The 109,322-nt window shown below is 34.1% G+C and overlaps 12 protein-coding genes and 1 long non-coding RNA gene across 23 annotated transcripts; 10 read left to right on the forward strand and 3 right to left on the reverse strand.

Annotated features, from left to right (window-relative positions):
- Positions 1–2,063: 2,063 nt before the first annotated feature.
- LOC110640044 (uncharacterized) lies at positions 2,064–7,430 on the reverse strand. The gene is made up of 6 exons (XM_058130610.1): positions 7,202–7,430; positions 4,380–6,115; positions 4,227–4,302; positions 3,227–3,612; positions 2,702–2,800; positions 2,064–2,573 (listed from the first exon to the last, which is right to left on the reverse strand). The coding sequence occupies exons 2-6, from the start codon at positions 6,045–6,047 to the stop codon at positions 2,406–2,408; spliced, it is 2,397 nt and encodes a 798-aa protein (XP_057986593.1). The 5' UTR covers positions 6,048–6,115; positions 7,202–7,430; the 3' UTR covers positions 2,064–2,405.
- A 1,562-nt stretch (positions 7,431–8,992) lies between these two features.
- Positions 8,993–11,435, forward strand: LOC110640064 (outer envelope pore protein 24A, chloroplastic). The gene is made up of 3 exons (XM_021791236.2): positions 8,993–9,373; positions 9,754–10,113; positions 11,048–11,435. The coding sequence occupies exons 1-3, from the start codon at positions 9,173–9,175 to the stop codon at positions 11,126–11,128; spliced, it is 642 nt and encodes a 213-aa protein (XP_021646928.2). The 5' UTR covers positions 8,993–9,172; the 3' UTR covers positions 11,129–11,435.
- Positions 11,436–12,823: 1,388 nt separating this feature from the next.
- Positions 12,824–20,818, forward strand: LOC110640047 (uncharacterized). Its single transcript, XM_058132769.1, has 11 exons — positions 12,824–13,527; positions 13,608–13,662; positions 13,759–13,858; positions 13,949–14,186; positions 14,434–14,487; positions 14,586–14,725; positions 18,364–18,937; positions 19,136–19,250; positions 19,385–19,434; positions 19,832–19,975; positions 20,399–20,818. Exons 1-11 carry the CDS (start codon positions 12,955–12,957, stop codon positions 20,666–20,668), a joined length of 2,313 nt encoding a protein of 770 aa, XP_057988752.1. The 5' UTR covers positions 12,824–12,954; the 3' UTR covers positions 20,669–20,818.
- Positions 20,819–21,881: 1,063 nt separating this feature from the next.
- LOC110640048 (uncharacterized membrane protein At1g75140) lies at positions 21,882–24,288 on the forward strand. Of its 2 annotated transcripts, XM_058132780.1 has the most exons (2): positions 21,882–22,188; positions 22,341–24,288. In XM_058132780.1, the coding sequence occupies exons 1-2, from the start codon at positions 22,155–22,157 to the stop codon at positions 24,119–24,121; spliced, it is 1,815 nt and encodes a 604-aa protein (XP_057988763.1). In that variant the 5' UTR covers positions 21,882–22,154; the 3' UTR covers positions 24,122–24,288. The 2 variants fall into 2 exon arrangements, with proteins under 2 accessions (XP_057988763.1, XP_057988758.1); XM_058132775.1 differs by having other exon boundaries at positions 21,882–24,288.
- A 1,301-nt stretch (positions 24,289–25,589) lies between these two features.
- On the forward strand, positions 25,590–39,491 carry LOC110640032 (probable serine/threonine protein kinase IRE4). 4 transcript variants are annotated; one of them, XM_058132794.1, is made up of 19 exons: positions 25,898–26,009; positions 26,424–26,554; positions 26,651–26,989; positions 27,668–27,765; positions 27,878–28,093; positions 28,869–30,140; positions 30,916–31,088; positions 31,182–31,434; positions 32,525–32,617; positions 32,924–33,064; positions 33,152–33,244; positions 33,871–34,063; positions 34,143–34,228; positions 35,027–35,115; positions 35,880–35,931; positions 36,046–36,102; positions 38,133–38,282; positions 38,819–38,887; positions 39,191–39,491. In XM_058132794.1, the coding sequence occupies exons 3-19, from the start codon at positions 26,974–26,976 to the stop codon at positions 39,293–39,295; spliced, it is 3,156 nt and encodes a 1,051-aa protein (XP_057988777.1). In that variant the 5' UTR covers positions 25,898–26,009; positions 26,424–26,554; positions 26,651–26,973; the 3' UTR covers positions 39,296–39,491. The 4 variants fall into 4 exon arrangements, with proteins under 4 accessions (XP_057988767.1, XP_057988776.1, XP_057988769.1 ...); XM_058132784.1 differs by lacking the exons at positions 26,424–26,554; positions 26,651–26,989 and having other exon boundaries at positions 25,590–26,009; XM_058132793.1 differs by lacking the exons at positions 26,424–26,554; positions 26,651–26,989; positions 32,924–33,064 and having other exon boundaries at positions 25,590–26,009.
- A 128-nt stretch (positions 39,492–39,619) lies between these two features.
- On the reverse strand, positions 39,620–54,039 carry LOC110652475 (COP9 signalosome complex subunit 4). Of its 3 annotated transcripts, none has more exons than XM_058132809.1 (14): positions 53,667–54,039; positions 53,412–53,563; positions 52,661–52,764; positions 52,473–52,533; positions 51,761–51,853; positions 51,565–51,665; positions 51,348–51,456; positions 50,643–50,687; positions 50,394–50,462; positions 50,212–50,303; positions 50,065–50,107; positions 40,853–40,912; positions 40,128–40,228; positions 39,620–40,017 (listed from the first exon to the last, which is right to left on the reverse strand). In XM_058132809.1, the coding sequence occupies exons 1-14, from the start codon at positions 53,794–53,796 to the stop codon at positions 39,993–39,995; spliced, it is 1,185 nt and encodes a 394-aa protein (XP_057988792.1). In that variant the 5' UTR covers positions 53,797–54,039; the 3' UTR covers positions 39,620–39,992. The 3 variants fall into 3 exon arrangements, with proteins under 3 accessions (XP_057988792.1, XP_057988790.1, XP_057988794.1); XM_058132807.1 differs by having other exon boundaries at positions 40,169–40,228; positions 53,667–54,023; XM_058132811.1 differs by lacking the exon at positions 50,394–50,462 and having other exon boundaries at positions 40,169–40,228; positions 53,667–54,027.
- A 1,161-nt stretch (positions 54,040–55,200) lies between these two features.
- On the reverse strand, positions 55,201–58,247 carry LOC131171150 (uncharacterized). The gene is made up of 4 exons (XM_058130618.1): positions 57,747–58,247; positions 56,902–57,611; positions 56,191–56,755; positions 55,201–55,389 (listed from the first exon to the last, which is right to left on the reverse strand). The coding sequence occupies exons 1-4, from the start codon at positions 58,245–58,247 to the stop codon at positions 55,201–55,203; spliced, it is 1,965 nt and encodes a 654-aa protein (XP_057986601.1).
- Positions 58,248–68,207: 9,960 nt separating this feature from the next.
- On the forward strand, positions 68,208–70,600 carry LOC131171977 (uncharacterized). 2 transcript variants are annotated; one of them, XR_009142690.1, is made up of 4 exons: positions 68,208–68,453; positions 68,662–68,734; positions 70,180–70,327; positions 70,427–70,600. It is a non-coding gene; the product is annotated as an uncharacterized LOC131171977 (long non-coding RNA). The 2 variants fall into 2 exon arrangements; XR_009142689.1 differs by lacking the exon at positions 70,427–70,600 and having other exon boundaries at positions 68,212–68,453; positions 70,180–70,418.
- Positions 70,601–75,875: 5,275 nt separating this feature from the next.
- LOC110640031 (cytochrome P450 734A1) lies at positions 75,876–78,304 on the forward strand. The gene is made up of 4 exons (XM_021791171.2): positions 75,876–76,817; positions 76,918–77,162; positions 77,334–77,700; positions 77,788–78,304. The coding sequence occupies exons 1-4, from the start codon at positions 76,314–76,316 to the stop codon at positions 78,205–78,207; spliced, it is 1,536 nt and encodes a 511-aa protein (XP_021646863.2). The 5' UTR covers positions 75,876–76,313; the 3' UTR covers positions 78,208–78,304.
- LOC110640030 (cytochrome P450 734A1) lies at positions 78,292–81,162 on the forward strand. 3 transcript variants are annotated; one of them, XM_021791169.2, is made up of 5 exons: positions 78,292–79,256; positions 79,835–80,079; positions 80,164–80,315; positions 80,379–80,527; positions 80,599–81,162. In XM_021791169.2, exons 1-5 carry the CDS (start codon positions 78,753–78,755, stop codon positions 81,019–81,021), a joined length of 1,473 nt encoding a protein of 490 aa, XP_021646861.2. In that variant the 5' UTR covers positions 78,292–78,752; the 3' UTR covers positions 81,022–81,162. The 3 variants fall into 3 exon arrangements, with proteins under 3 accessions (XP_021646861.2, XP_021646859.2, XP_021646860.2); XM_021791167.2 differs by having other exon boundaries at positions 78,302–79,256; positions 80,164–80,527; XM_021791168.2 differs by having other exon boundaries at positions 78,446–79,256; positions 80,164–80,527; positions 80,602–81,162.
- Positions 81,163–83,580: 2,418 nt separating this feature from the next.
- LOC110640056 (cytochrome P450 734A1) lies at positions 83,581–85,635 on the forward strand. The gene is made up of 4 exons (XM_021791226.2): positions 83,581–84,072; positions 84,340–84,584; positions 84,672–85,044; positions 85,139–85,635. Exons 1-4 carry the CDS (start codon positions 83,587–83,589, stop codon positions 85,550–85,552), a joined length of 1,518 nt encoding a protein of 505 aa, XP_021646918.2. The 5' UTR covers positions 83,581–83,586; the 3' UTR covers positions 85,553–85,635.
- Positions 85,636–87,484: 1,849 nt separating this feature from the next.
- LOC110640059 (arabinosyltransferase RRA3) lies at positions 87,485–89,986 on the forward strand. Of its 2 annotated transcripts, XR_009142691.1 has the most exons (3): positions 87,491–87,867; positions 88,546–89,752; positions 89,956–89,986. XR_009142691.1 is itself a non-coding variant. In XM_021791230.2 (2 exons), exons 1-2 carry the CDS (start codon positions 87,694–87,696, stop codon positions 89,662–89,664), a joined length of 1,293 nt encoding a protein of 430 aa, XP_021646922.2. In that variant the 5' UTR covers positions 87,485–87,693; the 3' UTR covers positions 89,665–89,843. The 2 variants fall into 2 exon arrangements, 1 of the variants encoding a protein (XP_021646922.2); XM_021791230.2 differs by lacking the exon at positions 89,956–89,986 and having other exon boundaries at positions 87,485–87,867; positions 88,546–89,843.
- Positions 89,987–91,185: 1,199 nt separating this feature from the next.
- LOC110640058 (J domain-containing protein required for chloroplast accumulation response 1) lies at positions 91,186–96,495 on the forward strand. Its single transcript, XM_021791228.2, has 9 exons — positions 91,186–92,139; positions 92,445–93,283; positions 93,375–93,727; positions 93,908–94,019; positions 94,482–94,549; positions 94,817–94,882; positions 94,973–95,050; positions 95,676–95,852; positions 96,125–96,495. The coding sequence occupies exons 1-9, from the start codon at positions 91,718–91,720 to the stop codon at positions 96,161–96,163; spliced, it is 2,154 nt and encodes a 717-aa protein (XP_021646920.2). The 5' UTR covers positions 91,186–91,717; the 3' UTR covers positions 96,164–96,495.
- Positions 96,496–109,322: the final 12,827 nt, after the last annotated feature.

Here is a 109,322-nt window from a genome sequence, read left to right on the forward strand (position 1 = left end):
AATGATATGTGGATACAGATAGTATCAAAGATTAGAGAAGTAGCTAGAAAAGTACTTGGAGAGTCTAAAGGACATGGACCACCCTCAAAAGAGAGATGGTGGTGGAATGAGGAAGTACAAAAGGCAGTGAAGAGAAAAAGGGAATGGTATAAGAAATTACCTAAATGTGATAATAATGAGGTATATGAACAGTACAAGATAGCAAAAAAGAGGCAAAAAAGGCAGTTAGTCAAGCAAGAGCACAGGCCTTTGAAAAGTTATATGAGAAACTTGGAACTAAAGAAGGGGAGAAAGATATTTATAGATTAGCAAGGAGGAGAGAAAGGAAATGTCAAGATCTCAATCAAGTTAGGTGCATTAAGGATAAAGAAGGAAAAGTGTTGGTGAAAGATGAGGACATTAAAGAAAGATGGAAAAATTATTTTAATGATCTCTTTAATAATAGTCAAAATGGTAATAGCGTGAATATAGATTATAGAACAATAGAAAAGAATGTGAATTATACTAGAAGGATTAGATCTTTAGAAGTAAAGGAAGCACTTAAGAGAATGAAAGTGGGTAAAGCCTGTGGACCCGATGAAATACCAATTGAAGTGTGAAAGTATTTGAGAGATATGGGAGTGTCATGGTTAACTAAATTATTTAATAAGATTCTAAACTCAAAGAAAATGCCTGATGAATGGAGGAAGAGTATTTTAGTACCTATTTTTAAAAATAAGGGAGACATACAGAGTTGCTCAAACTATAGGGGAATTAAACTCATGAGCCATACTATGAAGTTGTGGGAGAGAGTTGTGGAGCATCGACTACATCATGATACTTCTATCTCTCTCAATCAATTTGGTTTCATGCTCGGTCGTTCAACTATGAAAGCGATCTTTCTCATTAGAAGCTTGATGGAGAAATATAGAGATGTGAAGAAAGATCTACACATGGTTTTTATTGATTTGGAGAAGGCTTATGATAGTGTTCCAAGAGAGGTCATATGGAATGTGTTAGAACAAAAGAGGGTATCTATTAGGTACATACAAGTATTGAAAGATATGTATGAAGGAGCAACTACTATTGTGCGCATAGTGGGAGGGGACACAAGAGATTTTCCGATCTCAATTGGATTACACCAAGGATCAGCCATAAGCCCTTACCTTTTTACATTAGTTTTAGATGAACTGACGAAACATATACAAGAGAGTATTAATTGGTGCATGATGTTTGCGGATGATATTGTTCTGATAGATGAGACACGAGAAGGAGTCAATAGAAAGCTAGAACTTTAGAGAATTACTCAAGAGTCAAAGGGTTTTAAGTTAAGTAGAACGAAGACAGAATATATGCATTGCAAGTTCAGTGAAGGCCAAACTGGTGATAAAGAAGGAGTTAGTTTGAATGGAGTGGTACTGTCCAAAAGTAATCACTTTAAATATCTAGGCTCAGTCTTTCAAATAGATGGGGGATGTGAGGAGGATGTTAATCATAGGATTAAAGCCGGATGGTTGAAGTGGAGACGTGCCACGGGAGTTTTATGTGATCATAAGATTCTCAATAAATTAAAAGGAAAATTTTACCGTACAGCCATACGACCGGCTATGTTATATGGTAGTGAGTGTTGGGCACTAAAAGAGTCGTATGCATCTAAGATAAGAGTTGCAGAGATGAGAATATTAAGGTGGATGAGTGGCCATACTAGACTAGATAAAGTCCGTAATGAGAGTATTAGAGAAAAGGTAGGAGTGGTGCCAATTGAAGATAAGTTGAGAGAAGGGAGATTGAGGTGGTTTGGTCATGTGAAGCGTAGACATACGGAGACTCCAGTTAGACAAGTAGAGCACATTAAGTTAGAGGATAAAAAGAAAAAAAGAGATAGACCTAAATTGACTTGGAGGAGAGTAGTACAACATGACCTAGAAGCATTACATATTTCTGAGGATTTAACCCAAAATCGTTCAGAGTGGAGAAAATAATCCATATAATCGACCCCAAATTTTTGGGATAAAGGCTTAGTTGAGTTGAGTTGTAGAATGTGGATCAAAATTGAAGCAATGTCGCTTGTGGAAATTCCAAAGTAAAAGGTTTGAAATCCCTCTTGATAGGCATGTATAAATGCCATCAAGGATGAATTATTTTATATACAGCATAGCTACAAGCAATATCAATGTTAAAAATGAGTATAAAAAAGGCACAATGAGAGATGAGACTAGGCTTGGCAGAGGATAAATATGGTCACAAGTCTTCCTCTTATGTAGCACATATCCAGTATCCTCATTCCAACCCACGCATCAGGCATAAATTAAACTGTATAAATATGCCTTAACAGCCACATAGATTTTGTACCATTTGAGCATAAAATTGGCAGTTGAACGCCTTAATTAAATATACAATTGTACAACAAGCAAAATCTCCATCTCTTAGTCAACAGCTCCCGTTTTCTCAGCCTTAGGCTTCACAAAAGAAGCCATGTCATCCTTAAAAGTCTTGACATCACATAACTTTCCACCAGCCTCATCAGCAAAAACAATCTTCCTCTTCTTGCATACTCCATTTTTGGAAGCAGTAGAACCTTTCTCAGCCAGTTTCTGAGATAGATCAGTGGAAAGTGGAAACTCAGTAAAATGTCAAAGATATATTAAGTTAATTATTACTAATTCACTTTTTCAATTGAAAAACCAAAGGCCCAGGACCCAAAGACTGATGAGAAACAAACCATGATTTTACAAAAGCGGTTGCAGTCCCTTGCCATGATAGAAAGAGATCTTCTTGCACTTTCTTCAACTCTTGTAGCATTATGTATGGCAATTCTCATCTGGCAAATTAAGAATATTTAGATGAAAGCAAAACTTGCATGTATGCATATAACTGCACATGCTGAAAACTTGGAAATACATTATGTATATGTATATCTTCAATTAGACAATTACAATAGATATTGACAGGACAACATTTTCAGTGTCGTTCTGCATAACTTGCATTCTTAAGTTTCAATTTTCTGTAGCATGAAAAAATTTGCATTGATCATATTCTAATGAGTGTACTAATTAGGATTTGCGAGAAAAAACCCTAGGACAGAAACACAGATATTATGAGGCAAATTGTATACGACTGTTTATCTAACAAAGGTTGACTGATCCAGTGGCAAGTTGGATCATAAAAACATGTGACAAGAAAAGTGTATCATCTTTAGTTTCATCCTCAGTGAGACTATTTAATATGCTGCAAGTTTGTTTGTTACCTCATCTGCACTATATTTCAAGGTTGTAGCTGGATAGACCTTGGACTGCAATGTTTCTTCAACTATCTCCTTCATGGATTGCAACTCTTTTGCAAGTTTAGTTGCAACAGATTCAATGTCATGCATCTGTTGCTGTGAGAATAAAATGGCACTCTCTGAAGAACTTCGGACGGAGGTACGCCCAGTACTAAGGCATTGTACAGAACAAGAGGGATGAGGAACCTTAAGAATGTCATTTTGATGGAAACCATTGTTACCTACCTTTGGTTTCCTAACAACTTTCTTAGGGCTAATGATTACTTCAGCTCTCTTGATCTGACTGGGCCCTTCAAGTCTACCATTGTTACAGTCATTCTGTTGTCTATAGCACAGTTTCCTTGCATACCCTGAAAATTGTTACAATCAAATGGAAATGAATTTCATTGGATAAGTTTGGGATGACAGGGACCTATGAAAGGAGCTTGATTTGAAGCACAAGCACACAAGTGACAACGAGATATATAACAAGATTACGCAGATAAAAAGTAAGAATTTGCACCAAACTTAGTTTTTCCCATCAGTTATCTTAGGAAAGGTATTTCAAAACTTAAGGACATAGAAAAGCACTTTCTTCAGAGGGATATGATAAAAAGAAAGATGTTTATTTGGTAATTGAAATGGCTACAAATCAATCTGACAATATGCCAAGGAATTGTCTGCACACTACTAGCTGATACATAACTGCACCAGGGAACCAAATATTCTAGTCCTACCTTTCAAATGATTTATATCTTGCACAATATTAAACTTAGTTGTGCTCTGTTTCTTAACAGGAAAATTTTTAACAAGTATAACCATCTACCATACACCAATTGTTACCAGAAATTTTCATACGGCAATCCACAATATATTTTCTTGGCTTTTATGTACTCCGTGATGACCAATAGTCCATCTTCCTAGATAAATCATGCATGGGCATTAAATGGACCATAAACTCTGTTATAATAGTTAAAGCACTTACTGTAGTATTGTTCATCATCTAATTCAGTGGACTCCATAGCTTCACGTAGCCTTTTCTGGGATGTTGGAGAGATGGCCTGGAGAAATGAAAGTACCACAGATTAATTTCACGAAAGCATGCAAGTCAAACAAAAATGTAATAGATTTTACAAACCATTCTAGTTGAAAATAGCTTTTCAGGAGGATGTTGCATCTTTGAGTGATGATAATCATCCGCCTTTACTGATATCACAGACTTATGACTAGATAAATGGATTGCTGGAGAACAGCTTCTTGTTTCATCAGCACGAGCAGATAATGGTGATTGGCTTTCCCTGGCTGTAGGCGAGTCATCAGCAACAGAAACTAAAGAGCATTTTGGACTTGAAAGTAAATTTGGATTCCAAAGTGAGATACTTTCTCTGCCAGGGCTGCTTATGACACTGGCTTCAACATGAAGTGCATCATCTTTAGTTTCATCCTCAGGGAGACATGAATCGTTTCTTTTGCTAAGTTCCACGCACTGAAGGCTATTATTAATGGTGACATCAAGTAGTTGATCCTGGCTGCTACTGCTAGTCTTCCATGATTTCTCATGCACAGAAGGAAAAGTTTGGGGATGCGATACAGGTATATGAACCTCACTTAAAGAAACAGTTTCAGGGGCGTCATTTTTGGGATGTTGATCTAGGAGAGCATCTTCTTTCTTTGCTTCTGATAAAGAAAAATATGAAAACTCACTGATCACTTCTGCAATATCCTCCATTAGTACCGCCCCACCTGAGGATTTTACATCAGGAATTGATTTAGGATCCCCATGCTCCACATATTCATAGGATTCTTCATTAGTAGCACAGCATTGAGGCTCATTGCTGAGGAAAGTTGGCATCTGAGTCTCAAAACCACAAGCATTAGTTGTCAACTCTTCACTGGTTATCACAGACATCGCAGTTTCAGAAACAGAGCCTTTAGCTGTATCTGGCTTTTCACTGGCTAGCATTGATGTTACAGCCTGCAAATCATAATTATTAGCTGCCTCAGGCTCTTTACAAGGTATCGCTCCGTAAGAGGTCACTGGCTCATTACAACTAAAAGAGGAATCCGCAGTAATGATGATCATATCTTTGCAATTTGAACAAGTAAGCTCAGGAACCTCAACTTTAACATCAATAGGTGCAGGAAAATTTTCATTAGGTGCAGGAAAATTTTCATTAGATTGGAAGATAACTTCATCACTGGGAAATTCCTCATACCTCACAATAGATGCGGCATTTTGAGATGAACCATAGATACTTCTGCTTCTTTTTCTGTCCTTTCTCATGGTCTTCTTCTTGTTTAGAATCCTGGATTTCCAACAGCTGAGGGGCTCCATGATATCATATTCATCCTTCTCAGACTCTGAGTTAAAATGGTTCCCTTTTCCTAGGGAACAAGTTTCAATAGTTTCTTTACTCAAACCAACATATCTGGAAGATTTCCTCCTTTTTTCTTTGCATCTCTCTTTAATTTGTTTCAGTGTCATATCGCCAAAGTTAAGTTCATCTATTTCCCTTGCTCCAATATCAATACCTTTACTATTAGCCTCTGAAGTTTCACCACCGACTTGTATTGTTCTTTCTACTGTGAGTGTATGTAGACTTTCTGTCTCATCACATTCAAACTCAACTTTTGGTCTAAACACTGGCAATGGCTTAAAATTTTTTGCATCCTCAGTTTCATATAGATCTGTAACCTTCTTGAACTTTAGTGCTGGCCTTCCACGGTACACATTCAGGGCTTTTGTTGCCAACCCACCTTTAGCAACCTGGATAAAATGTAAATGAATACAACTCCGTAACTCCATTAGATGAAAGTAGAACTTGTATTTTATCACTGTTGCGTGGACATTAATCAGTGCCTAAGATGCGGGCCCTGTAGAAAGAGAAAATTCACCCATTGAGATCAGATAAGATGCTATCATATGCATACACAACAACAAATGATGTAATGTTCAGCTTTCATCTTGCATATGCAAAAGCTAATGCACATCTATCAATTAAAACGGGCAAGTAATGATCGCACATAGAGGTTAAAGTTTATAGCCTTGAATTATGGTTTTGATGTGGTTGATATCTTTACAGAATTGCAAGCTTCCTAGTTTTAAGCAGATAATAGGATATAGCATTCAATTACAGAATAATATATGTATTCACTTTCCTTTCAGTCAATATAACAGAACCGATTAATTAGAACACTAAACCAAGAATTTGCTTAATTTCTTGCTGTTAACTTTACTTAACTACAGCAAGAGCAACCGAATAATAATGAGAGAAATCATGTGAATTTAAAATTTTCAAAGTAAATAAGTTAAATTGAATCCAAAAATTTGTTTAAGCAAGTAATTTTGCATGTTATGGCCTACATAAGCGGACCTTTAACAATTCATATTTGCAGAAATTTTACTGCATTAACAATTTCATTTCTCAGAAATCTATAAAGTAAACGGCATCATTCTAGACTCTGTATCATACAACTAGATAATAGATTTGCAAATGACAATTGTGGCTTCCAATTCCATTTCAGAAATCCAGAGCGTTCAGCAACCGAATACATGAGTCGTAATACATGTAATCAGTAATTACTTCTCCTTTTCATTTTCATCAGATCTGAAAATTTAACTTTGCGTCCTTATTCGAGGGCAAATAAGAAAACCCATAAAATCCAAACTTGAATCTTTGCTCTTGGAAATCACAAACTACTTGAAATGAAGCAAATGCACATATCAAAACGAAGAGATGACAAACCCATTAACCACAACTCGCACTAACAAATGCAGGCCAATTGTATTTTTCAGCTTATCGCTGTTAGAGTTAATCTCAGATAAAAACACCCTCTCATTGTTTTGCGTAAATCAACCTGATTAAAATACCACCAAAACATTTTCGAAACTAAACCATCAACAGATTTATATACATATCTAACGGTACTAAAGAACACTAGATTGAAAAAGCAAATTACCAAATATGGAGGAATCGCGGTCGCCGACACGGTCCCTGCCAGAGAAGGAGAGATTGGAGGCTCGAGGGAGAAAGGGAGAGATTGTGCTGAAGTGAGATACAGTGATAAAAGGTTTTGATTTGTCAGGTAAAGAGAGTTAGGGATTGCAATTGAAATAAGAGGAAAGAATGAATAGCGCGCCAAAAAATTTGTTGGCGCGAATTAAGTTCCCGTCCAGATTAGTTAAAAAAAAAAAAAATGATACAGAGAGAAGAGAAAAGCTTGTGTGTTGTCGTGTGTACGGAAACTTTATCCATCAGTTTATCATTAGCCGTCGATTCTGTTCTTCAATCAATCTACCGTGCTCTGGATGATATCCCGTAGCCCTATAAAACTTGGGCCAAAGTCTAGCCCATATCTCACTCCAAGGCCCAAGGTTCTTGATTCAAGAAGTAGTTCCATCCTTGGACCTAGCATATGATTTTTCTCCTCTTCGTTAAATGGGCAATTTTTTTTTTTCCTTTTTCAATACATATCTTTATATTAAAATATTATTATTTTTGTTTAATTTTAATTAAAATTAATGACTTCAATATTAATAAAGTTAAATGATTAAAAAAAAATCCAAATCTTTGTATTTGTTCACTTTTAATCAAACTTTTTAATTTTATTAATTTGATATTAAAAATTTTATAATTTATAATTTTAACAATTAATTTAATTGAATAATTCAATTAACAAAAATAATTAAATTATTTTTTAACATGATCAATATTAATGGCTATTTTATTTTTTTAATTTTAATAATTATTATCAAGTTGATAATAATATCATTTTTATTAAATTAAATAAAATATTATTTTAATTAATTCTCTCTATACATACCTATTTTATAAAACTTATTATTTTGAAAATTATAATTATGTTTAAAAAATTATGATAATAATATTAGATATATTATTTAATTAATAAATATTTTTTATTAATAATTAAAATTAATGAAAATATTAAAACTATAAAATGACTTAATACAATTTAAAAAAATAATAAAATCGATAATAAGTAAAATATTTGAATTATTTTTATTAATTGATGAACTCAGTTATTATATTTAAATTTATTATTAAAATTAAAAATACTATAAAATATTTGATATTAAATTGATAAAATTTAAAAAAATTTAATTAAAATTACAATTTTTATAAAAGTTTATATTTTTTTTATTTTAGCCTATTAGTAATATAATATTATTTTATACTATTATTGTTTCTTAAATTTTCTAATATTGTTTCTACAATGATGCATGCGAACATTAATCATTAATTAGGTATGAGATTTTGTGATAGATTCCCTAATTTGCTAGATTAAAGGAAACGACAATAATTTGAGAGTGGTTTTATTAATTATTTTCTCCAGATTTTATACGATAATTAATGATTAAATAATTTAATTTTATAAAAATATGTTAATAATTGATTAAATTATTTTTTATCATGCATAATTATTTATTATATAAATATTTATTATATTTAATAAAAATTAAAATTTAAATTAAAAAAAATAATTAATGCTGTTAATTTTTTAAATATAATAGATAATTTTAAACAAAATAAAAATTTAAATGCATCACCTCTTAATAAAATATAATTTTTAAAATTTTTATTATATAAATTTAATTTGTTGTGTATTGAAATTTATTTATTAAATACGTGTTTATATTTTTTAAATTATTAAAAAAAATGAAAAAAAAGCAAGAAGATGAATCAGGAGCCCAGCAGCCCACCAAAGCTTGTAGCAGTACACAAGGCAGAGCCGGCCACAGACCGCAGACTTCAGACCTACCTATCCTAAAGACAAGGGCCGCCAAAGAAATTGCAATAAGCGCCGATGATTACGATGACACTTGACAGTTGCAAAACTGAAAGAAAAAAGGGATAAGCCCAGCACATCTCCACCTAATGCTCGTACTGTCTCTCTCTCGTTTTTAACAAAATGACGAAGGTATCTTTGAAGGGCAGGTATGAAAATGACAAAAGCAGCGCAGCAGCTACTGTTGCCTTCAACGCCGGCGATGTCAAGCTCCGGGCTTCCATGACCGACGCCACTGTCGTCAATGGCCCCAGCTTAAACGGCTTGGTTTTAGCTGTCGAGAAACCCGGCTTCTTCATCGTCGACTACAACGTTCCCAAAAAGGCAATGCACAATTTTTTTTTTGTTTTGCTTTGCCTCAATTTAATTTTTTGTTATCTTCTGCTTGGTGTTGTGAAATTGTAGGAACGTAGCAGGAAAGTGGAATTGAAACAATTGTTGTGATACTGAAATGTTTGACTTTCTCTTGTTTCTGCGCTACTGTTTGGCCAGTTGAAGAATTTGGCAATTAGGGTTTTAATTTGAAAGAAGTCATAGATTTTTCCTGAAACTAAGATTAGGAAACTTAGTGAATGATTGTGGGTGAAATGATAATTGATAATTTCAATTCGCATGTGTTGATAAGGAAGCTATATTTGTTATTTTTATTAATATCATAACGGTACCTATAATACGCTAACTATAGACTGTGCCTTGTTGTACAGGATTTTCGGTTTCAGTTTATGAACACTGTTAAGGTTGCTGATAAGCCCTTGAACCTGACATACATTCACAGCAGAGGGGATAACCGCACGATATTGGATGGGGCTCTTGTGTTTGATTCAGCCAATAAGGTTTCCGCAAATTACATGCTTGGTACAGGGAATTGTAAGTTGAAGTATACTTATGTGCATGGAGGGGCAACCACATTTGAACCATGCTATGATTTGGCCAAGAATTCTTGGGATTTTGCCGTTTCACAGAAGGTTTATGCTGATGATGTGTTTAGGGCTACATATCAAACGTCAAGCAAGGCATTGGGATTAGAGTGGTCAAGAAATTCAAAATTTAATGGCAATTTTAAGGTAAATGCAAGATTGTCAGTCGCATGTTTATGCTATAATTGCTGCTTTTCTGCTTTCTCTTATTTATTTATTTTTATGGAAAATAACAGGATATAAATGACAATTGCAATTTTTTAAATCACATTTAAAACTTGGATATTATACATGGAAAAGATTTTAATTTTATAGTTTGAGCACGGCAAGTGCTTGATATCCATCGTATGTCTAGTGTAGTCATGGCTTTGTTTAGTGTAGGACGATGTCATAGTTCCTAGATGCATGCATTAAATGATCGCGTGGCACAAAACTGTCTGATTATGCTAGCTTTTGATTGAATTATAAAGTAGGATCTGGACAACTGAGTCATGGTGACTATAGGCTTATGGTATTTGCTAGTGCATTTGTCCTCATATCATGGGAGATTATTTCTTCCATGTAATTTTAGTTTTATTCTAGGGCTTCTATTTGTAATCATAAATCAGTTTCTATTTCATGGAATGAAGGGGGAAAAACGTGTAATCGTAAATTTCGTGAGTGAGGGAGGTAGTAGTTTTAAGACTGTTTCATTTCTAGAAGTTTGGTTCATTTACGAAAATGGAGAGGGATTTGAAGGCTTAATGTGCTGAAGTACTCCCCAGCTTAGAAAATGGGTACCATGAGATATGAAGCTCAATGCTCATGATCTCTAAAGTAACTTGATAATGATTCATTTGAAGTTAAACATTGTAATGTGAGGAGTATCCCATATGGTTTCTAGCTGGCATATTGGACTTTTTATTACAAGGTGTCAGATTTTTATTACATATGATTGTTTTTCTATTAGATTTTCCCCTTGCTTTCACCTGTCTGCATGTCTGGTTAAATATTTCTAGGATTCCAAAATTTTCTTCACTTTTTGATTTTTCATAATTTTAACTGAAATTATGTTCTGTTCTTGTTTCATTGTTTGTCTCAGGTCTCCGCATCCCTCAATTTGGGTGAGGAATCAAAAGTGCCGAAACTAATTGCTGAGAGTACATGGAACTTTGAGATGTGACATGTTCTTTGTTTATAATTACATTTGTTAGATGTTGCATTGGATTGCTGCACCCCTAATAGCTTTAAGCTTCTTTTTGTCCTTCAATATTGTTTATAATTGTGATTGAGCTGATTACCTGGCAAGGGGGCAGTTTCCATGGCATCAATTGTCAAGCTGTTTATTTCTGTTTTGCAATATGATACTTTCTGTTGGTTTAGAATCTTGTAGCTTTACCTATGTACTGTATACGTAAGCAGGCAAGATTTTGTCTGTAAGTTTTGGTGTGATCTATTTAAGGTTTGTGGAATGGAAACGCGATTATCAATTAGTGTTTTGCTGAGGAAGTATGCATGTAGTAGGGAATAGGCCTGGCCACAGGTCTGAGCTGGTTTCGGACTGGAAATAGCGGTTCAGTGCCTAGGGAGGGGTTGAATCGAAACCAGACCAGATTAGTCCAGTTCCAGCTGGATCTGGTCCTGTTCAATGGTGGTTCAAGTTTTGGTTTTGGGCAGTTTTGGTATCAGTTCAGCTCCATTTTTGTCAACGTGGCACTCTCTAAAGTTGTCACATAATTATGTTTTTTAAAAAATTGATTGGGTTGCAGTTTGAACCATTGGTTCCTCAATAAGGGGCCCTTAGCTTGCCTCCCTGTAGCCGGGTTAGGCCTGAAACCGTTGATCCAGGTTGGTCCCGGTCTGTGTGTACCCATGGCATCATCTCGCGTATCCTATCTGCATGTGGGTTGAGAGGTTGGGGAGGAGGATAGGCTTAGCCTAGTTTTCTAATTTTATTTGTGGAGATTTTTCACTCTTATCTATTGAGAAAAAATTTCTGGTGCAATCGTAGCTGATGGTGATGGATAAGATTAGGTGATCGGCGGCGGTGGGACGAGCTGAGAATGCCGATCTCTAAGCTTTGGGCCATTGAACCCACGGGCCTCAGACCTAGGATTTATAATTTTTGGTCTCTGGGCTCTGTATTTTTGGGTTATAGGTGGGTTGTGCCTCTAGTCTATCTTGCCGTTATACGTCGCATCACACCTTGCAAATTAATGGATTTGTGTCTTAGAAAAAAAGAAGAAGAAAAGTTCATTATTATTATTGGTTAAAATATAATTATTATACACAATGATTTATTATATAATTTTTTTTATTAACGTAATGAAGCAAATATAAATAAAGAAAAAGATTATATGTAATTTATGACTAAATATTTATTTATTTTTTAATAATATTAAATAAGAACATGAAAATTACATCATATAAAAAAGAGCATAAAATATGTCCATTGCCATTCTTAATGTTGTTTTTCTACTCATGAAATTTTGACGGTTCAAGATATATATAAAATGGATATAGACAGCATGTAATTAGATTTGGTATGAGTGTTTGATCACAGTAGTGTGGAGTTGATAAATAAAATAAATAATAGTATATACCTTCTGATTTTATATATGAATATATTTATATAAATAATAAATTAAATATAATATATTTTTATAATAATATTTATAAATTTTGAGATATTATATTTTAAATAAATAAAATTTAAATATTTTAATAAAAATATTAAATTTTAAAAATTATACATTAATAATAAAAAATAAATAAAATTAAACAAGTTTAAATAATAATAATTAAATTTAGAAATAAATATGTATTTTAATAAAAAACGAATTTAAAATGATTTTAGCGTCCTACTGTTCACGTTGCGCCATTTTTCCAAAAATTTCAAAACATTTGGCGCCTGAGGAAATCTGATCCCATTTTTTATTCTAAGATTATTTGATGAAACCCTAGTAGTTGTTCTTCTAGTGAAGAGATTTCGACGGAGAATTGGCGGAGATGGATAGCGACAACGAGTTTGTGCTCTTCTCAGAGCCCGAAAAGCAGCCTTCTCCGGTCCCTGAAAGAAGGCTCAAACGTCTAAGAAAAGCTACTGAGATGTTTCCCAAAGATTCAATCCCCAGTCCTCCTTCTAATGATGCGGCTTTGGTTCAGGAGGTGAACACATCCATATTTGAAAATCTAGATAGAGAAGAAAGGAGCGGGAAAGATTTCGAATTCGAGGAACTAGATGTGAGATCTGGGTCCCAATTGGAGGGTTTTAAAGATGGAAATGAGTTGGATTCTGGTTTTGATAGCTTGGACATTGAGGAAGGTGGGTCTGGCGCTAGAAGGGCTTTGGAATTTGATTCTTTGGCTGAAGAATTTGATGCGAAAGGTGGAGATCTGACGGGTACAGAAGTGGAAGTTGAAGGGGAAAATGGGAAATTGGGGATGGAGAAGGTGGAGAAAAAACGACGGAAATTGGATGAAAAGAAAGAGAAGAAGAAGAAGAAAAGAGTCAAGAGTTCTAGTGATGTTTATGAGGAGAAGCCGTATTCTGCTGCTGCCACCAAAAGTAGGGGAGACAAGGTATTTGTATTTTCGTTTCTGTAATAATTAAGTGCTCTTTAATTTGTTTTGGAGACTTATAATTTCTTATGATTAAACAGGAAAGAAGAGATCATCTAAAGGAACTACGTGCTGAGTCACAGAGATTGTTGAGAGGTAGGAGTTGAGTTTATTTCCTAGAAATTGATTATGAATAGTTACTATGTGCATCTTTATATCCACTTTTGACATTGCATTTTTCTTTTTGTCTAGAAACTAGAAATGCATCATTTAAGCCTGTTCCTCTTGTTCAAAAGTCTGTATCTTCTGTTCTCGAGAAGATCCGGAAAAGGAAGCTTGAGCTTTGGAAAAGGTGAGTGTTCTGTTGGATTTGTCTTTGAATGATTTATTGTTGGTATCATCTAAAATATTTATTCCATCTTTGCAATTTTGTGGATGACAGATCTGACATTACAAATAGAGATTCTTTTATTGATGGCAATGACAATATTTCAAGAGAGGCTTTGGACTTCGATTTAGAAAATTCTCCTATTAAGGATGTAGAAGATCATAAGGCTGAAGAAGCAAACAGTGAGGAAGCAACAATTTGTCCTGTTGATGTGGAAAGCAGTTTGGATGTTAGTGCACAAGGATCTGTGGGGACTTCAAGTGACACTCACAAAAATGTAATTTCTCAGATGGTGAGTGGAAAGAGGTTGCATTTCCTATGTGACTTTGTATTTTACCAATTATCAATTTTAATGTGCGTGTGTTTGTGAGGTGTAGCAATATTAACCTCCTTGTACATGTAGATATATTTGTCACCCAGCATTTGCATTTGATCCTTCATATATGACACTCAGACTATGTTTCTGCTTTCAGTTACCTGTGCATCTTTGGGAAAGATGAGGAACCAAATATATAATAATGATGTCTTTCAAATTGCAGGCTTTGAATGAGGATTTAAAACAAACAATCCGAGCTCCTGTTGATGATACTCAGGTTTTATTTTGAACCATAACTTTGTGATTGTCACTCTTCATTGGATTGGAAATCAGTTCCCAAATTCTAGCGAATATTTTTTTTTTCTTTTTTAATAGGATATTAATTTTGATTCCCAAACAACTGAATCTAATGATGAGCTGTCAGATGAGATTCCCAGCAGTCCGCTGAAAGAGGTTATGGCACCTTCTTTACTTGCAATGAACTTAAAGCTTGATTCTGCTCCTCCTGATGACTTGTAAGTCCTCTAATCATTGTCTTTCTGTTTCATTATACCTTCATTTTCCATCATTAAATTTATCTTGAGAATAAAATTACAAAATGTTTGCTGGTAATTTAATATACAACTCAACTCAACTAAGTCTTTATTCTAAAAATTTAGGGTCGGCTATATGGATTCGTTTTCTCCACTCTGAACGATTTTGGTTTAAATTCTCAGAAATGTATAATGCTTCTAGATCATGTTGTACTACTCTACTCCAAGTCAATTTAGGTCTATCCTTTTTTTCTTTCTATCCTCCAACCTAATGTGCTCTACTTGTCTAACTAGAGCATCTGTATGTTTACGCTTTACATGACCAAACCACCTCAATCTCTCTTCTCTCAACTTATCTTCAATTGGCACCACTCCTACCTTCTCTCTAATACTCTCATTACGGACTTTATCTAGTTTAGTATGGCCACTCATCCACCTTAACATTCTCATCTCTGCAACTCTTATCTTAGACGCATACGACTCTTTCAGTGCCCAACACTCACTACCATATAACATAGCCGATCGTATGGCTGTATTGTAAAATTTTCCTTTCAATTTATTAGGAATCTTACGATCACATAAAACTCCTGTGTCACTTCTCCACTTCAACCATCCGGCTTTAATCCTATAACTAACATCCTCCTCACATCCCCCATCTACTTGAAGGACTGAGCCTAGATATTTAAAGTGATTACTTTGGGACAGTATCACTCCATTCAAACTAACTTCTTCCCTATCACCATTTTGGCCTTCACTGAACTTGCAATGCATGTATTCTGTCTTCGTTCTACTTAACTTAAAACCCTTTGACTCTAGAGTACTTCTCCAAAATTCTAGCTTTCTATTGACTCATTCTCGTGTCTCATCTATCAGAACAATATCATCCACAAACATCATACACCAAGGAATATTCTCTTGTATATGTTTCGTCAGTTCATCTAAAACTAATGTAAAAAGGTAAGGGCTTATGGCTGATCCTTGGTGTAATCCAATTGAGATCGGAAAATCTCTTGTGTCTCCTCTCACTGTGCGCACAATAGTAGTTGCTCTTTCATACATATCTTTCAATACTTGTATATACCTAATAGATATTCGCTTTTGTTCTAACACATTCCATAAGACCTCTCTTGGAACACTATCATAAGCCTTCTCCAAATCAATAAAAACCATGTGTAGATCTTTCTTCACATCTCTATATTTCTCCATCAAACTTCTAATGAGAAAGATCGCTTCCATAGTTGAACGACCGAGCATGAAACCAAATTGATTGAGAGAAATAGAAGTATCATGACGTAGTCGATGCTCCACAACTCTCTCCCACAACTTCATAGTATGACTCATGAATTTAATTCCCCTATAGTTTGAGCAACTCTGTATGTCTCTCTTATTTTTAAAAATAGGTATTAAAATATTCTTCCTCCATTCATCAGGCATTTTCTTTGAGTTTAAAATCTTATTAAATAATTTAGTTAACCATGCCACTCCCATATCTCCCAAATACTTTCACACTTCAATTGGTATTTCATCGGGTTTACAGGTTTTACCCATTTTCATTCTCTTAAGTGCTTCCTTTACTTCTAAAGATCTAATTCTTCTAGTATAATTCACATTCTTTTCTATTGTTCTATAATCTATATTCACGCTATTACCATTTTGACTATTATTAAAGAGATCATGAAAATAATTTCTCCATCTTTCTTTAATGTCCTCATCTGTCACCAACACTTTTCCTTCTTTATCCTTAATGCAACTAACTTGATTGAGATTTTGACATTTCCTTTCTCTCCTCCTTGCTAATCTATAAATATCTTTCTCTCCTTCTTTAGTTCCAAGTTTCTCATATAACTTTTCAAAGACCTGTGCTCTTGCTTGACTAACTGCCTTTTTTGCCTCTTTCTTTACTATCTTGTACTGTTCATATGCCTCATTATTATCACATTTAGATAATTTTTTATACCATTCTCTTTTTCTCTTCACTGCCTTTTGTACTTCCTCATTCCACCACCATCTCTCTTTTGAGGGTGGTCCCTGTTCTTTAGACTCTCCAAGTACTTTTCTAGCTACTTGTCTAATTTTTGATGCCATCTGTATCCACATATCATTAACCTCCATATCCAGCTTCCATACTTCGGACTCGAGAAGTTCATTTTTTAACTTCACTTACTTTACTCCTTTAAACTCCCACCACTTTGTTCGAGCTACACTATTTCTTCTGACCTTACTTGAATTGTTCCTAAACTTGACATCCAAGACCACCAACCGATGTTGACTTATTAAAGGCTCTCCTGGAATGACCTTGCAATCCTTGCATAGAGCTTTATTTGTATTCCTAGTTAAGAGGAAGTCGATTTGGCTTCTATGTTGCTCACTTTTGAAAGTCACTAGTGTGACTCTCTTTTTATAAAGTAGGTATTTGCTAGTATTAGGTCGTATGCTATAGCAAAATCCAGGATGCTTTTTCCCTCCTCATTTCGACTGTCAAAACTAAAACCTCCATGAACATTTTCATAACCTTGTCTATTACTTCCTACATGCCTATTCAAATCTCCACCAATGAAAACATTCTCTTCATTCGGTATGCTTTGCATTAAATCATTCATATCTTCTCAAAACCTTTGTTTACTCTCACTGTCTAGCCCTATTTGTAGGGCATAAGCACTAACTATATTTATTGTTTCTTCTTCAAGTACTAGCTTTACTAGTTTAATTCTATCTCCTACTCTTTTCACAGCTATTACTGCGTCTTTCAATGTCCTGTCTATGATTATGCCCACTCCGTTCTTGTTTCTCTCTTTTCCGGTAAACCACAGTTTGTACCCTGAATTACCCACTTCCTTACTTTTCTCTCCTACCCATTTAGTCTCCTGAATGTAAGCAATATTCACCCTTCTCCTTTCCAAGGTATCCACAAGCTCTATTAATTTTCCTGTAAGTGATCCAACATTCCAAGTACCATCCTTGATTCTTCTTCTATCCTGCTCCTTCCTAATTGGTCTCCTTCTATGATATCTTCTATTATTTTCTATGTCTATCTTGTGTTCTGTTCCACTATTTATTTTACTATCTGTCCTATGGACTAACTTCTTTACCCACAACCGTCCATGATGTGGGAACCCTTGCTTACTTAACACCACACCCGGGCGTCGGCATGGCGCGTCGCTTTCGGTGAATGCCCTACACCTTTGCACATTTCTCACTACACCCGGGCTCCAATGTAGCTCGTCGTTAGTAGAGGACGCCCCAACGTTTATATCATTTGAATCCATATCATAGGGTGTGACGAAATTTTTACGTTGGTTGTCACCTACCGCAACCCTCCTCCTTTATTCGGGCTTGGGACCGGCTAAGCGCAAACTATTTAGGCGGAGTTCTGTTGGTAATTTAATATATACATATGTATTGTGATGCATTTCTCTAACAATCAAGTCCCATTTTCTAGATATTCAAACGTGTCATTTACATTCATATGTTCTCTGAGCTTGTGCATTCCTCACTGCTTTTTGCTGCAAACCAGGAACTATATGGAACCTATTTCAGTTGTTGTATTAACTATGTTGAGCTTAAATTATTTTGTAGCTCACTCTTGTAAAGGTGAAATTCATTGCTCTTCTCTTTTGTAGTTCTTCTGATGAAGAGGACAGTGACAAGGAGAACATTGATCCCTGCATACGAGGATCAGCTGTCTCACCTTCTTCTCCAAGAGGTGATCCTGTGAAAGCTTTTGTTGATGAAGAAGCTGAGGAAGAGGATAGTGATAATGACAAAGCTCTTTTACAAGATGATGAGGAAGATGAGGATAACATGGACGCTGAGGAGCTTAATGATATGATAGCAACTGAATATGAAGAAAAGCCTATTGACAATGAAAGGCGCAATCAGCTTCATCAGAAGTGGCTTGAGCAGCAGGATGCTGCTGGAACAGAAAACCTTTTGCAAAGACTGAGATGCAGTTCCAAACAGAAAGAAATGCCCTTGGTTGAAGAGAGAGATGATGAGGAGAGTGAAGAGCCTGAAGAAGACTTTCTTGATGATCCTGCGGAATACCTTGTTCCAAGAAATGCTGTACGAATGAACTTGAAGAAAGCAAAAGAAATGATTCCTCAAATGTTTACAGATAAAGATGATACGTATGTTTCCTCTGATGATGAGGAAATTGAAAAGAGGCTTGTTAGGCAAGGCTTCTCTCATAAAGCTGTGAGTTTTCATCAAATCATTAGAATGAGTTCTCAGAATTATGATATTCTTCTGTGTTTGGTTAGAATGCGAATGCCCATGCTCACAATATTTTAGTTCTGGTGCATAGGTTTCATGATATTATGGTCCCTTCTGAACTTTCTATGATTTTCTATGATTTTACGTGAGATGGTAACTGAAAATTGTGAATGAAAACAGGAAGAGCAGGCTTCTTTCTTGTCACCAGCAGAGCATGAAGGCTCCAAAGAAATCTTTGGTCTTATAAAAAAGTTGAATGGTGTGCCAGACACTCGGAGGAAAGCCAAAATAACATGTACGATCTGCAGTATATTTCACATTACAGAATCAGAAGGATGTGCTGCCTACATTGCCTCTGAAGAAGTGGGTTTTTATATATAAGTTTATGGCTTCTAATTGACTAATTCTTGTGTTATTTCCATTTTGCAGCCTATTTTCACATGCTGTCCATAGGAGGAAACAGGACCATGTCATTGAAGGTAAATTAATTTGCTTTAATTGGATACAATGATCAGCTTTATGACTTTGAATCTATTAACACTTTCTCGTGTCAAAAATACTGTAATTAATTTGTTCCCATGCATCATGGTACACATCAAATTACTAGTATCCAGTCTGCATTTAGTACTGAAGGTTTGCTAGATGCCTGTGTTCTGTTCATTTTAGATTTTCCTAATCTTTTCATCTCATTTCTATCCCAAGCAGCTACAGTAACAAAATTAAATTTAATGTTCATATGTGTGCGCCTTTTTTTCCCTTTCACAATATTATTTATCAGACTTCAATATGTTGTTTTGATTGAACATTGTCAATAGAGCCTATATTTATGTCACATCTTGTTGAATTCACTGTAACCTCCATTGGCAAATGTTGCAGTCATCTTTCCTGAGTCGGGGGTCAAGAAATTCTGTCCCAGCATTCCAGAAGCATGGTCCAGGCACAGTTCGTTCTTTTGTCTTTGAAAGAGATGACAGTAATAGCAGGAGTGCAGTCTCAATGTCAGAGGATTCTTCAGATTTGGTATGCTCTGTTCCTAAAGGCAATTAAATAGAAGTTTCAGGATTTGCTGTGAAACTTGAATTATTTGCTTGTCTATGTTTTCTTTAGGCATTCAGATTTTGCCATTCAATTTTTTTATGGACAAGTTAAACAAAAGAAGGTTGCTGTGTTGTCTCAAATCTGTTATAACTGATTTGATAGAGTTTTACCAGTCATTACAATATGATTTTGTGAATTTAATTCAATGATGCTAAAGTTTTGAAGACTAAATTTATTAATGGTGGGAAATATATTCTTGCTTATTTAACTAAACTCAAATTCAACTATGCCTGGATCCCAGTTTACATGGGTTGGCTATATGAATAAGTTTTTCCTCCATTTCACCCTGTTCAGTTCTACATCTTTAACTATGCTGATGTAAATTGGGTTGGCCCTAACTTGCAGGTTCTGAGAGAGAACAGAGCAAAGAAAACTGCATCAGCCAAGTTCAGTAATTCACAAGTTAGATCCAGTGCTCCAAACACACAATCAATGGCAGAGAAGAATTCTGGCCCTTCACTGCATGAGATATTAAGGTGCCCATCACTGCAATCTGGCCATTATAGTCGTGGTAACAATAACATGGTTGGCCAAGTTGAAGCCATATATGCTGCTTTTAAATTGGATAAGAATCTTATAAAGAGCGAACCTGGTATATCTATAAGAACAACCTAGGATGTTATGGGCGTTCAATGGATCCAAAACGCTGTTCTTGATGTTCTTTTCATTAGTGCAATCTGTAAAGCTTTTTTTTAATGTTCAGATGCTGAACACCAAGCAAGACATCAGTTTCCAAATGAAGTGTGCAATATTTAGATTGGTCTATTCTACATTATAGAAGAGCTTAGTGTTTTTTAATTGCCAATTTTATCCTTGGCATTGAGAATTTGGAAAACAAAATCTTTTCATTTTTTTTTTCCCTTATTTTACATTATTTCAATGGTCAAATCTTAAAAATTATAATTATTTTTCAAAGTGATTAAGTTAATAATACTTGACTCAAATTTATGTTTTATTAATTTTCATAATAACTATGTTTAGGGAGTTTTCCTGTCAAATATTTGCAATGAAATGTTTACTTTTCACTTTGTAAATATATTAACAATAATGAACTTTGTATTCTTGAAGGTTTTTATTATACATCATATGTTAAAATAATTTTTCACATTTTTTTAAGTTTCTAAAAATACATTATGCTTTTTACATTACATTAAACAAATACACTTGTACCAATAAACTTTTATTTAATGGTATTAAAATCATTTTTAAAATTTTAAATTTTTTAGTTTGAATTTCAATTTTGATTAAATAAATAAATATATATTTATTATTTAAAAAATCATTAAAAAAGCTTAACATCATATACTATCTTTATCATATTAATATTTACATTATTTACTTTTAAAGCTATAGCTATCATCTTAATATCATTCAAGAGAATTCTCATAATAATTCAACTACATAAGCAAAATTAATCTTTGACGATTAATAAAACCATTTACTCTAATATTTCTCCCGCTTAAAAAGTTTCTCTAAATTTCAATAGGATTTTGAATAATAAATTTAACAGATTAAATCAAGGATATCAACAATAAAAAAAAATGGGTCCTGAGTTTAAAGGAGAGTTTCTGTTTCCGTTTGGCAGCGGTGAATGAATGGGCTTTCCAACGGACAAGAGTCAACAGGGTTGGAGTTCAAATCTCCACGTAAAGTCATGTAAATATCCAAGGATAGATATAGAACTTGTCACGCGTTGGACCACTTTGCTCAAGGACCAGTTATACAAGATTAGCGACGTGTCAATCAAGGCTATAGATCATCAGATGAGTTTTGATGAACTCAACCTGAGAGGATCATTTCCTTATCTTACATTAGATGTGGTTTACCCAAGTAAGCAAATTCCCAGGTTTTGGTTGAAAAACCGAGTTTCTTGCCCTAACATATATTCACCGTACGCGCCCATGTCAAGAACCTCAAAAATAGAAAAAGAAGGCGCTTCTTCTTTCTTCTGATCCAAAATCCCTATATTCTCTACTCTGAGATTCATCAAATCTAACATAGATTCCGGCTAAATTCTCTCCAATCTTTGGATCCAAACCCAAAGATCTGCAACTTCACGCTTGCCAGTACAATTTATATGGCAACAACAACACACTGACCCATGCTTCTCCAATGGCAAACACCCACCAAGGCAAGTTGCTCTCTTTTCTCTATTTGCTTTTCATTTTGGCTTCAATTTTGCTGAACTACTCTAGCTCAGCCCCTACCCAACTTGATCATGACGAACACCACTCTCCTTATCATGAATCTGAGACTGAAACTACAACTCAATCCTACCAGCAGGAAGTTTTATTGCACAAACTTGATGAATTAGTGAGGAACCTCAGTGAAGTAGTTGCTAGATTAGAGACAAAATTATCCGAGTCGGTTAAAGTAGTGGCACCTTTAGAGGGTAGTCAGAATCGAGAACAAGATAGATTTAATCAGATAAAATCTGATGGTAAAAGATCGGTTGTTAAAGTCCAAGAAGAGGGTATCGAGGAAAAAACTCGAGATGGGGAGAGAGCAAGAGCTGTTTCTGTTACAAAATACAGTCCATTTTGGTCAGAGAAGTTTCAGTTTGTGTCTGCGGTGAAATTAGATTCGGATGCAACTTGTATTAATGTTTTGCCATTTCGAGATTTTGAGGGTCTTAGTAAGTATGTGGCTGTTGGGGATGATCAAGGCAGGGTTTATGTGTTCTCAAGGAATGGGGATGTTTTGGTTGATTTTTACACACTCTGCGATTCGCCGGTTACTGCAATGCTATCATACTTGTCAGTTTATAAGAACGAATGCATTGTCGTGACAGGACATGAGAATGGTGTGGTTTTGGTGCACAAAGTTCGTGAAGGTCTGAATGGAGAAGAATGGGGTTCATTATCTATGGAAAATGTAGGTAAGTCTATGCCCAATGATCATTTGGAAGGCTTAGCTATAACTATTTTGGAAGTACATCATGTTGGGAGATCAAGGTATATCTTGTCATCGAGTGTTGGTGGGAAGATTCGTGTTTTTAGAGAAAATGGGACAGTTCATGGCTCTGCTATGCCGACAAGCAGACCACTTACATTCTTGAAGCAGAGGCTTTTGTTCTTGACAGAGAGTGGTGCAGGGTCATTGGATTTAAGGAGCATGAAAGTCAGGGAATCAGAATGTGAAGGATTGAATCAAACTCTTGTTCGGAATTATGTATTTGATGCTACTGAACGGTCAAAAGCATATGGATTTACATCAGAGGGTGATTTGATTCATGTATTATTGTTAGGAGATGTAATGAACTTCAAATGCAGGGTTAGATCTAAAAGAAAGTTCGACATGGATGAACCCATTGCAATGCAAGCCATTAAGGGGTATTTGCTTGTTGTCAATGAAGAGAAGGTTTTCGTGTATAATGTTTCGACTCAGCACTATGTTAGGGTTGGTGGACCTCGGCTTCTGTTCTCTGCTGGTTTGGACGAGATCAGATCATCATTTCTAAATTATCAAGTGGTGGATGCAATTAACGGTTGGAGGAGGTTGATACCCTTAATAGCCAGTGACCATGAAAAACTTGTTGTTCTTGGCCTTGGAAGTGGGTATGTGGGAATGTATCGCTCTAATCTTCCAGTATTTAAAGGAGAATTCAATACAATGCTATGGACAAGCCCTGTGTTGTTCTTCATACTCTTTCTATTTGTAGCATGGCAATTCTTTGCTAAGAAGAAGGAAGCTCTTACATCATGGGGACCGGATGATCCTTTTACTTCCACATCTGCCACAACTGGTGCTCCATTAGCATCAAGCTCTGGGGACAGATCATTTGTCGATTCTTCTTCAAGAAGAGATGAACTTATGGACTTAAGGGCTGGTGGGTTGAGAGGTCCATCAAGGAGTTATGTTTCGCCTTCACAATATCCGGGGGGAGCAGCAACCAACTCCTTTAGTACAGGCACTACTGATACCAACACTAGACCTGCTTCTGTTGATCCTAATTACAGAACATCTTCTGAACTAAAATATAGAGGTCCAACCCTGGAATCTACTGTTTTCCCTAAAAGAAGGGAGAATCTATATGTAAACAATCAAGTTGTGGATGATAGCAGTTGAGTTGTAAAATCAGTTCCTTCAACTTTAACTTTCAGGTGCTGGAATCCTTTATAGTTTTATCTTTGGACAGTTCATTTGGTATGAGGGAAGCCTTACGAGCTTCCAATGTTGTAGCTTAATTTCCTGGTTGCTTGAAGGAAAATTAATAATGAAAATCTTGTTATCAAGTTATGGCTTTGGTTCTTGAAAAGTCGTATTTAGAAATAAATATAAATGAAAATAGTGAAGTTGAGCCGTCGAGTTAGATAATTTCTGAAGCCTGTTGAGTCTAACAGTCACAGCTGCCTGCCTGACTGCTATCCGGTGGCTGCCTGCCGCCGCCGTGGACTAACCAGTCCAAAGGTTTCGTTCAAAGGGTGAAAAATTCCAGTCTAAAGTCAGTTGCATTAGGTGGTGAGGAGAGTGCAGATATAAAATCAAACACCACATTGGAAAATGAAAGCTATTATTATTATTATTATTATTTTATAAAGTTTAGATAAAGAGATTCTCTCTTGAGTTGGTCATAAAAATGCACGTCACCAACTTCATATAAGGATTATAATAAACTTTTCATATTGTTTATCAAGAAAGGCCATTAATAAAAATCAGACTCTCAACTTAATAGATTATAATAAAATTTATAGATTGTTTATTAAGTTCTTGGTTGATAAGAAATTCATTAAGAAATTTAAAATTTAAATGTTTGGTTTAAATAAAAATTTATTTATAATTTTTAATAATTAATTTAAAATTAATTATAATTAAATCATGTATATTTTAAATAATAAAATTATCTTTTCTTGTTATTTATCATTCTATTTTTTTTATTTACGTTTTTTTTATTTTATCTATATGATATACATATATATACAAATAAATTTATAGATTGTTTATTAAGTTCTTGTTTGATATGAAATTCATTAAGAAATTTAAAATTTAAATGTTTGATTTAAATAAAAGTTTATTTGAAATTTTTAATAATTAATTTGAAATTAATTATAACTAAATCATGCATATTTTAAGTAATAAAATTATCTTTTCTTATTATATATCATTCTATTTTATTTTTTCTTTTTATTTACACTTTTTTCATTTTATCTACATGATGCAATTGATGATATTATAATTATTTTGAATTCATATTTTTAATTAAAAAAAGAAAGATATATGCAATGATAGATAAATAAGAGTATTTTTGAAAAAATAATATTTTAAATTAAATTCTTCACTGCATAATAAATAAAAAAATTATTTCATTTAAAATAATTTTATTTTAATATAAAATATATCAAATAAAAAAACTCATTTAAAAATGAAATAAATTTTATTATAAACTTAAAACAAATATGGTCTAAAAGAGACTATTGATAAAACTAAATAACCCTCCTTGCCTAGGCTATTAATACTACCATATAAACAAAGTCAAAAGTCAAACTATATGCCAATTTCATATCATTTATAAACTTATAAATAAAGAAAAGAGAAATTCTCAGTGTTGTTTTATGAACTGCTCCACGCACCACCTTGGCTCATTCTCAACTAACCGCCACGGAGGACTCTTTTTTCTAACAAAGAGCCAAAAACTCTTAACGGCTGCCAAATATCGTTTCGCTTCACTTCTCAATTCCTTTTTTTGTTTTTCTTTTTCGAGCTTTTTCTTGATATTGGAAAGTAATTTCGATTATGGATGAAACCGATGGAAATTTCTCATCGCCACCGGCTGATATTCCGTCCGGTTTGAATCGGATTAAGACTCGTCCAGTCCCTTCCAAGGATCAGTTCAGTTCAAAACCAGATGACTTGACTCAGTCCAAGACTTATGTAGCTTCAAGGCCTCCCGTGAAGGGGAAGCAGAAGCAGAAGAGCCTGTTTCAAGGACGTGCTAAAGTTTCTTCTTCTAGAGGAGGTTCGATTTCTCTTTAACTTTGCTTTGCTGTTTATTTTGTTTTATTTAGATCCTCGTTTTCTGTTTCGGCATTGGCTAATTTATTCCCTTGATTTTGGTGATAAATCGAATTTTTAGCTTATCAAAATAGCAGTTAAGTATAGAATAGATTATGAAAATCCGGCTTTTTTTTTTTTTTTTTTTTCCTTTTAGTAAGTTTGTTCTGTCAAACTGTTCGACAAGGGTTTCAAGCTGTGAGATAATGAAAATAGGAATCCAGTTGGCGGCACTGTGTAAAAGTAATTGCAGAAGAAAAGTTTTTGTAAAGAGAGAGAGTTGACAAGATATTAAGTTGCACCCGGATTTTCAGGCCTTTGTTGCTTGCAAAGGGATTTTCTTGTATCTACTCAATATATAACGCTTTTCTTCTTCCAGATTTTGGGTTGTATACATCAAACCTGGGAAAATTTTATATTGAAACCTTCGCATAGACTTCATGATAGAATGCCAAATTGAAGTGGGCAGAAGCAGTGCATTGCCTTTGGGACTTTGCTAGTAGTTAAGAGGTTGTATACCATCCATTGGATTTTCCATTTGTCTATAATGTGAATCCTTAGCAACTGTGTTGTGAAATTTTGGCTTGTCATGCCATTTTGTGACAGGGTAGTATGATTATGCAACCATAATTCCACGAATATAAATGATGAGAACCCACATCAAGAAAAAATGGAGAAGGGTAGACTGGTTTAAAGGCATTGTTGGAAACTGTTGCCATGGAAATGTGGTCAACAGCGAAAAACTTAAGGGTATTAGTGCAAAATCTTTTGCCTGTACTGGTTTAGAGATTTCCATTTATGGGCTGTATGAGCATGTGCTTGTTTAAATGTTTAAGCCTACTAAAAAGTTATGTTAAGATCATCCATTGTCAACACAGCAGTGATGGCACTTGGCCACAACGAAATTGAAGTCATCAGTTCTGTTCTTGATGGGTCATAAGAAAGGTATCATTTGGTTAAGTTTTTTTTTTATTGTGTAAGATCCCATATCTTGGCATTTTGATGACTGATTATGACTTTTTGTTCATAATCTGGATGTTTATAGTTTCAAAAATTAAGAAATGCAAACTTAAGCTTGAACTGAAATCTTGTCTTATGTTTTAAATTTATTTTATGAATTATAGGGTTTTACCCTTTAAATCAGGATTGTGGTTCTACTAAATAAATGGAATTTAAATAGAAAAGTACAATGACCTGGCTTCTTTTTGGCCTTTGTTAATTAAGAAATATGGATATTTCCTTTTGGAAGTTGGTGATTTGGTCATTGTTCCCTCTTTTGTTCCTTATGGAGTTATTTCTTAGAGATTATCTGTCTTTCTATGTTATTACATGGAGACTTTTAGGTTCAAAAGTGTCTTCCTCCTATGAGCTTATAGTTATTATTTGAGGGCTTTTCTATTGGTGGGGAAATGATGAGATTTTTGCTATATGTTGTTTCTCTATAATGGGACCGTTTGGTGAGGGTGACATTCCAAGCTTTAGTTAATTAAAGTGTGACATTGCAAGCATACATCTTTGAAAGTAAAGTACCTTCTTTTTGTTTTTCTTGTTTTATGATGAGTAATTTTGGTTTATATAATAAAATGAATAGATAATTGATTCATTTTGGTTTCATATATGTAGAAGAACTGTGTAAAGGAAAGAAGTTAACTCGATGGTTCACGTCATATTTTTCCAAGGATATTAACCAAGTTATCAGTGATGTTTCTGCGAATATTGAGGTGAGCATTACATAATCATGCTTTGGAGACCATATTTTAGTTACTCCTATGTGTGAATATACATCGTACTTCACCAGATAGTATTAAATAAACCATACTACTAATTTGACAGGAGAGTAGCTTGGAAGCTAGGACACTTGACAAAAAGGAACAAGCAGGAAGCAAAATTTTCAATGATGAGAATTATCTAAATGGAAAGCAATCTTCTTTGGAGAGTTTAAGCCGGAGTAAAATGCCAAAGGGCTTAAAAAGTTTTTCCCATGAGTTAGGACCAAGGGGCAGCATTCCACCTGCCTTCCCTCGGGCTCATAGCTACAGTGATTTGAAGGTATTTGAAGAGAAAGATAATTCTCATTAATTTCAAAATAATCTGGATACAAAATATATATACACTTTGTCTCTAACTAATTAGGAATGTTATCCTAAGATTATGAAACTAATTAGCAGTGCAATATCTTGCAAATATACAGGATTTGACTTTTCATAACAATATTCTTTAATAATTCACTTAAGAAAATTTTGGTTTAGGATTGTGCTTTTTCATTTTCATGGGTAATAGTAAAAAGGACTAACAAATAACAATGCATAAGATTGTCCTTTTTAGTGGTAAGCTTTTAATGGTACATTCATTTCTTAGTCTGCCACTTCTTCAGTCTGGTGTTTCAATGGTTGCTGATGGTTTATTTACAACTCTTTAATGGCATATTAGTTCTATAAGGTGTATTCTAACTTATATTTTAGAGGGAGACTAGTTATTTTGTAGCTGATCCTATTGGTGCGGCATAGACAAAATGAATACTCATTGATATGACTTCAAAAAATTTTAGAATGCAACGGTTGTACTATAACTATTGAGCATGGTTGATCCCAATATAAGCAAAGATTAAAATCTATTTATTGTACATACAACAGTTGCACATGAATAATTTCTCTAAGACTTCTTACACCAAATAAATTTCATAGCATGAGATAAGCAAATTGCCAAATCTTTTGGTATCTATTTGCATAGAAGAAAAAAATAACTTACACTTTATCAAACTTTATGTTCCAAGAAAAACTTTTTTATTATCTTTTGCTTTTTTGCTTCCATGAGTTGCCATTAGGAGCTGTTGGGTTCTTTGCATTCAAGATTTGATGCTGCTAAAGAATTGGTGAATGCAGAACTGGCTAGTTTTGCAGGCGATGTCATGGATGTCCTTGAGAAAATTGACTCTTCATTGCAAGAAGACTTGAAAATGGGAGAGGATCTTCTGATTCTGGCACAGCTGTGCATGGAGATGAACTGCTCTCAGTTTCGCATCAAGTGTCAAATAATCGTTCAAGATCTGACTGAGAAAAGACAACAGTGTCAAACTGGACTACTGAAGTGGCTATTTACTCGCATGCTTTTTATATTGACACGCTGCACTAGACTATTGCAGTTTCAGAAGGACACCAAACCTATTGATGAGAAATCACTTTGTAAGCTCACAAAATGTCTAGAAAGTGTTCCTTCTGTTGAAATGAGTTGGGTTGCCAAACATGGGATTGGTGATTCTGATATTGGTTATGCTTTAAATCAGAAAGGTGACATCAAACAAAAGTTGCAGGGAGAAAATAATTTATCTTCTCTTCCTGAGGCAGTGTGCTGTGGTTCTCAAGAGCTGGATGATCTGAGTGGCGTAACTTCCATAAAGGATTCTCTGGAACAAAAGTTGCCATCTCAAAATTCCAACAAAGAGCCCCTTTTACAACTGCAACAGTTTTGTCATGCTGATAAAAGCTCCATTAGAAATTCAATAAACAATTCTAGTTGTTCACTTCATGATCAGAGGCAATGCTTAAATGATTCTCTTCATGAACAGGAGCGAGTTTTAGATGTATCTGATTCAGTGATCTGTAGAATATGTGAAGAAATTGTGCCTATTTCTCATCTAGAATCTCATTCTTATATATGTGCATATGCAGATAAGTGCGACTTAAATTGTCTAGATGTAGATGAACGCCTTTTGAACCTTGCAGAGATATTGGAACAGATTGTAGAGTCACGTAATATTGATGTTCATCCATCATATAGCCCTGAAAATTCAAGAACACAAACTGTAAATTCTGTCACTGCTGAAGTTTGCTCTCCCAAGATAAGTGAATGGCGAAATAAAGGTGTTGAAGGAATGTTTGAAGATATACATGAGATGGATACTGCATTTATAGATGATTCTCATCTATCCCCTGCTAACTTAAAAGGCCACTTCAGTATAAAGTTATGTAATAATGGTGCAACCTCCTCAACTGGAAGCATGACATCAGTTTCCTCCACTAATACCCCAAAAGCTGGCCATTTTGTTTCCTTCTGGTTAGAACATAACAATCCTTCAGAGTTAGAGGACATCCAACAGGTTAGTCATTTCTGTGATAGATTTTTATTTTCTGAACATTCAATATTTTATACTAGTATTTTCCCCCTTATTGCAGCAGTAAATCTTAAACACTGAAAATTATGATGAAAAATTTTAGTTGGTAAAGTTCATAATCTATTTCAGCAGCTTTATTATATGTCAGAATCAGCTTTACATGGCATTTGGGAGATCGTCGAGTGCACTTGCTGGCAACATGTTCATGCAACTGCACAGTCTAGCCATGGCGCTTTTTTTTTTTTTTTGTGAGATGCGATGTTGTAGAAGTACTTGGATCACCTTGAGATTCGGTAAAATCCTTAAGGGAAACATATAATTCTGCCTAGAGCTAGGAGCAACTGGATTAAGTACATAACAAATTCAAAAGCTATTTTGTATGATTTCTATCATCTCAAATTTTCCTCAAAAGTTGATTAAACTTCGACCGAGCTGTTGTTATGTATTTTGTCTATAGCAAGAATGTGAAAATTATTGCATAAAACTAGATTTAATGTAGATTCATTACATTAGTTATATCTCCCCACTATTATAGATTCCTCTCAGTGTGGACCCATTTTTGCAGTGGAAGTTCATTTGCGTCTCTTCTATGCTTACTTTTGGCCTTTTATATATCTTGTGTTTTAGTGCTTTGATTTTTGGCTGGCAAGCAATTTTTTAGTTAGTTTTCACTGTTTTCAAGTAATTCTTGCATGTTCCTTTACACTTGCTTTTAATGCTAATACAATGTTGAATATGGATCTCTTGTTTTCCTGAACAGATGATTGACCTTGCAGACATAGCCCGCTGTGTGGCAAGCACAAATCTCTCAAAGGAAGGGTCATATGAGTTTTTGCTTGCTTGTATGCAAGATCTACAGGATGTTTTACATAATAGCAAGCTCAAAGCTCTTGTAATAGACACTTTTGGGGGTCGGATAGAGAAACTTCTGCGGTAATTTGATTTTCAAAAGAGTTTTTCCTATAACAACACGACTTGCCAAAGTCCTTGATAATTTTCATTTCTATTTCCTGCCTGCATCTGCAGGGAAAAGTATATACTTGCTTGTGACATAATGGATACTAAAAGTCCTGCAAGTGACGCGAAACTTAAGGAAAATTCTAGACTTTTATTCGATAATGCATCTCAAAGTAGTGCAACGTCAACTCCTGTACACTCATCACATAAAGAAAGGACAAGCATTGATGATTTTGAAATCATCAAACCAATAAGTAGAGGTGCCTTTGGGAAAGTCTTTCTGGCACGCAAACGGATAACAGGAGATTTATTTGCAATTAAGGTAAATAATCACCTTTTGCTGATTTGCAGCTTAGTAAAAGATAACTAAATATTGAATTCTGTGGATTTTTCTTCGTGAATAACCATAGCCACTTCAAACATGGATTTTTCTTAATATTTGCAAGAAGCATGGCTATATTGATGGCTTGAGATGGAAGAGGGTAAATACAAGTAGTTATATCGTAAATGCATATTAGCTAAATATGGGACTGCTAGATGAATCTAAGTATTTTAAGATGCTAGGTCATTTGCTAGAGTTATATTTAATGACCATGGCAGCAAGGTTCAGCTTGAAGGTGCTAACAGTGGTAGAGAAAGGAAATATTGCAGCAAGTTGGTTAGGTTATACAAAATTGTATGTGGCTGTGCTAGCTGGTAATCAAGGCTTAGGTGTATGACTCATAAATGTTAGCTTGATGTTTGCATTTTAAAATGTTTGCCATATTTCTGCAAGTTTAAAAGAATTATCAGTTGTCAGCTCAACTAGATAATTCTTAAACTCAGTTGTCAGCACAACTAAATAATTCTTAAACTTTGTAACTTGATTCTATTTGTGGCCATATTAGTTGCTGAACAATAGGTTAATATGTCTGCTACCGCCACCTTCAATCAGTTTGTTTTGGCACATCAATGTGCAAGATCATGAATTTTCCTTGATTTCTTTGTTCATCTATGGTGAGTATTGTGTGTGTGGGATGTATATTTATATCCATTTTCAGATAACAGATTTGGGTCTTATATTCATCCTCGTTTTTGGCCAGCATCAAGGATCTGGATTAAAAATTTTAATTACACAAGATGCTCATGACCATTATTTTTTTCTTTTTTAATGAGAACAAACAAAGAATAGCAAAAGTAGAATAGGCAAATGCAGGGGATAGCCGAGTGTCACATTGGTGTAATCTATGAAAATCATTGTTCTCCAAAACAGAGGTCTATTATCTGATTATTTTTTAAACTTATTTCTTTGATTCAGCTTTCTTCTCATGGAAGTACATGCAGTTATTTGTTTGCTTTTGTTTTCTGTTATTCAACTGGTGAATAACTGTTTGTATATGTTAGTAATACAATGCAGTTTTTGGCTTATACAGGTTCTCAAGAAACTGGACATGTTGTGCAAGAATGATGTTCAGCGCATATTAGCAGAACGTAACATACTAATAACAGTTCGAAACCCATTTGTGGTAATATTAAAGTTTAGATTGCTTTGGACTATGACATGTTGTGATTTAAGCACAATATGTAAAACACACATTCTTTTTGTGAATTTTTATTTATTGTTTTTTATGATACCAACTATATTCATGATAAGTTTGTCTAGCATTTGCTTGAGCCCCTAATCCTTGCACATGTTGACCACTATATTTCTCCTTGAATTGCCATCACATCATCTTTTAGTGGTCTTATGAAATGATGGTTAATGTTTTCTTACCAGAATTTCTGAAGCTATGAATTTGAAAATTGGATATAAATTGTGGTCTTCATTACAGGTTCGATTTTTTTATTCCTTCACCTGTAGCGATAACCTCTATTTGGTTATGGAATATCTCAATGGAGGTGATCTATATTCTTTGCTGAGAAAAGTCAGTTGCCTTGAGGAAGATGTAGCCCGTATATATATTGCAGAACTGGTTTGTTAGAATAAAGCCATATGTGCCCATATATCCTTATTTAGTTTTTCTACTTTGTTTAACTTGAGGAGGTTCTACCTGTTACAGGTTCTTGCTTTAGAGTATCTCCACTCTCTTGGAATTGTGCATCGTGATCTGAAACCAGACAACATACTGATTGCGCATGATGGGCACATCAAGGTCTGGTGTTTAAATTGAATGGTTCTACCAATTCTTACAATATAAGTGGATAAAATAGTTATTCAGAAGGAATATGTGTGTTTGTGATGTAGAACAAAGAGGAACAAGGAACAAATCCTTAGGGAAAAGAGAAGTATTTCTCAATTGTATTATTTTCAATTAATAATCATAGTCAAACGCTAATAATAATATAAGATTTAGCTATATTTATAAAGCTTACAACCCTAATCAATTTAGGAATATAAACCCTACTTTATTCTAATTAGGAATACTAAATATGATAAATTTCCTAAACAAAATATTAATGTAATTCCAAAACAATAGAAACTTTTTAAATTTCCTAATTATATAATAATTAAAATTCCTAAATAGAATTCTCTTCCCATACTGAATCAATTTGTGCATTAAAACACAATTTCATACATAAGATTGTCCAAAGCTGCTTCTGAAGCTAGAGGTTAATCCGCTTTCATATTAATGTTTCTTGCAAAATTCTTGCTAAACTACTCTTCTGCATAATTGTCTTGGGAGCTAACCTGGACCCTAGATTGTGGGTTTGAATTTTCTATCTGCATCGCCTCATTATTTATGGGTGTTAATATACTAATGATTGCCTATATTGCCAGCTTACAGACTTTGGGCTGTCAAAAATTGGCCTTATAAACAGCACCATTGAATTGTCAGGACCTGAGATGGATAGAAATAAAGTTTCAGGTGCTCATAGCCCACACACTCAACAAGCAGAAGACAGAAGTCGGCACTCAGCTGTTGGAACACCTGACTATCTTGCACCTGAAATTCTTCTTGGGACTGAGCATGGTCTGGTTTTCAACCTGAATTTAGATTTTTGTCTTGAGTTTCCCTAGGAGTTGTATTTACCTCCTGTTCATTTGTGCAGGTTATGCTGCAGACTGGTGGTCTGCGGGAATAATTTTATTTGAACTTTTAACTGGAATACCACCCTTCACTGCTGAGAGTCCTGAGGTATCTTTCATGCTCAAAACTCTTTACTTGATGGTCCTAAATCATAGTGGTTGGGGATGACGGCAATTTTCGCAAGTTTATTAACATAATCATTTTGATTATAGTTTTTTATATCTGTTGAAGCAGCACCTGTGGATTCAGTATCAGTTTTCTGGACCCTGTGCTAGATATGGTTGCATGAAACAAATCCTATGCTGCATTTTACTGTCTGTAATGTCTGAGAAACATCTCAGTATTCTGTATTAATTTTTCCCTTGGATCTTCATGTTAAAATGGGTTTCTTTCATGTGACTTGGTTGCCTTCAATCTTTGGCTATATATTCTCCTTGATAGTGTGATTGACTTCAAAAATGATGCTAATGAATTTGGATTATAAATATCTTAATGGAAAAAAGAGGCATTGTAAAAAAGATCCTCTCTCTCTCTCTCTCTCTCTCTCTCTCTCTCACACACACACACACACACACACACACACACACACATCATTTCTCTATTGGGCAGATACTGTTGTGAAATTATGAATGAATTATCCACTGAAGTGGATGAAGGATATGAGAAATACATTTTGCCATTTATAATGTTTGAGATGGCTGCTAGAATTTTGCAAGCCAATTGATTATAACTTATATTTGTGACCCTTTAACTGCAATTTATGTGTCTACCCAGTACCACCATGGTTACTGATCTCTTTGCCTCGCCTAACCTGTTTTCTTTTGAGTACAACTTTTTTTTCCCTTTAAATAGATTCCCTAAGTTGAGAATTAATTCTTTCTGGCTCTTTTGTTCTTTCTGATGCAGATAATTTTTTACAACATTCTTAATAGAAAAATCCCTTGGCCTCCTGTTCCAGACAGCATGTCTTACGAGGCCCAAGACTTCATTAACAGGTTGAAATTAGCTCTGAATCTCTAAGAAGTTGTTTGCTTATTTTATTTTGTGGATCCACTGATGCTTAAAATCATCTTTTGAAGTGTGAATGTGGGCATGGGAGCTGGTCCTCAAATTTAAAGAAGGCTTTGCCTTCATTACTACATCCTATGACTACTAAATACTTAAGATCCAGATGAAAATTCCAACATAGAAAACAACTAATTATTTGGGTACCATCCACCATAAATTGCATGATAATCTTTTGTATTTGAAATACCTAGATGCTTTAAGAAGTAAAAAATTGAACATGTAAAAAAGTAAATTTAGATTTTCAACGTATGCATGTCTCAGGAAATAATAAAAAATTATATAATTTGCAAGGATTCAAATGAATAATCCTATAAATAAACTTCTTGTGTATCTTGTCATTTATAATGTTAACTCTAAAGTGGAAGCCTTTTTTCAATATTTTCGCTTCTCACACTGTCCAACAATGAGTCTACTTTCATTCATAATTTTTCTTTATTGGCAAAGGCCGCATATTATCTACAGCACAATCATTGCCAACATCATTTTTCATTTTTATTTTCCACAATTTCATACCTACTTGGGTAACTAAAGAACAAATATTACCATTTTGGTCATTTTGTGTGACAAGTTATACACATATATGTGTGTGTGCGCGCGTGCATTAGGCTCTAAATTTTCTATTTGTGCATGTGGTATAGCGTTTTTAATTTTATGGTCTAAGAATTACTCAATTCCAATTATTTCTTTGCAGGTTAATTACTCATGATCCAAATCAACGCTTAGGAGCGAATGGATCAACAGAGGTTGATTTCACTGCCTAAACTTTGTTCATTGACAAAGCAACCTTTTTCCCTTTGTACCATGAAAACTTGAAATTTACATATTGGTTTTTATTCCTTGCATTGGTTATCTTATAGGTTAAATCACATCCTTTTTTCAGAGGAGTGGATTGGGACAACCTTGCATTGCAAAAGGTACTAATTCAAGCTGCTTTGTGGTATTAATTCAGATTCATAATTTCTTAAGAAGTATAATGCACCATTTGTTCAGTGAGGCACGCTGCCCCACCATCCAACCCCCTCTCCTCTCCCCCCCCCCCCCCGACGGCCGCGGGCTCACGCACGCACACACTTTCCACATTGTGTGCCATGGTCATTTTAGCTCAGGAGCAACAGAAAGCAAGAGTCGAAGGCTGTTTGGTAGTTGAGTAAGTAAGCAAGGGCAGGTGAGAGAGAAAAGAAGAATGGGCAGAGAGAGAGAGAGAAGATTATAGAAAAATGGAGAGAAATTAAGGAAGAAGATTTGGGAATTTCTGATCCTTTATACAGCCAACTCAATGCACTCACAGCATTTTGCTGACTTACTCTTCCCCCTGCTCTGTAACTTCATTCCTTAACGTTACCCCCTCTGGAGATCTTCCTTGTCCCCAAGGAAGAATTCAGGAATTTGAGCTTGATAGACTGGTTTTCCCAAATTGAAGGCTCGTCTTTTGGACTGAACTTGCTTTGATAGACCATTCTCTCTTCTCTACATTTCCACAAACACCTTGTAAGCACAGAATTCTTATTGCCTGAAACTTTTCCTCTGCCTCCACCACATCTTAACTACCATCTCTTTGAGTTTAATTTTCTTCTTAGAAAGTTAATCTTCACAACACGAGAATCTTTGAAACCCACAAAATACTATGGTACCATCAAGAACCAACTCTTTAACAAAGGAAAAATTTTGCATATGACATGTTTGATTAAGGTAAATTTCTGTAATCCATGACTATTTTCAACAATTTCAGCAAGTTGGGTAATGGACAAAAGATCCTCGCTTTCTTGGACTAATGCTTTCAATTTTGTACTGCAACAGTTGGCGCTTTTATTCCAAAATCAGAATTTTCATTTTGTTGCTAGATCAATCCTCTTTCAACACTAGAACTTGTAGCAAGAATCGTAAGAATTGCAGTTGCCTGCTGTCCCAGAGACTTTTCCCTTCGTTTTACAATCAAAATAAATCTTATATCAATTCATTGTGATTGATAAACATCTCCAAAATTTGTTTCTGCTGATCCATAATTTGTTACCGAAAATCCAATCTGTAATTTGCGTGATTCTTCTTGCGTAATGTCCAGCCCCCAAAATTTTCCTTCTTGAATTCTTGCAATCAAAAGATATTATTTGTTCATCCAGATACGCCATTTTTGCTAGGCAAGCAGTTGTTTCCTCTAGATCATACTGCTTTGATTCCAAAATGTTGGGCCCCACTCTAATTTGAGCTCGGGAACAATGGGGAATGGAAGTTGAAGGCTGTTTGGAAGATGAGAAGGTAGAGAGATAGTATGAGAAAAAGGAAAGTTGAGAGAGAGAGAGAGAGAGAGAGAGAGAGAGAGAGAGATTAAGGAAGAAGATTTGCGAATTTCTGGCATTTTCATTCACAGCGATTGATACAATCCAGGCTCCTCTTTCTGTAAAGCCAGCTTAATGCACTCACACAATACTTTGCTGACTTACTTTTCCTCCTGCTTTGTAACTTCATTCCTTACATGCTTTTAGTGTATTGGGTAGTAATTGATGGATAATTGTGTTGTCCAGCAAATTCTTTATGTCAATCTTCTGAATGACAAAAGTATACATTGGTAGAATTGGTCAACCAGGAGATCATTGATTAGTGGACATGCTGCTTCTCAAAGTCCAAGATATGAAAAAATATTGCTTCAGTTGACTTTCTTCTTAGATGGACTTGTTTACATGATATTATTAATAATGATTTTACACTGCAAACATTTGATATTCGTTTATGCATAGTAAAAATGCTCTTTTCCAAGGATAAAGGGCTTTTAACTTACAAGATTTATGTGTGCTTGGTTGAGCCCTTGCAATAAACTTAGCTTGCCTCATTTTCTTCTTCCCGTGTCCATGTTTTTAAAATGGGTACATATTTCTAGAAGTATCTTTTAGTTTTTCCTCTTTTTGGAGTTTGGTAAATATTGTTAACTTGACCTTAATTTTATTGATAGGCCGTCTTTGTACCTAGCCCTGACAGTGCAGATGACACGAGCTATTTTGTGTCACGATTTTCTCAAATATCTAGCGGAATGCCAAATGATCAAAATAGTAGCTGTTCTGATACTGAAGATTATGGCTTATCCTCAAATACTGGAGACGAGGTATAAATATTAACTCCAAAAGTAGACTGCTTATTATTCTGTTTATATTCAGTGATTACAGCGAGTTTGCAGAAGTTTCTGGTGATACTTTCTATATATATTAAATCTGTAGATATTGTGGAACTGATTACAGTTACTCGTGCTATAGTTTTTGCTTTTAGGCACCTTTATTCAGCAGATCTGTAACTGTGGTCTCTTCATCATTGCTTTCTAACTAAGAACCTTCTCTTTTCTTCTGCTGCTAAAAGTGCCGTAGAATACAACCAGAATGGACGATGAATACCTTGATGAGAAAACTGATATTTAACATGTCTGATTCCTTCTCTGCGGTTTGGGGAAGGAGATTTTTCTTTAAACCACAATCTTCCCAACCCCCCCTCTCCCCTTTTTTTTTGGGGAGGTGGGGGAGAATGGCAGAGGTGTTGAAGGGAGTCCAACGGGATTAAGATTAGAGCTATTTGACCATTTATTCATTTGTTATAAGTTTCTGATGTCATGATTGAGATCTGATTATGAGTCTATTTTCATCTTTTCAGATGGATGAGTGTGGTGACCTGGCAGAGTTTGATTCTTCTCCACTCGCCTTAATAAATTTTTCTTTCAAGGTAAGGGCTTGTAGCCTCTGACTGGAGAATCGGTTCTTATCTTTGGGACTCTTTTAACTTAAAGATTACCAACTAAGCTTACTTTGAAATTATATGCCCTCCCAATCCTCAAGATTCTGCACTAGTGTTTATGATTTAGCTCAATTACTCACATTCTGCACTGGTGTTTACTCAATAACCAACGGTAGAGCCATCACCTACCATTGCAAAATGCAGCCTATCCCACCTTCACACCTCAAATGAAAGATTCATCAGAACGGCATTCATGCATTATAGTTTGTTGATTAAAAGTCTACTTTGCAGAATCTGTCACAGTTGGCATCTATTAATCACGACGTGCTCTTACAAACCGGGAGGGATTCAGGAAAGCATTCTCCCTCCAGAGCTCCGGACACAGAACATATTTAACAGGTAATTTCGGTACAATGATTACGTGCTAAGAAAATTAAAAGAAAGGGATAAATACTCCTCTCTGTGCGTGTGTGTGAGACAGTAGGAGAGAGCTCATAGCTTTAGTCATGTAAATAAAATGATAAAATATTTTTCTTTGTACAGAAAACAATAAAATCGAAGGAAATAATAATAGTCCTTTTTCATTGTATTATTTAAGGTATCAATTTTTCTCCCTTGAGGGTGAGAAGACTGAAACCTAGCATCCATCCATGGGATTTTCATCAATATTGGACTCATTGCATAGCCCATAAATAAAACGATATAACAATTAAGCCTTAATTCTAAAATAATGATCATTTTCACCATTGAACTGTGTGTTCAAATAGCAACTAGTCGTTCAAATAGAAATGATATATGGTGAAATGGTGCCAATGAGCCAAAACATAACGAATTTTTCGCTCCCACAGAAAGCACGCATGTGTTTACCTTACCAAAAGTAATTACTGAATATCCTCAACTACCAAAAAAACAAGTAACAAAAAATTACAATCTCAAAAAATAATTGCGGAACCACTGACTAGTTATCTCGTAAGCTTTTATGCAAGAAATTCATTTGCATCTGCTGACCAGCTATCAAAAACCGAAAAAAAAAAAAAAAAGGATCAGACGGGGATCGATAAGCCCTTTTTCGCCATGCTATCCAGGATATCATTCAAGGCCTGACACAAGCCAACAATCTGCATAACAACAATCATGAGAAATGATGAAAATTAATTAATATCAACAATAGGCTCCATCAAACAAATCAAAATTCACTATGCCATTGGCTTAGACCAAAATTTGTTACTCGCTGAAATATTCCTTGATTAAAGCAGGGTTGATAATGACCTGTTGATCCCATTGCTGCAGCTCTTCAGTATCATCCTCAAAGTGAATGACAGCTTCAACCTAACGTATTAAGAAGTTCAGACAGATGCAATCTATTTTAGAGATTAGAAAAATGCAACGTTTTCCTAACTCGTCAGGTCTTGTCTGGCATTAAGGTTATGAACCAAAAACAACACTTTTCAGTTAAAAAAAAAATGTTATTGGAAAAAGTCGTTTGCCAAAAACTGTTTTATTACTTTATAATTAAAGCACGTCAAATTTAATTGTAAATTAATTTTTGATACCCTTTAACTTATATATTTCAAAAAAAAAGTGATTTTTTCAGCAAAAGCTTTAACAGTAATGACGGATAGACCATCGGTCAAAAGAAAATGACCAGCACAGCCAGAAAAAAAGGAGAGCCAAGGCCAAATAAACTTTACTGCAAGCAAGCAAACAAATCGCAAGAAAACCAAGCAAGCAAAGCAGAAACCAATTGTCCAAATTATCAGTTAAATATTACAAAATTGCTACAGTACATGCAAGCAAAGCCTGAAATGGATGAGGACATTCAAATTTTGCAAATATTAGTTTGTGGTCCAAGTAGCAAAACTAATTATAATCTGGCCAACAAAAATACTTGCTAGTTTGAAGAAACTAACGAAATTTAGCAAGCTGAATTTTAGAAACTTTACAATTTCATACCTGATCAATTGATCCCCTCATTCTATCCTCATAAATCATTCTTGATGCTATCTTTTCTGCCTGCAACCAAAAGAAGCAATGTTTCAAAGTTTTTGACACGAATGAACTAGAACATGTGTATTCTCCATGTGTGAACATGCACATGTGATATAGAAACTGAGACAATGGGACAGAAAAACCTCAAGATCAAAATAAAACACAGCCCACACTGGCAGACTGGTGGACTAAATAGAGGTTTGAAGGGGCCAAAAGTTTTGAAAATTAAAATTTTACCCCTAGTTTTGATGTATTAAAGTTTAGCGTATTTAAAAAAAGATACCATTTGCCTCTCAAATTAAACCTTATTCATATCCCTCTCTTGGACAGAAATCTAAGCTTTCATACCATTGCTGGCCGGAAGCCCCTAAACCTGAGTTAAGCATAATAATACTCATGCGGTGCTGAGATACAATAAGCCACTATGGCTAAACAAATTTCAAAACTTCACCCTTTTGTATTATTATACAGAACTAGATTTAGAGGACCGTAGCAAAGGATCAATGAACTAGCATTTTCTGATACACAGGATCCACTAAGAGTGACAATTGTAGAGCATAATCATGCCTGAGTAGAGGATGATATGAATAAGATAGAATTCTTGACTTTGAGGAAATGGAGAGAAATTTAGAAAGCCATAAGATAAGATAAGGAAGCTGAAATGTTATTGCTTGGTAACTCTTGTTCTAAATGAAACCAAAGCTCCCTTTTTATAGGAGGGGAGCTGGAACTATTGCAACTACTTTTTATATAAACACATGTCTACCTAATAGTTAGATTGAGACATCTAGCAAGATAAGAACTAGTTAGATAGGCACATGATTCATACCTAACTAGGCCATACATAAAGACAAATGACTCATTTGACTAAGATTAATTATACAGAGGACTTATCTGACTAAAATTAATTATACAAATATATATTTTTTCAACTTCAGAGAGACAATCTGCTATCAGTCCGTATGGAGTCCTGATGGCATCTGTCACGGGTTACATACTGTGAAACTTGTGTCAAAATAGTCTACAGGCTCCATTTTGGATTTTCTGGGTGTTTTTTAATTTTGTCTGGAAGAGTTCTTATCCAGAAGAAGTTCTGACTGGGACTCAAATTATTATTGTAATAGTATGAGTCATCAAAATTGATGCCCTTGTAATAAAAATCTCTTTTTCATGAGCTTCCAGGTTCATCAAAGAGCTTGGTGTCAGTGTCCATATCTGTTGGATCCTATGAATTTTGCCAAATCTCTGAACTGTAGTTCGGAACTGCTTCAGGTTTTGCTTTTGGACCTATAGAGATTGATTCCAAAATTTGAGCTTTTGGCCTAAAGTGGTTGAGTTCATAAAGATAGGCCGTAATTTTCTTTCTGAGGACAGTGGAGGTGTCTCTTGTGGTGATAGACTTGAAATAAGTCAGATATTCATAGACTGAATTTTGAGTCCAGAGTATCCCTTCAAGATTTCTAAAGAAAGGTCGATGCACGATGAACAGTGAGCAGAATTCCTTACCATCGTCTGATGACCTATGCCATAGACCATTGTGATTGATGATTTTTTTTAGATCATTGCACCATTGAGAAATTGGCTTGAACCATTCAAGAAAGTTCCATAAGATTTTTTTTTCTGATTGCTCTCGTCATTTAGGAAATAGTACATGGGTATGATAGAAACTTCAAAACCAACGGTACAGAGAGTGATCATGCACCATAAGAACCATTTTCTTCAAGAACCAGGTCATTTGAGGGACTAAAACAGAAAACTATGAGAAATAGAGCATCTGGATGGAACTGAGTCTGGTTGTCTTTATGTTGTCTCGGGACATTGGATAGGTTTTGAAAATGGAACAGATGGTTTTTTGCAAATTCAACAATTTGAAACAGGGTCATTGTTGGTGTGCATCCGTATGAAAATGTTTCTGTTGCTGGAGTGAGAAATTGTGGTATTGAAGCTTTACACGAGGTGGAGTCTGCCATAAAGATGAGAGAAATTGTTTGAAGAGAAGTGAGTAAAGAAATATTCGGTGGTCTGGTAAGGAGATCTGGGATGAGGTTGAGATGCCCTTTTATATGTTGGACAGTGTAGTCATATTTATCAAACCAACTTTTGAGTCTCAATAATTGTGGTTTTGGAAGAGCCTTATTTTTGAAATGAAAGACCTTTGGAAAAAATGAATTGTCCATCACTATCAAAAAATGATGGTTGATAAAATGAAACTCAAATTTCTTAATTCCATTTTTAATGGTCAAGATCTCCTTGTAGATCGCGTGATAGTATTTTTCAAACTTTTTGAATTATCCACTTGCATGACCACAAATTTGTCGCTTTTCGTCGAGTTCAATAAAATAGCACTTCAATATTCGTCACTGGCGTTAGTCTGAAGAATTCTTTTCCTTGCGCTTGGAATTTTTAGAGGAGGGGTTTTTGAGCTATTTTCTTCAAAACTTTTGCAGCTATGGTATGTTCATTATCCCAAGTGGGGGATAATGGCTAATATATTTTTTAGCATCTTGGAAAAATGGCTAATATATTTGAACACATGAGGGATAAATTCTTTAAGATAGTTGATAATTCCAAGAAATTGCTGAATTTGCTTGACAGTGAGATCTGTATCCGGGAATTTGAGCAATTCTTGAGCAATGTGTGGTCCAGTCTGGTACATCCCATTTTCAAATTTCATTCTAAGGAATTCAATATCAGTTTGGGCCAAGTAGCTCTTCTTTTCAAATAGCATAATCCCATATTGTTGAACCAAAGAGTGAAATTGGGCCAAGAGTTGTTTATGGGCTAAACTATTTTTTGAAAATAGCAGAATATCATCAATGTAGATTAGGGCACTATGAAGAATAGGCTCGAAGATTTGAACCATGGCCTTTTGGAATAGTGAGGGAGCAACTTTAAGCCCAAAAGGCATTACGATCCACTAATATTGAGCATTAGGAATACAAAATTTTGTCTTGTATCTTTTTGCTGAATCAATTCATAGCTGCTAAAATCTTGCTCTAAGATCAAACTTTAAGAAGATATGTGCTTCTTGTAAATGAGTGAACAGAGAATTGATCTTGAGAAGTGGAAATTTGTCATCCATTAAGAAATGATTTAAGAGCTTATAGTCAATGACCAGCCTTTTTTTCTCTCGAATTCTTTCCGATCTTTTTTCAACATAAAAGGCTTGACAGACCAATCCTGAACTGGTGGGCTCAATAAGACCTCGTTGAAGTAGCTGTTGGCATTCCTATTAAGCTAGTAGGAGGTCTGTTGGAGTCATTCCTAAATAAGTTGCCTTTGTGGGGTTAACATCTTCATTAAGCTTAAAAGAGAGCTTCATAAAGAAGTCTTTGTTTTTCCACAGAGGTACTACATGAGAGAAGTCAGCATGGGATTCTGCACAGGATAGCAAGAGCAGCTCCTTGTATTTGATAAATTATCTTGGAACTTTAGACAAGGAAAACAATTTTGGAACAGCGGTTAATGTTTTAAAAGACCTTTTGTGTCCGATAGGAAGGATTTGAAAATATTGAGCTTGCTGATACACATCAAATCCTATAAACAAATCTTTATCAAGCAAAGTTGATCCAATGACTTTTGTCCATATGGTACAGTCTAAAAAGAACTGTATTCCAATGAGCTTTTTGGTAATGAGATTGGAACAAAATACTTTCCCATCTGCGGCTTTGAAATATTCTGAATGAGACATCTAGGCTTCATCAAGCAACACTGCAGGATTCATCATACTTTTATGGGCACCAGTATCAAGAAAACCAATGATAGGAATTGTTTTTTCATATTTGGAGGGTAGGACATGAATGTGAACCAATGGAAAGGAGATCATGACTGTACTGGATGGCATGACTGAAGAGTATTGATACAGAGGTATCCGAAATCATCTTCTGATGAAGATTTTTCTTCGTCTGAAAAGATCTCTTACAAGGCGAAGACAGTTTCTTCATCGGCTTCTTCTTGTTTTGAAAATAGGGACTTAATGTCAGCATTATCCAGGTCAAAATGTGTACTTTGAATTTGTTGGATCAATTTTGCTGCTTATTTGGGCTTTTGAGGGCATTCTTTAGAGAAGTGTCTCTTTTTCCCACAGCAAAAGCATCTGTCTGTTTTGAACCTTTTCCCCCTAACTGATTTTTTCTTAAAAATCGAATAGATCTTCCTTTCTTCCTGTTCTTGCCATTATTGATTCTGTAACGTTTTAGATGCTTCTTCTTCTTAGATTTGCAGGTGCAATTCTTTTCTTTGCATTTAATTGTGAGATAAGATTTTTTGCACATTTTCCACAGAGACTTGTTATTATCTAGCATGTCACTCAGAAAGCGCTGCTGATCACACATTTTTTCAAGAGTGGTTAGCATCATTTGATGAATTTCTCCCAGGGTTATCTAGGTCATGTCTTTGTGGGTTGCCAAAATTGTTCGCTGTAATTCAGGCTGTAATTGTTCTGACAAAGAAACAATATAAGTGTGTCTCAGGTTAACATCATTGTATCCGTTCAACAGATAGTATCTCTGAGACACCATTTAATAACGAAACTCAACTCAACTCAACTCAACTAAGCCTTTATCCCAAAAATTTGGGATCGGCTATATAGATTCTCTTTCTCCACTCTAAAAAATTTTGGGTTAAATCTTTGGAAATATGTAATGCTTCTAGGTCATGTTGTACTAATCTCTTCCAAGTCAGTTTAGGTTTACCTCTTTTTTTCTTTCTATCCTCTAACCTAATGTGTTCTACTTGTCTAACTGGAGCCTCTGTATATTTACGCTTCACATGACCAAACCACCTCAATTTTCATTCTCTCAACTCATCCTCAATTGGCACCACTCCTATATTTTTTCTAATACTCTCATTACAGACTTTATCTAGTCTAGTATGATCACTCATCCACCTTAACATTCTCAACTCTGCAGCTCTTATCTTAGACACATATAACTCCTTTAGTGCCTAACACTCACTACTATATAATATGGCCGGTCATATGGCTGTACGATAAAATTTTCCTTTAAACTTGGAATCTTGCGATCACATAAAACTCCCGTGGCACATCTCCACTTCAACCATCCGGCTTTAATCCTATGACTAACATCCTCTTCACATCCTCCATCTACTTGAAGGATTGAGCCGAGATATTTAAAGTAATTATTTTGGGGCATAAGCACCAACTACATTTATTGTTTCTCTTTCTAGTACTAACTTTACTAGTATAATTCTATCTCCTACTTTTTTCACAACTATTACAGCATCTTTCAATGTCCTGTCCATGATTATACTCACTCCGTTCTTGTTTCTCTCCTTTCTGGTAAATCACAGTTTGTACTATGAATTACCCATTTTCTTGCTTTCTCTCCTACCCATTTAGTCTCCTGAATGCAAGCAATATTCACCCTTCTCCTTTCCAAGGTATCCACAAGCTTCATTAATTTTCCTGTAAGTGATCCAACATTCCAAGTACCAACCCTGATTCTCCTCCTATTCTGTTCCTTCTTAATTGATCTCCTTCTATGATATCTTCTAGTGTTCTCTATGTCTATTTTATGTTTTGTTCCACTATCTGTCCTATGAACTAACTTCTTTATCCACACCCGTCCATGATGTGGAAACCCTTGCTCATTTAACATCACACTCAGGCGCCGTCATGACGCGTTGCTTTCAATGAACGCCCAACACCCTTGCATATTTTCATAACACCCAGGCTCCGATGCAGCGCGTCATAAGTAGAGGACGCCCCAACGATTATATAATTTGAATCCATATCATGAGGTGTGACTAAATTTTTACACTGATTGTCACCTACCGCAATCCTCCTCAATATCTTTCTTTTTTAAAGAGCTGCATATCATCTCAAAGTATTCATGTTGCACCTGTCTATTGTAGAGTGTGTAGTCGCCAATGAATTCCTCATAGAGAGCATTCATAACTCCTATGATCAATGCTTAGTAAAACAAGAGCCGCTTGTAATGTCCAAGACTGTAGAACCATTCTCTTAATGATCCAATGAATCTACAGGACAATTCTTTCAAAATACTCGATAATACTGCATCTGGTTTAGACATTTGGAGATCAAGCCAAGCATGGAATTCCGTCATTCTATCTCTCTATTTGGCTGGAGGAATATCATCAAGAGTGAACCAAGGACCAGAAGTTGGACTGGGAAGAGCTTTATCTGGATTTTCTCCATCAAGAGTATCAATTGGTTGCTCTACATGAGGTTCTGTGATCTCATCATTAGAGCCTGTTGAAGTTGCCATCAGCAAGTTTGTGATATCCGCCAATTCTTCTTCAAAATCAGTTGCTAATGAGGAGTCTGTCTCATTCGTTAGAGGCCCAGCTGAAATTGCCATTTGTTGGAAAGGAGGATCACCAGCCACTTTATCTTCCTCCATAGATTCTGAAGATGAAATATTTTTAGAGGGTTGAGCAGTAGATAAGGAAGACCGATCTTTTGTTTTAAGTTTTTCTTGAAAAGGATTATGAAATGGTGATTGTGGATAAGGGTTTGACTGATAGAATGGCTTATAAGTAGAGGGTGGATAAAATGAAGAAAAAGAATTATAATCACAAGGGGAAAGAAACGGATTATGATGGTCATAGTCAAATGGTGATGGTTTCCTTTTGGCCAAATCAGCTTCTATCTGAGCAATTTGAGCTTTTAACTTTTTGATTTCTGACTCCTTTTGCTCAAATTCATAGCCAAACATTTTCTACTAAAGTAAGGCTCTGAGGTCTTTATCAAGTTGATTGACCCTAGACTAAAGATCAACATAAAGTTTATTGACTTGGGCTAATAAATTATCAACCTTTTTTTCAGTCAATTGGGCTTTTTCAATTGTCAGGTCCATTTTTGAGTCAATTTTTTTCAGGAAAGCATTTTGAGCCTTGGCATTTAAAGTCTGCCAGTTGAGGACCTCTTCAATATGAGTTAATGGCTAGGTTGTCCGTCTGAGCTAACAGCAAATGTTTGAATAAATGGCCTAGATGTAAGCTATTGTGCTAGATCAATCTGATGCCTGAGGGGTGGAAAATCGGATTCATATACGTCTTTTTGTGAGAACATCATAAAGGACTGTATAAGAGGAAGTAACGAAGGTGGTGGAGCAAGAACCATTTTCTCTTTCTCCCTTTCTTTTCACAAGATTTCTAAGGCAAGTTCATAGATTGGTAAGGGATTTTTCCTTTGAGCATCTTTATGAATACCAATCCAGGGTCCTGAATCTGGAAAGGAGTCCCTTCTAGGTTTCAGGGTTTTGCAGAGAGAGTCTTGCTTCTTTTTCCCTTTCTTGCGACTGCGATAACTGTCATCATCATCATCCCATTGTTCTAGGTGACAGTCACATCCTTCATCACACATTCCTGAACCTAGAGCATCCTAAATGAAATGTCCATGAATTTTATCTGTATAGACTGGCCATCCATCTGCCCGAAAGGAGTGAACAGGAATCTTTTCTCTTTTTCCTTACACTGAAGAGATCATCATGGTTTGGAAGATTGCAAGAGTTTATGAATTGCTTCCTAGTTCCTTGAAAACTGTCTTAACAGTACCATTTGCTTACCTATGAAATGTAGGCTCTGTCACTTGGATAGGTCGGGAATTATCATGCAACTTTTCATAGTTGGTAAACCATTCCCGTGGAATGATCTTTACCAAATCTTCTTTAGACAGTTGTCGAGGAATCTGAACAATAGTGGGTGTGGTTTTTGTGTCTGCAAGGATGAATAGAGCATCAGAGGACACTCTTGACTGAGATAAATCTATGACATGATCTTGAAGCCTACAAGTTATATGGTGGTGTAAGGTAGCTGCTACAGAGAAGACAGTTTGTTCTGCCCCAATAAGCTGGACTTGAACTTTCAGTGTCGTGGGAAGATTAGGGTCTTGAAGAGACATGTTGTAGTTGGGGAAGAAAGTAAGAACCACACTTTCAGTGTTGAGAGTGGTTATACAGGTACCAATCACAGCATGTTCATAATTGAGGAACCTGATATCCAATAAGGACAATCTGGCTGTCACTAGGAGACCTCGTCTGCCATGGAGGGTGACCACAAGGTGAAGAGGGATGGAGATGAGAATATCCCTGTCTTCTCCATGAAGAGATAAGAGCTGAAGAGATTTCAAGAGTCACATATTTTTCTGTAGTTGTGGATTTAAGAGCACACTGATCCAGACGTGAAGTCTGAACATACTCCTTGATAGCCGTTCTTCTGAAAGGGAATGAGAGTTCTAATGCTTCTAGTAAAAGATCCAGAGCGCCTATAAATATTATATGGACTTATCAGAGGAAGAAGAGATTCTTCAACCTGTGCGCCATCAGAGATGTGTGAAATTTCAACCAAATTGTCTATTTTAGAGGCTAAAGTTCGTCTACAGAAAAGTGATAGGGATAGAGAAGATGTGAGGTTAACTGAATCAAAGGAAGAGGATAAAGAAGATGAAGCTGGCTCAATAATGATGTTTAAAGATGGTATTGGTATTGTGCAACTCATGGTTAATTGATTCTCCTTACTTATCTCAAATTAAACCTTATTCATATCCCTCTCTTGGACAAAAATCTAGACTCTGATACCATCACTGGCCAGGAGCCCCTAAACCTTAATCATAGTTTTTATATTATTTTATTTTAATCTCTTAATGTTTTATATTTTTATTTTCGTCTCTATATTTTTAACAAAAATTTCATTTAATTCTTTTTAATATTTACTTCTCCTCCCCTCTCCACCTCCTACCCCCCCCCCCCCCCCCCCAAAAAAAACCCAAAACCCCAATGGTGAATTTCTAGTTCCACCTCTACTGGCAGAGCATTTACAAAAGCAATGCAAATATAGCAAATATAGATCATAGAATTTAAAGTCTTAAACAGGCACAAAAATTGGTAAAGCTTACTTATAGCCTGAGAGACACTAGTGAAGGTAAAGCCAATATTTTACATCCTGAGATACACTAGTGAAGAAGGTTGGGGAAACAAAAATAAGCAACAGCAAAGTGTACACAAGAAAATCAAATTCTAATCAGATTGTAAAATAAAATATCGAAGTAGGAAGAAATATCGACTTGAACACATGATAAGCTTTCAGTTCTTTGTAAGCTAATGCAATATGCTAAATCAATGATAAAACTAACAAGAAAGCGATGAACAATATTATTAATTTTCACAACTATGGAAATTAGGATAGAACTGTACCTTGTTTGGAGGAATTCCCAGCAAAGTGCCCAACTCATCAAAACTATGACAAAGAAGAAGTGGAAAACCAAAGCAAATTATTTAGCTTATTACAAGATCACATCCAGGTAAAATTAAAATGAAATATAAAAGCATCATATCTCAAACCTTATATTTGAGTAGAGTTTACTAGCACTAAGAAGATTGTGCTCAATCATAGCACGATCCAGAACAGTAAAATTGTCTGGCAGGAGAGCTTTCTGTTGAGCCACCAAAAAAGAGACATTCATTATGCTTATATTGTTAAATGAACCTAAATCCCTAAATACAGTAGAAAGGATGTTTAAAACCTGATGTGCTTTTAGTTCTTCAGCAAATGCATCAATTTCCGGTTTTCTCAAAATTCTCTCTAAATAGACCTTTTAAATTTTGAATGAAATTTCCATTAGCAGAAACTGTAAGGTACTGGGAAAAAAGCAAAAATGAAAACTGCAATACAAGCAGATGTGCTGCATACATGGAAGTGTGAGTAAGCATGCATGCACATGAGAGAGAGAGAGAGAGAGAGAGAGAGAGAGAGAGAGAGAGAGAGAGAGAACCTTTTGCAATATAGGATAAATTTTTAGCTTCGAGCATCGTTCATCCTGCACCATATCTCAATGCATCAGTATCTTGTAACAGTATAATGCAAATTACATTGGCCTAATCAGAGAAATAACCCAAATCTTTTCGTGTTTTGGCAATCTAATTCAAGCATTTAAATCTTGGCATAATTGGTCAGATTTTCAAACTTTATAAAAATTTTATCCAAAATTTTAGAAATTTTGAAAAACTGTTGTAATTTTATTGTATTTTTTTCAACATATTCTTTCACTCTATTTTCTCACTGATCCAACCTTATCACTACCATAAACTACTTCTAAACTTGATTTTGATATCTATGGTGCATCAAAATTCTTAGCCATTTGGTCAAATTGGATGGTTTTAGTCACATACATTCTCCACACTATCACCAAATCTCATCACTATTTGATGCTCAATGATTATCAAAATAAAATTATGGAAGAGTAGGTGAATGTAGTAAAGTTGGCTGTTCAATGGTAGCTATAAACAAGTCGAAAAATGGATTTCAAAATTTGATTGACAAAAATTGGATAAAATTTTAAAAATTTTTAAAAATTTGGTTGATTTTGCCAAGATTTAAATGTTTGGATTAGATTGCCAAAGTGTGAAAAGGTTTGGATTTTTTTGTAATTAGACCAATTACATTTACATATGAACTTTTATCAAGAAATTGTTTTTACCTTGTACAAAGTGGCAAGAACACGAGAACGTTGAGGACCTGCAGCAGCCAAGATTGTACATGTCACAGCAGCAGAGAGAGCCTGCTCCAAAGCTTCTTCATCAATGGTTCTTCAATGAACACAACAGAAAAATAAGAAAAACTTCATTCTAAGTGCTATCATTTTCAGAACAATAAAATAAAAAAGAAGTTGGTAAATAAAATTCAGTTTGACATACTCATCTCCTATCTGCCTCTTCTCAATTTGAGATATATCATAATAACGCAGTGCAGCTTCCAAAAACTTCCTCTTCAAGTCCAAAATCCTGGCATAACAAACCTGACGACAAAATAGAAGAAAGCAACCTTAACAAAACAATAAAGCTTCGGTCGACATACTAAATTACCTTCAGAGAATACAGAATGATGCTGAACCTTGTATTGTAAGTTCAATACTTCATGCTGGCTGTTGCTAACCAGAAATGACGCTTTATTGATGAAAGCCTCTGCATTAATTGCATCGTCATCCTGTAAAAATAAACAAGCAAAGAAAACAGTCGATACAGTAAAAGTTTTTAAGACATACGAGAAAGAAAACTAGGGGGTGAATTGGAACCAAATGAACCACTTCCAGCCCTAAACAAATCCTAAATTACAAAGAAAAGATCTTGATTACAAGGTTATCAATCTACAACAATCAATAATATCTTCTGTATTAAAAGCTAGATTAGTTATGCAGTAAGTGGCGACGTATTCACAGCAGCTAGGATAGCACAAGCTGATGAGTACAGGCATAGAACATCTCAACCCAGAATAATGCCTAGGTCTAGGCAAAATAATCCATCTGGTGGCTGATAACTCTACTACACAGCCAATAAAAGGCAATATTGATGAAGTTTGTTATATTCCACCTAAATTTCTACATTTTGGTTTGAAATACAGCATCACTTGCTTTCAAAGGGTATGTTAAAACAAGCATGTTATTACAATTGTTGATGCTTAAGATATTATTATAGTGCTTCAATAATATGCTCTACTAAATTAAATTATATACCAAAATAATATAAAAAATCAGGCAACAAGGGCAAAAGGACTTCAAATGAATCCATTCACCATATAAGTCAATCTTGGATGAAAGAGTCAATACCTCAAGATATAAGCGAGCAATTTGGACACACTTTGACAACCTAAATGTATCATCAATGACCCTGATGAGGATAATAGGAATAAATGTTTTGTCAAATATGCATCATTAAACAAAAAAAAAAAAGGAGTAGAAAGAAGCAGAAATCTACCACTTCCATGACAAAATATAAAAGAATCTTACTCTCAGACCTCATTCCAGAGTCTAGATCAATGCCACTGAGCATCTGAGCTGCTTTTGACCACTGTTGTTCAGACTCATATAGCTCAGCGAGTTTCTCTCTAATTATTAAAACCTGCAATTCACATAATAAAACAATTCCTTATCAATAAAAAGACTTAAATTACAAATCTTACCCAGAAAACATGAAACATTTTTTTGGATCCTTAATTAAGCAGAGGAAATGACGAGAAATTTAATACGGGAAATGAAGCGAAAAGAAAAAAAAAGGAAATTTAATTTCCTTCACATTGTTCCAATAGATTATTAGAATAGAAAAATTTCTCCCTTAGAAAATAACTATTATACCCTTTTCTTTTCTTCTGACCAAGGGCATCTAAGTCCCACATTTCCTTCCATTTCACTCCAATTTAATTGAAGAGAAATATTTTGTCTCAATTAAGAGGATTTGAGAAATGTAATTTATCTTCCTTACTCCCATGTCCAAACAAAAGAAATTGGAGAAATCAAATTTCTTTTCTCCTCTACTCCCCAAACAAAGCGTAATAGAATAGTTTTTTGTCAACTACAAAAATCATATAACCGATCACATAAAAAGGAAACCAATAAAAAGTTCAACATGTATTGACAATAACATTAAATCAATCTAACTTGGGGAAAATCACTTGAGCATAAAAATGTCTCATGTGGAGATCCATTCCATAGAGAAAGCAGCTCATATTTTTATAAAGCCTATAAACCAATAAATGATCTAAAACTAACCTGTTCTTCAAAAGAAACAACCCGAGGCTGAATCTGAGCAAGAGTATAATGGGCAATCTCCTTTTGCGTCTCTGGCTCCAATCTCCCCAGTTCCTGCGCAAAAGTCTGTAATAGCTGCCTCGAAACCACCAATGGCACATCGTCCGACAACACTGCAAGTCGTTTTGACGCTTTCGAACTATTAGCTCTAAAAACAAAAGCGTAATTAAAAAAAAATTAGGTGAATAACAAAACAAGACTGAGAGTGAAAGATACTGTGATCGATAAACTTCTTGGCCTGAATGACGTCGTTTGATGAGAGGACGGAAGCGAGAATGTGCTTGTACTGTTCGATCTTTTGCCTCTGGTCCGCGATTGCAGAGGCGCTCGCAAAGGCACTCTCCATGGCTATTAGGGTTTTTTTTTCCTCCCCCAATTTCTACGAAACCCTAAACCCTTTCAATTTTCTTATTGGAGAATTCTCGGCTTCCTCAGCTACCGGTACAGTTTCTGCGACTAACGGTGATAGTCGTGATCTGCGTTCGTTGGTTCTTATAGGCCGCGGGCCGTTCTTGTTAGCGTTTTTCTTACAGCAAATCAAGCATGCACACGTCATACCTTCATCAGCGTTTTCTATACTATACGGAGCGTACTTGTGACGTTTTCCTTTCACCCAATCAAGCACAGACATTTCACATTTGCTATGTGGCAAAATTGTATACGCGAGTATACATCACTTTCCAAATCAGGAAACTAAAGGTTGTATTTAAAAATAAATAAATAAATAAATATATATATATATATATATTTTTTTTTTTTTTGGAAAATGCATGCAGCTTGTATTAAAAAAGCCCATCATACAGAATGATAGAAAGTTGAGGGGGATGATTGTTGATCCAATTACAAGGGAGTAAGCCACTCAAAGACAATTTAGCTATACAATCAGCAGTACGGTTTTGCTAATCTTTTAATCATTGAGAACAAAATGGGAGGGTGTGATGAGGTTATGCTCTTGATGGCTGAGGTTGTAGCTTGGATTTCCCAACTGCTTGTGACTTTTCTCTTTAAGGCTGTAATAGCAATCTCCGAGTCCGCTTCCAAAATGAAAGAGCTTAAATTCATTGCATCTGCTAGCTTTTGGGCTTCTAACAGAGCTAAAGCTTCACCTATCAGAGGTGAGGCACATGTAACATGTTTAACTCTTCCATTAACAATTCTCCCTTGTGAATTATGAGCTATCTCTGCTATTGCTGCGGTTTTATTCCCACCTTTCCACGCAACATCAGAATTGAGTTTGATAGACCCTTGTGGAGGTGGAATCCATCTATGAATCTGCAGATCATTACGAGAAGAAGAAAGGATCGCATTAGCTGAGTTTGTAATCTGATCTGACTCGTTAACACACCTAAAAATATTCTTAACAGAAGCCATTGGATTTGGAACACAATTATTAAAGACAGCTTTGTTCCTAGACTTCCAAATCTCCCAGCATGAAAAAGCTATAGCAGCCAGCATCTTTTGATCATTACTGAAAATGATGTACAACAGACTCCCACCATTGAACAACATATCTGAAACCCATTAGATTTGGCTTATAGGGGCAAGGCCCTGCAAACCAAGCTACTTTGGAGTGATCACACCAAAACAAGATGTGTTCTATAGATTCCACCTCCCTTTGACATATAGGATAGTTAAAATCAAGAGCAATTCCTCTGCGATAAAGATTTTTTTTCGAAGGGAGAGCATTTAACATCACTTTCCACATAAACACTTTAATTTTTGGTTGAATATCAAGACTCCAAATAGACTTTCATACATCCTTAGATATGGAAAAAGACTGATGAGGATGCTGAGCATTAGCATTACGAGCTTTATTCACCAGAAATCTATAGCCTGATTTCACAGAGTAAACTCCTGATCTATCAAAGTACCAAACAATAGAGTCCTGACATCCCATTGGTGCAACTGGTATTAACTTGATAGCAGCTGCCTCTTTTGCCTGAAATAAACTATGAAGAAGATCAGCTTTCCATTGGAGATTATTGTGGTCAATCAAATCAGCCACCAAATTCACATTTAAGGACAGCTTAAAGGCCTAGCAACTTTAAACTCTTGTAGATAAGGAACCCAGGGATCATCCCATAGAAGAATACTTCTACCATCAGCTACATTAAATCAAAAACCATCTTTAAGGACATCTCTACCTGCTAATAAACCTTGCCAAATCCAAGAATTCCTACCCAGAGGGTTAACTTGCCAAAAAGAGGAGTGGGAAAAATAAATTCCTTTAGCTATCCTTGCCCACAACGCCCTCGGATTCAAGAGAAGTCTCCAACATTGTTTTGCAAGACAAGCTAGATTAAACATATTAAAATCCTTAAACCCTAATCCTCCCCGATACTTTGGGTAGGAAGCATTATACCAGCTGACCCAATGAATCTTCCGTTCTGCTTCTTTTCTTCCCCACCAAAAATTTGAGACCAAACCATTTAGCTGGTTGCAAAAACTCTTCAGATATTTGAGCAGTGCCATGGAATATGTTGGGATAGCACAAAGAACTGCTTTGATAATAGTTTCTCTGCCCGCCTTGGATAATAATGTTTGCTTCCAAGATTGAGTCTTTGCCATGATTCTCTCTTTAACGAAGTTCAGAGCCTGAGCTTTTGACCTCCTCCATAGGGACGGGAGGCCTAAATACTTTTCTTCAGATTTCATCTCTCCCATAGAAAACATATTCAAAATCTCTTGCTTAAGAGATGTAGGAGTTTTCCTACTAAACTTAATACTTATGAAGATTGACCTTCTGACTTGATGCTGCTGAATACCTGTCAATAATACTCATAATAGCCATAGCTTCACCTTTATTAGCTTTCCCAAAAAGCAAAGTATCATCGGCAAAAAGGACATTTGTAATGACCGGAGTGGTTCTATTGATCTTTAGGCCTTTAATCTGTCCTAATTCTTTTGCATGAGCAATAAGACTAGAGAGAGCTTGAGAAACAAATAGGAACAAATATGGTGATAGAGGATCTCCTTGCCTGAGACCTCGAGTAAGTATGAAAGACTCAGATGGAGCACCATTGATAAGAATTGAAAAACTAACAGTAGATACACGCTGCATCACAAGCTTCACCCATCTTCTGTCAAAACCGAGTTGGGTAAGAACCTTCTCCAAAAAATCCCAATCAACTTGGTCATAGGCCTTATGCATGTCAAGTTTGATAGCCATGGAATGACTTCTACTATTAGAAGTTCTTAAAAAGTGGAAAGCTTCATGAACTATTATAATATTATCTTGAATAGCCCTTGAAGGGATAAAAGCTGCTTGATCTTGAGAAATAAGATAATCCATCCAAGGTTTAAGCCTATTAACAATAATTTTGGAGACAACTTTGTAGAGGAAATTGCATAGACTTATAGGTCTATATTGATTAATTGCAAAGGGACTTTTACATTTGGGAATCAGAACAATATTAGTTCTATTGATTTCCCTATGCATATAACCAGATACAAAACAATTTTGATAGCACAACAGACATCTTCCCCTACTGTATCCCAATTTTGTTGATAAAATAGCCCTGAGAAACCATCCGGTCCAAGAGCCTTTGATCCTCCTAAAGCAAAAGCAACAGTTTTAATTTCCTCATTTATCACCAGAGCTAGCAGGGAGTTGTTCATCTCTGGAGTAACACATTTGGGAAGGAAACTAATAACATCTTCTTCGCCTTGAGTGGGGCTCTTACTATATAAATTCTGGAAGTAAGAAACTATTTCTTCCTTTATATGATGCTCAGCGTCAATCCATTCACCATTGGCTTGCTGTAATCTAACAATTGAATTGCGATGCCGCCTTTGGATGGTAGATAAATGGAAGAAACGAGTATTCTTGTCCCCCTCTATCAGCCATGATATACGAGAATGCTGTTTCCAGTGAGCTTCGTCTCTTTTACATAACTCATTGAGGCGAGACAATATCTTATATTCAACTTCTCTATTCCCCTCCTCCATAGGATGATTATACAGGTTCTCCAGTTGAAGATGAAGGTTCTTAATTTTAGCTTTATTACCACAAAACACTTCAGTATTCCATCTGGCTAGAGACTTTCGACATGATTTTAGCTTCTGCACTGCCGAGAACATGGGGGAACCTGTAATTGGCTGTTTCCAAGCTGTTGCTATGACAGAGTTACAATCTGGATGCTGAAGCCATTTTTCCTCAAACTGAAACAAAAAAATTTTTCGAGTAATAGAAGATTCTAGGAGCAAAACTATAGGCCTGTGGTCAGAGCCTAACAAAGATTAATGTACAACATAAGCCTTCGGAAAGGATTCTCTCCACTAAATCGAGACTAAGACTCTGTCAAGGCGTTCTTGAATAGCATTCTCCCCAAACTGCTTATTGTACCAAGTAAAGGGAGGTCCCTTGCACTCTAAGTCCAAAAGAGCAGCTTGATTAATAAACTGTATCATATCCTGAACCTGAGAGTTCCTCATGTCATTTCCTCCCCATTTTTCATCTTGAGAGATAATGGAATTAAAATCCCCAATACAAGCCCATAATTCTGAAGTTGCAAAATTTAAGTTGCCCAAAGCTTCCCAAATTTTAGCTTTGTTTTCTCTAGCTGGACTGCCATACACAAAGGACATATGCCAAGAAACATTGCGATCATGCAAAAAAACATTGGCATCCACAATATTGCTAGAAGAAGCCAAAATATTTATATGAACGTTATCATTCCACCAAAGGGCTAGTCCTCCTGAAAGACCATTCGGCTCCACATAGTAGCTGTTCCCAAAATCCCTTCCAATTCTCCTTCGCAAGAACTCCATAAATCCTACCTTATTCTTTGTTTCCATGAGATAGATTATGGAGGGGTGATATTTCTTTATAAGCTCTCTAAGAGCTCAAACTGACCAGGGTTGCCCAATCCCCTGGCAGTTTCAGGCAATGGTTGTCATGGTTTCACCGGTGGCTTTAGGCCAGCCACTAAGGCCTCAGAGAAAACATCATTCTTCTGTGACTCCTTATCTGAATCAAATACGACACCTCCCCTTAAACCAACACCTAACAAGATTCCCTCCCGATCTTGCGAACCTAAAGAACCATCTCTAGCCATTCGCTTCCATTTTCTTGCTGGCATTACATTCTGTGAAGACATAGGGGCTGGCAAATTCTCTCCAATATCACCTTTAGTTGACATTGGACCTATATTTACTTGTGGGCTTATCCATGTTTGAGTTTTTTTTATCCCTATGCTCGCATTGATCCAAAAGCTAATTAGGGCCCTTAATATTTAATATCTCAACAATCTCCTTTGGATTTGGGCCCGCCACTATTACATCAGGTTTAAAGAGATTGCAAGCAAGATGTACTAGAAAGTCAAAGGGTCTAGGCTCACAAATTTGAGGATCAAGTGGGTTGGGCTGTAAAATTTTGAGACTACACAAATCAGCTTGGAAGGATCGTTTCCTTAGGGCCAAGTGTTTAACTTATTTGAGTTATCTGAGCACACCTGGACCTCTGGATTTGAAGCATACCAAGTCCTTTTGAGGCCCATATTCATCTGATCACTTTCTCCATCAACGTTGCATTTTATCCGAACATTTGAGCTTGTAGAAACAGTTCTCAAGATAGCATGTGCCTCCAATTGCTGCTCTTTATTAATATGCAATTGCAGAGGCTCAAGGGTATCCTTAACAATACTTCTAGGAGAACCCTTGTCAGTATCTTCTGTCCTCCCTTATGTCTCTAAGATGGGACTTTTGCCTTTGTTAAGGAAATCTTTGGGTAGAGCACTTAAATCAGAAATATCTGCTGCGACATCTGCTAAAGCAACAGAGGGTTGCTCATTGGCCTCTTTACATTTAATGCTGATAGGGACATCAAGCAAGATGGGAGATTGATTTTGTGGCAGAGCGTAAAGAGGACACGCTCCCTATGCAAGGTGTTGAACAGATGAAGAGTTAGGTAAGGGGAGGAAAGAGGCAGACACAGACTTGAGACTTTTGTCTTGAACAGAAGGACATTTTGAAGCTGGAGGGGATTTAGCCTGAAGCCAAAGGCCAAATTTCATAGGCGAGGAACTCCCAGCATCAACTCCTTCAAGGAACTTATCACAATTCCTCGTTATATGGCCAATGATTCCACATCGGAAGCAAAAGATTGGAAGCTTTTCATATCTAACTTTCACCCATTCTTTTTTATCGCCATAATTAGATAAGAAAAAAACCAGTAAGGAGGGTTTTACTTACCTCAACCCAGACTTTGATATGCATAGTAGATAGCCATTCCTCCATACTATTGTTTGCATTGTCCATCTGAATAAAACCCTTGAATAAATTGCCAATTCTGATTGCATTCTCCTCATTCCAGTTGATAGGAGGAAGTCCCACTATTTGAATCCAGAAAGCATTTGTAGAGAAATCAATCGCCGTTATTGACTTATCCGGTGGCCATTTCTTTAGGACCATTAGGTTATTATCAATCAACCAAGGTCCCCCTTCATATATTCTTTCCTTCTCCTCTGGATCATCGAACATAAGAATGAAAACACCTTCAGGCCCTCTTCTCACCTGAAATTCAGTTTTGATTGCCCAGATCTTGCCCATCACTATTTTGATAACCTAAGGATTGTATTTCCTAGCTGCAAGGATCTTTGCTACTAGCTTGTTATCTATCAGCTGTTGTCCTGACTCAGAGGATACAACCAACTCCAGCATCGGCTCTTCACAATTATGAGTTTCTATTTTATTGATAAGCTCCATTAATGAGTCATCAGTTTGACTCATGGTTAGACAGAGAAAGAAGTTAAAGGGAAGAAGGATAGACAGAGAAAAAGAAACTTGATAGGAAAAGAAAAACTTGTCCCTGACAAATCTTGAGAGAAAAACCGCTCCTCTTACAGGAGAAAACTTACGCCTCAAATGGCAGACAAATATTGTTTTTTTTTTTTAAATTATATATATATATATATATATATATATATATATATATATATATATATATTGTTTTTTTTTTTTGAGTTTTGACAAATTACCTTAACTATATAATTGAGGCTGTTCTAGATAAATAGTGAAATCGAAATTAATTTAACTAAATTGAATTACGTACTTTCTTATCTTCAAAACGATAGTATTTTATGCCTCCCTCTTATTTATTGCCTTTTTGTATTACGCTCATATTTCAAATATGATGTATCTTATGAAAACAATGAGATATCAGGTAAAATTTTCCTTGATAAGTTAGAATACTTTTGATATTTGATAATATATATATATATATATATATATATAAAGTGTGACACCCTTTACCCGTTTACAATGTAATCGAGTAAGATATGTCACATAATGTACTGGAATACCATATTTTATCTCAATTTTTTTTATCTTTCCTTAATTTATTTCTTTATGGTGATGAAATGCAATTTGTGAAATTTGACTCATTTAAGTTATTTATTAAAATTATAAATTCATTTGAAATTTCGAAAATTTTATAGAAAATCTAACAAAGTACCGGCTAAAAATGGAGAAAACAGTTCTTCGAAACTTGTGGAAAACACTTCCAATACATTTTCAATCATTCTCAACTCCATTATATCAACATAATCTTAATATTTCTCAACCATTTCTCATAAATTTTTCTATTTGTCATTCATGCATTTCACATGATAATCATATACAAATCATAAATAAATACTCAATTTTTATTTGTAAACACAAATTACAAATATTTACATTAATACCAAAATATATTACATGAGTTTCAACTATACATGAGAAAATAAAAGTTTAATTACAAAATACCAAAATGGAACCTAGTGTTCTACCAATGCACTGAAGTCTGTGAGGTGACACAGATACTATGCAGAATTGTAAACGGCATCACCCAGTCTGTGGTCTAGTGGGCTCTCTGTCAGTTTCTCCAGAACCTACACATGGCAAAAAGCAACGCGCTAATCAATAATGCTTAGTGGTGCCAATAATAAAATAAAAAGAACTAAAATAAATTAAATATGCAGTGTATATATTAATGTCTCATGCAGATAAATTTTTAATAATTATTTGTAGTCTATTTATTTGGCACTTGTTATATCAATTATTTCATTAAATTTATCAACTTCCATTTTTGGTTGCCAAATAACCTATACTGGATGACTGGGCTGGATAAACGAGTAAATTGGCACTAACTGAATAAATGGGTAAACTGGCACTAGGTACCAAGTACCTCGGGTTGTCACACCATCGGTCACGTATGTATCTCCCGGTGTGCAACAGAACAGCTAATAAGCTGTAATAAACATTGGGCACAAGGCCAAGTATCACACTGATATCAGAATGGCTAAAAGCCATAAAATCATAGAATGACATAATGCAATATGCAGTACTGCTAACTGAACCCTATTGGCATGCCAACCTATCCAAACCAATCTTACTAGGTGTACTAGGGCACATTACAAAGTTGTTGATTGAATTTTCATGTTTTACATATAAGGTTACTATTTATTTTACTATTTATGTCAAATTATTGACTTTTCAATGCATAATAGTTACATGAGTCCTAATCATATAAATTTATCACATTTTGGTTCCCAAAAGTGTTGGCATTAGTTGCCAATCCATACTTCTAACCAATGGAGAATAAATCGAAATTTCAATTTTTGGGTGCTAGAGTTCACTATATTATTAAGCCATTCTACAGTGAGAATTTGGCCAAATGTTCTTCACCAAAGTTGTTCCTTATTGTGTCTAGTTACATTTCACTTTTGAAATCACTCCATTTGGAGTTTTGTAGCTCAAGTTATGGCCTAAATACCATAACTGACCGGATTATAATTTTTCCAGAATTTCTGGGTAGAATCAATTCTGCAATTTTGATGTCTTAATTTTGATGGACAATTTCATTTAGTTCTGGTCAGAATTTAGAGTCATGGTCTTCATGAAAGTTATCCTAAATTGTCTAAGCTTTCCATTGATATCAAATTCAGGTCAAGTGGACATTTTTACACTGAGTTATGACCAAATGAATAAACATTGTTCATTTGGTCATTTTCCAGGGACAGCATATTGGTCATCCGGATTAAGTTAATTTTTAAGGCAACTTAGGTTGGTTTTCTGGGCAGGTTTCCTTCATCAAAGTTGCGGCATTATGTATCTAGTTTCACCTCCAATTGGCCTTACACTAATTGGAGCTATACAAGTTCAGTTAAGGCTCTACAAACACACTAGACTCCAAGAGTCTAGACTGCAGCACACAAGGCAGCCTACCCTTTTCAATATTCAATGACTCAATTCACTTCATATTAAGTTTAAAACTTACCAAATGGTCACTAGTTGACCATTAAAATGTTCCTACACTATTATAGGAGCAAAACCTCAATTTGCTCAAAACCCTAAGTTCTCAATTTCTCTACTCTTCCATTAACTTACAATTCAATGAGCTAAGTGTTAAGTTCATATCAAAGGCAGCTTATATACTCATTTAATCTAAGGAAATCATCAAAACCCTCATAAGTCCATGGTTGTCGAAAATGAGGTGACACTTTAACATATTTATTTTTGACGGAATTTCACATATCCTAGTTCAATTTATCATTCTAACAAGAAATTTGAAAGAAAGAGAAAAGGAATTGGACACTAACCCAAGTTTGCAAAACCTTTCTTTTCCTTCTTCTTTTTGCTGGCTAGAGAGAGTTTAAGGGGTGAGGAAGAGGTTTTGTGAAACGAGCTTAAAATTTTAGGGTGTTTTATCAAGAATTTCTAGTGAGAAGTTGTGATCAACAATGGTGAGAGGAGTGAGAGGAGGATGAGCCGGCTGAAATGGGAAGATAAGTTACAGAATTTTGTTTTCATTTTTACCTCAACTCATTTATGTTTATCTCTTTTTAATTGGTTCGTCCATTTCCCATTGGTTAGAATTTATAATTTGTTGGAAATTTTCTTTTATGCATTATGACATAATTGCTTATGTAATAATTCAATTTACATTTTATTTTTTTTTCTCATTTCTTTTACTCATTTTTAATTATTTTCTCACAAATATTAATTCATATTTTATGTCATAATAATTATTGAGTTAACTGGACAAGTTGGCCAAAAATCATCTCTGAAGACGAAATGACCAAAATGTCCTCCGTTTAGCTTAATGAACTAAAATTGTCTGTATCTATTGAAAAAAAAAATTTTAAGCCTTTTCTTGGCATTATAATGCCATAAAAACCTCAATGACTCTTCTTTGGAGTCCCAAAAATTATTTCATGAATTTTCTCTCAATTTTAGGGCTCCTAACTGCGAAAACCGCAACTTCCCACTAGGTTACCCATCACTAGGGCACCGGCTCATTTAACTTGGTTATATTTTATTTCTAAAATTTTTCCTAAATTTCTCTTATTAATATTTGAGTTATTTATGATTTCTCACTCTAATCTAAATATTTTTCTAAACGTTCTAGCTGTCCGGACCAACACTGGTCACCAGAACTGTGGAATATACGGAATTGCTACAGTGAGGATGTTACATAAAGTTTTTTAAACTTCTCAATATGTGTTCTCTAAGAAAAAAAAAGTCTTATTAATTTTCTTATTTATATTATTAACAAATTTTCAATATATATGAATTAAAAAAATTTTTGAGATCAATATAATTGAAAAATTGGAGAGTTTTCTTACTTAATAAAAGCTTTCTATTTTTTCTAGATATCTTTAAAAAATATATAAATTATGTGTTTATTAATTAGAAAATTGAAAGTCCAATTCTTGGAAAAACAGATTTTTCTATCTTCCCATTTCAAATTGATGTTAATGTCACGACCCAACTTATGGGCCGGACTGGTACTAGGACCTAGGTCAGCCTAAAGCCTCCCAGAACCGTAGTAAGCCTAACTATTCCTTAATCCAATCCTAAGGCCCATTTTAAGCCCAATTTCAAGAATTCAATCGGATAGAGTCCGGCCATAATATAGACCATGTAACGGGGAGTTTTTAACTCGCCCGACCTGTAAACACAATATATAATCATTTGGAGAGCTCAGCTCACCATCCATATACTCATAATATCATAAAATCCAATGGGAGCTCAGCTCTTTCATCCCATCCAGTCATGCATACATTTAATTTTCATACAAATTCAACATAATATTATATTACAGTCCCAAATTAATTAAAATACTTCTAACACATGCGGAGCCTAAAATTTGACTAAATTATATAAAATACATTAGATATACTAATTGATCTGCGAAGAAGAGGAGCAGGTTAGTCACAATAAGTAATCCTCCTATAGCCTGAAAAAATAAGATGAAGAGGAGTAAGCATTCTACTCAGAGAGTAAAATACTAATTTTAACTACAATTTCTATAGCTACCTAGAGCTAATGCATCCTAAGGAGTGGAATGCAACACCATCAGAATTTTCATACACATTATATCATAACAGCGAAAATGCAATTTGGAGCACTCATACACCCAATAATATTCAAACAGTACATATATGGGAGCTGATCCCCTATACAGCTCTCTTAATCCAACCTCTGCCAGCGAGTGTCTCTCAAGCCAGACTTTCGCTTGATAAACCAAATGCGGGGGCCAGCGAGATCATCTCGAGCCGTGCCTACCCCGACTTATCCATAAAGGACCGGGTCCCAGCGAGTGTCTCTCAAGCCGCGTTTACTTGTCCTATCCATATCCAATACCATACCACATGTACAACAACGCACGCACACTGCTCTAAATTATCACAAACAATATCCATGGCACTTCATCAATTAAGAATGCAATATAAAACGTACCTAGTATTTAACTACATAGATAAATATTTATAAGTTATGCATGGACATGTCTGAACATATAAAACTTTAAAAAATTAACAACCAAACAGTTAACAACCACAGTTTGAAAAATTATAATTTAGTCCCTACAATTACCCCTTTTGCAAAAACTACCCAAATGAGCTCTAAAAATTTTAAAACTTTGCCCCGTGGTCTTTAGCAATATTTTAAGTTAATGAAAAAGGAATTATATTTTTATAACTTATCACGAATATTTTATAGATTTTTAATCGAAATCAGGCACTAGATAATTAAGAAAAAGTAGAGTTCGGGTTTACCTATGCCAATTTCGACCTTGGGGAAGCATCCGGAACGTCTGAAAATGATGGGGTAGCCCATAATTTCGATCCAATTCTGAAACTTTTTCGGTAGTCTGCTTGCCCGGCCCGAAATTATAAACCCAAGCAACTGTTGAATTTCCGCAAATTGAAGGTACCTACACGAAGCCCACAACATGGGGGTTAGTATATAATTTTTATGGAATTTTCTAAATTCATTTAATACTCAGAAAAATAATGCGAAGTTTCGCGAGACTCACTGGGAAACGGTGTCGAAAAAATTCAAAATGGGTATTGCAGCGAAACTCTCGTCGAGTGGAGCACTCCGGTACTCTCAGATTTTTTGTGGGATTTACGGTTTTCGAGAAATCTAGCCCAAAAGTCTAAATGGGCTAAAACTTCCCGACCAAAAATTGGACAAGCCGCTTAATGGATTTTTGTATTCTTTGTGTCTATGGAAAGCTCTCGAGGTATAAATGTGTTTTGAGATAAGACTCGGTCCGATTGGTGGCCGAATTGGCCGGAATTGGCTCGAAAGTGAGGAGTCGCGCGCGCGCGAGGAGGAGTTTAGCCCGATCTTTCCGACGGCCTGGAGGCTTGCCGGCGACTGGGGAAGGGCGGGGGAGGTCGGAGACAGCGCAAGGAGGGGTGGAAGAGTGGTGGTCGGCGCGGAGGGAGAGGGAGGAGAGAAAAACGGGAGAGGGAAGAACGGCGTCGGGGAAGAGAGAAGGAAGAAGAAGAAAGGAAGAAGGGACCAATTCGATTCAACTGGTCCGATTCAATTCGGTTCGATTCGATTGGTTCAAATCAGGATACACGAAATTGAATTTTTACTCTGTCTTGAGACTAAAAAGGAGGCCTAGAAAATCTCAGAAAAATTTTAAAAAATTCAGAAAAATTTGTAGAGTCTAAATATATTTTTAGTTTTGTCACGTGATTTTAAAATTAATTTTTAAAAATCACCAAAGTTTTAAATCTTCGAAAATCGAACCCGATTTCAAAAATTTGAAAAATTTCAAATAATTTTCCTAAAATTTAAATAAAATAAAATATTAATAATTATCTAAAAAATAATAAATTTAAAAATTAGAAGTGTTACAGTTAAAAAATTCATTTTCAATTACTTTAAAGCAAAAAGAAAAAATAAATACAATACTAATATGGATTAGTTTGATTGTAAATACAATACGATGAAATTAATCATCTTTATAATGAGAGGAGACCGATAACTTTCTTATGTTTAAATTTTAAAAAAAATAAAATAAAATATAAAATATAAAAACTAAATACAATATTGTCTTATTGACGAAAGACTTAATCCTTTTATTGTCTTTTTCATTTCTCTCAATCAAATGCTTATTACCGTATCAAAAAATTTAAATGTTAATATAGATGTAACTATAATTTCTTATAAAGTAATAGTTCAACGTCATGCATCAAAAGAATTGGACAGAATGCTAACTCATCTATCCCACTAAGATGACTTGATTTTAATATAATTAATCAAGGTATACAAAATAAATTATAAGTTATGCAGAAAAATTCTATAATTTTATTTATTTGTATTTAGTAATTACATGTTAATAAATTTGAATAATTTGATTAGAAATAGTTTCTTATTCTAATGCTAAAGGTGAGCTGCATTCAATTATTATGAATTTTATTCGCAATGTAAATTTAAATTTTAATTAATGATTGTAATTATTTTATATTAATGCAATATACTTAAGTTAATACAAAAATAATTTGATATTTATATATATAATACAAAAATAATTTGATATATATATATATAATAAAATGTTTCAAAATATGAACTCAAACCAAATTTGAGTTAGACCAAAATAAAAAATTAAATTAAATTTAAATTAAAATATTAAAAAAACTAAATAATAACTGAATAAAAATAGAAAGTTGATTAATAATTTTAAATCTATCAAATATTTAGTTCTTATAATTTATTGGTTAATTTAACTAATTAAAAGGTTATTTTAAAATAACAATAATAGGAGTGGCAAGGAATCGAGTTTTACATATACTCAATTTAATCAAACCCTAATAAGATAAATTTATGTAATATATAATCAAGTTTTAAATGAATTTAGATTTGAAAAATAATACACATGATGAGTTTCGACTGAGTTCGAGTTTTACATGTTAAGTATTCGTTACCAAACTAATTTATATATATTTAATTAAATATAAAATACATATATTTTTTTAATAATATTTATAAATATTTAAATATTTTATTTGAAATAAATAAAGTTTAAATAATTTATGAAATTATTAAATTTTTAAAGTAAAAATTATTAATAAAAAATAATTTATATATATTATTAATTAAAATATATAAAATTAAACAATTCAATAACTAAATTTGAAATGAATTTAAATAATAAAAAGTAAACTTTAATCAAATTTCAAATAAATATAAATTTAAAAAATATTAATTTGATTCCAATTTTATAAATTTTCACTGGTATTGTCCCTGATCAGTATGAACTAAATAATTTATGAATTAAAAAAATATAAGACTGAACGATGGATATTTTAAAAGAAAGAAAATAAATTATTAATTTATTAAAATATAATAATTAAATAGTAATTTACTTTTTTTTGTTAATCGACATTTTTAACATGGATCGGATTTAAGAATATCGCATCAATTCATCATCAGATCCATCGACCCGACTCGAAAATAATACTCAATTCATTGGATTCGGACCCAGTCGAATCCGACGATTCAAGACACTGACGATTTTAAGACAATGGATTTTTGCTCTTCGCATTCATCGTCTCGGAGACTCGCAGTTAACGACGTAAATTATCAACTGTCGCTGCCTTGATTAGATCACGTTGTTCACAGGTTTGAGAGCCATGAACTGGGTTCAGCGCAAGATCTATCTGTATAATGTCACTTTTGGTCTCTACATGTTGGATTGGTGGGAGCGTTCCCTTTTCAGTATCCTTTCTTTTTTTCCTTATTTTCACTGGATTCGAATTCTAGATTTGATTGGTCTGCTCCATGCAATTTGTTTTGAAGTTTAGTTTTTTAATTGAATGGAAATTTTATTATTATTATTTTTTCATTTGGATTTTAGGGATTTTTTTCCCTTTCTCTGTTAGCTGTCTCTGTACATATTTGTGCTTTTGAGTTTCTGAACTTTCAGATACTTTGGTGATCGTGCTGATGTGGTTCATTTTCTACAATGGGTCGCGATATGTGACCGAGTTCTGTAAGAGGTAACAGTGATACATCTGTCTCTTAATTTTCATAATTGATTTGAGCTATTTCATTTGCCATAACTGAACTTTTAGAACTAGTAATTGCAAAAAGTTGCTGCTAAGCATTTAGTTTGTGCAGTATAGGACTTCAATAACATGGCTCTCTTACATGCTCTTTCTTTTTTTTTTGTCTTTTTTATGATTTGTTCATCGATTCAGCTAAAAGTCAGAATCAAATCAGAATGGATGTTAGGAAAGTGGGGAATGATAAAAACCATCCTTGACTAGCATGTTGGAAATTAAATACTCGAAGGGTAGTGTTTAGAGCTTACTGTCCCTAAATGTCTGTATCCGTTCGAAAATTCACAGTTCTCATGAATGCTTAATAACCTTAATTAAAGTAATAGAAATTTATGGTAAAACCAAGTATTTTAGTCAATCTCTCACACCCTGGCCTGAATTGAAGGCAACTTCTACATTTGACTTGCTTGATTGGTTAAGTACCTCTATCTTTCCATGCAACAGTCTTTCAGTGCTAGAATATCTCCAGGCTTTAGTTCTAGGAGTAGGGTAGTGTTTATCTGTGTGCTCATTGGAGATGGGCTTTTACTTGTTAATGTTATTAAGCATGACAAGTGTTAAAAGGATTGAAGGAATGCATTTCTTATAAACTGGTATAATTGGATCCATGGCTCCCATAATATATCTTGTTAGTATGAAGGTTAGCTGGCCAGCATCATTATCTGGTTGCCTCCTAATGCCAGAACTGTGCATCTTCTGCCTTTCGATTTTTGCTCTTGAAGACTTCGTTCTCTTTCCTTTTTGCTCAGGTTCCAAGTAACCCGTCCATAATCTTTGATCCTCATTTGTTCCTTGGAAAAACTGGGTTCCTTCCTTCTGTTTACTCTCGGAATGAATCTTCTTCATCACCACTTCCAACTCTGACTCCACAAGTTTCCATGCAAACAGCCCATTTCCCTCAGATTTCCCTAGGCTGTCCTGCATCAGGTGGTGGAGAGCTCATTCACTAGGATTCATGTTTTGTATTCTCTGTACAGATCCCATATTGACTGTTATTTTGAGCAGTCAACTGAATTAATGTTCTTGCCTATGATTGTATGTGTTGCTTTTCATGGTGCTTGGGTGCAGCAATATTTGCTTACCAGTTTTCCAAAACCGGAATGAGTTGGCAACTTGTAAGATAGACTTTACTTGGTTCTTCTGAATCTTAATTGGTGATAGTACTATATGCCATCTTGCTATTGAACAAAATGAGTTTGGAGCTGTGCATGACTGATTTTATCTCCCTTAAACCGTTGAGAGCATTCAGATTGTGACAGGCTGACAACACTTACTCGTTTGAAACTTTGTATCTCAATAATGGAATGCTACTTTATGAACTTAAGACAATGAATGGTTTATGAGAAAAAAATTTGGTCTAATTAATTTTCTTTCTATTTCAGGCATCTATGGTGAAGCTCAAACTCAGACGTCAATTTGGATGATCAAAATTATAATGGTCATGTAGAATGTTTGAGCGTTGCCGTGAATATCAAATCCATTTGCTTGAAAATTTCCCTTGTAGTCTTCCTACATCATAGTGTACACCTTGTAATGATCATCTATACCCTTGTCTTAAAGATTTGAGACTTTCACTTTGTTGTAATTATTCAAACTTTCCTAATTTTGACATTCCACTTAACTCTGCAGACTTTGGTTCTTTCCTTTATTCAATTATCCTGTGTAATGTTGATGATGTCCTGCTTCTATCCTGAAGGAGGACGGTCAAAGCACATATAAAACAACATGTTCAGTGAAGGAAACTCTACTGTAGAAATTACATAGATAATATTTAGTATTAAGTTGTGCTATTTTATTGTTTTAGATGGAGTTGAGTACATAAATTAGATTCAAGCCATGTGATTTTTTGAAATTAACTTTCATATTTGTTATAATGTCTATAAAAAACAAAAGTTTGATTTTCTTTCTAAAAAATGACAAAATAAAATAAAAAGCTGTGTACGGTGATTTGGCTTTGTCTATAAGCTGGGTTTCAATTTTGGTTGATTCTTTCACGCCTTTTGTTCTATTACGTCGTCGAGTACCCGAAGCCCTACAATTTGAGATTGGGAAGAGACGAAGGCTCACAGGCTTGCTCTTTTGGAGAAGACAGACGCAGGCGCGTAACTATAGCACATGCCAACTGATGTGATGGCGTGAAATTTTCAACTCATGCCCGCCAATCCACTGAGTATTATTGTTAAAGTTAACACATGCCAATTGATGTGATGGGGTAAGATTTAGAACTCGTGACCACCGATCCACCATGTATAGTTGTTAGCTTCCTATTGAGTTCCCTTTGTTGTGTACTAGTTTTGCTTTTATGCCTGATTTTGGCTTTGGGTTTCATGGTTAGCATTTTATTTTATACCAAATAAAAGTGAGAAATTTAACTATTCATCAATTTACCATATTAATGATTCAAGGAACAAAGGGCTCTATTAGTTTTTCATTTCTTATTTTTGAGTAGCTAACTGCTAAGGACTCATCAGAATCCTCATTAAAAAAAAATGAGGTGAGAAACCTAAGCTTATTTAAACTCTACATTGAAATATTATACTTTCAACATCTTTCTACTCAACTCGAAGGATTCCCACCTGAGAATGAATGCGAATCAAGCAAGTACGGCTATAGAAATAGTAATTAAGGGGTTTCTTGTAGCTCAACATCTCTTTCTTAGTTGTTCAATTGAACATAAAACGTTAAGGATTTATTGGGTTGGGGGGGGGGGGGGGGGGGGGTAACATAGCAAGGGAAATTTAAGTTCCCAATAAGTGTGAAAGAATGACCTGTTTGATTGCCATGATTATTTAACTTACCAAGAAGTTGATGGGTGTAACACCCCAAAATTTTAAATTTTATGAGCATTTTTGGTATTTTAATTTTATTTAAATTTTAGGAGTTTTTTTGAGATTTTTTGATTTTAAAAATCGGGTTCGATTTTCAAAATATAAACTTTGATGATTTTTAAAAATTAATTTAAAGACCACGTGGCAAAACTAAAAATATATTTGGAGTCTATGTATTTTTCTCGAGTTTTCGAATTTTTTCGAATTTTTGGACCTCGCTTTGGTCCCCGAGGCGAGTAAAATTCAAAATTTTGTACTTCGAATCGAATCGATCGATCGAACCGACCGATCGAATCGGACCGCTCCTTTCCTTTTTCTTCCTCGCGCTTCCTCTCCCTTCTCTCTCTCTTTCTCTCTCCTCCCCGCCACCGGCCACCACTCTCCACGCCACCCGACCCCGGCCACACCCTGTCACTCCACCACTGCCGCCAAAACGGCCTGAATCGCGCGAATTCCCTCCCTCGTGCGCACGGCGTTTCGGCTTCTCCGGTCAAAATCCGGCCGATCCGGCCACCAATTGGACCGGGTCTTGTGTTTAAAATCATCTACTCGGCGAGAGCTTTCCATAGACACCAAGAACGCCGAAATCTGTAAGTCAGGAGTATAATCTGCGGATCGACTCCTTTGAACTGATCAAATGCCATGGCGATCATTGGGCTGACCACTTCTTTGATGAGAGCAATCTCATCATAGTGTATGAAGAGCAACTGAAGGTCGGGCTCTGTTTTCCTTTGGACAAATTTTATAAGGCCGTCCTAAAATTCTATCACGTCTCGGTAGCTCAAGTGCATCCGAACTCCTAGCGGACTCTAATAGCTTTCCGGGGCCTCTGCCGAGCTAAGGGACTAGAACCCACGGCTAAAGTCTTTGCCGAACTACATAGGCTTGCCCGAAGGAAGGATGATGAGTTCTGGTTCTTTCAGGCTAAGCCTAACTATTCTCTCTTTACCGATCTCCCTTCTTCATTGAATAATTGGAAGAACCGGTTCTTCATTTTGAGGAGCAAAATTTGGAATGGCTTTGAGGGTATCCCACAGAGTTGGAAACACCTGGTCACTCTGATCTCAAAAAAGATCGCTTAAATAAGGACGAAGACGCTGTGGTGAAAGAGTTAAAGTCTCAGGCATTTACTCAGAAATTCTCTTGCTTAGACGCGGTGATGGCCAAACTGAAATATTGGATGATGCGACTAATCACTGACGAAGAATATAAGCTTCAGCTCTCTGACCTCAGCCCTGGTACTACTCATATCTCTGGTCTCTGAATCTTAGCGAACTCACTGACTTCTTCTTTTTGTAGGTATGGCGGGCGGTGATGCTTCCAAGGAGAGCCGTAAGCGAAAGAGGGAGGTCTCTAGAAAAGTGAGGGCGATGAAGGGGGCCACCATTACTGATGCTTAGACCCCTCGTCGTGAATCGGTAGAGGTGCCGAGCTCTCCTCCCTGATCTCAGGAGCAACCGATCCCTGAGGTAGAGGTCGTCGCTCCTACTCCTCAGCAAATGAGCTTCCACCTCCCCTGCCTCCTCCGATCTCTTCCAATGTGGAAGGGGAGTCTTCGGGTCCTACGGTTAGGACACTTTCCCGGGGTGCTCAACTTCTGATCCAATCGTTGAAAAGGAACCGCTCTACAAGGGGGAATCCCGGCCTGGCCAAAGTCATGGGAGCTTCCATCTGCTTCCAAGAAGATCGGAACCGGTTGGCAGAGGAGAGCATGGATGATATCTTAGCTTAGACAATGAGCTTGGGCTTAGAGGCCATTGCAAATCAATACGTACTCAGAGAGAAAGCCCATGCCTTAAAGAAGGAGATCCTTAAGGTAGTCCAAGACGCCTCAGCTGCACAAGCTCAACTCTCCTCTGCTAACGACTACATCGCCAGAATGGAAGAGCGGATGAAGCATTATGAGGAGAGGATAGCAGAGGTGGAACGAGAACTTGAAGATTCCCTAGTTGGTCGGTCTGCCGATCTTGCTCGTTATGCTGAAGAACTTCGGGCGAAGGAGGAAGAGCTCCGAGCTAAGGATGATAAACTTTAAGCTAAGGAAGAGGAGAGCACCACGAAGGAGGCCAGGGCTTATGTGAATGCCCATAATGACCTTCTAGCCGAGCTGAGGAAGCTGTATCCTGAATAGGACTTCTCCTGAATGAACAAGCTCGAGGCCGAAGATGAGAGCGATAAGGATCCAGAGAGAGAGAGAGAGAGAGAGAATGAGAGAAATGATAATGTACTTAGAGAACAGGCTTGGGGAGACCCTCCAACCGAATGACTTGTAAATTTTTATTTTGAAATGAAGTGAAGTCCTCTCTTTTGTTCAATTTCTTGATGAGATCGGAAAGCGTCCCAATTGTATGAGTACTTGATTGTTTGAACGTATTAGAACATCAAACTTAAAAGCAACTATTAACCTAAGTATAAGAGGTCGGAAAAACATTGTAAGCATGAGATCGGACTAAGCCATAACCAAATATCGGGTAGAACTTTAGAACATTAGAATTGAAAAGACTTGATTCGAATTCTTAAGATTGGAATCATTATTAAATCGGACAGAAACCTTAACTTTATTTTAAGGAATTTCTGGGACATACAAGTGAGGAACCTGATTCTAGCATTAGCTAAATGACTTTCCATAATATTTGTAAAGAGAGATCGGGAGGCAAGATTGGATGGTACGGAGACCTGATATTGGTTCGAACCCCTCTAATAAGAGATCGAAAAACAATCAACTAAGTGTGGGCTCGGTTTATTTCATGATCAAGCAATCGATGTGTTTAGAAAAGTCATTCGTGATCAAAGGATGTCGGCTGGGAGTCAATTTTAAAGTCCCTTGACCTCGGTGATCGACCAAAATATGGTGTCGACAGCAAGCAATCTATCGTCATAAATAGCTAAAATTTTCGGCTCAATCAAATTGACCACTTGCGAATAATCACCAACAGCTACGGAGAATAACTCAATAAAATACTTAGAAATAAAATCACCCATACCTTCCTTATCTCTTAACTAATGACCTGCAAAGTCTTACAGGACCTCAACATAATTTGACTTCTTTCTCGAAGAAGCTGAGCATGGAAAAAATAGGTATTGCTATCTCCTTCTTTAAGCCAAAATGTTTTAGATCTGTACTTCCAAAAGACTTGTTCATCTACCAAGATTCTGTTAAAACCATCTTTAAGCCCATCCTTAATAGCAAAGAAACATCATCCCTCCTTACCTTGAACGGTGTCCAACTCTCTATGAATACAATTGGCATCTTTTTTGAAACTACCCTGAAAGGACTTAACCCATTCATGAAGCTTTTGACCACACAAAAGGATCTTTGAATAATCTATTCCCTAATGGAATCCTCCTAAGAAGACTTAATAACATCATAATGCCAGAATGAGATAGTCAAAAATTTTTAAACCAAAAGCACCTTACACTTAGGGGTGTGCGGTTTCAATTTGGTTTAGGGTCTGCCTAGAAACTATAATCGAATCGAAATTTTGGTACAGTTCTGGTTTGATTCTTCATTATTTTAGTTTCAGTTTGGTATGATTTTTTATTCTTCGATTTCGATTTGATTCTCGATTTTTGAAATAATTTTATGTAATTATTTCCTTAAAAAAGTCATATTTAAATTAGCATTTAGGTTTTGAATTGAGTTATTAATACATAATATATCATATAATATATCTTTTAACTGTTTCAAAATTTTATAATCCTCAACTATAAAGTACATATATAATTTAGGATTAAATATATCATATAATATAATAGTATAAATATATCATATAATAACATTTTAACTATTTATTAATTATGTAATATTTAATTATAAGATATCAATATAATCATGAATTAACATATATATTATATAATAGTACATTTATAATTAAAAATTGTAAGATAAATTAATATATTTATAATTAAAATGACTAAGAAAATATATAAAAATGAAATATAATATAAGATTATATTAGTTCATAATTAAATATATATATATATATATTAAAAGTATATAATATATCTAAAAAATATAAAAAAAATACATATATAAATTTGATAACCGATTCATTATGATTCCATTTGATTCTCAGTGAAAAAATAAAATCAAATTAAAATATTAAAATAATTTTGATTTGATATGATTTTTATTGATTCAGTACATTCAAGACCCACAAGAATCATGTACTGCCCTACTCATACTACCCAACCAGCGATTACTCTCAATTTCAATAAGGATGGGAAAGTGATATGTAACCGAAGCATGAAGATTAGAGAGTTTACAATTTGTGAAAATGCTCAACCAACATCGGGCAACCAAAGTTCTATCAAGCCTCCCTTGCCTTTCTATTCGTATTTCTACCTCTCTCCCAACTAAAAGAATACCCATCGAGCGAGAGATCAATAAGCTGACGATTATCTACAGTTTCTCTGAACCCACGGTAAAGTTTATTAGGATGAGGATTACCATCCTTTTGTCATTAACATTTAGCAAATCATTAACATCTCATATACTGGCCCATGGAAAGTAGAGCAACCTGCCGAATGCTTTGACAGATTCCAATATTTTAACATTTTAGGTTTTTTTATACATTGAAAATTATGATCCGATCCTCAAGAAATCCAATAACAAATCAATCCACCGCCATACACAATTATATATCACTTTTAATTGAACACTATTTCTGCTATCTATCTTTTTCACCATGCCTCCTCTGCTGCTGCTGCTTCTTCAAATCCTGATCCTGTCACTGCTTATCTGCTTCCTCAAATTTATATACTCCACCATATGGGTCCCTCTAAGAATCCAACATCACTTCAAAAAGCAAGGCATAATTGGTCCTAAATACCGTCCGATCACCGGTAACACTGCGGAGATCCGCCGTCTATACGTTGAAGCTCAGTCCAAGAAAACGTTGGGTTTGAATCACGATGTGCTTCACCGTGTGGCTCCATTTCACTACCATTGGTCGCGGAAGCATGGAAAGATGTACGTTTACTGGTTCGGGGTGAGGCCCAGGTTGGCTATATCTAATCTGGATGTGATTAAGGAGGTTCTGATGAATACTGGTGGTGGGTCTTTCAAGAGGGTTGAGCAAAACCCTCAGGCTAAGCAGCTATTTGGGGAAGGACTCGTTGGGCTGGAAGGCGAGAAATGGGCCTTTCATAGAAGGATTGCAAACCAGGCTTTTAACATGGAACGGGTTAAGGTAATCTTACTAGTTTCTAGTATTACTGTCTCTCGGATTTCGGCATCTATAATTTGGGGAAATTTCTTGCCGGAGCTCATGGGCATAATGTTTTTGACAGGGTTGGGTGTCGGAAATTGTGGCTAGCACTGGGAATATGCTAAACAAGTGGGAGGAAATACGAGGAGTAAGAGATGAGTTCGAGATGGAAGTGAATAAAGAATTTCATGACCTCTCAGCAGATGTTATATCCAGAACGGCCTTTGGAAGCAGTTTTGAAGAAGGGAAGCGAATATTTGCCTTGCAGGAACAGCAAATGCACCTCGTCTCTCAGGCTATAAGAAGCGTCTACATCCCGGGCTTCAGGTCATCTCTTTCTTTCTGTCCGTTTGCTTTCCAAATCAATCAATCCAACTTTAAAGGATTATATTCCAAGGTTCAAGTAGTTTAGCCTAACAATTCAATCACTGAGATTTAGTTTAATATTCGGAGGATTTTAAGGGCCTTTTTCTCTTGGTTGTGAATTCAAGCTTGCAGGTTTTTGCCTACCAAGAAGAACAGAGAGCGGTGGAGACTAGACAAGGAAACTCGTGAATCTATAAGGACATTGATCAAGACTAATGGCAGAGCAAGAGAAAATTCAAGAAATCTACTTAGTTTACTAATGTCTTCATATGAAAATAAGGATGGGGAGGAAGAGATATTAACAGAAGAGGAGATTATCGATGAGTGCAAGACTTTCTACTTTGCAGGAAAGGAAACTACGGCCAATCTTTTGACTTGGGCACTTGTTCTTTTAGCATCACATCAAGAATGGCAACACAAGGCGCGAGAGGCAGTGTTTCGAATCTGTGGACGAGGGAATGAGCTTCCAGTTGCAGAAAGTTTGAATGACCTTAAGATTGTAAGTTATATACTTATATTCCTTGCTTCTGTTTTTCGAGTTGCAGGCTCTTCTTAAAAAATTTTCCTTCTTGGCATTTTCTAACAGTTGAGCTTGATAATCAATGAAACTCTGCGACTCTACCCACCAGCTGTGATGCTATTGAGGGAAGCATCTAAAAAGGTTAAGCTGGGGACCCTTGACATTCCTGCAGGCACACAACTGTATTTGCCACTGGCTGCTATCCACCATGATCCTGATATATGGGGAGAAGATGCAAATGAGTTCAATCCCCTGAGATTTGATGAGTCGAGAAATCACTTGGCTTCATTTTTCCTATTTGGAATAGGCCCCAGAATATGCGTTGGACAAAATTTGGCAATCGTTGAAGCAAAAATTGTCCTGGCGATGATCATCAGAGATTTTTCTTTTGTATTGTCACCAACATATGTTCATGCTCCAATGCTTTTCTTAACCCTGATGCCCCAACATGGCGCGCATATCATCTTTAGCAGAATTTCAAGTTGAAATTTTGTGTTAATTTATTTGGTTTCCTTATCTGTAAAAGCAATTGTACACGAAATTTCACTATTAACTCATCAAATCCAGGACCTATTTGGGGGCATCCTTCAGTCTCCTCCTTGTGTGGCCAGTTTAATTTTAGAATACGACCGTTACATACAACAGATGTATCTTTAAAATTTCCCCTTTCTTTCGCGAGAAGCTGAGGTATCTGCTCAAATAAATGAATAAATAAGATGGGCATTAAACTATTGGTACTTGGTTGACAAGGGACATCATATTTTTTTGTGCGACATGGTCCAACGATTGGTTATGGAAGGGAATCTAAGGCTAAGCCATGCTGGGATGCTTTTGATGTTCCCATTTCAACAACTTTAAGCAACTTCTACATATGAGAACTTGATTAATATGTACTGTTACATAGTTTTAAAAGCAGTGGCCAGTTGGCCTGCAATATAATATTCCCTCCTCCATGATGTACATCTTACCGAACTCCAGAGGACCTGATTCTTTCTAGCCTATAAATAAATTCATCCTTGCCTCTCCTACCCATGGGGATCATCATGTATCTCTCATTTGTTGTGATCTTATCCTTACTTCTTGCTATATCTCTTATGAAATTTGCTTACTCAATATTATGGGTGCCATACAAAATTCAAGCCCACTTCCAGAAACAAGGAATCCGCGGCCCTGGCTACCGGCCAATGTTCGGGAATGTGGCAGAGATGCGCCGCCTGACGGCAGTGGCTCAGTCGAGGCGAATGTCATTATTTGATCACAACATCCTCCATCGAGTGCTACCATTTCACCACAGGTGGTCTTGCGATTATGGGGAGACGTTACTGTACTGGTTTGGTACAACACCAAAATTGGCGATAGCTGAGGCAGGCTTGATTAAGGAGATTCTTATGGATACGAGCGGGTTATTTGAGAAGGCTGGTATAGAACCCATAGCTAAGCAGCTCTTGGGAGACGGACTTGCTGCGCTTACTGGTGAGAAATGGGCTCTTCACAGGAGAATCACTAGTCTCGCCCTAAACATGAAGCAAGTTAAGGTTAGTCTTGTTTAATTGCTTCCCTTTAATTTTCTTTTGGATTAATCACAAACAAGATCTCAATTCGTTACTAATATGCAATTACTAATAATTTAAGTTAGATAATTTAGATAAATTAAAAAGTATTTTATTATAATTTAATTGATTTAATTATTTTTTTTAATTATCGTATAAAAGTTTTTAAGGAAAATAAAAGTAGATAGAGAGTTGATAAATTACATTATTACCCTTAAATAGTTGATAAATTACTATTGTTATTAAAATTTTATAAATCGATAATTCATAACAATTTTGAGAAATGGTTGATAATATAATTTTTCATCATACAAAAAATAATTTAAATAATATTTTTTGCGATACAAATGAAAGTTTAATTAGAAAGTGTTTTGCATAAATCAAAATTTAGAGCAAAATGACTTAAATTTCCAATTTCAGAGTATAATTAATTTAACTTCTACATTTTGGATTTAATTATACCTTACTGCTTATATGATGGGACAAGTTTACCTTTTATCTAATCTGATTTTTCCCATTTTTTCTTAATCCTGATACACAATTAATATTTATTTATTTGAAAGAGATGGGTGCCAAAAATTGTAGCTAGTACATTGAAAATGCTGGAAAATTGGGAAGAACAAAGACAAGGAAAAGACGAATTCGAAGTGGAAGTGCATAAAGAACTTCATAATCTGTCAGCGGATGTCATTTCCAGGACAATTTTTGGGAGCAGCTATGAAGAGGGAAAGCATATATTTAGTTTACAAGAAAAGCAAATGCGTCTTGTCTCTCGGGCTCGCCAAAATGTTTACATACCAGGGTTCAGGTAACCAACTCTCTCCAATCAATGTTGATGGGTAGTAGTAGTAGTACATTGATAGATCTCTACAATTCTTTATTACTTTCATAGGTTTTTGCCTACCAAGATGAACAAAGAGAGGTGGAGAGTGGAGAAGGAAATTCGTGCATCCATTCGGGAATTGATCGAGACTAACAGCAGAATAGGAGAGAACTCAACAAATTTACTTAGCCTGTTAACATGTCCTCACAAGAATCGTGATGGTAAAGATGAGAAATTAGAGGTTGAGGAAGTTGTTGATGAATGCATGACGTTTTATTTTGCAGGAAAAGAAACAAGCGCTAATACTTTGACTTGGGCACTTCTCCTTTTATCAATGCATCAAGATTGGCAAATCAAAGCCAGGGAAGAAGTAGTTCGAGTTTGCAGAGAGAAAGAGCTTCCTACTGCAGATATGCTTGGTGAACTTAAGATTGTAAGTTCAATTATAAAATCTCCATTGTCTTCTTAAGCATCTCATTTCTCACATCTTCCTCACAATTTAAGCAGATAAGCATGATATTAAATGAAACACTTCGACTCTACACTCCAGTTGTTGGGTTGACCAGGCAAGCAAGGAAAGACATTAAGCTAGGGAAACTAGAAATTCCTGCAGGAACAGAACTTTTTTTGGCCTTAAGCAAGGCTCATCGGGATACTGGGATATGGGGTGTAGATGCTGATGATTTCAATCCTCAGAGATTCATCGAAGCTCGAAAACAATCGGCCATGTTTTTCCCATGGAGTTTAGGCCCTAGAATATGTGTGGGACAGAGTTTAGCCATGGCTGAAATGAAAATTGTTCTAACCATGATCATTCGCCAATTCTCTTTTGTGGTATCACCAACATATGTTCATGCTCCAATTAATTTCCTGACTGTACTGCCTCAATATGGCGCACCAATTCTCTTCAGGAAAGTCTCTAACTGATGATTTGCTGAGTTTTGTTTGGAATCCTTGTTTTGTATGCTGGAAATGAAAATTTGTCATTTTAAAATTGCATATTTGGCAGTAGTGAAAGGTTTAAAGGCAAATTATGCCTTAATTTCAAATTAGTTTGAGTCGGCTATATGGATTCCTTTTAGCCAACTACTTCTGTCAGACAACAAGTCTGCACATAAGAGCCAGGGAAAAATTGCCCTCAAACATGAAGTCATCAAGGTGGTCCAAACCCTTTTTATATGAATGTGGTCCTAACTCATAGTCATATTAATTGTCTTCATATACTGTTGTCCAGATTGATACATTATGTAACGACTCAAAATTCTGAACCCTGACTGGCGCATAATTTAAATATTCTTAAATCATGCAAGTCTTATCATAGTATCTTGAATAAATATATTGTTACTTACTAATCTCAAAAAATAGACAAAATCCAAATAAACAAAATGCTAAATAAACATAATAAATATCTCATAATTAAACTGCGGAGTCTCTACAGATTTCAAATAAAAACTTAAACTATTCAATAAACTGAACTAATTATTAGCCCGAGAAAACATGAATTCGGGTATACCATGAGAACAAATTAAAGATTGTCTCCAGCAAATGGACTGAATATTTGGATCAACTGCAGAATTCTACTGATCTAAAACAGATAACAGACAGAGAAAACGTGGTTTCAGCTAATGCTTAGTGAATAATAATTATAGCACACAACGAAATAGGAATAGACAGACGTTTGATTAATTTCATAATAAATTTTCTATTCAATAAAATCATGCTCATGCTATCAAAATCATTAATAAAATAATTATATAAAACATATATATAAAAGAAATTTATTCAATAAAAATTTTATGGTACAGTACACCAGGGTGATGATACCCCACATCACCAAAGGCCAGATAGTAAGCGCGCTATCAAATATTAGATACATTCCTCCTCATTCACAGATATCAATGCATATGATACTAATGCAAACCATAAACTGCAATGATGCATGACACGACAATGCAACCTAATACTGTGATAGTCCACATGAGCAGAAAGCATAATGTAAATCGAGCATCGCATTACCAATTCAAAACAAAAAATCAATTTGTACAAATCAATCAAAATCAATAAAAAATTTTAGATAGCAAATAATAACTGATACAACAATTTCAATAGTTTATTTCAATTATTTCAGAGAGTCAATAAGATCAAATCAATCTCAAATCAATTCAGTGTAACACATCGATAAATTTTATAATCAAATAACAATCAATATAAATACATTAAGGCCTGTTCCCGGAATCTTAATGGCTCTAATGCAGAGATAGTTGACAAAATTAATTATTTAATCAAAATCGAAATAAAATTTAATAGTAAAATAAAACTCTAGAAAATCATATGTAAAATAATTGTTAAAATATTAATTTAAAATTACATTTAATAACAAACTTAATGCTAAGAAATTTTAAAAGGGACTAAAACGGTGCTATGTACTATAATTACCACTCACTTGAAACCTTCAAGATAATAGTTATTTTCAATGGAAGAGAGACAATTTCAACTGACTAATTGAATATTTAAATCTCTTACACACCCAAAATTTTAAAGAAAAATATCAAATAATAATAAAATAAAATAACTTATATATATATATACACACACGCGCAGGGACGACGACGAACAGGGGAACAAAAGTTATATATATATATATATATATACACACACACACACAGGGTCGTGGACGAACAAGGGGACACAAGGGAACGAAAGTTTTATATATATATATATATAAAATCTAAATTCAAGGTTACTATTAATTATGATCAACCCAATTCAATATTAATGATAAAAGAGAAAATAAATTTCTAGAGTAGTTGTAACAAATCAAAAAAATAAAATCAAATCAAATTCACTTATTATTGAATAAAGAATGAGAATTTTTACCTTGAAAACAGAATCGAAAGTGATGAATAAATAAGTAAAATTTAGAGATTCTCTGCGCACATCAAATTATAAATCGTAAATTTGTATATATATAACAATAATTAAAAGATAATAAAAATACCTGTTGAGAGTATTTGTTAGAAAAAGGAGGTGACAAACAGGTTTTGAGAGTAAAGTTTAGCAGAAGAGATGATTAGGGTATATATATTTGAAGAGTTCTGTTAGGTATAGAATGTGATAAGAGTTATTATTGAACTGAGTTGTTCAAATTGTATATATATATTTAATTTAAAAATAATATATATATATATCTAAAAATAAATAAGTAGATCATCCAATAAAATATATTTTTTTATAAATATATTAAATTATTATTAACTAATTAAAATAAAATAATAATAAATATCTATAGTTTCCACGCGTTATTATTAAAAAGATGTGAAATTATTAGTAGAAAACGTCATTAGCATAAAATAAAAAAAAAATTTTTAGAGCATGATTAATTATGTGCTCCAAGCTGGTCCAGCATAAAGCAAAAATAATACATTTGTTTTAGAAATTTCAATAACATCTATAAATCTGATAGCCAGCAAAATTGATCATCATTGAAATGCCATGATATCTCTCATCCTTTCTACTATCTTAGCCATTCTTATACTATATCTCTTAAAACTTGTACGCTTAATACTATGGGTTCCCTACAAAATTCAACGCCACTTCCGAAAGCAAGGAATAGGAGGCCCTGGATACCGTCCTATGATCGGAAATTCATCAGAGATGCGACGTAAGATGGCGGAAGCGAAGTCGAAAATATCACATGACCACAACATCCTGCACCAAGTGGTTCCTGCTTACAGTGCCTGGTCCAGCATGCATGGAAAGAACTATTTGTACTGGTTTGGACGCAAGCCCAGATTGGCGATAGCAGATCCAGGCATGATCAAGGAGGTTCTGATGAATACAGGTGGGCCATACGAGAGGCTCTTAAACGACCCGTTGTCTAAACAGCTCTTGGGAGAGGGACTCGCTGAGCTTAGGGGTGAGAAATGGGCAGTTCATAGGAGGATCAGCAACCTGGCCCTTAACATGGAGCAAGTTAAGGTGAGGTGACCCTCCGCAATTTTCTTTTAATTTCTTTTGCATCTCTACAATTACAATCTCTTGCTTTTGAATTCTTTTATCTTAATCAAGTGCAAATAATAAAATTCATTACCTGGGCTTAGGAATGGGAGTATGTGGGATTTGAATTTAAGAACAATTTTGTGGGCAATGAACATGAGTTAACTGGGACAGATAAGAGAATGAGTGCTCTTTGCTATGTGCAAGTTTATTGCAAAATCTGGGAAGTTAAATTCATGCATTGTTTAGGGTTGGGTGCCAAAATTGGTGGCAAGTACAATGAAGATGTTCGAAAAATGGGAGGAAAGAAGGGCAGGGAAGGAAGAATTTGAGATGGAAGTGCACAAAGAAATTCATAGCCTGTCAGCAGATATCATATCCAGGACAATTTTTGGAAGCAGTTTTGAAGAGGGAAAACGCATTTTTGAGTTACAAGAACAGCAAATGCACCTTTTCTTTGTGTCTTTAACTAGTGTCTACATTCCAGGTTTCAGGTGACTTAACAATTAACTTATGTGCTTACCTTACTTCCCTTTTTGCTTGAAAGGCCTGACATTCAGCTCCAAATCATTTGAACCCAGGTTTCTACCCACTAAGAAGAACAAAGAGAGGTGGAGACTAGACAAGGAAATTCGTGAATCAATACGAAAGCTAATAGAGGCTAACAACAGAAGAGCAGAGAATTCAAGAAATCTACTTAGTCTGTTAATGTCCTCCCATAAGAATCATGATCAAGGTGGTGTTAAAGAAGACAGATTAGAGGTAGATGAAATTATAGACGAATGCAAGACTTTTTACTTTGCAGGCAAGGAAACAAGTGCTAATAGTTTAACTTGGGCACTTGTACTTCTAGCAATGCATCAAGATTGGCAAACAAAGGCCAGAGAAGAAATCAATCTTGTTTGCAAAGACAATGAACATCCCACTGCAGATAATCTTAGCCAACTTAAAATTGTAAGTCCATGTTTCAAGTAATTAACTGCATGCTAATTAAGAAGCTAATTGATCTCCTGAGTTCAAGTAATGCTCTTTTTGGTTTCTGCAACAGATAAACATGATAATAAATGAAACGCTTAGACTCTACGCTCCAGTCACAATGCTGATGAGGAGAACCTGCAAAGATGTTAAGCTAAGCGATCTTGACATTCCCGGCGATACACAACTTGCTCTTGTTGTAATTGCCACCCACCATGATCCTGGGATATGGGGAGAAGATGCTGACAAGTTTAATCCTCAGAGATTTAGTGAGCCTCGCAGGCATTTAGCCTCCTTCTTCCCATGGGGTTTAGGGCCCAGAATATGTGTTGGACAAAGTTTTGCTATGGTTGAATTGAAGCTTGTTCTGGCTATGATCATTAGACGATTCTCTTTTGTGCTGTCACCTAAATACGTTCATGCCCCTGTGCAGTTTCTGACAGTGCAGCCTCAACATGGAGCACAGATCCTCTTTAAAAGAATCTGAAATTGATGAATTTGCCGAGGGTGTTTATTGACTGTTGTACTAATGCAATCCAATAATATTGTACGTACTTATTAAAGTGGGATTTCGTTGTTTGTCTCAATGATTTAAGGCAAAATTTTATTTTATAGAGTTTTTATATAAGTGTATAAATACCCAGAATCCTCTTTCAAATTTTCCTTGAGTTTCTTGCCAACCAAACACCAAAAGCAAGAACAGAACTCAACCATTCATTCAATTTAGACTCTGCAAAACAAATCAACTCCTGACCAACACCAATCGCACCTTAGAGAACCCTCTCCTAAACAGCCTTACAGCTCTACCACCTCCTTTGTCAGTTGTTTACCTAGGCAAGAGAAACGAACAGGTAAAGTCGAATTCAAAAACATGTCAGCGGTAAAACTTACAAATATTTACCCTAAAAAAATCTGAATTGGTTAGCAAATTAAATGTCAATCATAAGCATAATTTAATAGTGAAGAAACAAAACCCAGAAACATTATTACAAAACATACTTAAAATATCACAGTGAGAGCAACTCAAAAGCTACAAGCAGATGTTGAGTTTCAAGCACAGCATGTAAAACCCTCGCCCTAATTTCTTCAATAAAGCTGAACAAGAGACATAATACAGATGAAACTCATAATTTTACAAAATATTCTCACAAAGCCAGTCAACGGGTATTGATTTCTTTTCGTTCTTCGTACCAAAAACTAGAGATAAATAAACACCCATAAATTTGAAGCCATTATGTATTGCAGACAAAAACAAGTGATTTCCCAGATTAGCGTTGTTGGGTTCTTGATTTTCAAGCGAAGGCAGCTTTTGAGGATCCAAGATAGATATGAAACTTGCTCTGGTTCTTGGTTTTGCTGTTGGGTTCTTGGTTCTTGACCTTGCTTTAACTTGATTCTTTGATTTTGCAGAATTGGGCTCTTGATATGCAGTGGAGAAGAGATTATTATTTTTAAAATTTTAAAATAATATTTTACAGGATTAACAATTGACAGAGTTAAAATCTCTGATAGCAAGGCGGCCGATTGGGACTTAATTAGATAAAAATTATAATATGTAGAGTTAATTAGATTAAAATTGAATGTTTGAGGCTTGATTATATTTAAAAAATATTTAAGACTTAATTGACTATTAGTTAATAAGTAAGGAACTAAAATGGACATTTGCCAATATTTATTGCAAACCAAAGAAATTTAAGGCCAAATTGGCCAGGCTTTTTTAAAAAAGGTAATTAACAACAGTAAGTTTGCTCATTTTTATATGTTTATTCTCTTATTTTAAATTTGAAATTATTTAGGCTGTTAAAAATTTAAATATTATTACAAAAATAATTTTAAAAAAATTATTTTATTATTTTAATATTTTTATAATTAAAATTTATTAAATTTAATTGTAATTATTTTTTAATGTCCTTTAAATAATATACTTAAAAAGTAACAATGATTACAATGGCAGCGCTACATAGACGTCTATATAACATAATTCATGAATAATTCATATTATTAATGCATAGTGCAGTCGGTAGATTTTATATTTTATTAAAAGTTTTTTATTTTGATATTTATAATTAAAATTTATTAAATTTAATTTTAAATTAATTTTTAATATTCTTTTATTAATATATTTAAGAAATCTATCTCTTGTTACCCTAGCTTTAACAGACATTAGAGACCAATAATACAGTATTATGTTTTTATAGTTATTTTGATCTTTTTGTATACCATCTGGGCTCCTGCCCGTTCGATCATCAACTTATTATAACACCACACATAAAGTCTTATCATCGGATGGGTGAGATTTCATGCTACAAGTAGGTTAATCGAGAGATGGTAACCCGCGAGACACTGAGTCAGACAGACGTGATCTTCTCCATTGTCCACTTCATTTATTTATTTATCTTAAAAAAGGGCAACTGCCCTGCCCGAAGACTGTGTTTTGGGTCTTGTTTGGATTCGTAGAAAAACTATGCTCTAATTTTCCACATAGAACCGAAAAAAGAAGGATAGATTATGTAGAATGTAGTTTGTGTTGAGGAATTAACTTTGAATTTTCAAAGAGGTCAATCCATTGATGCAATAAAAGCAAGCTTCTCTTCGCTAGTGCGTCATAGACTCAGATAAAGAAAAGCCATGGCGAGTCTGGGTCGTAAAGAAAAGGGCCAATCACTTCGCGGATCTCGAATCGCAATAGCCATTGTGATCGGAGTTCTTCTGGGGTGCGTCTTTGCTTTTTGGTTTCCTCATGGATTCTTTAGCTCTGATTCGGCTGCCCCGAATCATCGAATTGCTACGTCCAATCTCCAGGTTTGAATCTTTGCGCCTTAAATGCTTAAAAATTGCTCCCCGCTGCTCTCTGCTTCCCTCCTTTTTGTGTCTTTGGTGCTTAGTACTGCTGTTGTTTATGGAATTAAACTAATTTGTGTTTTTTGTGCTCTCTAATTGTGTCTTCTTGTAAAATTTATGAACTTGAGAGAGTTGACTTTGAGTGCCGTTAATGGGGTTCATTACTTTGCGAGCTGGATAAAATATAACTTGATTGTTCGGGTAATTGAGTGTTTTAATCCCCATTTACATCTGCATGTTAATGTACTAACACTTGAGTTTATGAGATAGGAATTTATAAACTTCACCAAATGAAGTAGGTAAACCTGCAGATGGGAGTTGAATGAACTTGAAGCCATCCCTGTGGTATCAGTGTAGTTGTGATGGTAGCACTATTGAGCTATGCCAGCCCTTATTTAGTTCTTAGTGTTGTCTTAGTTATTGGGAATCATAGTGATATCAGATCATTATAGTTTTTGATCATGGATTTCTAGTTTGAAATTGAATACATAAAAAAAATGGATTCATCTTATTGTCATTGGATGCCTAATTTGCTTTTCTGAGTTAGTTTTGTCTCTGTTATTGGGAATCATAGTTTAAAAGTTTGCATTGTTACTTGATGCCATTATTTTCATAATTTTCCCACTGCTTATTTGTTAGATTGGCTCGCCTTCATGTGAATCTGGGGAACGAATCAAAATGCTTAAATCAGATATTATCTCTCTATCAAAGAAAAATGCTGAATTGAAGAAGCAAGTAAGAGAGCTAAGTGAACAGCTGCGGCTGGCTGAACAAGGACAAGATCATGCACAGAAGCAGGTTTTGGTGCTGGGTAAACAGCAGAAAGCTGGGCCCCCTGGTACTGTGAAGGGTTTGAGAACTAACCCAACTGTCGTTCCTGATCCATCTGTGAATCCAAGGTTGGCAAAAATCTTGGAGGATGTTGCTGTTGGGATGGAGCTGATAGTTGCACTTGCAAATTCAAATGTGAAAAGCATGTTAGAGGTCTGGTTCACTAACATTAAGAGAGTTGGTATACCCAATTACCTGGTTATAGCATTAGATGATCATATTGTAGAGTTCTGCAAGTCAAATGGTGTTCCTGTATACAAGAGAGATCCAGATGAAGGTATTGATTCAGTTGCAAGAACAGGAGGCAACCATGCTGTCTCTGCATTGAAGTTCCGTATTTTGAGGGAATTTTTGCAGTTGGGTTACGGTGTTCTTCTTTCAGATATTGATATAGTATACCTACAGAACCCATTTGATTACCTTTATAGGGATTCAGATGTTGAATCTATGACTGATGGTCACAATAATATGACAGCTTATGGATATAACGATGTCTTTGATGAACCTGCAATGGGTTGGGCTCGTTATGCTCATACAATGAGGATATGGGTTTATAACTCTGGTTTCTTTTATATAAGGCCTACAATTCCTTCAATTGAGCTTTTGGATCGGGTGGCTGATCGTTTGTCAAAGCAGCATAACTCATGGGACCAAGCAGTTTTCAACGAGGAGCTCTTTTTCCCTTCACATCCTGCGTATGATGGGCTTCATGCTGCCAAGAGAACTATGGATTTCTATCTGTTTATGAACAGTAAGGTCCTTTTCAAGACTGTGAGGAAGGATGCTACGCTAAAGAAGTTGAAGCCGGTAATTGTTCATGTAAACTACCACCCAGATAAACTTCCAAGAATGAAAGCTGTTGTAGAATTCTATGTTAATGGAAAGCAAGATGCATTGGAGCCTTTCCCTGAAGGATCTGATTGGTAGGGATATAACTACAGAAGATTACAGGAGAATTAGGCTTGCCCCAACAGATGGGCTCATCATATCACTTGTTATAATTCACATGTTACGGGTAGGTTAATTTAATTTAATGTGAGATGAACTTTCCCTTGTTTTTTCTTGAGATTGGTTCTGCAACATAAAAGTTCAGTTTCATTCAATTACCTTCATTGATATGTTTGTGGTATATTATGAGCACCAACAATTTCATGAACGTTTTTGTCTTCTTTTTCTTTGAAAATTTGGCCATGTACTTATTACTGTACTTGTTGCAAGCTCTATTGCTCAAGCTTTTTCAGGATGATTGATATGCCAACTTGTGGAGCTCAGATAAGCAATGAGCGGATATTGACTGGCAACGGACATGAATAACTCACACGTAGTTGGTGTTTGGTTTACCCGTTGGGTTCAGCTGATAGCTAATAGACACCAAAACAGAGATAAATTGTAGTGTTTGGCAAGCTTGAAAAATAGAGTTGGTAGCTGATGGGCAACCATCAGGTGCAGTTTGTATCAGCTCTATATTTTTAAAAAGTGTTTCTCATCAGCTGATAGCTGATCTGGTTTTATTTTTTATTTTGATTATATTATCCTTTTTTATTTAACTTGAAAATTAATATTATTAATATTTTTATTTTTTTATTTATAATTTTAATATTTTAATTAATATATTTCAAGTTTGTTAAAATATTTTTTATTAATAACATAAAATATAAAATATTTATTTACATTCAAAAACTTAAAATTAATTATAAATTTTTCTATTAACAATAATAATTATTTTATTATTTTATCTATATTTTTGAAATTATTTAATTATCTTAAAAAAATAATTATTTTCTTATTTCAATAATAAAATAAATGATATAATATAAAAGATTAATAATTATATATTTATTTAAATAATATAATATATTAATTTAATAATTATATATTTAATTTAATAATAAAATAAATAATATAATATAATAAATTTATAAATTTATATTTATTTAAATAATAAAATAAATTAAATTATATGATATATACCCTTATTAGTCATTTCACATATTAACAGCAACAGCTAAATATAATTTTACCAAACACTTAATATAAAACAGCTATCATCAGTTATCAGCTATCAGTTGTATTCAACAGTTAATCTAAATAGGCCTGTAATAAATAGTAGTGGACATGGGCCACAAGTCATGAATTCCAACGGCCCTGGGGCTGGTTGCTTTATTTAGTCACGCACGTCTCTGATGAGCTTGTGTTACTGCACAAAATATCATTCGACAAAATTGAAGTTCCATAAACAATAATACTTGGGTTTTAGGTTTGGTGGTTGCTTTATTTAGTCACGCACGTCTCTGATGAGCTTGTGTTACTGCACAAAATATCATTCGACAAAATTGAAGTTCCATAAACAATAATACTTGGGTTTTAGGTTTGGCATTTAATTGCCCCAGGGCCGTTGGAATTCATGACTTGTGGCCCATGTCCACCACTATTTATGTGGACAGTGTTTGTCAAAGCACTTCTGTCTGTCCAAAATTGTCACGAGGACTTGCATTCATATAACGGCAATCACAGGCTGTCATACTAGTAGGAAACTGACCCAAACGAGCGTCGTATCACAAGAATCTTAGTTAACGGTGACCAAGAGATCTAATTCTCAAATTCCTCTTCAAGACAAAATTAGCCTAACTATTTTCTTTTGGAATTTTCTTCACCTTATCCACACACACACACACAGATCCTCACACTCAACCACACCAACCTTAACCCCACCTTCTGTATTTTCCCTTTCAAGATCTTCTCCAAGTTTCCAATTTTAACAATTCAGATTCTCAAATCTCAAAATCTGTGCTAGTTTAGCAGCAACAGCCAATCTCCATTACCCCTTTGCTGCAGTTCCAAGATCACTTAGCTGCGAAGAGATTTCCCGCCAAATTTCCTTTTTGAATTAGTCTCCTCAAAGGTATTGGTACTAGCAAAACTGAAGAGGTTTTCTGAGAAAGAGAGCATTCTTTTGGGTTATAGCCCTCAAAGATCCTCTATGAACCATCCAATTTCTTCTCCAAAAAGCCCCTGTAGAAACTCATCAGATATTGATTTCAATGATGTGTTCGGTGGCCCTCCAAGGCGACCGTCAATTCAGGAGGTGCGACACGGCTTTAGTGAAAGTAAAGATTCATATGCATTAAGGAGTGATGAGGAAACAAGTTCATATCGCCCTCGGTGGTCTGGTCTGAGCGAGAAGCCTGTCTTTGGAGAGGAAGGGTTTAGTAGAAGGCGATATACAAGTGATGACTTCTTTGATGATATTTTTAAAGGCAATGAGTATTCCACTTCTTCTCCAAGGAAGAACAATCGAGATCCATTCTCTTCCGCTCCAGGTTCGAGAGTTTTAAGTCCTGTTCATCCCCTGCCACCAAGGGCTGAGCCCTTTGCGAGTTCATCAGTGCCAGCACAATTCAGGTTTTGGGTTTACTTCTACATACTGATTGCTTATTACTACATCATAGAGCTTGAAGCTTAATTTACCAGATTGTTCCAATCATTTGGCTGGCTTTTCAATGGGGAATATACAATACTCATTAAGAATGTTTCTCAGCTCTAAATGTTGTCTGGTGGTTCTTCTTATTTGCGTACCTATATAATTAAAATGTCCTAATTTTTCTTGATTGTCAACTTTTATTTAATTTCCATATTAGTATAAATCATTTTAGCTGATTTTTGCGTGAATTCCAAAGGCTTATATCAATTTTTGATAACTTTTGCAGCCTCCCTGCCAAACTAATTAAAGGGAAAGACTTGCCAACTTTTGGATCCAGTGCCCGTAATCATCACAGAAATAAGGATGGTACCTCAACTGGAATAAGCTTTTATTCATATTCTCCTGTGTCTAGATTTTCAAGCAAAGCAAATCAAGCTCAGGGGCCGTTGAGAAATGATGTTTTTTTCCAGAGCTCTTTATCGCAGGCGCAATCTCTTAGCATTGAAGAGTCATTAAACATTGTGAAACCTAATGAAATGGACGAAGGCAATGATTTGAAAATTGATTCAAATTGTTCTGAAGGTCCAAGCATAGGTAACCAGTTCCACTTCTCTATTTACAAATGGGCAAGTAAAGGGATACCACTAGCATTGCCTCTTGGAGGGGGAAATAGTTCAAAATGGAAAGAGAAGTTTAAATTTGAGAGGAGTTCAAGTGCTTCTGGACGGATAGCATGTGAAGGTATGGCAAAGGAATTACCGACAGTGATTCCTCAGGATATCGATTGCCTCTCATCCAATATTAGCACATCGTCAGATGCTAAGTCCTCTGAGATTGAATTTGATAAAAAAGAGAATGGCTCCCTTTTCAATAGAAGGACCCTTAGAAAATTAGAACAAGTGCAGAATCTTGAGGAGGCAATTCTTCCTAAATCTGTCTCCGAAGTCCCAAGCACTCATCATGAAGATGGTCCTGGTAATGTTATCTTTCAGAATTCAAATAAAGAAACAAAACCTCGTTCTGTTCTTGGTACGGGCTTTTCTGGAAAAATAGAGAAGAAATTTTCTGTGGCTACACAAGAAGCTCCCAAGTCTGAGTCAAAGACACTACGTTCTCTGTTGATAGGTAATGCTTATGAAAATGGCCAATAGTTTTCTAGATCAAGAGTATCGCTTCTCATGTAAAGTCTCAAATGTTACGTTTATTACTTATGCAGCCACCGATGAGATGACTACCAAAAATGAATTAAAGGAAAGCAAGGTGAAAAGCATCAAAAAGTCAGTAGCAGGATTTGATGTCAGTGAAAAAGTAAAGAAACGAGATGGAAAAGGAGTCATATTGAATAGTGAAGTTATGGTTAAAACCAACTTACAAGGTTCATCCATGAATTCACGAGATAGCCTTGCAAAGAATCAAGGTAAGGGAAAAGTCAGGGAATTTGTTAAAATTTTTAACCAGGAAGCTTCAAACAAACCCAAATTCAATGTGGGCTCTCAAACTCGAAGCTCTAGATGGAAGGAGAGAGGCAAATTCAAGACAGAAGATGATGCAAGTGTTACCTCAACTCAGGTAAATGAGAAAGTGCACTTGCCTGATGCAAACAAAAACAATACACCCCATGCTTACATTGTGGTAGCTTTAAGGCGATATTTGTTTTGCTTGCCCTTGCATTAACAATTCATACAATTATATAATTTTCTGAATGCCAAAAAATTTCCAGAACAGTTCTGAATGAATGATATGCTTCAGGTAGATGAGTTTCTTATGCTGTTAGAGAAACAACATTCTGATACAAGGAACAACAACCATAAGTCCATGGAGATTTCTTCTGGACTTGAGGATAGGTCAGCGCCAACTGCAGGTATTTTGGACTTGACCTTCGATCAGATGACTGATGTTGCCTGACTAAACACGTGGAAAGATTTAGTTATGATAAAAGGATGTGATGCATGACTAAATTTAGGTATTTCTAATGGCTGGTTGCTGACTGGGGAATGTTGGATTGGTGCTGCATATGTGATTGTCCTATAACTTCTAATACAACTAGAGTAAAGAAAGTGAAGAAGCGTGATCAAATTGAACATTAATCTGATTCATTATATTTCAATTACTCTGAGAGTTTGCTAAAATGGGCTTCCTTTACCATGCGTGTATAAGTGGTAACGAGATTCCATGTAATACCTATATATGTAGATCAAAATCACATCCAGTTTTTAGCGGACTGCTTTATAGTACTATATTCCATTGTTTAAGTTTTTTCTGCATACAGTATTTGTGGCTGTTCAAAGATATGATACGTAATAGATTGAAATGTTGTTGTCAGGACCAATTTCTGATGGCTCAGAAGCAATAGCTGGAGATCCAGATGATTCCTTCCAAGGAAATATCCTGGTGTGTAATCATGTCAAGTTTCACTTTGCAATTGAATAATAACTTCTTAAAGGATCTTGCTTTCTTATATCCCAACTTTAATGTTGCAAAGATGAATAAGTAAAACGTATTATTTTCCTGTTAATGCATAAGCATGCTATTAACAAACTAAAAATTGAACCTCATTGTTCTGTGTTTGCAATGGTGTAGGCATTCTGTTAACTCCTTTATATGCTATTATTAAATCGCAGCTTCTAACAAACTAGTTTAAATTTGGCTTATGAGCAGATTAAAGAATTACCTCGGGATGGAGATGAACTGCCACAAGTTGGTGATAACCAAGAAGATATCCAAGTAATGTGGAATATAAGCTATTGCATAGCTATTGATTCTTTGGTTGTGGCAGGAAATGCTAACTGGATGTCTGGATCTCATTTATTGCAGGTCATTAATGCTAAAATTTGGAAGTGGTCAAATGGAAAAGAAGGGAGCATCCGTTCCCTCCTCTCAACTTTACAATATGTGAGTTAGTCGTTAGAGGCGGGTGGGCACTTCCCACACACGCTCAAACATGAAGTAGGAAGAACAGCACACAAGTCCTGCATTGAACTCACTCAAATGACTTGATACATTCAGCTTTACTTATATGGATATTTACGGTGCTCAAAATCTAGAATCAATTTAATAAGACCAAATGAAACTCCTAAATTAATAACATCAAGTGAAACTCCTAAAACCAAGAAGTTCAAAGAACAAAAACTTCTAGCATTTTCAGTTTCTCTGTTAAACTGGGAAGCCTTCACCATCTGACCATAACTCTTAGAAAGCTCATATTGATGAACCAGTGATTGAGTAGACAGGCATAGCTTTCCAAAGAGTTATTATTCACCTTATTTCCATTGTCTATTTGAATGATAAATTTCAATCAAGAAGTGCATTATTTCTTTTGATCTTCAGTATTTTTTATTGAATCTACTGTTTTCATATAGATTGGTTGTTTCCTACTGTATTTCATCATGTCTTAAGCCAAATTTTTCAGGCACTGACTAATTGAATAAACCTCACCCTGCAAGGATAACTCCCTACAGCCTTAGGTACATGCTAATAACTTTATGCCTCTTAAAATTGACATTGATTACACGTGCAGGTACTTTGGCCTGAAAGTGGGTGGAAGCCTGTGCCTCTTGTTGATATAATTGAAGGAAATGCAGTGAAAAGATCATACCAGAAGGCCTTACTCAGTCTACACCCAGATAAACTACAGCAGAAAGGTGCTGCATCACATCAAAAATACATAGCAGAAAAAGTTTTCGATATTCTGCAGGTAATATTTGTTTATTTTTTACCCCAGGAAATCAAATAAGATAATCAGCAGTCTCTAAGAAATTCATTGCCATGTTACTTTGCCCAACCACTTAACACTCAGTATTTATAATCTGCCCATTTAGACACTGTAACAATCCCTTAGCGTATTAATCTCTGGTAACAACCCTGAGAAGAACACCTGGGAACAAGTTATTTGTACCTGTATGAGTATGTTTGGTATTGGTTAATTGATCATGAAGTAGAAATATAAAGTTTGTTACTTCTGCGCAGGAAGCATGGACCCATTTCAACTCACTCGATCCAGTGTGACCAATGAAGTCTCAACTCTCAAACTACGAGAATTTATTCAGTGCAACCGTTATATGTGCAATAAATACATCTAATCATTGATTATGATAGATCTACGTGAACCCGTCATGATCAATGGTCACAATATATCGATTACATACTACAAATAAGTGTTAACATATTATATTGATAGGCTTGTGAGAAAACTACATTTTGGACTCTGTGTAGGTATTTTGTGTGGTGTGCTGCTATGTATTGGACATACCTGCTTGGTTTCTATATTGTATTGAATATGCTAAGCAAGAGTTTAGATTAAAAAAAAAAAAAAAAAGGAGTGCCTTGTGAATGTATCATTAACATTCTTATAATTCCACTTGCTCTGCTGATAAGTACAAATTTCTTAAATTTGAAACCTGGCAAAATTCGAAGGTTTATAAATATGAAGATGATTTTAATATTATTAAATTAAAATTTATTGGTTGATAAGGGAGGGATTTGCAAGGTTATTGGAGTCCCAAACCAAAGAACTGTATCAAATCAATAAAAATCCTATCAAATTGAATTTATTTTAATAGTTTGGTTTGATTCTGGTTTTTTAGTAAGAATCGAATTAGAATCATATACTAAACTGGAATCGAATCAAGAACCAATTTTGTACATTTGTACCTTAACTATAAGATTATAAAATTTAGAAATAATTAAAAAGTATATCATATGATATATTGTAGGCCTAATATTCAAAAAAATTCAAAACTTTGCCCTTTTTTTAACTATAGCCAAAACTTTTTTGTTATCCAATTTTGGCCTAATTTGAAAGTTTAGTATTTATTATGGTCTAGTTAAAATTAGGGATTTGGGAGGCGCTGACGTAGTCAAAATATTATTTTTTAATATGTTGTTACTGACGTGACAGGTGATGTGATAGAAACTTTTATATTCTTATTGACGTGGCAAAAATATTATTATTTTATATGTTATTATTGATATGCCATATCTTTAATAATTAAAAAATCTAAAACTTTTTAACTTTTATCAATTATAATCAATTCTATAAATTTGTTTCATTTATAGATAATTCACTAATTTTGATTTAATTTAATCAAAAATTAATATTTTATTACTTAATAAAATTGTAAAAATGAATATTCATGCTACTTAGTATAATAAAAATAATAATTTTCTCCTCTCTTTACCCTTATATTCTTTTATTTATTTAAAAATAAAAAATTCATGTAAAAAATATCAATAATAACAATATTAATTATTTTAGCAAATAATAACAATAATAATAATAATAATAATAATAATAATAATGTGGTTGAATGTCTATATATTATTTGATGTGAGTGAAAGAGAGAGAAGGGGGGAGGGGGACATTATTGAGAGTCAGAAAGGTGAGTAGAGGGTGTGTAGGAAGAGAGAGATATAAGTGGAGAAATATTTTTAATTTTAGATAAATAAAAATTTATTTATTTTCATAAATAAATTTCATAAATACCAAAAAAAAAAGAGAGAAGGGGAATTTTTTTATTATATTAAATAATATAAATATTTATTGATAATTATATTAAGTAATAAAATATTAATTTTGATCAAATTAATTAAAAATTAGTCAATTAATGAAATAATCTTATAAAACTGGTTAAAATTGATAAAAATTAAAAAGTTTTAGATTTTTTTAATTATCAGAGTTATACAACGTCAACAGCAATATATAAAATAATAATATTTTATCATGTCAATTGTCATATTAATAAAAATATAAAAAATTATATCACATCATCTGTCACGTTAACAATAATATATTAAAAAATAATATTTTTTATCATGTAAAATCCCATGTTAACGTTCATAAATCTTCAACTTTAATCGCGTCATGATAAATATCAAATTTTCAAATTATATCAAAATTAATTAAAATTTTAAATTTTTTATAACATTTGACTTATATTATATATTATTTAAACATTACTTTTTATAGAAGTAATTGTATAAAATTATTTAATGAATAGAAATTTAATCATTATCAAATTAGCTGAAATTTAAAAAAATAAAAAATCAAATTGAATAAAAATTAAAATAATAAAATATTAAACTAAAATAGTATTGAAGTTTCAGATTTTAATTTTTAAGTGCACCTTAAATCGAAATTAAAACCGCATAATTAGGGATGAGCATTATTCAGTTCAAACCGAATAAATTGAATCGAATCTCCTTAATTCGATAATTCGGTTTGGTTTTTAAGATAATTTAATTCGGTTTGATTTTTTATTATAAAATTTTCAATTATTTCAGTTCGATTCGGTTTTGAAGACAAAAAAATCAATTAAACCGAATCGAACCGAATAGTTTTATTGATTTTTAAATTGATTTATTTTTATGGAAAATTTATGAACTATATGTAATTTTATATGTATAAATTGTTTAATTTTATTGATTAATGGTTATTAGATTCAAACCAAGGTCAAAATCAGACTAAATAACTTGAAAATCAAGTCTAAATTAAAAAATAATAAAAAATCAAAGCCGATCGTTTTGAACAAAGTCGAACCAAAATATAGCAGTTCGGTTCTATTCAATTTTTCATCCATTTCGATTCAGTCCAATTTTTGAAATATATAATTTTATTTTTATTATTTAATCCGATTGGATTTGATTTGAATCAAATGCTCACCCTTACACATAATTTAATGCTGTCGAGAATCATTTACACTATATTTGGGAAGGGAGGAAAGTAAGAGAGGAAATAAATATGAAGGGAAAATAAGTTTATTTTTCATTGTTTTATTTGGATTAAGTAGAAAATAGAGGAGGGAAAATATTAGAAGAAAAATAAAAATATTTTGTATTTTTCTCATTTCTCTCTAAACTCTAAAACGAGGGGAAAGTGAGAAAAAATATTTAAAAGTATAAATATGATCCTATATTTAATAGTTTTTTTAAATTTAGAGATAAAATTATAATTTTACTATTCATAAAATAATTTTTCTTCCATTATTTTTCTCTCTCAATCTAAATAAGGAAAAAAAAAATAATTTTTATTTTCATTCTTTACTTTTCTTTTTTTATTTTCCTTCCACTTAAAATGTTCCCAAACATAGTGTTAAGCTTTGCTTTGCTTTTTTTTTTTTATTTTGGGCCAATGGCTTTGCTTTGGGTTAGGCAGAAGCTACTGTTATAAATAGTTTGTATGTTAGATAGTATAGAGAGAAAAAATTTCTATATTGTTAAAATATAAGAAACTGAAGAAATGACAAGAGTGAAATGTGTATAAAATTATATATATATATATATATATATATATATATATATATATATATATATATATATATATATATATATAATTCTATTATGACACTTGGCACGTATATTTGTGAAATAAAATAATTATCTTATTATAATTTTCGTAAATAAATTACGAACAGATGTATTTATTAACAAGTAGATGTGTCTATTAATAAACAGACATATCAATTTTATATAAACAGTCACAACTGTTTGTATAGGTGTCTGTTAATAAACAGACATATCTATTCTATACAAACAATCACAACTATTTGTATATGTGTCTGTCAATAAACAGATATATCTTTTACACAAACAGTTGTATCTATTGGAGATAGATAGATGTGTCTATCTAAAAAAGACGCTATAACTTTTCATTCTTTATAAATATGGATGAGTTTTTCAATCCAGATATATGCTACTTCTACTTTTTTTTATTTTCTTCTAGTATCTCTAAATTTGGTTCGTATAAAGAGTTCTTAAGGGAAATTTTCAGGAGTTGCTGTCTGCAGATTTCAGACTTTGTTGTATCCTGAAGGTATATTGTCATAACCTTGCAGCAATCTAGTGGGGGCAATTAATACCTTAAAGATAGTGATCCATCACACCTCAAAGTCTATTCTATACCCACTGCCTCAACAATTTTAAGATATTAATCGCAATAGAGTCTAATGTTGTTTTCGTGATGAATTAAGAGTTCGTGAAACTTGATCGTTTTAAGGAACAAATTATGTTCACTGAGAAAGTGAAAGCAGATTCAAAAAAGAAGATAAATTGCCATACAGAGGTCATATTCTCAACAACTCATCAGATAGGCTATAAGATTTGTTTACCTCTGTCAAGTCTTCAAAGAAAATCTGGAATTCGTTAGAATTCGAATACAATACAAAAAAAAAAGGTATGGATAAATTTCTCATTATAAAATATTTTGAATTCTAAATACTTGATAATATGCCTGTTATGGATAAGTACATAAGTTGCATATCTTTATTTCAAAGTTTAAGAATTTGAAAGTGGTAGTTCCTAAATCACTGTAATTAGGAGGAATAATAGCACATTATACTTCTAGTTTGAATGATTATAGGAAGAAATTACTATATGCCACATACGACTTTTCTCTTAAACAGATTCAGAAATACTTACACATTAAAAGTTTTTTATGTGATAATTTGTCTTTATGTTGATGACATGCTTATAATTAAAAGAAATATAATGTTATATTATGATGTTAAAACTCATGGTGAATGTGTTAAAGAAGTTAATAAGATTTATGTGCATAAGCCGAAAAACACTTTTTATATGCATAAATCATAATTCATATTGATTGTGTCTATCAGTAACTAGGTGAGAATATTATTAAAAATATTAGTGATAGGAAAATTTATCTCATTTTGAAAGAGTTATGTGTGTTCATTAAAAGGCATCAAAATGAACTATTTATTACTGATAGTTATATCTGTTGTAAAAGGTATAAGTGAACAAATATAATTGTTCTAAAAGATACAAAGTGAATGGTTATATCTGTTCTAAAAGGTATAAGTGAACGGCTGTATATGTTCTAAGAAACATAAGTGAACAGATGTAATTGTTCTAAGAGATACAAAATGAACGGTTGTATCTATTGTAAAAGGTATAAGTGAACAGATGTAATTGTTCTAAGAGATACAAAGTGAACGATTGTATTTATTCTAAAAGGTGTAGGTGAACAGATGTAATTATTCTAATAGATACAAAGTAAACTGTTGTATATATTCGAAGAGATGCAAATACTTTATAAATAGCAATTTGGAACAAAATCTATTAATTTTTCTTTTTGTCTCTTCTCTTCATTTTTACCTACAATCAACATTATTATTCTTTAATTTATTCTTGGAAGAATTTTAAAATTGCTGTATAGATTTATATTTTGGTTATTATCCTTGAGGGATCTGCCTAAAACTACCTAGCTGTAACATAGTGGGGGTTTTACTCTTTGTCAATTTCATTATATTGAGGAAAACAAATACTCCATATGATATTTATTACAAATTGACTGAAAATTTTGATAGAATAATTGCTCAAATTGAGTGTGCTATTGCTATTGGTAGCTTAATGTATGCTATGTATTGCACTACTCCTGATATTGCTTTTGCAGTATGTAAATTGTCAAGATATACTAATAATCCCAGTGTGGAATATTGGAAAGAAATTTCAAGGATTCTTGGATATTTAAAAAAGAAATTAAAAACTATAGATTATTCTGTGATAAATTTCCAATTGTGCTAAAACCATATAAAAAGTTGTATCCATGCAAAGAGTTGTGTTCCTTGGCCAAAAGATGTAACTAAATAAAAAGATGCAATTTTTCTTAATAGTTGCATGTATGAAGAGATGAATTTGTTAGCCAAAAGTTAGATACATTTTGAGTAGTAAATATAAGAGCCTTACAAATCATTTGTAAGAAGTGACAAAATGACAAATGAGTATGCATTTGTGTGTGTGTCTAAGTTTAGCTTGGTTCTTTATTGTTAGATACTCTCATTTTAAATAAGTTATGGAGCAATTTATTTTTGCAAATAAGGTACATATCTTGACTGTGAATTATTTATGTAGTTCATGTTATAAACATGTGATTATATGGTTGACTAGTGAAATAAATATGGTGGAGATCATAGGATTATACAAATGACAATTGGATAAGTAGTACTAAGGATAATAAGTCAACCTTTGGTTGAGTATCCACTTTAGGTGGAGGTTCTGTTTCTTAGGCATCAAAGAAACAAACATGTATAACTCATTCTACGATTGAATCTGAATTTACAACTTTGGTGAATGTTGGTAAAGAAGCAGAATGGCTGAGAAACTTGTTATCGGATATTAAGTTGTGGCCACAATCTGTGCTATCTATTTCTTTATATTGTGATAGTCAAATCATGATGGTTAAAGCTTATAGTAAAATATACAATTGAAAGTATATATATATAAACTTAAGACATGAAAATGTAAGACAATTAGTCTCTAATGGTGTTATTACCATGTTTATATTAAATCCTATAATAATCTAGCAAATCCTTTAATAAAAGGACTCTCAAGAGTTATGATTACAAGTACATGTGCTGATTAAGATTTAGAATATTCCATTAAATTTACTACTGATGGGAACCCTACTTTATAGTATTATTACTAAATAAAGTTTAAAGGGTAATAACAAGTCATTAGTAAATGTTATAATTAAGTACTTAGTATACTAAGTTAATGGAATGGGGATAAGTATTTATACTCTTAATGAAGTTTAATATTAATACAAAAGAAACTTCACCTATATAAACCTAAGAAGTGGTGCGGCTTCAACAAAAGTGAAAATAACTTTTGTAAATATTCATGAAAATATGAGGTAGCACAAGACCATATCCATGCTAAAATTTTGATGAACTTTTTCAGTCAAACTAATCGATTCGTGTGTGTAGTATTTACCGTTCTATTTAATAGGAATCTAAGTTTAAACTAAGGCCACCATGATTTCTTTAAAACTTTGAAATACTTACACTAAGGAAAAGGTTAAATCGAAAGATACTTTTCATTATGCATGAAACAATGGGATTTAAAAATATAAGCTAAGTGGGGGATTGTAATAAATAGCTTGTATGTTAGATAGTATAGAGAGAGAATTCCTATATTGTTAAAATATAAGAAAGTGAAGAAATAATAAGAATGCAATGTGTATAGAATTATATATATATATAAATAAATATATATTATTTTATTATGACACTTGGCACGTATATGTATGAAATAAAATAATTATTTTATTGTAATTTTTGTAAATAAATTACGAACATATGTGTTTATTAATAAGTAGATATATCTATTAATAAATAGACATGTCAATTATATACAAACAGCCACAACTGTTTGTATAGGTATCTGTTAATAAATAGATATATCTATTTTATATAAACAGTCATAACTATTTATATAGGTGTCCGTTAATAAACAGATATGTCTTTTACACAAACAGTTGTATCTATCAGAGATAGATGATGTGTCTATCTAGAAAATACGCCATAACTTTTCATTCTTTATAAATATGGATGAGTTTTTCAATTTATATATATATTACTTCTACTTATTCTTCTTTTTTTCTAATCTCTTTAAATTTGATTCGTATAAAGAGTTTTTAAGGAAAATCTTCAGGAGTTACTGTTTGCAGATTTCAAGTTTTGTTATATCATAGAGCAACAATCTAATAGAGATAAATAATACCTTAAATATAATGATTCATCACGCCTTAAAATCTATTCTGAATCCACTGCCTTAACATCTGAAAATTCGTACATCCAATCATCACAACTTTGAAAAACCCCATTTCACTATGATGTATGCCATTTCTGCTTCAAATTCCAATTCCAAATTTTATTACTATTTCTTCATTTTCTCGGGAATTATAATTTCTTCAACAATGGGAATTAAAATCTTAAAAAAAAAAAAATCAGGGCAATGATGGGCCCCGAAAGAAAGTGATATTCGGTAGCGCGTGGGATAGTAAGAAAACAGTAAGCAACTCGGCAGCTTTGTGTGCGAATCACACGCTCGTCGTTTCTGCAAGGCAATGGGGACGGAAATCGTGCTTTATAAGCGGCACCTCGAAGTTCAGGGCACCTCATATTCGCAGAGCGTGCAGCTCCCACGTTGCTGTGTCTGGGGCTCTGCCAAACAGATAAAACTAGCCGGTAAGTGCCAAATTAAATTAAATTAAAATTTTTAATTAATTTTAAAAAATCGAATTAAAATTTAAAAATTAAAAAAATATATATATATATCAATATTTATATTTATATTTAACCAAAATTAAAAATATTTAATCGATCATAACTAAATTAACAGAAAAATATATGACATACGTTTCATATTGTTAATTAATTAATTAGTTATTAAAAGATATAGTTAAAATCAATTTTCATTTATATAAATAATAAATATAATTTATTACTAATAAAATGAATAATAATAAATTAAATATCATTAATAAAATTATAAAATTAATAATGATAGATAATATTTTACTAATAAAAATATAATTAATATATTAATTAATAAAAACTCAATTATTTTAATTATCAAATCAAAGATAATTTAATTAAAAATTAAAGTTTTAAAAAAAATTCATGGACTTATTTAAACTTTATTTCATATTAAATTTAGAGTGTAAGGAGGCTGAACACATGGATCGTGACCCGAAACCCATAACCCGGTCGACTATTCGCTTTGCATCACAGAGTGAACCAGAGGAACCACGCACAGAATCTCACATTTTGGTGAACAACGGTGGGAAGGATTACCGATTGATTAAGCACTGTCACGGGATCATGGGACCAAAGCGGCTGAAGATGCCTGAACAAGAGGTCCCTAGGAAAATGACAACCTATGAGCATCAAGGACGCAGCTGGAACCCCATCAAACTCAAAGAAGCACCGCTATGGAAAAACAACAACCTCAGTAAGTATTGGAGCAGTAAGAGCCTCTTCTTAGGCGTCGAGCTTGGCCAATCAAACTAAATTCTAAAAAAGGCTAGATTGAAGACAATGCTCATACTCTAGCAGTATACAGAATTTACTTATGGTGTTAAAATTAGGGAAGAAAACAGAGCTTAAAACTTGGTCAGCGAACACCCTCATATGTCAGTAAGGACTTGGAGATTATTTCTTCTCTGGTGTCCTCTCCATGAAACCTAGCACTATCAAATAGACTCACATAAACTAGCTTCGATCAACTAGTGAAATCTCTTTGAAAAACCACATGTATGTAACAACTATAGCATAAGGAACAAAAGAACCTAGAAGCATTGGAACTACAACAGTCCTTATACAACCCTCTTCTTATCTTCACCAGCTATGCCCCATACTAAAATTATCTATAAACCCACTCGAGATAGAGAGGTGATCCACGAACTGAGCGAGAGGATGGGGGACCATCCCCTGCCTGGAAGGGCAAAGAAGGACTGCCTGATGTGGCAATAGGACTAAAGGAAAAAAGGGCAAAAAGAATGACCAGCGTTGGGGTAAAAATGAATTAATTAATTATTTCAAATAAAAAATGGATTAATTAATTGGTGTTGGTCTTGGCAAAGTAAGAAATATTCTGAGGCCTACAAGCGATGGGCGTTCTAAAAATGATCCAAAAGGCCCATTAACAAATATTCATAATTTTTTTTTAAAGTGGAATTTATACTGTCTAAATTAAAATTATAAAATGACTAAAAAAAATAAAAATATAATTTTGAGTACATTAATCCGATTTTAAGAATTTTAATTATTTTAATTTAATTTAATTTTAAAAAGAAAAATTAATTTAATTAAATTGAATTAAATTATTTTATTAATTTTTAATTTATTTTGTTTTTATGAAAAATTTATACATTGTGTATATAAAAATTATTTAATTTTATTTATTAATAGCCTCCTTTTTGTTATTAATTCATCACCATTTCTTAATCATGCATATCATGAGATAGAAAAAAAATTATTTGATTTGAACAAAATTCATAAATTTTAAAGCCAAAAAAATAAATATAAAACTTAAAAATCTAGACTATATAATATAATAACCTAATAATAAAAAAATAGTCATCATTAAAATTAAAAATACATGAAAAAATAAAAAAAATAAACATATCAAACAAAAATAAATATATATTTAAATTGATTAATTTAAAATTTGCATGCAAGTTAAGATCATTAGATTTGTCTACTTATATGGATATAAATAAAATAATTTTTTAATTTGAATGCCTTAAATGAGAGAAAACTAAGAGAGAGAAAAAAGACAATGAAAATTTTATATTGTACCCTTAAAAAGAGATAGAGCAAAAATACAAATTCACATTTGATTTAAGATTATATGATAGAAAATTATTCTTCAGTTAAAAAAATATGATAGAAATTTATTATATAGACTTTTTATTTAATTTTAAAATAACAATATCCAATGAAATTTTAATATATAAATATGAATTTTTGAATAATTAATTTTTAGTTTAACAATTGTATTCATTTAATGACAACTAAATAGCTTTTAAATTTCAATTTAAAATATAATAAATAAATTATAAATTATTAGGACGTTGATAAAAAATTTGAGAGACCAATTAATGAAAAATTGTAATTTATTCTACATATTTAAGATTTTTTTTTAATTTTTAAAAGGGTCAATAAAAAATTTAAAAGACAAAATAATAAAATATTAAATTTTATTACACCTATATTAAATCGTTGATTGGAGATATTTGGATACATTATTTATACACTTTTTTTTTTATCATCAAGAGGTACATCTCAGTTGTTAACCAATCAGACTAATCACTCCCTGAATTTTTATAATAGTCTAAAAATCACGAGAGCTAGAAAGTGAGCTGTAAGATCCTGAGTCAAATGGTACAGTTACTGTCATAGGTTTAAACTTTGGATCTCTCTCAAGTCCACCTCATCATTAATCACTAAGCCAATGAATCATTGGTATTATCTATACACCTTCCAAATTCACGCCAAAGTATATTCTCATTAATGAGTTAGATATATTATTTTGCATGTTATTGATATTAATTTAATTTTTATATGCCTATATAGAAGGGAGGAAATCAAATAAAATTTATAAATAGAAAGGAGGCATTTACAAATTTTAACAGTTGAGCATAAAGGAGTATAGAAGACATCACGGTTAAACCGAAGCAGAATCAGTCAAACCCTCTTTTTACTCCACTGACATTGAATGGAATCGAATTGGATGATTTCAAACTGAACCACTATTTCATTTAAAAATTTAAAAATAACAAAACTGGACCATTAAATTTGAACTATATTAAATCAAAATCAAAATTAAGGTTGAAATCAAAATTAAACCGAACTAAAATTTTAGGATCACTGCTCAATTCTAGACTAATTTGAACCAAAATTAGTTTGATGACTAAAAGAAATTATATTATTACCGTGCTATTTCGCGTAGGATTAACACATAAAATGATAAACTAATTAACACATAAAAAAAATAACTCTTTTATGAGAATCATCACTGTTAATTTATTATTGTATCATTAGTTTGTTATTCTATATAAATTATATTACATGAAATTATGGTGATAATATATAATTACTCAATAATGATGCTTACAACACATTGTGGCATGCATACAAATGCTGAAAATGTCATCCTCATTATTAGGGGTGCATAAAGAAATTATCAAATCGATTAACTCAACTATTCAACTTAAATTTAAATTAAAATTAATGATTTTATATATTTAAATATCGATTATAATTTTAAAATAATTATAAATTAAATTTTGGATTTGGATGGATTGACATAGTCGAAATTGAATCCAAATAATATATATATATATATATATATATATGAATAAATTTATTTTATTTTTTATTTTTATTTATTTTTACTAAATAATATATTTTAAGTTAATATTTTATTTTTCGTTTAATGTATAATAATATATATATAAAAAAAATTTAATAAGAGTTAAATTATAAAATTTAAAAAGTATTAAAATAAATAAAAACCGTCTAAATTAAACTCAATTCGATTAATAGAAAAATCGAATATATATAATTTTATAATTTAAATTATTAAATTTAATTTAAATATTATTAAAACTGACTTTTAGTTTAGTTTAACAAAATTCATTAAAACTGCCGAAACCAACTCATGTACACCTGTACTCGTGATAATGTCTCCGCTTCCTCTCCTTTTTCCCTAATCTTATTATGATAAAGGAAAATGATAAATTATTACTTAATTTTTATAATTTATCATAATTAATAATTAATTTTTTTAATTTAAAACTAAATTATTTTTTAATATATTATATCATAATTAACATTTGAATTCATATATTTTAAAACATAAATTAAAACATTCTTATATTTCAATTTTATCACAAACTTTCATTATTTCAGTTTTTTTTTAAATTTTTACCGTTAATATATAGTGAAATTACCTTAATACTTCTCTCTTTTTTTCCTTGTTTCCGAAAAAAATTATTACTTAATCTTCATAATTTATAATAATTAAAATTCAATTTTATAATTTAAAAATAAATTCTTCTTAAAGGTGAAGAAAAAGAGAGAGACGAAGTGAGATTAACAATTTCATAAGGAGAAGGGGACTGAAGAAGAGTTTCAGTAACAAGATTAGGTATTTGACAAGCCATGATTGGTATATGGTGTTGTGCCTAGAGGTCGCTATAACTGGAAGTCCGCGCCTCCAGTGTAGACTGAGGATAAGTCTGACAGCTCCAAAATGAAGATGAGAAAATCCTTCTTGTCTCTATATAGGGATTAGTTGAGGAGGTATTTCTAAGGTCACATATTGTTCAGCTAATGAGCTCTGTAAAGAGTATTGGTTCATTCTGAAAGCTTGAACGTATTCCTTAGATAAGGATCTTCTGGAAGAAACGAGAGATCTGATACATCTGGTTCGGTGCCTTGACTGGACATGATATCCTTTTCGGTTCAACTGGTATCAGAGCCTCGTAACGGTATGTACGATCTCGGATTTGAGTCTCGCCCCTGCATAAAAGACAGCTCTGCGCTAGTCTGCGCAAGTGGAGTCATTTCAATTTTTATCATTAATGAATAACGAAAATACTTTAATATTTTTCATATTAAATTACAATTTTACCTCTAAATTGTAAAAGAAGGAGAAAATTGTAAAAGCCAACAACATTACTGCCTGGGTGGATGGGGGACTTGAGTTGTGAATACGTAAGAGTGGGATTTAGTTGTGTAAACAATAGAGAAAGGAGGAAGGTTAGGTTTCAAGGGCTTTTACGTATTTGAATGGAATGAGCGAGAAATTATTCCACGCGCTTAGATAGTGCTTAGTATAAAATAAATTTTATAAAAATTTATGA

Source organism: Hevea brasiliensis, chromosome 2 (assembly GCF_030052815.1).
Source record: "Hevea brasiliensis isolate MT/VB/25A 57/8 chromosome 2, ASM3005281v1, whole genome shotgun sequence".
Taxonomy (NCBI): Eukaryota; Viridiplantae; Streptophyta; class Magnoliopsida; order Malpighiales; family Euphorbiaceae; genus Hevea; species Hevea brasiliensis.

What these genes read in the sequence shown, in the direction of transcription:
- LOC110640032 (XM_058132784.1), top strand. Translation starts at nt 25,787, where the DNA reads ATGGATGAAACCGATGGAAATTTCTCATCGCCACCGGCTGATATTCCG. An exon ending in CGGATAGAGAAACTTCTGCG is followed by an intron (nt 31,089 to 31,181) that starts GTAATTTGATTT and finishes CTGCATCTGCAG; the next exon opens with GGAAAAGTATATACTTGCTT. An exon ending in ACAACCTTGCATTGCAAAAG is followed by an intron (nt 36,103 to 38,132) that starts GTACTAATTCAA and finishes TTTTATTGATAG; the next exon opens with GCCGTCTTTGTACCTAGCCC.
- LOC110640047 (XM_058132769.1), top strand. Translation starts at nt 12,955, where the DNA reads ATGGATAGCGACAACGAGTTTGTGCTCTTCTCAGAGCCCGAAAAGCAG. An exon ending in AAAATGTAATTTCTCAGATG is followed by an intron (nt 14,187 to 14,433) that starts GTGAGTGGAAAG and finishes TTCAAATTGCAG; the next exon opens with GCTTTGAATGAGGATTTAAA. An exon ending in AAGGCTTCTCTCATAAAGCT is followed by an intron (nt 18,938 to 19,135) that starts GTGAGTTTTCAT and finishes GAATGAAAACAG; the next exon opens with GAAGAGCAGGCTTCTTTCTT.
- LOC110640048 (XM_058132775.1), top strand. Translation starts at nt 22,166, where the DNA reads ATGGCAAACACCCACCAAGGCAAGTTGCTCTCTTTTCTCTATTTGCTT.
- LOC110652475 (XM_058132807.1), bottom strand. Translation starts at nt 53,796, where the DNA reads ATGGAGAGTGCCTTTGCGAGCGCCTCTGCAATCGCGGACCAGAGGCAA. An exon ending in GATCTAGACTCTGGAATGAG is followed by an intron (nt 52,534 to 52,660) that starts GTCTGAGAGTAA and finishes TATCCTCATCAG; the next exon opens with GGTCATTGATGATACATTTA. An exon ending in TGGGAATTCCTCCAAACAAG is followed by an intron (nt 40,913 to 50,064) that starts GTACAGTTCTAT and finishes TTTTGGTTGCAG; the next exon opens with GCAGAAAAGATAGCATCAAG.
- LOC110640056 (XM_021791226.2), top strand. Translation starts at nt 83,587, where the DNA reads ATGATATCTCTCATCCTTTCTACTATCTTAGCCATTCTTATACTATAT. An exon ending in TTAACATGGAGCAAGTTAAG is followed by an intron (nt 84,073 to 84,339) that starts GTGAGGTGACCC and finishes TGCATTGTTTAG; the next exon opens with GGTTGGGTGCCAAAATTGGT. An exon ending in ATCTTAGCCAACTTAAAATT is followed by an intron (nt 85,045 to 85,138) that starts GTAAGTCCATGT and finishes TTTCTGCAACAG; the next exon opens with ATAAACATGATAATAAATGA.
- LOC110640030 (XM_021791167.2), top strand. Translation starts at nt 78,753, where the DNA reads ATGGGGATCATCATGTATCTCTCATTTGTTGTGATCTTATCCTTACTT. An exon ending in TAAACATGAAGCAAGTTAAG is followed by an intron (nt 79,257 to 79,834) that starts GTTAGTCTTGTT and finishes TTTATTTGAAAG; the next exon opens with AGATGGGTGCCAAAAATTGT. An exon ending in GTTTACATACCAGGGTTCAG is followed by an intron (nt 80,080 to 80,163) that starts GTAACCAACTCT and finishes TTACTTTCATAG; the next exon opens with GTTTTTGCCTACCAAGATGA.
- LOC110640058 (XM_021791228.2), top strand. Translation starts at nt 91,718, where the DNA reads ATGAACCATCCAATTTCTTCTCCAAAAAGCCCCTGTAGAAACTCATCA. An exon ending in CCTTCCAAGGAAATATCCTG is followed by an intron (nt 94,550 to 94,816) that starts GTGTGTAATCAT and finishes GCTTATGAGCAG; the next exon opens with ATTAAAGAATTACCTCGGGA. An exon ending in TCCTCTCAACTTTACAATAT is followed by an intron (nt 95,051 to 95,675) that starts GTGAGTTAGTCG and finishes TTACACGTGCAG; the next exon opens with GTACTTTGGCCTGAAAGTGG.
- LOC110640059 (XM_021791230.2), top strand. Translation starts at nt 87,694, where the DNA reads ATGGCGAGTCTGGGTCGTAAAGAAAAGGGCCAATCACTTCGCGGATCT. An exon ending in TTGCTACGTCCAATCTCCAG is followed by an intron (nt 87,868 to 88,545) that starts GTTTGAATCTTT and finishes CTTATTTGTTAG; the next exon opens with ATTGGCTCGCCTTCATGTGA.
- LOC110640044 (XM_058130610.1), bottom strand. Translation starts at nt 6,047, where the DNA reads ATGGAGTTACGGAGTTGTATTCATTTACATTTTATCCAGGTTGCTAAA. An exon ending in AGATGATGAACAATACTACA is followed by an intron (nt 3,613 to 4,226) that starts GTAAGTGCTTTA and finishes AACAATTTTCAG; the next exon opens with GGTATGCAAGGAAACTGTGC. An exon ending in TGAAATATAGTGCAGATGAG is followed by an intron (nt 2,801 to 3,226) that starts GTAACAAACAAA and finishes TTAATTTGCCAG; the next exon opens with ATGAGAATTGCCATACATAA.
- LOC110640031 (XM_021791171.2), top strand. Translation starts at nt 76,314, where the DNA reads ATGCCTCCTCTGCTGCTGCTGCTTCTTCAAATCCTGATCCTGTCACTG. An exon ending in GTCTACATCCCGGGCTTCAG is followed by an intron (nt 77,163 to 77,333) that starts GTCATCTCTTTC and finishes TCAAGCTTGCAG; the next exon opens with GTTTTTGCCTACCAAGAAGA. An exon ending in GTTTGAATGACCTTAAGATT is followed by an intron (nt 77,701 to 77,787) that starts GTAAGTTATATA and finishes ATTTTCTAACAG; the next exon opens with TTGAGCTTGATAATCAATGA.
- LOC131171150 (XM_058130618.1), bottom strand. Translation starts at nt 58,247, where the DNA reads ATGGAAACAAAGAATAAGGTAGGATTTATGGAGTTCTTGCGAAGGAGA. An exon ending in TTCAAGAACGCCTTGACAGA is followed by an intron (nt 57,612 to 57,746) that starts GTCTTAGTCTCG and finishes TTTTTGTTTCAG; the next exon opens with TTTGAGGAAAAATGGCTTCA. An exon ending in TGTGCTATCAAAATTGTTTT is followed by an intron (nt 56,756 to 56,901) that starts GTATCTGGTTAT and finishes TATTGTTAATAG; the next exon opens with GCTTAAACCTTGGATGGATT.
- LOC110640064 (XM_021791236.2), top strand. Translation starts at nt 9,173, where the DNA reads ATGACGAAGGTATCTTTGAAGGGCAGGTATGAAAATGACAAAAGCAGC. An exon ending in ACTACAACGTTCCCAAAAAG is followed by an intron (nt 9,374 to 9,753) that starts GCAATGCACAAT and finishes CTTGTTGTACAG; the next exon opens with GATTTTCGGTTTCAGTTTAT. An exon ending in AATTTAATGGCAATTTTAAG is followed by an intron (nt 10,114 to 11,047) that starts GTAAATGCAAGA and finishes TGTTTGTCTCAG; the next exon opens with GTCTCCGCATCCCTCAATTT.